This window comes from Bacillus rossius, chromosome 8 (assembly GCF_032445375.1).
Source record: "Bacillus rossius redtenbacheri isolate Brsri chromosome 8, Brsri_v3, whole genome shotgun sequence".
NCBI lineage: Eukaryota > Metazoa > Arthropoda > Insecta > Phasmatodea > Bacillidae > Bacillus > Bacillus rossius.
The window spans coordinates 64,358,807-64,502,985 of NC_086336.1; the positions used below are offsets into that span (position 1 = coordinate 64,358,807).

At 40.1% G+C, this 144,179-nt stretch overlaps 4 protein-coding genes, 1 long non-coding RNA gene and 1 other non-coding gene across 15 annotated transcripts; 3 read left to right on the forward strand and 3 right to left on the reverse strand.

The window, feature by feature from the left end:
- Positions 1-10,023: 10,023 nt before the first annotated feature.
- On the reverse strand, positions 10,024-75,338 carry LOC134535094 (uncharacterized). Of its 3 annotated transcripts, none has more exons than XM_063373967.1 (13): positions 74,685-75,338; positions 36,508-36,660; positions 33,012-33,153; positions 31,892-31,956; positions 30,476-30,727; positions 27,764-28,030; positions 26,031-26,187; positions 23,827-23,979; positions 23,186-23,250; positions 20,713-20,793; positions 17,914-18,159; positions 16,280-16,489; positions 10,024-11,631 (listed from the first exon to the last, which is right to left on the reverse strand). In XM_063373967.1, exons 2-13 carry the CDS (start codon positions 36,635-36,637, stop codon positions 11,528-11,530), a joined length of 1,872 nt encoding a protein of 623 aa, XP_063230037.1. In that variant the 5' UTR covers positions 36,638-36,660; positions 74,685-75,338; the 3' UTR covers positions 10,024-11,527. The 3 variants fall into 3 exon arrangements, with proteins under 3 accessions (XP_063230037.1, XP_063230039.1, XP_063230038.1); XM_063373969.1 differs by having other exon boundaries at positions 74,901-75,325; XM_063373968.1 differs by lacking the exon at positions 74,685-75,338 and adding an exon at positions 38,517-38,547.
- Positions 54,846-54,952, forward strand: LOC134535595 (U6 spliceosomal RNA). Its single transcript, XR_010075659.1, has one exon. It is a non-coding gene; the product is annotated as a U6 spliceosomal RNA (small nuclear RNA).
- A 24,681-nt stretch (positions 75,339-100,019) lies between the features above and the next one.
- LOC134535091 (uncharacterized) lies at positions 100,020-109,652 on the reverse strand. Of its 2 annotated transcripts, none has more exons than XR_010075576.1 (3): positions 109,594-109,652; positions 104,008-104,224; positions 100,020-100,157 (listed from the first exon to the last, which is right to left on the reverse strand). It is a non-coding gene; the product is annotated as an uncharacterized LOC134535091 (long non-coding RNA). The 2 variants fall into 2 exon arrangements; XR_010075575.1 differs by lacking the exon at positions 109,594-109,652 and adding an exon at positions 107,966-108,127.
- On the forward strand, positions 101,189-105,877 carry LOC134535090 (uncharacterized). 5 transcript variants are annotated; one of them, XM_063373961.1, is made up of 3 exons: positions 101,189-101,647; positions 102,781-102,977; positions 104,087-105,877. In XM_063373961.1, exons 1-3 carry the CDS (start codon positions 101,593-101,595, stop codon positions 104,150-104,152), a joined length of 318 nt encoding a protein of 105 aa, XP_063230031.1. In that variant the 5' UTR covers positions 101,189-101,592; the 3' UTR covers positions 104,153-105,877. The 5 variants fall into 5 exon arrangements, with proteins under 5 accessions (XP_063230031.1, XP_063230028.1, XP_063230026.1 ...); XM_063373958.1 differs by having other exon boundaries at positions 101,189-101,633; positions 102,783-102,977; positions 104,087-104,370; XM_063373956.1 differs by having other exon boundaries at positions 101,189-101,569; positions 104,087-104,370.
- On the forward strand, positions 109,391-126,109 carry LOC134535088 (BTB/POZ domain-containing protein 9). 3 transcript variants are annotated; one of them, XM_063373955.1, is made up of 10 exons: positions 109,391-109,424; positions 110,106-110,345; positions 113,101-113,230; positions 115,333-115,563; positions 117,500-117,767; positions 120,056-120,275; positions 120,861-121,090; positions 122,232-122,421; positions 123,651-123,837; positions 125,046-126,109. In XM_063373955.1, exons 2-10 carry the CDS (start codon positions 110,158-110,160, stop codon positions 125,226-125,228), a joined length of 1,827 nt encoding a protein of 608 aa, XP_063230025.1. In that variant the 5' UTR covers positions 109,391-109,424; positions 110,106-110,157; the 3' UTR covers positions 125,229-126,109. The 3 variants fall into 3 exon arrangements, with proteins under 3 accessions (XP_063230025.1, XP_063230023.1, XP_063230024.1); XM_063373953.1 differs by lacking the exon at positions 109,391-109,424 and adding an exon at positions 109,798-109,895; XM_063373954.1 differs by lacking the exon at positions 109,391-109,424 and adding an exon at positions 109,855-109,924.
- Positions 126,110-132,537: 6,428 nt separating this feature from the next.
- On the reverse strand, positions 132,538-135,498 carry LOC134535393 (E3 ubiquitin-protein ligase Siah1-like). The gene is made up of 2 exons (XM_063374467.1): positions 135,190-135,498; positions 132,538-133,339 (listed from the first exon to the last, which is right to left on the reverse strand). Exon 2 carries the CDS (start codon positions 133,330-133,332, stop codon positions 132,538-132,540), a length of 795 nt encoding a protein of 264 aa, XP_063230537.1. The 5' UTR covers positions 133,333-133,339; positions 135,190-135,498.
- Between the last annotated feature and the right edge of the window lie 8,681 nt (positions 135,499-144,179).

The following is a 144,179-nucleotide window of genomic DNA, read 5'->3' on the forward strand; positions in this document are numbered from 1 at the left end:
GTGTCGTGTGCAAAAGTAATCCCGGGCCATGCACGCCGCCTGATCGCGCAAAAGTCCAGAATTACAAATAATATTTAAACATAGCCATTACTCAATTAATATTGTTTTTAAGAGTGCTGAAAGTTAATTTCAAAGTTAGATAATCAGGTCACCTAACAGTACCCCCGTAGTCGACTTTCGCGCGGGCGACAGTCGATTAGGCGGGGCAGCTTATGTTCGAGGCGTTGCACCACCCTGCACCCAAGTGCGTTTACGTCGCACACACTCGCGGTGATGCAGCGATGCGCCATAGCGGTCTGTGCGGATTCGAGGAGCACTAATGGTTGGCATCAAACTATATTCATTAAATCAAATCTTTTTTCGTTTCATAAACTCCCCGTGGGCCCCAGGTCCTTTTTACGGTGTAGGGCCTAACCCAGCCGCTACTAAGTGTTAATTTAATGTAATTTCGTAGAGTAATTCAATGTACATCGTGTAAGTGTAAACTGTAATTGTAACTGTTCGAACCGATTAAACGTCTACTCCGCACACTCCGTGCGCGACGTGTTGACGCCGTCCCCGCCGCCTGTCCTGAAGTTACGTTAATTAAAATGCTATAATGGAAATTTTGGTCTCAAGGGTGGGGTTCCTGGCCTCGTGGATGCAGGCAGGGACGCGTCGACAAAGGGCCCCCCGGGCTGTTAAGGCCTCCCAGGACGCCGTATTAGTGAAATAAACACATAACTTTTATTGTTTTATTCCGGTAGCACACGTTACAGAACGTTACACGAGGCACTGGCACGTGACTGGCCGTATCGTCGTCAACCTTCACTCCACCTACACGGCCCTCGAATGGTGGCACTGATTACGTCTCACTGTGTTCCGAGGACTACTTTACTGAGGGGGGGGCAGGCTAACCTGAGCTACGGTGATGATTATTCGTGGCGCGGCATGTATGGTGCATAACACGTGGTATTTCATGATACACGTACTACGTGGATCTGTTACTGTCTATGCGGGTTAACAATTAATACTGACTTATACATGGACATGATGATGACGACACACACTAATCTGAACATGGCAATTAACACTGAATAATTATGAGTTCGTCCCGGACTCGAAGTGGGAACGGTCTCCAGACGTCTAATGATCACGTGATGCGAGACTGGATCTCGCGGTGGCGAGGGCCACATTTAAACTGTGAACGGGCGCGACGGGACCCAATGTGGTCTCTCGTTCACGTCCGTTGCACGTCCCAGGGGTTGATGCGTTCGCAAGTTCAGTAACGCATTTGGCACGATGCCGCCCTGCGTGGGCAAAGTTCTAATCCTCATTGGGGAGGTTTTATAGCGTGAGGCGCAGGCGCCTCGGCGGGCCGCCTAAAAACACAAAATTACGTATTACGCTGAAAAACCCGTGATCGGGTTGCACACTTTATCTAAGGACCGCAGGATATGTCGTACGGCCGGTTAGGGCCGACCAGGGAGCTGTAGAAAGAGAATTCGGAGATAATTACCTATTGATGCTAAGCGTGGAAACTGGCGCGAAAATTGGAGGCTCCTTGTGTGTGGAGCTGCCGGCCCTGGCGAGTGGCCGAGTGCTGGATGGCGACTGACGACTCTCCCTGGCAACCGTGGCAGGGAGGGGAGGAAAACCCCGCGGGAAAACCGACGGAGCGCGGGAAGGCGATGCCGGCCAGTTTTGTGAGCGGAAATACTTGACACAACCATTAATTAATTACAGAAAATTTTTATGCTTATTAAAAGTATTAGTTTTTGTTTGTTAAATAATTACATATGCACTGGATTACATATGCGCATTGCCACACCCGGCCGGGCGCTTTGAGCATTTAGATGGCCGTGACTGACGTCACGCCGTTCGCGGCGCTGCACTAAGACACACGCGCGGGCGGGTTCGTCGCACTAGCACTGGCTCAGGTGTTGAGGACACATAGCGACCTGTGCTCTCAGAGGGAGCACCGACGGCGGCGTCAGTGTCACCGACAGTACAAAACCCGAATTCGTGTGTGTTATTGTGTTGAGTCTCCCTAACCCAGCCAGGAATCAGCATGTTATGCTTGACAGGGCCTGTGACGTGTTATCAGCAAAGGATCCCTCCAACCGCTACCATCGACGATGGTCCTAGCGGGCCACGCAGGGGCAGCGCACCCACAGACCCAACTTTTGGTAGGACACAGAGCTAGCCTGGCGCCCTCTCGTGCACATTTTTATTAAGAGCCAGTTTGCCCGCTAGGATCCATGCCCGGTCTGGCAGTCTCGCAGGAACGTGATTACTAGTTCGCTGGAGGCAGCCAGCGCCGAAAGTTAACTGTCTCTGGAGGGCTCAATGAGCGTGACCCTAAATTCTATTCTACACTTACATGAGGTTGTAGCCGGCAGGCTTATGTGCGGCGATCTTAAAGAAAACGAGTTGGCTGGATTCGGCCAGTGCCGTAAATTGCGTGGTCTGCGACGCGGTGCGGAATCGCGGTCGAGATAAGCCCGGGTCCGCGAAATACACGCTGAGTCTACGTGAGCAGCAATGAATTCAAAAGGTTTGGTTATTAAATCAAGTACAGAGTGAACGATCGGTGGAACAAAATTGAAGGCTGGTCACGGACACACGTCTTGACCCGGCGCTGAATGGTTGGAGACTGCCAAACATGGCCGCCTCGCAAAAGAGGGAAACTTTCACCTCCTTTGTGAGTCAGCGCAAAAAACTTATATCAACTTAATTTGCTCTATTATAAGCTAAAAACACGTTCCAGGTGCTCAATTAAAAGGTAGCACTTGCTAATTGGGTGCTTAAGGCTTAACAACTGTTTTATAGTACGTATTTAATTATTTGAATTGTGGCATCAAGTTGGCAACTGTAAATTTATTAATATATTGTCTCACTGTGAACTGTTTTAGTTGGATTTCTACTAATCTGACTCGATCATTGTCACGGGCACTTTAATTAAGGCCAGTGGCCGCGGTGACTGGTAATGGGGTTCGTTGTCTACTCCGTGCGTGCGGTGCTCGCACGAAGTAGCTACGACGCACTTGTTTAATGCCTGTGTATTAATAATTGTGTCCTAATGTCTTGTTCCTTAATTGTTTTATGGGGTCAAACACCCGGGGTTTCGTGCCTTGAAGTTTATTTGCGTCTAGTGGGGTCACGCCCGAGGCGCTTGCCCGACTCATTCCCGCTGGGCTAGGGGTGCATTCCGAAAACAGGATCTGGTACTAGCGGTGCGGAGCACGGGCTTAGAAGCCATGGTCGGGACGACGTCATATATTTCTATTAATTATTTGCATGCAAAATTAAAGTTAGTTTTTAATCACACCAAGTAAGTATAACTTCTATTGCAAGTACATAAGTACATGCACCCATTTTTTTTATTCTCATCCCCCCACAATGATTTTACGTCCCTAAAAACAGTTGCAACCAACTAGAGAGATTAAAAGATGTTTCATCCAAAAGAATCTGTTGGTTGGGAAAAAACATATTTCTGTCTACTCAAGAACTTCAACACTAAATCCAGAACATGTAATGTTTTCCAGGAAGGAAAGCCTGCAGCAAGTTTAATATGTACAGCATCAGATGAAAACATGCCATTCCGTTGTCTTTATAAATTCCCCGTTAAAACATGATTGGGTTGAGAATTTTCTAGGATTCAATTCCAGCACATCTTGTATACGTTCAGAATTTTCATCTGACATGCTTGCAGAACCATTGCTTTTCCTTTCGCATGTGAAGCCATTTTCCACCACTTTCAAGCCACTCGCAAATATGTTCAGGAGACTGCTGTTTTTCAAAATGATGGTGATAAATGGATTCGTTCTTTAGGAACTGCAGCACACAAAACAATTTCTTTTGAGGCATTGCAATTTTATGTTAATGTAAAAATTGCTGCTCTATAGCCAGAGGTGGCCCTATACTTGGCAGGAAATTTAATATTTGGAAGAGTGGCTTTACGAAAGGTTTCCCTCCCCTTTTAGTTGTTATAAAAGTATCCCAGAAAAAAAAGGGGGGATTTCGGGAAATATTTTTAAAACCCTTTAAATCAATGTTTTCAAGCCAAACACGAACTTAAATTTTTAACAAATGTATTGCTAATTTATTTATATGTCAAGAGCACAGATGAATTTAGTGTTATTAAAGCACAAATAAATTATGTTTACTAAACGTAGTGAATAGGATTCTGCAATTTAATGACGAACATTTCTTTACAGGTGCAACCGTGTAGTGTAAGATCAGGCGTGGGGCCTTGGGCGGCAGCCCGACTGCCCGGGTCTGGAACCACCTGTGGAACAAAAAGCTGAGCTTTCAAAACACTTAATACTTGCTCCATTCAGGGATGTGTGCTGTTTTATTACGAGTTTTCAGGTTTGCTGTAAATAAATATTTTAATCTATTCATTTTTTTTTGTGTATAACTCTGCGCAGAAGACATTATACCACAAATGTTATAAACATTCCAAAGGAGTTACAATTGCTAATCACACAAATCAATTTTCGTACTTAATTCATGCATATTTTATTTTCACCCCTTTATTTACATCATACATAATTATAGGCAAAACAAATCCGGTAAGTTGCCAGTTTTATTTAGTAACAACATTTTAAAATTAAAACTGGGATGTGTGAACCAGTTTCATGGGTTACTACACATTTTTTTTTTGGTCATTTATAAAAAAACTACATATTCTGGATACAAAATAATATAAAAACTTATTTTACAAACTCTCTTTCACAAACTTAACTTTCACTGTTGCAGTTAATTTCTACTTAAATTTTCACACTATGCATGTAAAACTCATTTTTTATCATAACATTTTCACTTTGTTTAAAAAAATTATACCAACAACATAATGATAGCCAGAATTTATGGTGATTTTCTAAACTAATTTTCATGACTATTGATACAATCAGTCAGTACTTAAAAAAAAAATATAATTTATATTCAATTCAGTATACATACATTTTCAAAGAAAATTACATAAAATTCATCATTCATTTTAAGGGGAATAAAAAAGGTAGTACCTACTATGATTGAATATGTTTAATGTGTTTCTTTCTAACAAAAAAGGAAATTAATTTTTACAATAATTGTACTCAATAATCAACTGAAATAGCATTTGCCCCAGAACAGGAAAAATTAATGACAACCTGAAATAAGTTTTGTACAAAATTGTATGCTAGTAGCATAAGGTACACCTGTTTACAAAAATGCATCAATACATACTTATGTTTCCTGAATGTGTGACTTGACCCTCTATAAAAGTTTGTGCCACCTGACCAAACACCAACTTAACAAAAAATTAGTCAAAAATGGCTACAGCACTGTAACATGAGTGACTCGTAAATTACGTCATGCGTACAGAATACAGGTACTTTCATTACCAGCACTGAACAAACATGGTCGAGATCTCGTAGAGATGAAATTATGCACATAATAAGTAAAGCCTCCAGTTATTGCCAACGTTAAACTACTGTACATACAAACACAGTACAACACATGCTGAATACCACAACCTGCACTTGTTAACCTTCTCACACATTCAAAGTTAACTCCTGTTTTAACAAGCATTGAAACAGCATAACAAAATAATATCTCACTTGTTGGTCCGGAAAAATTCCCATGAAAAAGATATCCAGAAAGACATCTTTTGTACATTTTTTTTATTAATATCTGTACATAAATTAAATATATAAATATGACATATAACCAATGTACCTGAGCATGACTAATCAGCTGAACCACTTTAATAACTGGATTTATTTGGCATTTCAGAGAAAAGTGGATTACAAAATTCCACTAACATAAGAAGACACTGAATCGTTTATAGAATTTACAAAATGAAATAATTATGGACAGAGTGGTGTTGTTTCATTGATTTCAAAATGTAAATCTGTTAACTGGTAACTCAAATGTACAATTTAACACCAGCCCAAACATCATGCAAGGAGCTGTGGGAGATGACGTTATAGATCCAAATTATTGTTATCAAGTAATCACTCACTTTAGAGTTGTGAATAAGACCCTGTCACTGGTCAACCTTTCACTTCCAACACTTTTCCAATAAAGTTGTCAAATAATGTTACGACGACACCGAAAACATCATTGGCGCGGTAATGTTTGTTTAACAACTTAAAACGACTTGAGTTTGTATAAAATAGTTTGTACCAAGGTCTGGTCATAAAATTTTTGGATTTTTCCCCGGAATCAGTCTATAAGAACCATGCTCAGCAAAAACCAAATTGGCTTGCGTTTCTGTCCCGATTAATCTTAAAAATGGAAAATGGGAGATTAAATCAGTAAAATAGGAAAAATAAGTAAAATAATGTTAAGGATAATGTCATACTATTTTTAATTTAGAATAAGATAAAAAATCAAACAGTTTGAGGTTGTCTGTCCAACTTTATTTGCTGGAGAAATTTAAAACCATATTTCTTTCAAATTGCCCCTCAAACTATGTTGTCAAAAATAGTTGGAGAAAAACATTTGACAGTGTGACAGGGCTTTATGATACACAAAAATGAAAAAAAAAAAAAAGAATATTCTAATATGTAACAATTTACTAAAGCATGTCCAAGATAAAAAAAAAAATATATTAGCAATCTTTGATTATTTTTTTTAACATGCCTACAGAAGTTATAAATCTTGTTACTGCCACAGATAAACACAAGCTTTAAAAAAAAATGTAAACAGAAATACAAATTATTTTAATTAACTAAAGTCTGCGGATAAAATGGAGTGAGTCTATGTTGTACTAACAGGAGAAACAATATTTAAGAAGACGTCTCATTTTAAAGATTATTGCAATGGGGAATTTTGATTTAACATTAGTGATGGAGCAAACCCCAATTTTTTAGAATCCGAATAATGAATTCAAATCCCAAAGAGACCCTTGAATATACCCCTCGAATCCAAATCTAGGTCACAAGGGTCAAAAATAAAATAATGCACAAGAAATAAAAAAACTATCGTGTTGAAACATTCTACCCCTTTAAATGTTTGTTTCATGAATTAAGTTTCCAGAATCAGTAAAAAAATTTATACCGTATTTATATGATTACTTGTTATAATACAATATCCTGGGGAATGGTAACCGGATAAGTATGAAGGAAAAAATTAATCTAGTACACTCCAGAAGTTATCACTGATAAAATTTTTTAAATTTACTATATTTCCTCATATTGAATCCTTTGAATAGTAAGAATTCGATGGAATTTGAGGATATGAAGATTTTATTGGCCCGTTCCTATTTAAAATGATATCTTGGGACAGTCACCACTGCTGGATTATGCTGGTTGTCATAGAAACACCTCAAGAATGGACAACGAAGATGGATACGTAGACACTCGGAGGCAAGTACAGGCCAACTGTACAAAAACCCATGATTCAGGGCTTGCCAGCCAGGGGTGTACAGATACCGCCGTGCATTCATTCCAGCAGCACTGTACCTTACAATTACAATATAAGCTGAATCCTAGTGTTGGGGATTAAAACATAGAATAACAAACCATTCTGAGCTTTCACTCAATGCTGATACAGCTGAGTCCCGCTGATCCAGATTACATGTCCAGATGCAGATACCCTGTCCGAATCACCGAAAGTCGGGATAAAAAGGATTTTTCCCTTAAAAGGCACGTAATACAAATTTTAGACGGGGAAAACTATAAAATATCTATGCATATATATTTTTTCTTTTCATAAACACAACTTCTCCTACAGCTTAATTTCAGTTTTAATACTACTGTAAATGAAGAACCTCGTTTTTAACATATTAAAATAATGTAAATCTTTTTGAAGTTTTACTTCTTTGGCCGCATTATTAAATAATGATAGGTGAATTTTTACGATGCGCGCACAGCATGCAACAAAAATTGACAAAATATAAAAAGGCTACGTACAAATAACACACTCACACATATGTGTGCGTGTGTGTGCTATACCTATATGTGTGTGTGTGTGTGTGTGTGTGTCTGCTTTTTAAATCATATACTTTGGTGATTAATATTAAATATTGCTCCATTTAATTTAAAAAAAATTTTATTGTGAATGTTTGTGATGGAAATTGTGTTTATAAACTTTTTCAAGTGTATTTATATACGTGAGTTTATGTTCCCATACGTATAATTTACCTGCATTATAAATTAATACATTATTATTAATAATTAAAATTAATAAATTAGAATAAGCATCAGCATATTTATATTGTATTTATATTAATATTGAAAACTGAGTATTTATTTAAAGTTTTTAAATTTGATTGAATTTATACTTTACCAACTGTATTAATAATATCGCTCCAGTCCTTTATTATTTTATTTCTATTAATTATCTGCATGCAACATTAAAGTTAGTTTTTTTTATTACGCCAAGTAAGTATAACGCATACATAAATACACCTGCCCATTTTTTTTTATAATCCCGTCCAGATTAGCAGGACTCTACTGCAATAATTGTCAAATCTGAAGCACTGAAAAGTCAGAATAACTTTTCTTAAAATAGTATTTTATCATTATAAATTCTTGATCTTTAGTTTTGCAAAACATTTTTTTTTTCAAGTTCCACATTGTTTTATTTGCTGTCTGATAATCAGATCAAAGTGCTGACTGCATACTATCCAACTAGACAGAAGCCTATAGGTTGTTGCATTTGCTAGATACCTAATTAACATGGGCAAGATTACACGGTGAATTGCGATAAAACCAAGATAACAGCGAAAAGCAAGTCAATACAAAATACTACACACTTATGCAAGTTAATACACCATAATCCATAAACCATACAACATATAACACCGAAATGAAACAAAAAATAATGAAATTAACAAAGCTTATTTAATCAAAGCTCAACTCAGATTACAAAAACATAATCTTTTAATATATTAAATTCAATGAATGGGGTTAGTAACAAAATGTATGTAATTACTAAATAGATTTGAAAAATGTTTTTTGCTTTTTTTTTTATATAAACTCATTTTTTAAATAATGACATTGAATAATTTTTTTCAAATTCACATATACTTCCTGATTTATTCGTATTGTTCCCAGTAGTTTGACATGCTTATTACAAATTATTATATTGTAAAAGAGCATCATGTAGTATCAGTCAAAATAACACTGTTTTGGCAAAGTAAGTATCATTTACCATGCAAGTGTCGTATCTTCATGAATAAACAGTTAATAAAAAATAAAAACCATAACACCGAAATCTCCTGAACTTAGAAATGAATTTGGCCCAAAAATAAAACCATAAAATCTTGTCTCTACTAATTGGCATGTAGATATCAGTACACCCCTAGCCGAGGCACCCGTCCAAGCGCTTTGGTGTGAAGAAGGCAATCCCTGATTGGAGAAGTTGCTGAGGTGTGCTAGTTCGGCAGGAGACGTCCACCGAGATTGCGAAACTGTTAAGAGAGCCTGTCTTCCTCCGACCTCATCTCTTGGCGAAAACTGCTGAAATAGTGAATGGAGTTTTTCTTTACTAAAATAAGGCATGGATGTAGGAAAAACCAGCTTATATAAATCATTTATTTAAGAAAATATTCTTCACGGACTTTATTATTTTCAATTGACTCAACTATAATTTTTTAAACTAAATAAATTAGTAAATTTAGGTTTTTGTTTTTATTATATGGCACAGCACTGACTTCACACCAATCTTACCCCTCACTGGTATCGTATTTCTTCTGTTAGCTAACACGAGATAAGATTCATGGAATACTTTCCTACAGTAGTTAAGTGACGGGGAAAGTTAAACTAGGAGACAGATTCACACATCACAGATACAACTTGCATGAATGAAGTCATTACAAAAAGTTGGACTTAGTAAAGCACTTGCAAAAGTTTTTTTTTGTTTCAGCTAACCTCGCATGTCTTCTTCACATCTGATCACACTCTTTAAACACGACACAATTCCACAGCACATGTTTCAAGCATCGAACACCGACCACAAGAGCCCAGATTACACTAGAATTGCAGGTTTCGTTGCTGGACCATCTCTTTCCGTAACAGCAACAGAATTAATAATTGGTTTTAATTTTAAAAAAAAAAAAACATGCTTAGTTCACATACTTAAATCACTTTAAAGGCTTACAGGCTTACGTAACATTGTGATTCAAAATGCAGTTCATTACCGCAGTGCCTGCAGTGATCAACTAACTGTCCTCAACTCAAATATTGCAGTTCAATTAGTACCTATTATTTTTTATAGCCTTTCACCGTTTACTTTCATTCTGTTCATAGAAAACCCAAGTAATTCGAACAATGTCCGAGAAGACAAAATAGCTGCAAAAAATATTTAATGTATGACTTCAAACAGTTGTAAAAATTGTTTCAAGTATTCTACTAACTAATGTTTGACATGTATCTTGTACATGAAACGTAACAGCTAATACTTTGCATATCTCAAACATGTAACGTAATACTGTATGATCAGATCATTTTCTGTTTCCTGAATTTCTTTCTTTTCGAAATGGGTGATTTGATGTATTAAACAGTTTTTATTTTAATCATTTAAAATCCCCCAATTTTATATTGTATTTCTGCCTTGCATTATCATCTTTTTATACAAATTTTTTTCTAGGATTGTGACTCAATTGCAAAATAGATTATGTGATCTTGTGATAAGAACATGAAATTGTAAAAGATGAAAGCTGTATTTAAATATATGTCAGTAATCATTAAAAAAAAATTAAAAATAATTTATAAATTTCATACTGGCTTCTCAATGTATTCTTATAGGTAATAAAAGATGTTCAATACTGGTGCTAATTATGTGCATTACATTTCAAAATGATTACAACATGTTTACAATGTGACTCGGTGCATGCATGATTTGAAAGTTCGTTCAGTTTATAAATCTAGGCTCTGTGCAAGTTACTAAGCAAGTCATCAAAAACTTAGCACGATAACAAAATACACTCTATCACTATTCAACATAGTCACATCTCTTATTAAGATGCTGGTCAGAATGCTTGAAAGACATTCCTCTTGATAAAAATTCTTAAAAATATAAAAACAAGCTGTGAATTATCTAAGCAAAAATTTAATGTTTGAACGTCAAAAAATAACTGCACTGGCTTTTTTTTTATTATTCCCAATCCAAATAACACTTTAAAATGGTTCACAAACTTGTTAGTTTCAGACTTGTAACACCGTACGAAGTAACTTTCGTTAAAACGATAAATAAACTTGATATCACATGTTGTATTCTTGTAACTTGTTCGGCAAGTAGAACTACGGAGGTCACAAGGGCACGCGGCGTCGGGCGAGGAGGGGGGAACTGATATGACGTGGTGCGATCTCTCCTCCCCTCCCGCGCGCGCCGTCCAGTGGGACGTGAGGAATGTGGGTTCACGGGGTGAAAACCTTGTGGGGGGTTGGGGGGATCGGTCCAGCACGATCAACAACAGGCTCAGTCAACGATCGTGCGTCCGTCCCGTGACGTGGCGATCGCCCGTACGCGATATTGTGCTAACAGTTGTGTGTTCTAAGAAATATCACATTTGTGCAACCCGGTCCCTGAGGAGCTAGCGCGAAGACGGCGATCATCTCTCGACGTGCCGCCAGGCCGCCAGTGTCGCCACCGCGGCCACCGCCCACAGCGCACGGGCCCCGGGGCGCACGCAGCTGTTCGCCTCCACGCACTGGCCTGCATCACACCGAATCCTCCGTCATCTTCACTCAGGGGCGGAGCCGGGGGGGGGGAGGGTTGTTTAGGGGTTAAACCCCCCCCCCCTTAGCGCTAAATCTTTAATTAATTTCTTATTCATCACTCAAACAAATTTCATATTAAAAATAATAAAATTTTTACCATTACAATATTTAAATTTAAGTACCGAAAACTGCTAAAATAGCACTATTTTACACCTTAAAATCCTAATTTTCCCGGGGGAGCACCCCCAGACCCCCCCGTTTTATAACTTTATAACCATACACAAATTCTGGATACGCCACTATTTTCACTGAACACTTACTTCAGCACTTTGTTACTTAACATGATTAACCTATTAATTAAAAAAAAATAATATAGGTTTCAAAAAAATACATACAACAACTGTAATCTACGAATGAATTACAGCGAAACCCCTTATTTACGTTACCGTTATTTACGTTTTCCAGTTATTTGCACTTTATTCTTCAGGTCCCGTTTAGTTCCCATTTAATCCAATACAATACTTTCACGCGAATTACGTCTCAAAAATCGAATCCATCCCGCTATTTATGTCACGTAACAACCATAGTAGGCCTAAAAACATTGTGAAAAACGTAACTTTTATAGTCGGCAGTGAACATTTTAAATCGCAAAATATACATATTTTATAACATGAAAAGTTGCTTTTATTTCTAAACATAATAATTTAAGCCCAGGCGTGTAAAAGTCCGAGTAATTATAGCAGGAGACAATCTAAAATGTACTAGGGAAAAACGTAAACTCACGAATGAATAAACATTCTGATTAGTGATGGCCCGATATCCAAAAACCCGATACCGATACCGATATTTCCAAATTTACCGATCCGATACCCGATACCCGATATTTCGATACTAGGCCTATCTCATTTCTAACACTGATTCTATAAAATTGTGGTTCTGGAGTATTGTTAGAGACAATAATGAAAAATGTTAAATATTAACAAAACATACTTATGTGAATGTATATTATTTTTATTAATTGTAAAATATTGTAAATTCACATTAAATGAAAACTAATAATGAATTTATCATAATGGCCTACAAATAAGCTCTCTAAATTCAAGGTCTTAAAAAATTAAATTGTTTTTCAAGGCCAGATAAAGCAATATTCTGGTGTAGGTATTACCTACAGTATGCAAAAAAATATTGTAACTACAAGGAAACAAATTTCAGATTTTTGTGGAGAAATGTTTAGAAATCTTGTAGCTGTCCGGTATTAGCCTCTAGTGTATTTGCTTATAATGTATGAATTACAAGTCACTGCATGTACCGAGTCTAGTGTCTCAACTGTAATCTACGAAAAATACCGTCCGAAAAACGGGAAGCCTACAGCTCACGTAGTTTCGGTTCCCTGCAAGAATTTCCGAAGATTGTTTTGCGTTTTGGTATTAACGCCCCTTCAGCCGCTAAATCAGAAGTTCAAACATGTTGTGACTGACCTAACCTAACCTAACCCTTCGATTTTTTTAATTTCAATTTTTGAGAGAAATCCGAAGTTGCACGAACGTGATAGGGAACCGAAACTACGTGAGTTGTAGGCTACCGCCGAAAAACATCAAACTTTTGTACCCTTTGTAAAATTTCATCACGGTTAACGACATGCTAGAAAGGAAGGTCTTCAAGTAGCAAATTTTGTGACCATTGTTCAAGTGTATCACTCCATTTATTGGTGCGAAAACACGTTAAAAATATGTGAAAAGTAATTTCAATACAACTTTGAAACGTACTGCAGAGTTTATAAAACCACACATCTTTATTTATGTTGTTGGTAATGCATTCAATATAGCCAACATAATACCTTTGCTGCAACTTGCCCTACTTAAACACGTTTCATATTTTAGCTTTTGTAAAACTTACGTAACGTTTGTGTATAGAACAGCAGTTGGTGACCATGAAAGAACACGGAAAGAAAATGTCTGTTATATCAAGCAGCAACTTTATTTTTCTTCATGTTTACTTACGGCTACACCACTTATTAAATTAAATATCGTAATTATTTTCGTTTATGTTTTCAATTTATGTACACATAGTGAACTTCGAAAATTCATCAAGCGAAAACATTTTGCGAATATCTGAAATGAATAAATATGCACTAATGACTGGGATTTGTGTACACATGGAAGAATTGTACCGTCGGGATGCATTGCAGTATCAGAAAGAAGAAATAGGCTTGAAATCTTGAAATTGTTTCAGTGGAAAATATGCTTGGAATTACTAGGTAATATGGTGACGTGAAGAAAGATAAATTACGCCCGCGGAAAATAAGCTTGGAATTACGGTTAAGGTTATGTGAGAAGTATTATTGGCGAGAGCAAACATCGGTTATCAAAATATTGCAAGTATTTACCGATGTCCAATATTGAAAAATGTGCCGATATTACCGATCTGTTATATCGAATATCGAATATCGGGCCATCACTAATTCTGATACTATATTTATGTCACAACTTAGCCAAAATACTGGTACGAGACATAAACTTCACAAGATAAAATGAGCGGAGTCTTGGTAACTGTTTCATACGTATTTTACATTTTTGGAAGTATTGTACAGTTGACGCATATTTTATAACTAACTAACTATTTCTGAGGATCGTAAATTATTAATTATTGGCATCAAGACATCAAGATGAACGTAAACTTAAATATGTCACGGCAGCGAGAAAACTGGTGCGTATACCAATAAACTCGTATTAGAACTGGACAAAACTGGTACACGGGAGGTGGAGCATATATTTTTTTCCGCTAAGCTCGTATCTATTGGCTGGCTGCTGATGGAACGTCACGAGTCTGGGCGGAGCTTTGAGTGAGTTATACTGCGCATGCGCAGCTCAGAGAACAGAGAGAGCCAGCCGGCGGCTACGCCGCGCTGTAACAACAGCTGATTGAGTACGATGACCTTTTTCCGCACACGGCGCGCTATTGACGGTAAATTTCCAAAATGTGACCCTTTTTTTAAAATATTTTTACTGTGGTGCAACGCGTATGTGTAATGTAGCCTGTATTTGTTATGAACGCTGCAGGATGCGACTCTATTTTAATTAACTTTAACGTATTTCTTACTTTTCCCTTTATTTACACTTTCCCGCTTTTTACACTTTTTTACATTGTCCCCATGAAAAGTGCAAATAAGGGGTTTTGCTGTATGTAGTAAATTAAGTACATTGCCAATATTTGAGTGTTTATAAAGGAAAGCATTTTTGGCCAAAATGTTTTGATAGGATTTAATTTATTGTCAGCAACATGTTTAGATGGCTGATACCATTTGTACACAAACAAAATGTTCATAGTACACCACAAGTGCAAGAGAAGTATTCACGGCAGACAGTGCATAACTGTATGCACCCAGCCCTACAAGTAATGATGTTCGACTTGCACGGCTGAGGTAACAACGGCATTGAATTAGGACATTATTTTAAGTAGCACGGTCATAAAATTCAAAGTAACGCTGTTTTTATATGCAAAGGAACTTTTAATATATTAATTGATGTATGCGCACAATTGCAATAGCAATTTTACAACATTAATCACAATCCAGGAGATTAATAACTTCAAAAACCGTTCAAAGAAAGCTTACCCTTTTCTTAACAGCTATTGGCTTCATTTACTGCCCACTTACTTGTGCTCAGTTAAAATGTTAATATGATTAGTATTAAGGAGAGATACCATATTTAATCGCATAATGTCCGCCATCGCATAATGTCCGCACATTTCTTTTTAAAAACTTGAAATGTAATTTTTTTAAATCCGCATAAAGTCCGCACCAGACAAAGCAACCTTGGCCACCCCTGAAAGGCACAGTAACGGGATGGAAAATTACTGACGCTGTCAACAATGCTTTGACCTTGAGTTGTATATTTCTCTGGAGCGGTCGCTGACAGGGTTTTGTAGCGTGGTGAAACCATCTGGACTCGGAAACTCGCACTCCACTGCGCAGCTGCCTGCGCCGTCACGCGAGTTGCAAGGGGATGGCCAGTACACGTCAACTCACACTACGTCACAAAGTAGGGGAGAAGTGGTGGGGGTACATGTGCACTGTTTTTTTATACACACAGTGGGCAAGGGACAGGGAGGGAGGCTCGCCGGCGCCGGCTAATGCAGACATTAGACATCTGCCCCATGCCGTCAGTGGCCATCTCAATGAAAGATTAAAAAAATATCTTTCCACGCAAAGCGTTTATTTTGTGTAAGCTGGCTGCGGCTTCTGAACGTAAGAGTGCACACGCGAGTGAGAGAAGAAAAAAAAATGAGTGGCGTCTTCCACTAATCGCCGGCACCCAATTATCTCGACACCTGTCACATTTCTCACGTCCGCTGCGGAGGGTCGCCAGTCACCAGCGCTCTTCTAGTAAACTAATTATGAGAGAACAATTTTTTTCCTCTACACAAAACGTAAAATTTTGAGGAAAAAAATTTTTTTTCAGACTTCACCTCATAATGTCCGCACCCCATTTTTTTTGTCAAAAATGTAGCCAAATTACTGCCGACATTATGCGAGTAAATACGGTATTTCCCAAGCCAGCGTGCACTCAACGCATTTTATTGGCGATGTTATTTTCTCCTGGGGCAAATGAAGGGGTCACTTTGAAGGACGGTAAAGGCCGTACCGCTGCTGGTGACGTTGAAGGCGAGCGCCCCGCCCACGCCGGGGCTGACGCCACGCTGGCAGCTGTCTGCGCTGCTGGAGAACAGCACCAGCCCCTCCAGCTCACGGTACATGAAGCACAGGCGCCGCGCCCCGTGCGACGAGCGGCTCAGGGGCGTCGTGATCAGGTAGTGCGTGCCGTTGTCCTCCCAGCGCCCGTGGCACGAGTACGCTGCAGCACGTCCCAACACGCCCCTCGTCACTGACCGCAGCGAGGCCTCATCACTCTCGTCCCCCGACAGGACTGTCGGGACCGTGTGCCGCAATCGTCGTGGCGCTTCGTGCATCTGAGACCTAACTAAGTAAATGTTTAATAGTTCATTAATATTAACAGGGCATATATCCCAGGGCGACTCCGGTTACCGCAGCCTGCCTCATGACCTACTTACTACTCAGTGCGATTCCCACACTGTAAAGAGTGTAAATGACAACATCCAACGTGTTGACAGTGATGGAGTCTCCTTGGTGCTAAAATATATCTTGCATTCTTGTGTGAAATTTACTACTTCGCATTCAACAGTTCTGAAAGTTCTGTTAGCAAAACGTGGTTAAACCAATGTTGGCAGAACAAATGGTCTGTATCTTTCTCATCATTGGTTCTGTGATTTTGCTAAGGCTTCGGAAACAACAAATCTCCATCCACATCAATTGTTTACAGGACCCAAAAAAAAATGGAACCGAGGTTAAAAATTGGATTGATTTTTTTTAATACGTCCCCTGTAATACTGTTTTAATCATGCCACTCTGAAATGACTTTAAAAAGGAACATATATGGCAATACAAGTACTCACCAGTAACTACTTGTAAAAAAAAAAACTGAGCTGTATGGGGCATGTTTTTGGCATATTGCACTGAAATGAACACACGAGATGCTCGCACCGCATCAACTTTGTGATGTTCCTGTAAACTGTCTCGCTCGCTCAACATCGGTCATCGAATACGTACCTGTGTTTGGCCTCCTCTTTCTGATATGACATGCATAATCTATATTTAGGCTAGATGTTGGTTTTTTTTCTCCTTCAGAATTTGTTGCATAAAAGGTAATGAATTTAATAAGGGCTTAAGTTATTCTGTAAGTAGATAACAGATGATCAAAATGTTGTGAAAGTGTAATTTGGAATCTAGAATAAAACCAAGATCTTTTATAAACAAAGATTTGGAGATTAACAAATTTTCTAATTTGTAATCAAATGAAATTTCTCACAAAAATAAATCACCTTAGTTTTATCTTTGTCCAGTGTGACCAAATTTAGATCACATCGATTCTTAGTCCCCCCTTCCTTTTTGCAAGCTCACTAAGTAAACTCAAGATCAAATTAGCATACTGACTATGTGCTAATAAATAACACCACACTTGCATCTAAGAATTTATCAAAGCAAGACAATATACAGTCTAAATTTAAGTATTGGACCATACGATTTTGTTAGAATTTACAGACTTTTACATCAAAATTCTTATTAAGAAGAAATGGAAAAATTCATTGTCAATTGAGGTGAGGTATGTGCCAAACTATTAATTAAGGTGAGCGTAGACAGGGGCGTATATCCTAGTTAACAAGAGTGCTACGAACAACTTGAGCCGTGACTCGTCAGTACCTGAGACGACGTCGGCGGGCAAGCACTTGGAGCGGAACTCCATGGTGTCCACGGTGCTGCAGCCGACCACCAGCGTGGTGAAGTCTTGGCTCTCCTCGGGGCAGGCGTCCGTCGCCAGGCCGTCGAGGTCACGTCTCGGCCGGCCCCGCCCGTGCCTCAGCGAGCGTGCCGCCCGCCCCGCGCGGCTCAGCCCCGTCACGCTGAACTTCCCCAGGTAGGGGCACTGCCGCGGCTCGGGGCTGGACGCTGCGGGCAAACCAACACCGTCCACTGTCGGAGGAGCCCCTGAGTCTGAACGGTAGACTCCGCAGTCCTCTGCAACCGAGGATGACACAAGCTATACAATCAAAGTGGTTTTAACCATTCTAAATATTATGTAAAATGTTTGGCTGACTAAAGTTTTGATACCAATCATTGCTGCAAAGGGTGAAAAATAGGGTTTAAGGGACAACAAACATGTATGCTCTTAATACGTACAGTGTTAAAACCCTTTATTGTTATTTAAAACTTTCCAAATATTATCTAAAACATTCTAAATATCATCCAAAAATATTGATATGACAAACAAACACTTATTGCCAGGGGCGGATCCAGAGGTGAGTCTTTAGGGAGGAGGAATCGGTCTTGAGTCTTGGGGGAAGGGGAACTTGTGTTGACTTCAATGAAAGGTTTTTTGTTACTAAAGTAGGGTACCTCAGACACTACCGTTGCCAAGCATTTTTTACCAACTTCATAAAATGTTATTATGAAGCTTGACGTCGTACTGCCCTTTGCGGTGTATGAAGCCCAGGTCCCAGCCTGACAAATAATGCTGTAGGAGCACCCCGTACCACAGTCAACGTGTTACAACCGACACGATGCCTTCTCTCGTCATCATCCGTGTTTTGTGTGTCTTATTGTTCGTTCTAGGTGAAGACTGGCTGAAGATGCTCCGAAAACAAGGGTCCGGTGATATAGTATTTCTCTCCTCTCTGGACAAGAAGCAAATTCAAGATGGCGGCCAATGCAACAGTAGAAGAGTTGAACTTACATTGTTCTGACCGAGTCATTCAACAGAATGCTTTGTGTAGTCTATACATTTAACAGTTACCATAAGCTGATTACGGCTTCTTTTCTGATAAGTTTGTGAATTCATATTTCTTTGTCTGTTCTTCGGGTTTTCTCTAGGCCTGTGCGAATACTAGTTTTTTATAGCAAAGCGAATATCAAATCGAATATTAAAAATACTCGTGAAGTCAAATTGAATTGCAAATATTGTTCTAGGCGAAGCTGTATTACACTTACATTATAGAATACAGGGTTGAAATTAAAAAAATTGTTTTTAACATCTGTATTGTTTAAACTTATTAAGTGATGAACCAATTGGGCCCTATTTATAAGATCAATAAATAAAAGTTATAAAATAAATATTCATAATAAGTATTAATATTAAGCATTCATAAAATTAAACTGAGTGCAACCTTTTGATTTTTGACGTGACAACGTCTAATAAATGAATGAACGCCAGCTGTACGCACGAAAAAGTGTCCCACTACGGATGTTCCTGTTTGCTCATTGTACGCATGCGTGGCATCTCTCTTCCACTCGATTGGCACAACCATCGATTTGACTTTTCAATCATATTTTCGTCGTTTGAATTATTAATATTATGTAATTTAACGATCGTCCACCGATTTTCAGCACAATCGGTACGGTTATTTAAAAGTAATGTTGGATATTCAAATACGTTTTGAACCAACAATGGTGTTTTACAGTTACACATAATAATTCAAATTACAACCGGGATCTTTTGCACAATGTTTTAAAAAATATTGTAACACCTTATAAATAAGTTTGGTGTATTTGGGATGCGTATTTGTTATAAAATAGAGTTATTAAAACGAAATAATATTATTCCCCTACCGTGAACAAAAATTTTATAAAAGTATATATAACATCTGAAACTTTTAATTATCAAATGTGGCCTCGTGGGTGAGCGATCAGTGGCGCTATCTTCTAATTGTAAGGTTGTCGGTTCGATACCCGGCAGGTGCGAAATTTTTTTTTGTACTTGTAAAAATAAATACGACGTTCGTAACATATCAAAAGTAATAAATCTATTTGAATAATGAATACAAATAAAAGTAAATTTATTAATTATATTGTACATTTCATTTCACTCCTTTGTATGCATACAAAATAGTGATAATTCAATTTTATTCATAAAAGTATGCAGAGGTAGATTTTATCATACAAAAGATAGAAAAATTTAAAAACAATTCTTCCTCAAAGAATATATTTTTAATGCCTAAATGGTTTGGTTGCAAAAATCTATTACGGCTCAGTCTCAGGCCGAATATGATATTTCCTTTTCTTCTGGATTAATCTTTCATCAATGTTTTGTTATGACGTTGTCACGTTAAACTATCGTCCGTAAACCGACTTTTCAGATAACCAATTTTTTTTTTAAGTAAACTATCTTTATTGAAGGAAAACATACACATAAAAAAATATATAGTTTTATTAACGAATCTAAGGCTTCCAATGTTCAAAGCTTCGTAATAATTGCAAAGCTTCACATCAAGACGCGAAGCTTTGCAAGACCGAAGCTTCAAAATAAAACGAACAGCAAATTTCCTGGCGAAGTCAAATCGAATTATTAAAAAGAGCTTCGACTGATTTGCTTGGTCGAAGCTTAGCAACAGGCCTAGTTTTCCTCTATGACGTCACAGTGCAAACAAGCAATGGCGTGTGTCCAAAATAATCATTTAAATGAACTCGAATGTCTCCAGTCCACTGGATTGACAGAAGGTGACTTACTGACGAGCGTCACAAACGGAAGGGTGCTCTTGTTGAAGTTGGCTGGTAGGCAGGCGTCCTCCTGTCTCCACGTGTGACTACCTGCAAGCACAACCAGGACTCGCAGGGGAGACGTGACCACGGGAATATTACAATCATGATGCTAGACTCACCACACTCAGGTAGGGCAACACGAAAGGACACAATGCAACAATACATTAATCGTGGCCATATTTTTAACAGCACGACAAACAAGAAAAAATCTACCAAACCTAAACTGTTTCATGCCGCTAAATACAGGCCTCACTCATCACAGCCAGATGTCCAACTTTTATTATAAGTTCGTGAGAAATTATTTTTCTTCAATTTTTTAATTCATAAGAAAAAAATTCTTGAACATTAACATCATTTACAGATTTCACAGGTACATTAATCAAACAGTATTGGGGGAGGGGGAGAATCTCTCATAAGTCGTAACAGCAGTGTTACCAATGCAACAGTCTGTTCTAAATGTATCATCGTTACACACCAGCATCGTCCCACTTTTAACACACATTAATGGGATTTAAAATAAGTTTTGCAATTGAAAGTTTGACAAACACAGGGTTTTTTCATTGATGTGTACGTGAGGTGACAGGTTAAAAAAAAAGTCCAAGATGCTGAAATGTTGTAATTCCAACTGCTTAAAATTACACTGCACACAGAAGAGCCAGGCTAATGAATTAAGAAACAGCACCAATGAAAACACAAAAATTGGAACCTCTAACGTCAAGCAGTACACTAGGTACAGTACTTAAATACCATCTGAAAAAATTATTAAATGCTACTTCTTGTTATCAGAATTGAATTTTTATATTATTTTTTGATAGTCTTTCAAAACAATGTAATTTCTACAACAATATAAGCTCAACGGACAAAAAATTAGTCACCCTGGAGAAATCATTACAAGCATCATTTAACACAGTGTAACTCCTTCGCCTCTGGACTTGATAACCACCTGGATTCGGTCACAAGGTTTTGCAGGTACATCACATCCGGGTTCAGCCACTCGCTGAAGGATTTGATCGTGCAGTTCCACCAAATTGCGGGGTTGCTGATGTCTGCGTTTTACCCGCTGTTCCAAAATGTCCCACAGGTTTCCAACGGGGTTCAAGTCAGGTGATTTTGCACATGCCAATTAAATAAATAAATAGTAAATAGGGTGGGAGAGTGTACATAAAACCAGTCACATTTGCGCCCAGCCCGGTGAACTTTGCTGTTGTCGTCTCGAAAAATTAGGGTGTACTCATGCAGATGATCAATGAAAGAATTTTTAAATAAACATGCTGGTTCGTGTTAGTGGTCATCGCAGTGAACGGGGCCCAATCCATGATCAGAAAAACACCCCCAAAACATCACAAGACCCACCTCCGGCTTGAACCAGACCTTGCACGCATCCAGGATGAAATGCTTATTTTGGTCTTCGGTGCACTCAACAACGTGTGTCACTGGCGTACAGGGAAAAACATGATTCGTCAGAAATTATGTACCGCCCGTTCGCCAGTCAGCTACTGTCCACATTCAATGATTTCTAGCCCATTAGAGACCCACAGCTTTATGTGCCTGTGTGAGCAATGGCCTCTTGCGAGGGGACCGACTCCAAATGCTCACTGCACGCAGTTCCCGTCGCAGTGTTCTCTCGCTAACCGGTTGAGATTGACCTTCATTAGCTGACTGCAGCAATTCCTGTCAGGTTTGGAAGAGATTTTGATTCACGAGCCGTGAAATGCGTCTCTGGTCCCTCTGTCTGGATCTTTTTCCGACCACCAATCTGAACGTCACGTTTCATGATCATGTTCAGTATACCATTGCTTGTCGACACACACAACAGTCCGCTGCGAAACATCAACAAATCGGCAACTTCAAGCACCATATGGTCGCACACGATTGCCTCTTTTTTCACCATTCTGTCACATCCTTAACATCTACCCATGTTGACAAACACTATCCGCTTGAAACATCAGCGTCTCACTATCGCAACTGCCTGATGCTCACGTAGACACAGTGAGCGTGTGGTTGAGCATGGGACTCGTTCGCTGCACCGTCTGTACGGGCTTAATGATCCATCTGTGCATGCGCACTAGGGTGGCTAAATTTTTTTGTCCGGTGAGCTTAACCTTAAAGCTTTACACTCTGTGAACTACAGACTCAAAACATTTGGCATATAACTACGTACATACCTGAAAAGATACGTCATAACAAATCACTAAAAAATAATGGCCGAACTATCAATTCTTATAACATGATAAAAATCAGTTATGCCATCAAACCTTGAAAACACTGTGTCATATACTATCCACTACGAAAACATCAACTCAACTATGTAACTATAAAAACGTGAGCCGTACTGTTCACTCCAGAAATATTTCCGTATTTCTCACCAAAACGAGAATTTGTTACATTAGAGTTGATAGGAATAAAACTGCAAAGCATATAAACAGCCACCAGTACTTACCAGTCTGGACCTCTATAACGTGCCCATCACGCCGGTAGAATGTCATGCACATGAAGCCACTCTGACTGTAAACACAATGAAACAGGAACATCAATTTCATAAATGAAAACCAGCACATACATAACTTTTTTTATAGTGTTGTATTCAGATATTGTTGGCTTTTTTAAAGTAACTAACCAATCTCCAATACATGATATGTATTTAAAACATAAATAAAACAACGTACAGTTTTTGTAAATATTGAACATATTGTATAGCTATAAACATTTCATAAAATAATTTACTTTTATTTATATAATTACATTTTTAAAAGTACAATATCTTGAGGAATCGTAATAGAATAAGTATTAAGAAAATTATTGTAATTTTGTTTTATTTTATTTATATACTTCAGAAGTTAGCAGTGTGGAAATTTGAATTCACTTTATTTCCTCTAATATTTTTCTTAAAATTGTTTTCCTCGAATACTGAATCATCGAATGATATGGCTTTGATGGTACATTTGATTAGCACATCCCTATCTATAGCCAGTGTGACGTGCTACTAAGGGGAGTTCCGCCGCAATGCTGACGTGACTGGGGGGTTGGAAGGACGGTTACCAGCCCATGGTGAAGTGACTGGGGGGTTGTAAGGACGGTTACCAGCCCATGGTGAAGTGAGTGACGAGGTGAGCCACGTCCCCCGTCTGCTGCTTCAGCTCGGTGCACACGACGCGCATCTCCTGGCTCGCCGCGTCGCTGCTCAGGCCCATCGACACGGAGATGCCAGCACCCGACAGCAGCGTGTTCGCGTAGCTGCGCGCACAGCACACAACACTCGCCGTGTCTCTCTCTCCAGCAGGTCAGACACCAAGCGCTCGCAAGGGGTCGGTACATCCTTGACCAGTCAAAGAAGACATGCCTCTATGTGCCAGGCACCGAACTAGCGTTCAGTCTTTGCATCGGTAACAAACCTCTGCAAAACTTTAAAAGGTGAACCCACAATTTCATGGTGCCAGCATTACTTAAAATACCATATTACATTTCTGATCAGGGTGTCCACAAGGAAAAAATATTTCGTACCAACTTAGGCGAGAAAAAAGTACTAGATTTGAAAAAAGTACTAAATTATAATTTGTTAAGGTTTTAACAATTTAGGAAGTTATTATGACATTGCAATGCTCTAACTTAAATATCACAACACACACACACATACATTCCATAGTTTTTAAAAATTATTACGCTTAATAATAAAACATATTGGAGTTACTGTAATAATATTATATTAAAGAAAAAAGTACTAGATCTGATCGTAAATGTACTAGACACTAGAGCACTAAAAAACTTATAAAAGTACTGGATCTAGTACGAAAGTACTAACTGTGGACACCCTGTTTCTGATACTAAAAACACCACGTGATTTGATTTGACTTCACCTATATTTTAAACATTCAATTTGACTTCACATAAAAAAAAAATAGTATTCACACAGGCCTACTAATGCAGTTCATCATGCTTGAACGTCTCGCAGCTACAAACAAAGGCCTAACAGAAGGTACCTCCAAGAATATAACGGGGCTCTGGAAACAACTAAGCTACTCAGTATACCCGCGAATGTGAGGCAAGTTAGTGTGTCGGAAAGGAACCCAACCCTCGCCACTCAAGCGTCATGAGTTAGCGATTGCAGCCACTGAGAATTAGGCTTAACCGAATCCTGTATTTATATCCCATTAGGAAGTTCAATCCAAGCAACAAATTATTCACGAATATCAAATATTTTTTTTAATCTAATAAAAACATAATGAAATTTTTTTTTAAACTTCACTGGAGTCCCAAGAAAAATTTATGCAAAATAAAGTAAGATGTAAAAGTGAGAAATATCTACTGGACAAACCTTAAATGGGCCATAAATAAAGTGCTGAAAATTCAATAAAATGAAAAAAAACTGGAAATTTATTTTTCTTAAACCACTAAAATATTTAGTTAAATTTTTCATTGTCAATCACAACTGAATGAAATATGTAAAAAAAAAGAGTATTTTTTAACAACTTTTTAATCAAAGTCACAGATAACTTGTTGCAGGAAAAAAAGAATCCGAATTTCTGACGATGAGGGTTCATGGTGCGATGTTACAGACATCTATAGATTATTATAATCCTAGTCTCTATTATTATCTTTAAAGATTTGTGCAATGGGAGTGCATGACTTCATGTAATTTTTTGGACATACGCCATTGCTAAGAACTTTTTCTGTTGAAGAAAAACTAAGAAATAAAAAACTAAGAAATAAATAAAAAAAATACCCAAAAAAGACAAAAAACACAAAATTAAGCAAAAAATTGCTGTTGTCAACAAGGATATAAACACCACAAAATATTCCCCAACGGGAATATGGTCAAAAAACAAAGAAAAATGTACTAAGAGAATGAAAAAAAAAAAACCACAAATGATGACGACACAAAAATATTGAACCCAAAAAAATTCAGCACAACGGTTGAAACGAAACATAAACACGACAAAACGAAAAGACGAAACAAACACAATAGTTTTCCAAAACAGAATAGAACGATAAAAAACCCCTACAACTGATGACAACACAAAAATATTGAACCCAAAATAATTCAGCCCAACAGTTGAAAAGAGACAAAAACACGACAAAACGAAAAGACGAAACGAACACAATAGTTTCTTAGTTTTTCTTCAACAGAAAAAGTTCTTAGCAATGGCGTATGTCCAAAAACTTACATCAAGTCTAGTCTCTATTGTAAACAAAAAACTTTGATGATTTATCTGTTTGAAAAATGTTGCGTCGAGTACTACGTTGTTCGGGTCGACTTTGAACTTGTGAACTCTCGCACGGGCGCTCACCTGGGAGCCGGCTTGTGGCCGCCGGCCAGGGAGGAGTTGCTGATGCGCAGCGTGGTGTTGCGGTGGTGGAAGGTGTACGAGCGCGCGTAGTCCAGCGTGTGCCAGCGCAGCGACGAGGTCAGCCACGCCGGGAACCAGCACTTGCTGTGCGACATCGCTGCAACAGCGACGCGACCCTCGGCCGTCCGTGCCCGCCCGTACCCAGGGCCGCGACTAGAGTTTCCGGCAACCGGGGCATGGATGGATTCGTTGACCCCCCCCCCCCCCCCCCACTCTTTTTTTTTGCACATACCACACCAATAAAGCGGGTGGTCCGGGGACTTTCCCACGAAAAATTGGCGCTATTCAAGCATTTTCCATACCTACATGTAACAGTTTCTGTGCTACTGTAACTTCCATGCAAAAACTTTTTACCAGTTACCAGTTGTAGTAGGAACTACAATGCAAGCAATTTCGGCGCCCCCACAGCTTTGCGCCCGAGGCGTATGCCCCGCTTGCCCCCCCCTCAGTTGCGGCCCTGCCCGTACCAGCATTTATTTCTCAACTGTTAGCACTTACAACCTTCACTGAAGTAATTTTTTAATATTTACTTACTTACAATTTTTTTTTACTAAGACACCAAAACTTGTTTATGGAGATTGCAAGGGTGTGCATGACAAAAACAAATGTACATATAAAAATAGCAATAAAAAAGCACGAAGAACAAAACAACAATGGACAAGGACACATAAAACATCTAAACCCTTTCAAACATATAAACATTTTTAGGAACACCTAAACCCTTTCAAAACATCTAAGACCTTATTACATATAAACTACGGGTTTTAAGACTATACTTTGGAAACTCTGCTACCACAGTACAGTGAAAAATCTTTAATCCGGCATTACATGATCAGCACATTCTATAACACGACACCAATCCAGCCGCTCACATCCACATATTTTTGGCATTCCTCCGCTGCCGGCATTACTAATTCTCTTAAAGTTAATCTTTACTGTCTGCATTGATTTCAGTACAGTCTTATCTTTTTTCTAGCGTGTTACACTTATCAACCAGTCTAAACAACTCTCAGTCAGCAGCCAATGAGCAGGGGACATTTGCTCGAGTTGGCGTAAGACAGCGGAGGCTATCCTAGAAGTTATTGAAACTGCGCAAAAATTTCTGGTCCATACTTATCATTTCATATTTTCACAATTTGTATTACCATTAAAACAATACTGTTGGTAATCTGGCAAAATCGCTCGTCCGACATGTCCGTCATCCTGAGCATGTCGGATTAAAGCCCTTAAACTGTATAAATATACAGAATTAAACTTGGCACACTGATTTCCTACTTTCGATCAAGTCAATGTGGATACCTAATATAATAGTAAATCTACCCATCCACCTAAAAAAAATATGCAAAGATTTTCCTCTATTATTTTGTTGTTTCAGCTAAAACAACCATATGAACTTAAAAATAAATGTAAACCACAAAAGTGTTTACTATACAAACTCTTCCAAAAAACATTTTAATGTAATGAAAGAGTATTGAGCTATGGACAAAGGTTGTTGCAGATAGTACGCAATATTGTTTGGTGAATCATAGGACCGAAAATATGCATATTATTGAAATATACATTTGTTAAAGCCATCAGTAAAGTTGAAGACAGCGTGTTAGTTGGTATGACTTTGCAGCACATGACCACTTGTCGAACCGAGTCGGAATTTCCGGGTGTGACGGGATGCCTACCCTTCCTCAGCGTCATGGTGCGCGAGCCCTCCATGGGGCTGAAGAGCCCGTTGCAGGTGGCGTCGCCGCTCTGGGCCACCCGGAAGTCCACCCCGTCGTCGCCGCCCGCCCCGGAACCGCCGCCGCCCGCCGCCGCGAGGGCCGACCGCTCGTACACGAAGCAGCGGTAGCGGTCCTCGTTGGACGTGGCGTGGCTGTGGCGCACCTTGCCGACCAGGTAGCGCGAGGAGCCCTCCTTCCACGTCGCCAGGCACTGCAGCTCCTCCACTGCAGGCAGGCCGGCCCCCCCCGAGCCCCGTTACACTTCCCGCCCTTCCGGCGCCGCGTCGCGTCACAGGCTCCGCCTGCCTTCAAATACACAGCTTTGAGTCCCACTAAACAGGGTGGACAGCAGTAGCGGATCCAGAGGGGGGGGGAAGCTAAGGGGCTCAAGCCCCCTCCAAAAGCATCTGGGTCCACTATTGTTTTAGTGTTTGCCTTGATAAAGCCTAGCCTCAGCTGGGTCAAGCCCCTCCCAAAACCAAAATTATGGATCCGCCACTGGTGAACAGAAACAGTCTGCCAAAAGAATTGTGTATGTGTGATATCTTTGGTTTTAATCTTCATATTCTGTAATTTTCTAATAATGAAGATTTTGTACTTAGTGTAGTATAAAGTTAAAAATATACATATGTATTAATATCATAGGACTTTTAGACTATAAAGCCCTTAATGTCATTCCTTTTCTGTGAAAAAAAGTTGATTTAATCCTAAAAAATTTTTTATTTACAGTATATATAGATTACACTTACTGTCTAGAGGCCGCTGATATTAGAAACGAATGTGTTTCGTACTTAAAAGGTTTCATGGTATTATGTTGTATAAATCAAAACTAGTTCCTAATAAGTTTTTTTTCAAGTTTAGTCTTCCAAAACATCATCAGTGTGTACTTCATTGAGCGGACTGTTTCCATTCACACCACTGGTTCTAGTCAACCCTCCTTACGATGCGTACAGGACAGTCGAGTCTTGCTTGGTCCAGGAAGCATACACGAGAGACAGTGGCGGATCCACGGATAAAATTACATTTGTTAAGAAAGAGAAGAAGTTAGCTTTTGAATGCAAGAACCCCTCCCCCCACCGCCAGGGGCGGCTCCAGGATTAATTTTTGGGTAGGCCCGGAACGTACCGCAGGGGTGTATGCAGTCTTGGGAGCCCAGGTTCTACCGGAGGGTCTGGCCCCCATATCAGAGGGTTGTCCAAGAAATTTTTAACATTCAGATGCAAAATGGTAAGTTTTGTGGCTTTACGAGGATTAATTTTTGGGTAGGCCCGGAACGTACCGCAGGGGTGTATGCACAGTCTTGGGAGCCCAGGCTCTACCGGAGGGTCTGGCCCCCATATCAGAGGGTTGTCCAAGAAATTTTTAACATTCAGATGCAAAATGGTAAGTTTTGTGGCTTTACGAGGATTAATTTTTGGGTAGGCCCGGAACGTACCGCAGGGGTGTATGCACAGTCTTGGGAGCCCAGGTTCTACCGGAGGGTCTGGCCCCCATATCAGAGGGTTGTCCAAGAAATTTTTAACATTCAGATGCAAAATGGTAAGTTTTGTGGCTTTACGAGGATTAATTTTTGGGTAGGCCCGGAACGTACTGTAGGGGCGAATGCAGTCTTGAGATGCCCGAGTTCTACCCGGGTGTCTGGCCCCTGTATCACAGGATTGTCTGGGAATTTTTAACATTCACATGCAAAATGTTAAGTTTTGTGGCTTTCCGAGGGTAATTTTATTTCTCTCTGAAGTACAATACGTATAATATATTTATCACAAGAATTATTATAAACGCATAATTGTATGTCAACAAAATACACTTTAATACCTATAAAGGTCACAAAATTAATAGTTAGGATTAAACTTGCGTTAATACAAGTGAATATTACAACACAACTTGTACGTTGTAAATTGTTACAAATCTGCAGGCGAATGTGTAGTTTCATTTCATTGCAAACTGCCTTTCTTTAGAAGGGCAGACGATTACAGTATGTAATGAAAAAATAAGATTTACTTTCCTTATAGTTTAAGGGGTGCCTCCAATTTCAAGTCATAATTTTATATTTATATTAATCACTGATCAACTATTAGACTTTTTCAATTGATTAACTTTCACGAAAGGAAAAAATATATATAGCCCATACTTTTTGCATAATTAGCTGCCAAAGTTACAATTTTAACGTTTTTGGGTTGTACAAAAAAGGAGAATTTAATTTATTGCAGAACTGAAACTTTTTAGGTTTAACTGCAATGCCACTGGCTACTTCATGATATGGTTAGCATTTCCATCACAAAAAAACTCATTTCATGTTTCTCGGCTGTCCAAATCGTAACAAATTTGAGAATTTCGAATTCCCAGGTAAAATTGATTAATATTTTCTGAAAGAAATTCCAAAACTTTTCTTGAAGTGGCCAATGGCATTGCAGTTAAACCTAAAAAAAAGTTTCAGTACTAAATTAAATTCTCCTTATTTGTACAACCCGGAAACGTTAAAAATGTAACTTTGGCAGCTGATTATGCAAAAAAGTATGCGCTGTGTATATTTTTCATTTCGTGAAAGTTAAACAATCGAATAAGTGTACAAGTTCATCTTTAATTACTGTAAACATAAAATCTTGACCTGAAATGGGAGGCACCCCCATAATATGCGAGAAACGGGACGCGGGGAGGGAAGGGACTGACCCGTGCTCTCGGTGCCGGGGATGTCCGGGCAGGCCTGGTACCGCAGCAGCAGCCGCGAGTCCTCGGTGCACGAGTCGATGCTGGACACCGGGCTGCGGCAGTCGCCGTGGCCGCGGTTGTACGTGAAGGTGAACGGGCCCTTGAACGGGCAGGGCACGGCCGTCGCCTCGATGCGGAACATGGAGTAGAGCAGCGCGTCGCCGGTGATGAGCGAGCACAGGTTCACCAGGCTCTCGCGCGACCGGCAGTACGCTGCATCAACATCAACACGTCAGGTCGGCACGGCCCCTCCGAGGGAACTTTCACAAAACTGCAAACTGTTAGTTAATTTCATTGAACCAATACCTTAAATAATATTAACGCATATGAACCTTCATTTAACCCAAACATCTGCTATGAGTAATTTGTAGAGACTGGAAAAATTTGCGCTTTGGATGACCACTAGGATAGACTCCACCATCCCTTACACATTCGGGCAAATGCCACCTGCTCATTGGCTGCTAACCCGTGACACCTGTCAACTGGGACGCTTGCGATTCGATACTTTTTTCGGTTGAAGGTTTTTCATTGGCCCAAAGTCCTTCAGATAAACTGTGAGCTAATCAGAGAAGCGACATAAAGGAACAGTTGTTTGGATTCTATCATATTGTGAAATGAATCCGCAAATGTTTCCGGTCTATAGTAATTTGAAGTGGCATTCCAATTGATCTTGTTTTATTTTTTTCTTCGGTAGGTAGATGCTATTTCAATCATGAGAATTGTTTGGACAATGTAAACCACCATTTTAAACAAAGAGAGACATAGTATTATAAACTAAACATAACTTTAACTCAAGCGAAAGTTAATACTTTACAGCTCACACTAAGCTTGTCAAGAATGAGGGGGGGGGGGGGGGGGGGGGGGAACACTCTGCTCTGGGCCACAGTTAGTAGTTTGGCCCCATGAATTCAAAATGTGTGTAAAAATGTGTCAAAAATAATTTTTTTTTACTGCAATATTTACAAACTGCTATTGGTATCATTGCAGCAACAACATGCACAAATACTAACACGTCAATGTTCTAGTCCAATAGAACCATTATTCAGCCAGCAAATAACATGGATCTACTTGCACGTATACTGTAGACACGACTTGAGGTGGTACAGGTTAGTTGAATATGTATTTCTATAAAGCCTTTGTAAATATAGTTTAATAATTTTAATTGTGACAAAAAATTAAGGGAAAGGCCCATCCCTTTTAGTTTTCTCCGGGCCACGAGAAAACTCTGGATAAGCCTGCTCTACACTATTCTTTGTGTAATCAGGAGTGTATTTCCAGTTAACACTAGTGTACGTGTGTGTACACATCCACAACATAAACTAGCCATGTGAACGGTTTGTTTTGATTTAAAGTTCATCATTTTCACATTTTACTCACACTCTTTGTACTGTAAGACGTTGGCATGTTTTTCATGTATGACCACACAGCGGTAGCACGACTTCCTGGAACAAAACCAAGCACAGTTAACACTACAGCTAGATGTTTCACCAAAACATAACTACTACTGCATCAGGCTACCAGCACAACTCCAAAGTTTATCTGGCAAAATCAATTCAGTGCTGTTTGATTATGATTTAAAGAAGCCTGGAGTACAAAATTAAAATGACAGTTAACAGACACCTGTGTACTTTTCTTCATATAGTAAAATTATAGATTCTCAACACACAATAATGAAATAAATCAACAGGATTTATAGCAGATATCATAGTAAGAGAATATGGAGGAAAAATGGCCAATCAGCATTGGCAAAGCACGAGACATCTTACTGCACTGTACAGATGCACACCACTAAATGGCACTACTGCAACTAGTCTCACACACTTTAAAATGTAGTTACACTACACACCGCCAGGTTCGCTGGCATCACTTTGTCTCGCGTATTTCTTGCCATTTCCCACATTGTCCCTATTACAATATTTGTTCACATTGTCCCTATTACAATATTTGTTCACATAGTAAAATACTACAGTGCTTACTGTTGTCTAGTGAGCTGCAATTATCTTCTCACGTTTAGTATTATTGTGAAAACTACGGTGAAGTCAATGATCCGGCATGATCGCTAATCTGGCATGGCTGTGATCTTATAATGATTGAGCCGGACCAACGACCTTTCTTTCTCCACAGCTGTAATTACTTGAAGGAGGTGTTTGGACTTGTAAATATTTTGTGTAATTTAGTGTATAGTGTTTGAAACATTTGAATTATGAACTTCCCGCACTGCTTGCTAGCAGCGCCAAGTTTTTCATGTTGGCTGCCTACCGAGGTGGGCAGCCCTGCAGCTTCCGGCAACGAAGCAACAGTTATTGTTCAGCCATCATGGCGGTAAGTTGTGCTATTGTGCACGCTTGCTGCCAATCGAGTCGTTTGCAAGTGCATCATCATTAATTGTGTCGTTTTCATCAGGATTTTACAGTCTCGTACATCTCTAGACAAAACAGGAAGTACAAGTGAAACCAGGTGACCTGCTGTGAATGCAAGTGGAAGGTGCTGCACTCACTCATCGAAAACCACGAACTTGTCTCCTTCGGACGCGGTGCAGCGGCCCTTGGTGCTGAGGCGGTTCTGGCTGATGATGATCGGCGACCGCACCCCGGACTGGAACCAGGTGCCCTCCCACTTGCCGGGGAAGTAGCACGCTTCTGAGACAAACCATACAACGAGCAACTCTTGTCGGTTACACTTCCTGGCTCTCAACGTACAGCATCCCCGCAGGAGTAATCCCGTCAGTGTGAAACGGAAATGCATGGCCACGGCGCTGCATCTCTGCCTGGAAGTCTCAGAAACCTCGCAAAGATGGCGGACCCGTGTGATTCATTTGGGTGTGTTTTTTTTTATGAAAATCGTGGTCATCCATCATAATACCAACTACGCTAGATGCATACACCTTCACCAGGTCAGCCACCGTGACATTACGGAATACAGTTGTCTTGTAACCGTATATGTAAAATAATAATAATAACTCATAAAAAATAAACTAACATTTTTACTACTCTTAACTTTACTTTTTGTTCTTTTAAGCCTTTCTGCCTACACAAGTGCACGAACTACATCATTAAAGTTCCGAAACTAACCAAAGAACATCAAATGCAAATGTTTTAAGACATAATAAAAAATTAGCCTAATCTAACATGGGTTGGTTTTTTTTTATTTTTATTTTTATTTTTTTTGGTTGGATTCAGTTATGTTATTACCATTTTGTTAAACAGAATAATAGTTAGGTTTTAAAAATGGGAAAAATTATTACTTTTATTTTTCTTCCTAAAATGAATACTTTTCATATATATATATATATATATAACGCTTCACAAAATTTTCTAGAATTTTACATCAAATTTCATATCAGAGTTTTATATTATAAGTTAATTTGCAACTTGAGAACACATTAATCTCCTTGTTACCGAGATTATATTTGTATACATCACTAGCAAGTACTAGAAGACTCACATTTTTTTAACGAGTTAAAATTTTAAGATTTTGAACTTAAACCTTTTTTTTTTTTTTGGAATATTAATATTTCACAGAACCCTTTCATTTTTAATTTTTTTTTTACATAATTTTATTTATTTTCAATTTAATTTATTTTTTAAATAGCTCTAACATTTGAAAACATTTCAATTCATATAATAACCAAGGTTGTTGTGTATATAGTAAACATTAAACTTATTTATTCAACTTTTGGTAGTGTTTTAAACATGCTGTTCTAATAATAGCTACTTAAGATTGATGTAAAAATAAGATACTCTGCAATTATAAAATATCTACTTGGTCAAAAGAATCTTTCCACCACCAATAACAGTAGTAATGGCCCAATAAATAATTAGAAGCGATATAGAGCCACAAACAAAAAAATTTAAGTGAACAGGTGCATACCTGGGTTTGGGGTTGAATATAAATTAAATGATTAAAATAGTTCCCTTGGTTTATAAAATATACATTTCCGTGCATTTGGCAGTCTTACTGGGGATATCATTTTTGTGCAACACAAACTGAATTAAAATACGCTATATTTCACAGTAACTTGGGCAAAATAAACTTTTGTATATATAACATATACGTATACATGAATGTCTCGCTAACAGAACCCAGGGGCGGCTCCAAGGCTGGACCAGCCAGGTGATCGGCAAGAGCCCCGCTTGAACACATTTACATTTGTCGTTTTCCCTGTCTGTCTACCTTCCGTGATAAATTATAGACATGAATGGGAAAATGAAGTATTAAATTGTAATTACCATGTAATTCAAAGTGCTGGTCAATACATTTAGGGTGCGGTAACACGGGACCCTGAACTACTTCAGATGAACATGTTCAAGTAAACACGTTTACAAACGCGAAAACGTACGGTTACACGGTAGTTGCTGAAAAGTGTGTTCAGCTCTAAAACCGATTGTCTACTGTCAACGAATGACTATGTTGTTGATCTTCTCTATTTTGTATCCGGAAAACGTGGGATTTTCTCACTTTTTTATACAGTATTATCAGCAGAAATTTAATGTGTTTTCATAGTGCTCAATATTTTTTTACAAATCGGGAATTCAAAGAACATGCACAGAAAAATTTTTAAATTTATTTTTTATTATTTTTTGAGCGAGTGTACCTATCTCAGGTCAGGATCAATTATAAAAGATACATATAATTATTTGTTGATTTATTTTTGTTGCATTTGGTAAAATATTACTCGAACTTGTGCCAGGAACACTTTCTATCTTGAATTTCTGCAAAGGACTGTTTATATTCTAAACAGCCAATCAGAGGCTAATGTAGAAGATATGTCAATCTGAACTACTTTGCCAACCTGTTTAAGTTAAATGGGAAATGGCCTCGAACGAAACATGTTCAGACTGGGTGTAACCGCACTCAACAGCTGAACATGTTCACCTGAAGTAGTTCAGACTCCCGTGTAACCGCGCCCTTAGACTTAAATTATGTTTTCATATCATACTAGAAAAACTTTCAGATATTTCATTGGCTCACAGAATAATGCAATTCTACAGATTTTGATTGTTAGTATTTAAAAAACTTACCCATTATTAATTTATCAGGAAATTATATAAACATTTCTTAAGATAAGTTAACAAAATATTAATTGAAATTTAATTTCCAGGTTGGTTGAAAATGTTGTTTAATTTTTTTTTTTAATTTTCCAGGGAAGATCACCTAACCACACTTTTCTTTAAGGAGCTATTCCATACCCCAGACCCCCCAATAAAGGCCCTATCCAAAATATTAAGGTAACACAAAAGTAAGTGGCCCAGGGCCGTGTAAAATCTTGAAACACCACTGATAGAACCAATTAAAGTTTATAAAAACCAATGTGTTTAATACACTGAAACTAGGAGTTTGTAAGGCAGGCACCTAAGGCACCCATTTAAAAATTATGAATATAACTAGCAAGAAATTAAGTGACCACAAAAGAAGACTATAATATAAAAATTCAAAAGGGCGTAGCTACAAAAAAGCAAAACTGCCAAAAAATGTTGGGCATACAAAAATATATACATAAAAAAAATACCAATGGTATTTAATGAAATTATAAACTTAAATGGTATAAGCATACTTAAAAAATAATATCAAAGATTATCGAAAGGGCATAAGTAAAAAGTTCCAAAATCATCAAAATATTACCAGTGACACAAAATTATGACTGCCAAAAAAGGATAAATTTTCACCAGTTTTCGTTTAGAACTAAACTTTCTCAGATATAAGTCTTTATAGTAATTATAAGCACAACTTTATCGTAAGGCGCTTAAAAGCACATTGAAAAATGATTAATATAATAAAAACATTAATTAAATAATTAAGGAGTGTTCAACTTAGGTAGGTGTATTTCAAATGTTACTCTATTGTTACACTTCCATATTCTATTTTAATAGACAACTCTATGGAGTAGGCTAATATTTGAGCTTCATGACACGCTCGTCTCCAAGGTGTACATATATATATCTTTGGTGTCACAGAGTCAGCGAGGACTGGCAGCAGGACTGGCCCCCACGTACCCTCCTGTCTGGCGGCAGGCACGAGGTGCAGCGGCAGCACCGCGACCACGGTGGCGAGTAGTTGTACTACAGAACATGGCGACAACAGAGCCATAGTTCCCTCCGATGGCGCCGTGGGGGCGGGCCTCATGCTTCCCGCGCAGCGCCCTACATCTGCAACACACCGGCACACCGCCCAATCAGAGCTCTCCTTACTGCTGGTGCGCTCCCGTCGCCGTTATAGGGTGCAGCGTGCGTTTACTCTCTCTTTCGGGGGCGACGGAAGACTACCATACTGGAAAACTAACATAATGGCGGTATTCCGCCTGGCCTCTTCGAAAAAGGCGGAAAAGTACCATAACGGAAAACTGCCATAATTTAAAAGGACGAGGCGGAATTCTACAATATTTTCTTATACACTCCATGGAATGAGTACAGCTGCTTTTCTCTCGTAGTAGTATGAAGAATACATCGCTAGATAGCGCTGTTAACCCCCTAGTTGTTTCTTAGGTTAACTTAAAAAGTTACAGATAGCGCTTCTGACGGTTGTACAGTCCGGGGCTGCGTAGGAATGAACACTGCAGCCGCCCCTGCGGTACAGTCCGGGGCTGCCCAGGAATGAACCCCGGAGCCGTCCCTGCGGTACAGTCCGGGGCTGCCCAGGAATGAACCCCGGAGCCGCCCCTGCGGTACAGTCCGGGGCTGCCCAGGAATGAACCCCGGAGCCGCCCCTGCGGTACAGTCCGGGGCTGTCCAGGAATGAACCCCGGAGCCGCCCCTGCGGTACAGTCCGGGGCTGTCCAGGAATGAACCCCGGAGCCGTCCCTGCGGTACAGTCCGGGGCTGCCCAGGAATGAACACCGGAGCCGCCCCTGCGGTACAGTCCGGGGCTGCCCAGGAATGAACCCCGGAGCCGCCCCTGCGGTACAGTCCGGGGCTGCCCAGGAATGAACCCCGGAGCCGTCCCTGCGGTACAGTCCGGGGCTGCCCAGGAATGAACCCCGGAGCCGCCCCTGCGGTACAGTCCGGGGCTGCCCAGGAATGAACCCCGGAGCCGCCCCTGCGGTACAGTCCGGGGCTGCCCAGGAATGAACCCCGGAGCCGCCCCTGCGGTACAGTCCGGGGCTGCCCAGGAATGAACCCCGGAGCCGCCCCTGCGGTACAGTCCGGGGCTGCCCAGGAATGAACCCCGGAGCCGCCCCTGCGGTACAGTCCGGGGCTGCCCAGGAATGAACCCCGGAGCCGCCCCTGCGGTACAGTCCGGGGCTGCCCAGGAATGAACCCCGGAGCCGCCCCTGCGGTACAGTCCGGGGCTGCCCAGGAATGAACCCCGGAGCCGTCCCTGCGGTACAGTCCGGGGCTGCCCAGGAATGAACCCCGGAGCCGCCCCTGCGGTACAGTCCGGGGCTGCCCAGGAATGAACCCCGGAGCCGTCCCTGCGGTACAGTCCGGGGCTGCCCAGGAATGAACCCCGGAGCCGCCCCTGCGGTACAGTCCGGGGCTGCCCAGGAATGAACCCCGGAGCCGCCCCTGCGGTACAGTCCGGGGCTGCCCAGGAATGAACCCCGGAGCCGTCCCTGCGGTACAGTCCGGGGCTGCCCAGGAATGAACCCCGGAGCCGTCCCTGCGGTACAGTCCGGGGCTGTCCAGGAATGAACCCCGGAGCCGCCCCTGCGGTACAGTCCGGGGCTGTCCAGGAATGAACCCCGGAGCCGTCCCTGCGGTACAGTCCGGGGCTGCCCAGGAATGAACCCCGGAGCCGCCCCTGCGGTACAGTCCGGGGCTGCCCAGGAATGAACCCCGGAGCCGTCCCTGCGGTACAGTCCGGGGCTGCCCAGGAATGAACCCCGGAGCCGCCCCTGCGGTACAGTCCGGGGCTGCCCAGGAATGAACCCCGGAGCCGTCCCTGCGGTACAGTCCGGGGCTGCCCAGGAATGAACCCCGGAGCCGTCCCTGCGGTACAGTCCGGGGCTGCCCAGGAATGAACCCCGGAGCCGCCCCTCTAGCCACGTGACACCCCCGACACTCACACGACTGCAGCCTCGCCACCAGCACGCGCCGGCAGACAGACGCTGACTCAAGTCTCGTCGCGTCGCCGCGGAGAGTGTGTCTGGGAGGGGGGGAAGAGGAAGGGGACCCGCGTGTCCTACAGACGACGCGATAAGAGGACAAAGGACCGCAGGGAGATAGGGCCTAAATGCACACCCTCCGGGAGCTGCTATCGCCCGCCCAGGCCTGTCGCCTGTCGCCCCGGAGGTGCAAGTCCACATAGTTGGTGTCTGTGTCTGCTCTCAACTCGCTTCAGTCGCTCTCGTTAGCATTTCTTTAGCATAAAAAAAAGTAACTTCTTTATTTATCATAGACTTTACTGGTGGCGAAGTTAAGGCGATGCACTTTTTTAAACCACATTTTTTTCCTATTACATCATACTTTGAAATTTTACAAAAGTAAGCACATCATAAACAAAAAATATGGTAAAATAGGTAATAAGATAAAAACATAATTAAAAGGTAACCATCAGAACATTTATCCAAAATGCTAAATTACAGATAATTAAAAATTAAACTAGGCATACACGTGCTGGAAAGTAGTTAACACTTAAAAATGCCGGCTTTGCCAAGACAAGATAATAATAAGCAGTATTACATTAAAACAAGTCACTTACATTCACACACTTTGTAAAGCAGTAGGTAAACATCGAAGTGATCATGGTAAGCAGGTGTTCCAAAATATTTATTCTTTTTTTAATCCTGTGTTTGAAATATGTTAAGTTATTTTGATAATGCTAGAAGTGTGTTAAATAGTTTTAAATTTGCTCAGCGTGAAACTTCATTACAATTAATAATAATAAAATAATGTATGGTACGGGTAGAAAGATTCACCATTTTATTACTGGTATGTATTCTTACATAGTTAACACAGCATGGATGTCCATCAAATGTGACACTGTAAACATAATTCATTGTAATTCTGGATTATTGAACTTTCTGTATTACGCCAAATTGTTAACTGGGGAAAGGCTTATATTATTTACTAAAACTGAACGTGTTATAACATCTCTTTTAATCGGATTCTAACCTAGAGCCTGTAGCTCTCACACAGTAACCGACTACGCTATCAGGGGCCGTATGAACCGACTACGCTATCAGGGGCCGTATGAACCGACTACGCTATCAGAGGCCGTATGTGAACACAAGTTAGTCATGAATAATTTAAGTTTAAAAAAATCAATAGTAATAATGTACAGTATAGTAGTAATAATGTAAAGTGATACCGCCATCGAAATATCTAACTTTATTTTTATTCTAGATTCGTTTCTTGCGAGTTGCATGTAACCTCAACTTTGTTTTTTTTTTTTTTTCCTCTTCGTTGTTTGACATTGACAGTTTTCCTTTTGGAGAAAAAAAAATATTGAAAGGAAACAGCTGAACATTATGATGTAAGACAGAGCGAAAACAATCCAGCCACGTGCAGCGATTACTCCCCACAAGTGTGGTAGCTTACTGCACGCACTGTGTCGGGGGTGGAAGGGAGGGCCAGGTGCGCCAACCTGACCCATCTTCACCCCACCCCGCGCCAACACGGCGAGGGTGGGTCTACGGCCGAGAGCGTGTGAGGGACAACCAACAAGTGCAAAACAGGCCGCAGTAATACTCGTGCCTCTCGGAAATTAATGTGGCGACCCTATAATTTTATTGGTGTAACGTGTGTAGAAAGGTCCAGCGCATGCCCTTATAAAGGTGCCACATAAATCCCGTGAATAGTTTGTAAGATATGGCAGCATGAAAACTTCGTTTTTGGCTATATTGAGGGGTAATAAAATATTGTTTTCGATGTGCGATTCATTTTGAAAAGTTAATTAGGTCATGGCCTGATGTGTGTGTTCTTTTCGTACGGAAACAGATTTCGAAAATTTTCCGTAGTTTTCTGTAAAAACGTGTATTTCAAACACTCTGCAAGCTGTTCACAAGCTAGGTAGGCGGGCGCCTTAAGGCAGCACTTGCTTCCGCGTGAGAGAGTGATCTCAGGAGTCACGTGTCCGGAGCGAGCTCGACAAAGAACAAGGCAAAAGGGTTTTTTTTTTTACATTTACCTTTTATATTCTAATTCTGTTTCTGTTTTACCCTCAAATGAATAATATATTACCAATTGTAAATTTGGACAAAGGAGCACAATGTGCTGGAGTGTCTTTTCTGTATCATGCCAAATCAATGTATAGTATACTTATGTGTAGAGACCTGAAAAATTCGCGGATTCATTTCGTGTTATGCTAAAATTCAAACAATTTTACCTAAGTGCTGCTTCTGCCATTGGTTCACTGTTAATCTGGAGGACTGAGGGCCAATTAAAGAACCTCACTCATAGAAGTGTCGAATCACAGGCCACCCAGTCGAGACGACTCACAAGTCAGCAGCCAATGAACAGTTGGCATTTGCCCGAGTGTGCAGAGGATATTAGAGTCTATCCTGAAGGTCATTGAACCCACGAATTTTTTCCGGTCTCTGCTTATGTGTTAATAAATCTCATGAATTTGAATTTGAGCGAACTCGGCCCGGGATGCGCGGGCAGCCAAAGGGGGGGGGGGGGGGGTTCCGAGGGGGAAGGGGTGAAGGGGGAGGGGGAGGGAGTCGACGTCTCCACCGACCACCCCCGCGCGATCATGGAATGGCTGCCGCGGGAGGTCGCGGCGCGGGTATTTTTCAATTTCCCGTCGGGACGCAGTGCCAACTCCACCGGCGCACCTATCCCCTACCCCCTACCCCCTACCCACTTACCCTCCTCCCAGGATTCCGAGAAAATAGGAATTCTAATCACCCGAGCCAGCCGTTTGTAAAGGGCGCGGGAAATATATATATATGTGCAGTGGCGCTACTGGAAAAAAGTTGGCCAACGACAGAAACAGGTAGAAGTAATTTACCGTCAACAATAAGACAAAACTGTACTAACACAGTCACTTCTTGACTTCTTCCGGGGACAGAAGCTGTTCTCTTCCTCTCGGTTATTACAAAACACCCGATTTTTCATACATTATTTGAAGTGAAAACTTCAGCCGCGTTGTGTTGCGATACGACAAATGCCTCTATCGTTTTGGTAATTATGTAGAAAAATAAGTAAGACACTGCTGAACTTTCGGTGATAATATTGTTATGTTATGTAAATTTGTCTTTTTTTTTAAACCCATCGGAGGTTGAAGGAAAAAAAAACAGCCCTCGTACAATATTTATGTTTGTCAAAGAAATGGTGAAAATAAAGAAGTTTCATGACACATACAATATTTGTTGAAAATAATTTTGTACCTTTTTTTTCATAACTATATATATATTTTTTAAAGATTTCCATCTACTTTTCTATTATGAATATGTTATTATTCTTTTACCTTTTTGGTTCGTGTGGTGGTTTCTGTCCACGTTAAAAGCACTCATCACTCAAATCTATTCCTTTTTAAGGCTACGAATTACACTTATTTTATTTACAATTTCCGTTAGGGACTCATAAGTAAAGCTATAATTAATTTTTAAAGCAGGAATTACACCTGAGCATTGCAATATCTCACCATTTTTTTTTTTTGCCACAATATGATTGATAAATACAAAAAAGTTCATAGTTCTCCAGTCCCACGAAAATGGCTTCCTACTCTGTTCTCATTGGCTGTTGCGCCATGCGTCCGTAACAGAAATAAAATACATATATTCATTTTCCTCCCATGAGCACGACCGTTCTATGCGCTGTTGTGGATCAAATCTTGTGCGCACGGATATAACGTTACCTTTTTATTTTTGCGCTAATATTCCTTTACAATTGCTTCCCTAGTGGGAGGCAATTCTAAAAACGAATGATAACAAAATCGGGGGATACAGTTTGATGTTGCAGCTACATAGCTATCATCTCCATACCAAAATTTAAATACACTAATGGATAGCTCAAGGATCAAAGAATTCGTTACGCTAAGTGCGGACTGTGACGCATCGCGCGTGGTGGAGGGGGGAAGCGCCGCCATTTTGAGGTCATTTTGCTGCGTTTCGAGATTTCCATTATGTATAACTTTTGACACGGAGAAGCTACGACGTTCGTTTGAGTTTCAATCGTCATCTCTCGTCAAAATCTATCGATTGCATATATATAAAACATTAGTGTAAACTAGTTACAGTGAATATATATGCTGTTAAAATTTAAAAAAAAAGTATTTTATTTTTGTATAGAAAATATTACCTGTTATTTACACGTATTCACGTACAACACACGGCCGTGTACTTGACAAAGCCACACCCCATTATTATTATAAATTATTTTTTGACTGTGCACCCGGCTTAATGCTTGGTTGAAAAGTGCGTCAAGTTACTGTAGTTTCTGACAGGGCAGCGACAACTGCAGGAGCGCTGTTCGCACAGGAGAAACACGCTCTGGCTGACAGTGGAGAGGGGGAAAGTGAGGACGTGTGAGAGCGAGTATGTCTCCCCCCCCCCCCCCCCCAACCCACACACGCCCTAGCCCGAGGCGGCACCACGCTAATGAGGCGTGGCCCTTCCGCAAGCAAGCCTCAAGACGACGTTCCGCGCGGCATCTCCCAACAATGGCGGCGGACAACTTTATGCGACTTGCGGGATGTGTACGGGGGGGGGGGGGGGGGGGGGGAGAGAAGCAGGTATGGCTGAGGCAATCAAATTCCCGATCCTCACGACCAATCACTTTGACTAGAGTTCTGGTACAGGATGGTCCTAATCCCAAGGCCTCCACATAATAAATACAAAAAAAAAATTGGTTGTCTGTAAAGTTGGTTTACGGACGATAGTTTAACGTGACAACGTCATAACAAAACATTGGTTAAATGATTGCATACTTTTATGAATAAAATTGAATCATTTTTATTGAATTATCACTATTTGGCACGAATACAAAGGAGTGAAATGAAATCTACAATTTAATTGGTAAATTTACTTTTATTTGCACTCATTAATTCAAATATGTTTATTACTTTAACGAAGAGATTATTTTAACTATAACTTTTATACATGTTTGCTATTTAACTTCTTCCAATCTGTGTTATTCTGTTAAGGATAGGACGATGATAGGAAAAGTAGGAAACGAATGGGAGTGTTATAAGTTTAATGTGCCACGAAAAAGTTAAATCGATGGTTGTTCCAATCGAGTGAAAGAGAGATAGATGCGGCGCAAGCGTACAATGAGCGTAACGGGACACAGCGTAACGGGACAATGTGCGTAACGGGACAATGTGCGTAACGGGACAATGTGCGTAACGGGACACTTTTTCGTGCATGCAGCCGGCGTTCATCGATTTATTAGACGTTGTCACGTCAAAAAAAAAAATTGAGCTAGCCTTCCAGTGCTCGCCAGTGATGTATAAAATTCTCACCTCGGTAACGGGCAAATTCATGTATTCCCTTGTCGTTCACGTTGCAAATAAACTTACGATACGAAACTCAGGAAGCGAGATTTAACGTATAATTCTTGCATGATAAATAAAATATTCGCTTTTCGAATGCCAAGATTTCTGAATGCGGATCTGATATACTTTCTTCGCCCGCCGCTAGAATTCGCTGCCTGAATCGAAAACGTTGCCTGCCACCATCAAAGCAGATAAGCTAGGAATTAGCGGAATGGTTATTTTGCTATGCCTGTTGCGGCAGTCACGGTTCCGATTTAATAACTGGTTATTCACATGGTTGACGTAATCAGTTATTGTACTTGAAGGTCTGTTTTCAATCCTTCAATATTCCATTGCAAAGAGCGACTAAAAAATCATTACAGTCATCAAAATTATTGCGTAATTTTAATACTGGCATTGTAATTTTCCTTCTTTTTTTTATTTAAAAGAAAATAATGTTTTGTAACGGTTTCATACGTAATTATATATAATTTCATCCAAACACCTTATTTATTTTCATAATTACGAAGAAATTCCTGACTGAATGAATGAGAAATTGTGTGTAATTTGGCTCATATTCCGCAGAACGGTTTACGTCCATCGCGAGCAGAAAACTCTAATATAAAAGTTACTTCAAAGATTTGCAATTACTTTAAATTAAAAACTTCTTAATTACTTCAAGAATTTAAAAATTTTAACTGCTAAACGGGGGGTACGAAAAGAGGGATGGAGGATATAAAGTCCCCCACCCTCCAGAACCCTTTAAAAAAAAACTATCATAGCCAGCCATCGGCGTAGTTCCCGGGGGTGCAAGGGGGACCCCCCCCCCCCCCCACGGGAAATAAGAAGCCCCTCACTGAGGGGCCTTGCTTGCGCTTGCAAAAGCGTGTCTGTGGAACGGGTCTGATGGCAAAACTATTTTTTTTTACGGAAAACTTTCGGGGTATTTTAAAGTTTCTTGCGTATTGCATGCATATAGCCCAAAATATGGGCAGTGTACAACATACAAGCATATCCACAGACGACTTGTTTCGGTTGAAACCCACGTGCAAATCCTACAGATTTGCGCCGCTGTATGCCAGCGGAAAAAAAAAGAAATTGAAATCGAAACAGCGGGAAACTTGGTTCGCATCCCCCCCCCCCCCCCCCCCCCCCATCCTACCACCAACACGCGGGGTAGGCGTACGCTTCTGGTCAGTATGAATAAAGCTGGGTTTACGATTGATTTCCTTAAGAATTATAACTTAACATCGAGCACACGATTAAGTCAAAATTACATTTTCCCGTTTATGATTGACACAGAAGTCGTTAATTCTAACCAATCACAGCACAAAACACATGGTCGGCCATTGTTCGAAACGGAGAAGCAGGTTTGAAATAGGTTATTGACAAATGGGATATCTATTTTTCGAAATGGATGATTACATATGACAAATATACGAATTCTAACCCAAAATACTGCCTCGCTCGGTCCAATAATAAGACATAAACTTCCGGTTGAAAGGTTCCGGTTTGTTGTGATTGGTCGCTTCCCTTAAGTCTTAACGAAAAATATAAAATATAACCATTTTTGTTAAGTCTTAAGTCATCATATGGTTCGCACACGAGCCGTCAAAATTCACAAACGACAATCATAAACCATTCCACTAGTTTACATAGAGTCATATGGTAAGTACACGACTAAGTCTTAAGTCTTAATTCTTAATTTTCAATTGTAAACCCACCTTTAGTCACGCTTCTGCAAAGGAATATAATTTGGATGGGGAGAGATTGGGGGTGAAGCCATTGGGCTCGCACTCGCTGTAATCCAGGCATCGCTCCAGATGAGCCAGGGCCGAGACCCGCTGGCGTCCGTCACAGGTGCCGCGGCGCCGGACCGGGACAGCTCGTCTCGAGAGCTGGCGACAATGGCAGGTCCCTGACGGCTGTGCTTCTCGTCTGCACATCCGTCTGAGCCTGGCGTCCGAGCGGTAACCGTAACACTAGACCGGGGAAGGGGGGGGGGGAGAGACTCTTTACCGGGCTTTCAACGTCTCAACAAAAAAAAAGTATTCTGTAAAACACTCATTTTGATCTATTTAACTTTCCTCAAAGAAAAAAAACCTACAGCTAAAAAAAAAGTATTCCGGGAACAGAAGTACCCGTTCTGCAACTCCACGCGTTCTTCAGATGTTGTCCCCCCCCCCCCCCTTTCCAACCCTCGTAAACGCACACTCACCTCTCGTATATCTTGAGCAGATTTCAAACCGCGTGGTTTGTTCCGCAGCTCCGCACACTGAGTGCACCCGCGCGGCTGTGGGCGGGAGAGAAGGGGGAGGGGGAAGCATAGCGGCATGGGAAGCCTTCTTTTCACAGACGAGAGAGCCAAACGCCCGATAATCGTGCATCTTCGGTTTTTTTTTTTTTTTTGATCATTGTAAATAAATATGGCGGTGTTGATAAAAGGATACTAATGGTCAATTAGGTTAGGTTAGCTACATTAGAAATACTTTAAAACATTGTGGACGGTTGATTTGGTTTAGGATAGCTACATTAAAGATACTGTGAAATCAAGTAAACTTCGGGGGAACTTCGGGCGTGGCTCTCTCTCGTCTGTGAAATGAAGGCTTCCCGCAACGGCATCGGGCGGATCAACTTTGTCTCGCCGACAGCGCGTCCCGGCGACCGCCCTCCCGCGTGGCGGTGGCTCCAGTCAATTCCACGGTTGTTCCGCGGGGGGAGGGGGAGGGTGTAGAAGAAGAGGAGGGGGGGAAGTGGAGGATCGAAGCACTCCCCGGGGACACATTTTTCAAAGTCGCGGCGCGCGGCCGCGGAGATTTATGACGAGTTCAGAGATTGCCCGCGCCCAGTTCACCGGGCCGAGAGCTGGCTGGCTCCGCCCGGCCGCCGCCACTTCCGGTCTGCCGGGCCGGCGAGCCTGTTTGACCCCCCGAACCCACACCCCCTTTCTATTTTTTTACAAAATAACTTACGGACCTGATGCTTTCCTGCGCAAGTGGCCAAGACGTAAGTGTATACTGGCAGCAATTGTTTAGTTGTAGTCATTCCCAAAAAAAATTGGTTGTCTGTAAAGTCGGTATTTCGGACGATAGTTTAACGTGACAACGTCATAACAAAACATTGATGAAGTGATTGCATACTTTTATGAATAAAATTGTATCTTTTTATTTAATTATCACTATTTTGTATGGATACAAAGAAGGAGTGAAATAAAATCTACAATTTAATTGGTAAATTTACTTTTATTCGCACTCATTAATTCAAATATGTTTATTACTTTAACGAAGAGATTATTTTAACTATAACTTTTATACATGTTTGCTATTTAACCTCTTCCAATCTGTGTTATTCTGTTAAGGATAGGACGATGATAGGAAAAGTAGGAAACGAATGGGAGTGTTTCAAGTTTAATGTGCCTCGAAAAAGTCAAAACGATGGTTGTTCCAATCGAGTGGAAGAGAGATAGATGCGGTGCAAGCGTACAATGAGCGTAACGGGACACAGCGTTACGGGACACTTTTTCGTGCGTGCAGCCAGCGTTCATCGATTTATTAGACGTTGTCACGTCAAAAAATGAAATCAATACGATACGCCAACGACTTTTGCAGCAGTCAGTCAGTATTCATTACAGGCATTCTATTAAATTATGTACAGTAGAACCTCGATTATACGTGAGCCGATTAACCGGCCATTCGATTAACCGAAAAAGGGAGGAGGGGGGAACCGAGCCCGCGAATTGTAATTCTTTAGGGAAGGGACAAGAAAGGAGTAAAACTAAAAACTACGTAGACACATTTGTTTTGTATAAATTACTTACAAATATTTTTTTTTCCTACTGTATTGTATAACCTAAATACATTTGAATTCGAGTATCCGTGATTTTCGCCTATCCGTCCAATGTTGCAAATGAAAAGCTACAGAATATCGACTGTTTTGTGGTTTGTTTGTTTTTTTGTCTACTTTTCCCCATGCTGTTTCGTATATATTTATTGTGTATTGTAATCCTGTGTGCTATGGTATCCCTTGCATATTTATTCGTGTCATGTATACTTCCAGGAGAGATAAAGGGAAAAAGCGTCTGGCATTGCAGCTGTGTGTATGTATGGTGTTTTGTTATTTACTAACAAGGTTCCTTGTATTATTGAAGTAGCTTGGCTTCTAGGTTGTAGCCGTGTGCTTGGCGAATAATTCGGTCGACATTTCAGTCGCCATCGTCAGGGAGCAGTAACCTGCAGGTAACTGCTGCCCTGATGACGGCGACTGCAATGTCGACCGAAACGTCGGTGAATTATTCCGCCAAGGACAAGGATACAACTCAGAAGCCAAGCTACTTCAGACAATGGCCGTGAAAGCCTGCGAACATTATGTTCCTTATATTTCTTGGCTCATGCCATTATGTAATCTCCTTCCGACGAGTAAAAGAGTTGATGAAACCGAGACAAATAGCGACTGTTGGAAGCTAGAGGCTCTGGACGACGACATAGCAGAGAGGATGAGCGGGGAAGACTCGTTGGAATGCGCTGGCCCGCCGCGGCGGACTATCCTGCCTGCTCCGTGGAACCGGTCCCGACAAGTCCTGCGTCGAGCACACGCTGTTCCAAAAACATCGGGCTGCCCGGCCGGGCGCGCGAGCCCCGAACAGCCCGGGAGTCGCTAGGGGCGGGGTGCTGTCACAACTTAGGAAACACACGATATAGAATCTTCTAAGTTATGCCTGTTCTAAGTTGTGTGTTTCTAAGTTATGACGTTTCTAAGTTGTGTGGTTATGCGTTGCGTGTTTCTACGTTATGACTTTCTAAGTTATGACGTTTCTAAGTTGCGTGGTTCAGAGTTGCGTGTTTCTACGTTATGACAGTTCTAAATTGTGTGTTTATAAGTTGTTATAGTTCTAAGTTATGGTTTTCTAAGTTATGACGTTTCTAAGTCGTGTGGTTCTGCGTTGCGTGTTTCTACGTTATGACAGTTCTAAGTTGTGAGTTTCTAACTTGTGATAGTTCTAAGTTATGACTTTATAAGTTATGACATTTCTAAGTTGTGTTTCTGAGTTGCGTGTTTCTAAGTTATGACAGTTCTAAGTTGTGCGTTTCTAACTTGTGATAGTTATAAGTTATGACTTTCTAAGTTATGACATTTCTAAGTTGTGTGTTTCTACGTTGTGTGTTTCTAAGTTATGTATTTCTAAGTTATGATCGTTCTAACTTATGACAGTTCTAAGTTACGTGGAGTTTTTCCGAGTATTCTAAGTTATGACTGTTCTAAGTCGTGTGTTTCTAAGTTATGTGTGGTTCTCGCTAGGGGCGACGCCGGTTCGCGCTCCGCACGTCTCTGCGCCTCTGCGGGGCTTCAAGCGGTGACCCTATCATTGCATGACTTGATGTAAGTTTTTGGACATACGCCATTGCTAAGAACTTTTTCTGTTGAAGAAAAACTAATAAATAAAATAAATAAATAAAAATACCCCCCAAAAAAAAGACAAAAACACACAAAATTAAGCAAACAATTGCTGTTGTCAACAAGGATATGAACACCACAAAATATTCCGAAACAGGAATATGGTCAACAAACAAAGAAAAACAAAGAAAAATGTACTAAGAGAATGGGGGAAAAAAAACACAAATGATGACAACACAAAAATATTGAACCCAAAATAATTCAGCACAACAGTTGAAACGAGACAAAAACACGACAAAACGAAAAGACAAACAACCACAATAGTTTTACCAAAATCATTTATGTTTTTTTTTATCGCGTGCCTGGCCGGATTACATAGGTCATCGCTACACCCCTCTACCCCTCCCCCTTCACACGTCGTCCTGCCTCGGCGCTGTTATCCATCGCTGAGCGTCCTGGGGAATTCCGCAGGCCGTCGCGCGGAGTGGCGCGAATTCACGCCTCGCTTCTGGACTCTTCGGGCGTAGGGTCTGCCCGAGATGACGCGACTCGTCACAGCTGCTCTCGTCGCTTCTGGAAAGACGACCCACGACTACTACTCCGCGGGAGTTCCGAGCGGATTCCGAGCGAAGGGAAGAGCGACATCGGCGAAGAGGGCGAGAGACCCCTCCCCCCCCCTCCCCTCCTCTGAGAGTGGCGCGACGCGGAGTTCGACTGGATCGTGAGAGTGCGGCGACCGAGTGGCGCGAGTCTGTGTGTGTGGACAGGCGCGAGGTGAGGGGCGAACCACTGTCGAGCCCAGCTCCAGCGAGGAGTGCGAACTGCGGGACTTGACAGATACTTAGTGATCTGTAAACAGACATTTAAGTGTGGCGATTTAATTAGTAATTCAAATATTAGGAGAAAATAAAACTGTATAAAATTAATTGGGCTACACTTACGAAACAGTTCTCCCCACTCGTAACAATATATGTGTATGTATACACGCGACATGCGCGAACGGAAAGTCCGCTGGCCGAGCGACACGCCCCCCGCGGCAGGGGTGGGAAACAAGCCTTCATTTCACAGACGAGAGAGCCACACCCGAAGTTCCCCGAAGTTCATGCACGCTTTCCCCCCACCACCACCGGGTTCTATCTCATTGTATAAACCGGTGTGGCATTAAATTTAGCGGTCGAAGAGGATAGGTTAGCTACATTATGTATAAATACTTTAAAACAATGTGAATGGTTGGTTACATTAGGTAAGTATAGCTACATTAAAAATACTGTAAAATCATTTTATGGTTGCTTAGCAAATAACTTTTTAAAATGTAGCTATCCAGGGCTAGGAAACCGTTTACATGATTTCACAGTATCTTTAATGTAGCTATCCTAACCAAGTCAACCGTCCACAATGTTTTAAAGTATATTTATAATGTAGCTAACCTAACCTAATTGACCATTAGTTATCATGAGTTAAAATGAACAAAAAAAAATAACCGAAGATGCACGATCGGGCGTTTGCTGTTTCGTCTGTGAAAAGAAGGCTTCCCGCAGTCAGGGGTGTGTCTGTGTTGGTGAGGAAGTGACGCTCTCTGGAACCATCCGTCCGACCTCGGCGCATTCTTCAGTGCCTTTCGTGAACAGACGCGACTCCGGGAGCAGGAGCAGTTTTCCAATCACGTTGTTTCTCCTGAAATCCTGCACACCTGGTTATCACATTTCGCTTTCCTGTGGGGTGTCCGTGCTTGAGAGAGAGAGAGAGAGAGAGAGAGAGAAAGAGAGAAAGAGAGAAAGAGAGAAAGAGAGAAAGAAAAATAGGCGACATTTCGAAGACCTTCCGATGATCCCCCCCGCTAGATGGCGGTCCTCAGAACTGCATCCTTCGACAACCTCCCCTCACGAGAGCTATCTCGCCACAAACTTTTGGAATCTAACCCGCAAGCTTATATACGTGCTGGCTGATCTTTACAGTAGTAACAACACAAGCACTTACGAGACAAATTCTGACGCGTGACAGATTTTTGCCCAAATACTGTTTGAGTAGACGCAAGGCGGGGAGCAACCAGTGACGTAGCTAAGGTGACTGGCACGTGGCGCCACTGGCCAGAATTGAAAATGGCGCCCCCCTCTTGGATTAAAACAGGGGGGGGGGAATTCAGTAACACGAAACCGTCGCGGCAGATCGCCCCAAACCCCCCTGCTCCAGTGCCCCTGGCGGAGACCATCCCTGCCACCCGCTTGCTACGCCACTGGGATCAACTCACATTGCTATTAAAGAAGTTCAAAAGCAGTGGGAACAAACCAGCAAAAGAGCTCGCGATGGTAATTAAGATCAGTAGCGTGACTTGGTCCCGGTGCCAGACAGGAGCAGCGGTTCGCTGGTGAGGCGGAGCCCTGGGCGCTGGACTGGCGGCTCTCCCCGGGCCCCGCCCTGCACGGATCGAACCCTGATACCCTGATTACGGGGCGAGCACGCCAACCCGCGCCGTCGCCGGGGGTCGATAGCCATTTCATCCGGCGAGGCGGGATAACCCGACACCTGCACTGTGTTCCGTCGCCGCTCCGTGGTCTCTCCCGAGTTACACTTCTTTACTGGCGTCGCGAACACTCTTGCACAGACACTGGTCTCTTCCAAGTTACACTTCTTTCCTGGCGTCGCGAACACTCTTACACAGACACTGGCGACGTCTGTGTTCCGTCGCCGCTCTGTGGTCTCTTCCGAGTTACACTTCTTTACTTATCTTACGAAATTTTATATTTTGATTGATGTTTCACTCAAGAATTTATTTTTTTATTTTTCAAACCATGGAAAACATAATAGAATATTTTCCAAATGTTGACTTTATTTACTTGTATCATGCTTATTATGTGCGCGGTTAATAATGGAAAGCTATTCAGGCAACTGTTTACAAATAGCTAACTATTGGAAATACTGGGACAACACAAAGAAAAAAAAATGCCACGGTTAAGAATCCGAACCCAGTATTACTGCGATACATATTGTTACGATTTACTGTGGGTTCGTAAAGGATAGCCCAATTAAAGATTTTTATTACACACACAGTTTTATTTATTACCACTACTTGTCACTTACAATTAATCTTCTAAGATGGCAAATAATTAACTACACTTAAATAAATGTCTATTCCCCAGTCACTCGTTCCACACACCTCGCTGGGCCGCACCTCTGGCGCAACTCTCGCCGCAGCACCCCTCGTGGGTCTCCGCCGCGGGACTCCGTCGCCACACTCCGCCGCCGCCGAGACTCACTTCCTCTTCACAGAGATCCCACTCAACTCCTCGCTCGCAACTTCGTTCGGGACTCCGCCGCGCCCGCGACTCTATCGCCCGGAAACTCCGCCGCGGGAAAACTCCCGACTCCACAACTCACTCACTCCCTGCCCTGGAACCTTCGTCCAAGAACTTCGCCACTCAGCCGCACCCCCGGCACTATCGCCCGGATATCCGCCGCGGGAGAACTCACTCAGTCTCCGACTGACTCGAAGGTCGGCCCCACCTCCTTAAATAGCCCTTGGGTTCCCGTCCAGAACAATCGGGAATGTCTCCGAGATATCGCGCGACCTTCGCCGTCGAAAGGCCCAGAAACGCGTCGTGAGTCCTGTCGAAGGACGCGGCGGCTGCTCAAAGAACGCCGATAAACGCAACAAGCATAGGGTTCCCACAAAACGCGCCAATAAACATTGAGTCCTTTTATGCCGCAGTGCGGCCTCTTTTACGCAACTCGATCTGAGGCAGGTGCGCGCTGCGAAGGTCAGGATGTCGCGAGATAATATGACACGAGATACCAGGGAGAGGATGCGGGTGGAAGGGGGCGCAGACAGGCCGAACGAGCGCGGCGACGCCAAGCACTGCAGCCAAGCGCGATCGTAACAATATGTTATAACGCAAATGTTCCATTAAAAAAATATATATTTTAAAAAAACTGACCGAGCAGCGCATTTTAGAAGTATCCGATCCTCTCACTCGATCACCCACTGCAGCCACAGAACAAGGAGGGAGATACAGAAGTGAGACTCTTACAGTGGAAACTGAAACCATGTTTCGCGCGACATGTGTCGCTATATGTTGGGCGGGCCCATAACTACCGGCAAAACAAAAAAACTCGGGTTAAAGGTTATATCACGAAGTTTTATGTTAGTAATGTTAATTTATCTACTTGACGACTAATTACTTAGTAAATAATGATTTCAAGTATGCGAAAAACACTTAATGCTGTTTGTAACAAAAAAAATTACATGCAAATTTTGCCTAACATATCTAAAATTAAGTTTTTTTTTTTTTGTATAAGGGTCAGTGTTAGGCAGGGATGTATGTGCATCTCAGGCCAAGTCTACCGACGAAGGCTGAAGTCAGGCCGAAGATCTACCCCTAGTCATGCTGGAATAAGCAATGTAGGGAAGGGTCACATGCATCGTGTGTTTTGTTTGAAGATTGTCCAGCCATGGTAGCAATTTAAGCCATGACTTACTCACCAATCTTAAAAACTAGATTAAAACTATGTTAAGTTGGTACCTGGTAATATCTGAATAGCTACATGGAAAAAAAACAGGACGCAGTCATGCTAGGACACGCATTAATATCGTAGGAGAATACACGATACAGGGGATTTGAGTGACTAGTTGGTCAGAATAGAAAAGAGTCTACCATGCGGGGTTTGGGAACTTGGTCGTGTAGTCTCCTTTCATACTTTTTTCGGGAGTGGATTTTGTAAACCAACTACGCAAGCGCCTCTGGTGTTTGGTGGCTATACTCTCCACCCATCCGGCTTCCAGCAGCACCTAAAACTGAAGAAGTAATAAAGGTAAAAAAGAACTTACAAACTAGGCACTAAATTTTTCCGTTGCATAAGTAAATACAGGTTCGTTGTGTGCAATATAGTTTGCGGTCTTGGTATTATTTTGGTTACAAAATAATTTCGTCAAGTATTGCAGTTTAAATTTTGGCAAAGAAAATTATTCACTAAATTATAATACTGTTGCGTTTTATCAATGAAATTTTTACACCCAGTCATCTCTCATCCAGAATCATGGAAAACTACTCTCTGTTAATATCATCAAGCATTCCCGATATTTGATGATAGGCGATTCGTAAATTACACGACGAACGGTTTATGTTTCGGTGGGAGTAATTACACTGGTTATAATATGCAGTATTTGGTAAGTTTTTGAAATAAATGAAATCAGATAGGCACATAAAATTATTTTTTTCCTTATTTTACAGTAAGCTTTCTAACCTTTAAACTGAAACCAACATGGTGTCTATATTTATTTAGCATTCTCTACTATATGTGATCATGCATGCTACCTATTGGATAACTAAACAACTACGTAGCTGCAAGCAAAAGAAAAATGTTAAATGTAAAAAGGTTATTTATAATATTGTATTTATATAATTACATGCGTTTTTCAGTTAAGTAAATTAATTTGAATAAATGTTGTAATTTAGCAAATTATAAAATAAAATTTATTGTTCTTCTTATATTATATTTACAATTAATTTAATAACTACACATTTTAATTCGATGATGTTTCGAAAATTATTATCCCTGTATATATGCAAACTCCGTTGCATCACTATCTGTACTCGCTTCGGCGGTACATATACTAAAATTGGAACGATACAGAGAAGATTAGCATGGCCCCTGCGCAAGGATGACACGCAAAATCGTGAAGCGTTCCACATTTTTTGGAGTTTCTACTGAGTGTTTGCCCGACAAACAAAATAAAATTTTCCAAGATTACAATATACAGTTAGTCTTTACTATTTAACTTTCACACCAAAAAAAATTGGTTGTCTGTAAAGTCGGTTTACGGACGATAATTTAACGTGACGTCATAACAAAACATTGATAAAATGATTGCATACTTTTATGAATAGTATTGAATCATTTTTATTGAATTATCACTATTTTGTATGGATACAAAGAAGGAGTGAAATGAAATCTACAATTTAATTGATATATTTATTTTTATTTGCACTCATTCATTCAAATATGTTTATTACTTTAACGAAGAGATTATTTTAACTATTATAACTTTTATACATGTTTGCTATTTAACTTCTTCCAATCTGTGTTATTCTGTTAAGGATAGGACGATGATAGGAAAAGTAGGAAACGAATGGTAGTGTTTCAAGTTTAATGTGCCTCGAAAAAGTCAAATCGATGGTTGTTGCAATCGAGTGGAAGAGAGATAGTAGATGCGGCGCAAGCGTACAATGAGCGTAACGGGACACCGCGTAACGGGACTATGTGCGTAACGGGACACTTTTTCTTGCGTGCAGCCGCGGTTCATCGATTTATTAGACGTTGTCACGTCAAAAAAAGGTCACGTTACGTATGAATGAGTTGGAGATGCAAACATTTTTGGTTTGCCACACCACAAAAAAAAATGTAGCTACGGAAATAGAGTGAATTAATTTTCACTGGTTTGTTTGCCTGGTAATAATAGCTTATGCATTACTTCTCCCAATCAATGGAGCTATGTTAGCAACATATTATGAAAGCCACTATCTAGCGGACGTGCCCAAAAACTGCTTCAATAAAACTAGGTCTCAGTTACGGACAGTTACTTTTCCCAGGACTGAAGCCCAGCCGCAGAATATATGAGTGAACCAGATACGAAATAGAGGCGCGGTCTTTTTGATCTTGGCGAGCTCGACAGCAGACAGTCGAAAAGTTGGCCGCCATGTTTGTGGCGTGTGCGCTGCTCATAAACACATGTTGAATGCTACGTTTTCCTGAAGTATGGATCATTATTCCGTAAAAATTTTTACTCGACACATAATTATATTCAATTTGCCATTAAGGTTTAGTGCGTGGACCATACGTAACGAATGCATTCAGTTACGATTCATGCGCAGATTGGCTAGTGGTGAAGTATTATGAGACGGTGATTTTTTTGTTGTGTTAGAGCGTGTTTAATTAAGTGACGAGCCTATTTGTCCGTGTGTGACGGCGTGTTTGCATACGCAACTTACGAAATATTTTATTTGCGTGAAATCAGAGGTTATACAGCACACAATCCTCTGTGGCCCAGCCAAGGCGCACACACCGAAGGGGAGGGGGGGAAGTGTAAGAAGGAGGGGGGAGTGGGGGATTACGAGGAGGGGGAAGTGATAAAGGAGGGGGGGGGGGGCTCAGGGCTCAGTGCTCAGTGGCGTGACGGAGGCAGGAAGGCGGGTCGCAGAAGCGAGCAGGGCGTTGCGTGTAAACAAAGCGTGGTTCGGCGCAGTAACTGTGGCCAGAGCCCACACGACCCCCGTGGCCAAGAGGCCGGGGAAAAGGGGGTGGAGGGGGGGATTAATAAACTGCAGCAGGACCTAACGTGTCGCAGCTTGCACCGTTCGCTGGAGGCTTAAGGGGGAGATGTTCGACCGAAAAACGCCATGTTGTTTCCAGCAGTATTTTTTTTTGTTTAGTCCATAACAGTTTTGTACCGTTTATCATTTAAAACATACTACCGAATTAAAAAAAAAAAAAAAGGGGTGTGGCTGTGTTATAGACACGGCCGTGTGTATTACATGAATACGCGTACGTAACAGGTAATATATTTTTAGTTTAACACCACATATATATTCACTGTAACTATTACTAATGTTTTATATATGCACTCGATAGATTTGGACGAGAGCTGACGATTGAAACCCAAACGAACGTCGTAGCTTCTCCGAGTCAAAAGTGAATGGAAATCTCGAAACGCAAATAAAATGTATCTTCTACGAGTCAAAAGTTATACTAAATGGAAATCTCGAAACGCAACAAAATGACCTCAAAATGGCGGCGCTTCCCCCTCCACCGCGCGCGATGCGTCACAGTCCTCACTTGGCGTAACGAATTCTTTGATCCTTTAGCTATCCAGTGGTGTAATTAAATTTTGGATGGAGATGAGAGTTATGTAGCTGCAACGCCAAACTGTATCCCCCGATTTTGTTATCATTCGTTTTTTTAATTGCCTACCACTATGTAAGCAATTTTAAAGACGTATTCAAGTCATAACCATAACTAGAGACAAGATAAATGCGCGGATTCATTTCGTGGTATGATAAAATTAAAATAATTACACCTTGGTGGTGCTTCTGCTATTTGTTCACTACTGATCTGGAGGACTACGGACCAATTAGAAGACTCTTAATTAGAGACTCTCATTCAATGAAGTATCGAATCAACAAGTAACCCAGTAAATCCATTCATTAATTCTTCTGTGACTTTGTTATAACTTTTACTAACAATATTAAGTTAAAAATAACCTCAATACAAACTTAAGTTACAGATTACAAAAATCTCGTTTAGAAGAGAATAAATTAATTTATTTATCGTCTTTATTTGGTGGCGAAGTTAATGCGGTACGCATTTTCTTACACTTAACCACTTTTCTGCAATTACATCAAATAGTGGAATATTAAAAATTAAGCATGATATAAGCAGATTTTGACTAAATATTAAGAGAACAAATTAAAATTTTAACTTAATGATCAAATGTTAACTATTGCAAAAGAGTCAACCATAACTAATTTAAAGTAATTAAAAATTAAGCATAGACATACATAAAAAGGAAAGTAATCAAACATACAGCAAATAGTATCAAAACCAGAAAAAAAACATAGGTGCTACTACATTAAAACAAGTCACTGGTAAATTCACACACAGATTCAAGCAGTAGGGTAGCGGCGAAGTGGTCATGGTAAGCAGTTGTTACAAAGATGTTTTTTTCAGCCTGTACTTAAAGGAAGCTAGATTTTTTGTTTGCCTTCTCGCTTGGTCTAATTTATTCCAGAGCCTGCTACTCACGGTTGCAAAAGATCCCGACAGACAGTGCACTGGGATAGATAGCATTGGGTTGCGTGTGGATCGCGTGTCATGGCTATGGTAACTATGTAGATAGGTAATACTGGCTGACATATAATGAGGTGATACCCATTCATGTAGGCCTAAGTCAGATATTACTAGAGCTAAACTATTTTTTTAGAATAAATTTTAGCAATATTTTTTTTGACAATATTTGAAATTCTTTCTCGACAATTATGGTAAAAAAAAAAAAGTTATTAAAATTTTTGTATTGATTTAGTATTTTTACTACCTACAGTATTTTTTTGCCACCACAAAAAAAAAAAGATATCCAGAAAATAAAGAAAACCATTTCATTGTTGAATGCTGTAACCAGAGTTTCCTCCAATGTGAGGCCGACCATAGCTCAGTTTGGAAACAAACGTCAAAGTTGATAACACGAGTCATGACTCTGCCGCTGTCTGAAGCTGGAACAATACAGGAAGATAAATGAGGGCCGGTCGCCATTGTTGTTACTTCAAAAGAGCGACGGTTGCGGCACTGTCCCGAACAACCCCTGCACGAGTCCGCTACTTCGCACGGCCGCGAGCGAGTTCGTTGTTCCGTTTCCCCCCGCACCGCGCGCACGAGGTCCTGGCACACGGCGTCGATGGTTCTGATCCCGACCAAGGAGTACAGAAGTAGAGATTTCATTCCCAGGTTAATGGCTCCGCCTACCCAGGCGCACACACGGTGCGCAGAGCTTCAGGAAAAACAACGCGATTTCAAAACTACACAACACATCCGAGTGGGGTCTGCTTACGAGAAGCATTTAAGAGTTCGCTGAGGGCCGAAAAAGTACTTTTGATTTCGGATTGAGGTTTTAAACAAATTATACTACGTAAGTAATATCACATATTTTTCACCAATCATATTATTAAAAATTTATTTGCAATTCAACTTTGAATATGAATGACTTTCTGATGTTGGTACGGACGGTATCTAGTAGCCTACCTAGTGACAGTCTAGTGACAGGCCCTTGATCCCAACTGCGACGTGGTTGCTGATGATGCGTGACCACAGGGTCCTAGCGGTGGACGTGAAGCACTGCCAGGGGCGTAACTACAAAGGGCCTGGAAGGGTGGGGGGGGGGGGGGCGTAAACGGGGACTTGTGTCCCGGGCGCCGTATCTGGGAAGGTCGCTAAACTGGCAGAGTCATTTTTATGTTTTTGAATATCGTAGTGTTAGAACACAAAATGAATGAACTGAACTGTTTGAATTGAAAGATACACGGTGTATCGTCAAACATTTAAAAACTCATATTTTTGGCTTGCGATATGTTAAAAATGAAATGGTTGCAAATAAACATGTCCAAAAAAAACCTGCATTAAATCAAATAATATTTATTCACCATCTAAGTTGAAACAAAGATATTCGGAATGGTGGAACTAACATGTGGTGGCGATATGATGTGTTTTCGGGAAAGGTTTGTTTTAAAAAATAAAAAAGGGGGGGGGGGGGGGGGGAGGCAGCGAATATGGGTTCTTGCCCCGGGTGGAAACTTGTCTAGTTACGCCCCTGGCGCACTGCACTGTACACAGAAAACAATGTTTAGTTATTTTACGAAATATTCATTCGGAAATTAGTTTTCAAGAAATAGTTTTTAATACTGGAAAAAAAAAGATATTGTAGATTTGAAAAACACATTTCTGTGGTTATTTTTGCATAAATGAAATACGTATTTGGAAACAATACCGATGATTTCTTGTCGCGGTTACGAAAATTGGCGCATAATTATAAATTTTGATTTATGTTTTGAACAAGCATACTTTTTTAAACCATAAAAAAATATTTAGATTATTATAACACGCAGTTAATAAGAGAAAACTATTCAGGGAGAGGTTACAGATAACTTTATCTAATGTAGGTACTGGGACAACAAAGCATTGTTTGTAGCGGTACAGTTGCTCTCATGTAAGTTGTCAAACTTACAACGACCTATACTTTTACATCATTATTTCAATTCAATTTACAAAAAAAAAAAAAAAAAATACTGTGTAACATGGCGCTGGATTTACGACGGAGAAGGTGGTCAGGAAAAGGCAAATGGGAGAAGATTTCTTTAATTGTTATTCAACGTGTGAAGCACGGTGCGGGTCAACGACCAAACGCCATTTTGGAAAGAAGTCGTGGACACCATCTTGGTTAACTTTCAATCTTGACCACGGTCGCCATCTTGCATCTGCCATCTCGAATCCCATAAAGAACTATAAGCCACCAGTTACGTGTATATTTCGCTACTTTGGTATTCCAGAAAATTCTACAGGCCGCCATATTGAACGCCGTAGTATATTTGATTATTTGATAAAATTACCATGTTCAGTGCTTCACACTTTAAAAATTTTCATTTAGTGAATAATTTATTAAAATTTGAAAATTCTTATCCTAACGTGTTGTAGTTGGAAGGGATGAAATATAATTTATGTTTAAGAGTAAATTCTTTACAGTTAGTGACAAGAATGACTGTCAGATGTCGATTTAAAAAAAAATCCTCGGATAAACTGGAATGCACTACTGGTTCAAGACACGGAGAAAGTATAAAAGAAAAAATGGTGTGCCACCACCCTTGAACAAGAGTTGTGAATACGCCACTGATTGTGCGCTTGAGAGACCACCCGTGATGCTAACGAGGGGGGAGGAGGGAGGGAGGGAGGTCTTGGAGGAGAATGTTGAAGGAAGGGTAGGAGATCTGTTTCGATGACGAATGGCGAAGACGTTAAATTATGTTCTCTCCCCGCCATCCGCCCTCGCCAAGCCGACGCCAGCAACCAACCGCCACTTTAAGGCCCTGCCGTGCTGTCGCTTGGTTCACGTGATACAGCATAGACGGCAGCACGGCAGATTATTGCAGATATTTATATTGGCTTTACTAGAGAGCTTTCAACAAAATCGAGATTAACTGACGTGTTTTAATGAAATTTCGATTTACTGCCTTCTTTAAAATTTAATAAAATGTTTATTATACAGCTAAAAGTGTGTTAATTCAGGTTCGAAGAGGATATCTAACATTAATTAACTAGTTTATTTAACTAATTAATACATTATTTATTAATTTAAATCAATCTGAATAACTGTCCACAAAAAAAACACTAGAATGAGCCCACTATTTACTCTCTACACTGGAGCTCGGCCTTATTGTTCGTTCTTGACCAGCAACTCGGTCCCAACTCACTGCTTCGCATCACTCACTCGTCCGCCGCGCACACAACACCGTTCCCGGTGTCCTCGTCGCCCACTATCGCTCGCCAAAGGGTCACACACCGACTTCAACGCAGCTAGCGGGCAAGGACGTAGCCGGAGGGGAGGTCCGAGGGGTTCCGGACACCTCCCTCCAAGGACTTAAATGAAGAAAAAACTATGTTATGACAGAATAAGAAAAATATAGTAACGTAACTCTGCAAACTCAACTGTATTACAGTCTCAACTTCTTTACCTTTATGTGTGTATATTTAGATATATTTTCTATTGTATCGTAAAAAAATATAATTGTAACTGTATTACTACTGTTTAAATTATATCTGTATACAACTGTATTATTGAATAAAGCCTATATTATGTGTACTTGTATTACTGTTACTACAAACCATTTTGTGTTATACTTCTATCAACTGTCAAATTTTTAACTTTTATCTTTACTACCTGTAAAACTAGTTGTTGTTGTTGGTGGTGGTGTTGTTGTTGTTCGTATATTTTTTTGACGTGTCCTATACAATTTGTGCAAATGTCTGTATGGTCAGATGGACGAAAATAAAAATAAAAATAAATTAAATTAAATAAAATAGAGAGATTTACTTGGAAGGATTATTGTAACACTTGTAGGGGGGCTACAATAAGTGCATTTCCTCCCGCATCCAGCCCAGCATGGCTCATACACAGAACCGGCAGGGAATGTGTTTGCAAGAAGTCTATATTTAATGCCGGTTTGCACACATGTTGGTTGTAAGCATGCTTTTATACAAACTTTACATGTGTGTTTCATGTATTGAAAAACATTAATATACACGTTTTTATGGCTTGTTTCAACGGGGAAAAAATTGACTTAAGAAAAAAGTATTAAAAGTTAGATAAAAACTATATATAAAATGTTCAGTTCAAATTTTTCTCAGACAAAATAATTATTTAAATTTCGATGTGTAAACGTTGGACTTCTAAATCAATATTTCTAAGTCGAGAATCGTACTGGCATTTTTAGTTTGAAAAGGGCAAAAGCCAATATGTTATTTCACCAAATTATGGTTATAATACCTACCTGCTATTAATGAAATCTAGAATAAATGTTGAATTGTAGTTACGAAACTATCATTTACAATCTGATATACTTGTTCTAGTACAAATGTTAGTGTATTTTCATATTTTACTTTCTACCTCGTTTCCACTATAACCTTAAATGGTAAGATTGGCAATATTATAAAAACAAAAATTAAAAATAAAATTTATTTCAAGAAATATTTTATAAATTATAAATATTTCTCTGAAACTTCGCGCTGTTATTCCAAATATGCTTCACCTTGGGAGTTCAGGGGATATCTTTAATGATGAGGCTATCACTGCTAATGTTAAACTATAAAATGCGTCATGTTTATTAATGGGCAAATCATCTGAAGGTTCGTAATTTTGACGTGATAACGTCTTAAAAATCGATGAACGCCAGCTGCACGCACGTAAAAAATTGTCACGTTCCGCCTGAGCCTAGCGTGCAAGAACCGGCCAACCACCGTGCGAGAAAATCTTCTATAATATCAAACAGTTTAAGGCGGGCTTTTTAAGTAATCGTTCGTGATTATATTTAAACAAATTATTTAAATTAAATTTGCAAAAACTGTAAATCAAATTTGAAAATTTCATCAATGTTTTCTTATGACGTTATCACGTAAAATTATCGTCCGTAAACTGACTTTACAGACAACCCCATTTTTTTTTAAAAAAGAAAGTGCCGAATGGATCGAGTATTGTTACATGTAATGTGGGTGCCCAGAGTCTAGTAGTGCACTCTCGTGGCAACCGCTGTAGTTAAAGATGAAATACTCTCCTATCATCACTTCCACCGGCAACCACGGAGATTATAACACGAGGAACATGGCGCTCCCTGGCAGCAATTGCTGTCATTAACCATGACGAGTGGCGCGCCCGGCGATCGATGCGGTAACATGCGACACCACCCCAGCCTAGTAATCAAAACGTAACTCACAACTCGCCGTGAATGTAGGCGCAGTAAATCTGGAAGCATTGCGAACTACGCCACTACCCACCACCGAATAAGGTCAAAGTGTGGCATTCTGATTTGTAAATTTGTTTGAACGCTTGAAGTTCCATAGCGGTAATGCATAAGATACGACTAATATTTGTTGTACTTGTTCAAATATAACTAAGGACCGGCAAAATTCGCGGATTCAATGACCTGTAGGATGAACTCCATAGTTCTACGTACACTCGGTCAAATGCCACCCACTCATTGGCTGCTGTCTTGTGAGACGTCCCAACGTAGCAGCCTGTGATTCGATAAAGTTTTGGTTGGGTGGTCATCATTGGTCCAGAGTCATCCAGGTGAGTTGTGAGCCAATAGCAGAGGCAGCACTAATGTATCACGATTTGTATTTTAGCCTATCGCGAAATGAATTCGCGAATTTTTTCGGTCTCTAAATATAACTCCAACTGTGTTCAGGCTTTCAGGCATTCTGCGCCTTCTGTGTGTCTGATTTCAGGTGACTGCTTCCTTCCTCCATTCCCCTACCTCACCACAAGTCTGTCTCATTCTTAGACTGCAGTGTGCTTTTTAATTATAAACCTAAATATAACATTGCCTATATAAACTAAAAATTCGCAGTATTACTAAACAGTGTGCTCACCGACGTACAGGTTTAAATTTATAATGCTTAGGTTTTTTTTTTTCAATCGCAAACCCACCTTAAGACTCTTGGACTAGCAAATTTGAATCGCCACTTGCGCTGAACCACTTCTGGAGCGTTCACCTCGCAGCTGCTACCCCTCTGCTCACTGACCTCTCCCTCCCCCCTCCCACGGCCAAACAGCGTGTGGTCCAGAACTCCCTCGCTCCCCCTACTCATCGACCCCAGCCGAGGTGCCGCTCTTCACCGGTGCAACCCCTCACCCCTCTCCCATATACGTCCCGTCGCACCCGGGGTTGAGATAGTTACAAGAGGAGGGGGTTGGGACAGTGCGGCGCACGAAAGAGAGAGTGCAGTAACACGTTGAACACACGGAGAGGGGGTCGTGGTAGTAGTCGAGAGGGGAAGTGGCTACAGATAGAGCTGCGTAAAAGCACTGCAACTGCGGGCCACTGTCGATTGAAATTCGAATCGAGGGGAACGTGGAAAAAAAGGATGAGGGGGGGGGGGAAGGTGAAAGCATAAACATCAAGAAGAGAATCTTTTCCTCGCGCGCCTAAGTCATTTTCTCATGCGGAAGAACGATGGGAGAGAGAGAGGAAATGGAGAAGATATTTTACCAGTAAAAGGTATTTCGAAATAAAATGATGAAGGAACTAGGGGCTACTACTGCTACGAGTTATGACAGTGTATCGTTCTAGATTTTTTTTTCTTTTCAATATCGCAATCTACGATGTATGTAAGTAGTACAAAACTGTGGAGTGATATTGTACACGTCACGATGTTGGCAATGTCTAAAACATTTGCAATGTGAGTAATATTTGTGCTACTTGTAATATTTACATCTCAAGCGATACAAGTCGTATTTTTAAAATTATTACTAACTGCGGTGTTCTATTAACAAAATAATGAGAATTCCCCATGTCTGGGGGGATGCATATTTCGCGAAAATTTTCCGAGAATAATTGAAAGATAAAATACTATGGTATCGTTTGTATTTCTTTATTGGTTTAGTTTCTTTAAGGTACAAGTTGATTATTACAACACCAATCACAGTTATTCCGTGTGGAAGCAAACTCGTCCTTAGTGGCTCGGTCAAATAAGGCCAACGACTTCTCTCGCAGACGGCCGCCAATCACAAGGAAGAAACTGCGGGTGCGGATATACCTTGTTGCAGTTTAATAGTTGTCCAGATTTTTTTCGCGAAAAATGCCTGCCCCTACCCATATCTAGCTGGGGCCAGAGCCATGAATATTTCTCTCCATTGGCGTGTTGGGCGTGACAGTTTGCTGGCAGTCCAATGACACGTGCGACAACTACAGATGTTTCAAGTACAGCCTGCTATTGAAATATAAGCGTGGTGACAGTAGCTAGCCAGTAGGGGCATCTCATCACTACGTCAGGCTGCATATGCCTACTCCAGGAAACAAAAACAACGTTGCCGCCATGTAAAATTTCGTTTATACAGACCCTAAGAAATATTATGAGTTAACAACGAAATAATTATGTAGTGATCATGCTGCAGAAAACACGTCATTATTAGAGACCTGAAAAATTCGCGGATTTATTTCGTGTTATACTAAAATTCAAATAATTTTACCTAAGTACTGCTTCTGCCATTGGTACACTGTTAATCTGGAGGACTGACGGCCAATTAGAGACCCTCACTCATAGAAGTGTCGAATCACAGGCCACCCAGTCGAGACGACACACAAGTCAGCAGCCAATGAACAGTTTGCATTTGCCCGAGTGTGCAGAGGAATTGGAGTCAATCCTGAAGGTCATTGAACCCGCGAATTTTTCCAGTCTCTAGTCATTATTTGCAGACAGGCTGGAATGCATACCACTATACACTTTAACTGCATTCTCATTGGACCATTTAGTTTCGACACGCCCAGAAAGACATGAAACAAATGTGAACATACCAGCCGGGGGTTAAACTGGCGCAGCAGCCACTGGACAACAGACACAAGACTTATTTGAGTACAGGTGTTTGGAGTTCATCCTGGTTCCAGAAAACAACGTGATTGTGCAGGTCTCTCCTTGTTATAAACAAGCACAATTAGGCTGTCAGGTTATTACCAAAAGATTTTTGATATTATGGAAATATTTGGTTACATAATTACATAATATTTGGTAGGGTCTATACTGACAAAATATCTTGTCACAAGATTGTCAGATTTTTCCAAAGAGCGCGCGCGCACACACCCACGCATACACACGTGTATTCTCATTTTATTCCAACCTCCTAGATCTGAACCGAATACAGGGATTACTGGGGCTTCCTGGTCAATCTTGTTTAAACCTCATGTTCTTGAGCTTTTATCTTAAAATATAGTTTTTTGGGGCTAAGTTCAGTCTGACCCATCATTAGCCATTTTGTGCAGTATCCTGTATTACTTCAGTTACCTAATTAATTTCACGTTCCGTCATTATCTCTTTTAAATAAAACTTATATCTTCTAACTGACAATAATAATTTTCATACTTAAACGTTCCTTCTTAGGTTACATACACTGTTCCTTATATAATGGAAAAAGTGTAATTCAAGTTGGCATTTGTACAGTCGAATTCATCTTCAACATCGTCTCTTTCACACTATCTCTTTGTTCTTGCATTCTCCCATAACAATGACAGTAAAAGAACTTCTTGTATTGCGTCCATTCTTCATCTTCAGCATAATATCTTCTGAGGTAGCTTGGCTTCTGGGTTGTAGCCGTGTCCTTGGCGAATAGTTCACCGACGTTTCGATCGACATTGCAGTCGCCATCATCGGGGAGCAGTTCGTAGCCGTGTCCTTGGCGAATAATTCACCGAAGTTTCGGTCGACATTGCAGTCGCCATCGCCAGGGGAGCAGTTCAACTCCCTGATGATGGCGACTGCAATGTCGACCGAAACGTCGGTGAATTATCCGCCAAGGACACGGCTACAACTTACTCAGAAGCCAAGCTACTTCAGACAATGGCCGTGAAAGCCTGCGTACATTTGATAATATCTTCTGGTCCTCTTCTTGTCCTCTACGAAGCGTGCTCGCCGACTTCGAGATGCGACACATCTGTTGAATTCAAACTGAATGTTCCATCCTCTTGGGTTCTCGTGTCCCCTGACTCCGGCGCAGTTCTCGCCTGCACTGTTCCAACTGTCCGTCGGGGACGCACCACAACGCCGAAATGCCAAATTGACCACAACGCCCACAGCTAGAAAATTGCTGTGTACCACAACGCCGAATTACCACAACGCCGAAATACACTAACGCCGAAAAATGTCATTGCAGGACTGACACAAAGGTTAGGTTAGGTTAGACTAGGTTAGGTTAGGTTAGACTAGGTTAGGTTAGACTAGGTTAGGTTAGACTAGGTTATGTTCGACTAGGTTAGGTTAGACTAGGTTAGCCTAGGTTAGGCTAAGCTAGGATAGGCTAGGTTAAGTTAGGTTAGGTTATATTACGCTAGGTTAGGTTAGGTAAGGTTAGGTTTGATTGTGGTATTTCGGCGTTAAGGTACATTTAAGAAACACACACAAATTCATTCAGTTGTTAATTCGGCATTGTGATACACAGCAGTTTTCTAGCTGCCGGCGTTGTGGTCAATTTTGACATTCGGCGTTATGGTATTTCGGCGTTGTGGTAACGACCCCTGTCCGTCGACCCCAGTGACCGCTTCGCTACGTGTCGCAGCCGGCCGAGAGAGGCGCGCTCGAGTTACACAGTCAGGACGAGTTTACGTCTCGGGTCAAAACTCCTTTAATCCCATCAGAAAAAGTCAAGTCCACACAGGACACAGATCATGGAATGCATTACAAGCAGGTCCGCTGTGCATTAACAAAACGCACGGATCTAATGGTGACGTGAACACGTCTTTAAAATTTCTTCAATAGTGGGAAGCAATTAAAAAAAAAACGAATGATAATAAAATTGGGGGGATACAGTTTGGTGTTGCAGCTACATAGCTATCATCTCCATCCCAAAATTTAATTACACCATTGGATAGCTCAAGGATCAAAGAACTCGTCACGCTAAGCGAGGACTGTGACGCATCGCGCGCGGTGGAGGGGGGAAGCGCCGCCATTTTGAGGTCATTTTGCTGTGTTTCGAGATTTCCATTTTGTATAATTTTTGACTCGGAGAAGCTACGACGTTCGTTTGGGTTTCAACCGTCAGCACATCGAATTATCTCACTTATACCTGGCTTTTCCGGGTCTTCGTCAATTTTTCGCTGACCAAACATGTAGTATTTTTATAGAAAACAACCCATCTTTTTTTTTTTTTTCCCCAATTTTTCCCAACACTGATTTATTCACTAACACTCAAAACGTACTACCTCCTTAAGTAACTTAAGGATTCATACGTCATGACAAAGCTTGGAAAAAAATGCAGAATGAGATATTTTTAATCGCACTGCGGGGGAACATCTCAGGTGGAATTAGCCTCCAAACCAAAAACTTTACATAAACTTTATACCAAAATATATACTTGCCACATCAGCATTGCAACAAGCAAAGACTGAACACACAATACAATAAGCATGACACAGTTCACAGTTAGTAGGTTAGCGATACAGGAAAAGTCTTTTAAAACAATTTTATTTAAATTCCTTGCACTTCTTGCATTTCCCTGACTATTCCCTAATGTTAACCTAAGCAAGATATTCCTTTCTATTTACTATTCCCTGATGTTTACACAAGTACGAATTTCCTTTAATATTCCAGGTACTCCCTGTTTCCCTTGATGCCGGATTGTTTTTCCAACCATATGCAGGGTTCACATACTTGTACTTCAGCCAATTTCCCTGAATTTCCTTTTATTTTTCCCCTGTGCCATCAAATATCAAAATTTGAAACTATAAGCATTATTGATTTTTGATCATGCGAAAGACTATAGATATCTGACTGTTTTTAAAATCAATTACACTGTTATTCGTATTCCGTACGTTCGATTAATATTAATAAATTCATATTCGGGTTGATCACACCACACGAATTTATGACTAAAATCAAATATTGTATTAGGGACAGTATGGAGAACTGGTTAGAAATACGCGAGACAAGCGATGCCAGCGAACCTGGCGGCGTGGAATGTACCTACGTTTTTAAGTACGTGAGAGTGTGAGACTAGCTACAGTAGTGGCATCTAGCGGCGTGGTGGAAAACAACTAGGAAAGCAATGCAGTAAAGTGTTCTGCGCTTCGCCATTGGCATTGCTAATTGTTCAGAGTTTTCCCATATTGTCCTATTACGATATTTGTTAAAATACATTAAGTTAGAGAGAGTAGAAAATAATTAGTGTTGCGGTTTTTTACGCTGCGTCTCCCAGTCTGCGAGGCCATGGTGACACCTAATTCCTCCGGAGTCGAGGGATCGAACCCGCGACCCCCGCCGCGGGAGCGACGCTGGAAACTGCCACCGAGGTCCACAGAGAGTGATTTATGACCCGGCCTTCCGCCCTGAAGTAATGACTCGTGAGATCGATCTGTGACAATGTCATTCCCACAGCGACGGAGGGCGACAAGTTCTCGAGTCTTCCAGATTCCACGTCCACTGCTTACTTTTCCCACCGCAGGCGCTTTCAAAGCTTAAAAATTAGAAAAAAAAATTGGTTGTCTGTAAAGTCGGTTTACGGACGATAGTTTAACGTGACAACGTCATAACAAAACATTGATGAAATGATTGCATACTTTTATGAATAAAATTGATTCATTTTTATTGAATTATCACTATTTTGTATAGATACAAAGAAGGAGTGAAATGAAATCTACAATTTAATTTATAAATTTACTTTTATTCGCACTCATCAATTCAAATATGTTTATTACTTTAAAGAAGAGATTATTTTAACTATAAATATTTTATACATGTTTGCTATTTAACTTCTTCCAATCTGTGTTATTCTGTTAAGGATAGGACGATGATAGGAAAAGTAATAAACGAATGGGAGTGATTCAAGTTTAATGTGCCTCGAAAAAGTCAAATCGATGGTTGTTCCAATCGAGTGGAAGAGGGATAGATGCGGTGCAAGCGTACAATGAGCGTAACGGGACAATGTGCGCAACGGGACACTTTTTCGTGCGTGCAGCCATCGTTCATCGATTTATTAGACGTTGTCACGTCAAAAAATTAATTAATATGCGGTATGATTAGCTAAGAGTTAAAACACTGCAGCATTGTTGACAACGAACCGCAGCCAGCGCGTTGAATGGCCGGGGAGAATAAAGCACAGGCTTCTCTGGCAGACGGCGGCCAATCACACGGAAGAAAACATGCGCGTGGGGATGCCTTATTGCAGTCTAATGGAGCGTTCGCATTTTGTTTCGAAAAATACCTGCCAATTCCTACAGCTAAGAAGTCTTGCAAATCACTGGAGAATCCCTTGTAGCTTCGAAGAGAAAAAAAAAGAAGAGTGATTTGTTTTATAAAACTATTACTAAAAACAAGCGCATACGTATCAGTCACAAAAGGGAAATGGAGCTTTTTTTTTAATGAACCTCTTTTATGGGGGAGGAGGGTCTTATGATTTATCAAAGATTAAATTATGCCCTAATTCATTATGAGTTCCTGTTAAAGTGTTTAAAAACAAACAACAAGCGTTTTGCTGAAAGTTTTTTTTTACTTCGAAAGGGAGGACATTTACATCAACCTCTTCTTTCCCCCCCCCCCCCAATACATCATCCCCCCCCCCCCCCCCCCCCGTATAAACATGCTAGAGTAAAGATGATTTTTCAAAAAAATTATTATTCTTGTCACTTGTATGAAAGAATATAATAAATTATTAACATAGCGTCGTTATCTCCGGGCGAATCACTGATGTTCTGTAAGGCGCCGCCAAGGAGATTGCAACCTCGCTGGGAGCAGCGCGGCCAAGGATGTCGGCTCGCGACTTCCGACCACGTGGCGGCGGCAGACAATCGCCGCTGCCGCGCGCGCTCATGAATCACAACCGCAACGCCATGACTGTCCCGGACGCCGCCACTGCATGCGTGAGCCATGCTTTAGGATGCGACGATTCACCAAGGGAAGAACCAGGGAAAAGTATCCATATCTATTTTTTGTCTTTGCTACGAAGGCTCGATCTGGCACGCTGTGTTGTTTTTCATTTCCTAGTTATTGCTATTATTTGAGAGCTTTTCCTGTCAATTCATACCGATAGTGCTCTTGCATTTTACGTTTCGAATTAGTTTTTTTTTTCAACAGATAACTAACACCTATAAATATTACGCATGTTTCATATGAAGATCATATGTGTAATATTTACAGCTCGAAAATAAACGCGCAGAAAATATCAAAAGTACATAATGACAATAAAATGAAAAAATAATAATAACAATAATAAAATCGCGCGTGAGAACAGTGTCAGAGAATCCCGTCAATTTATTCCTTGCAGGTTTATAGAATTTTCGTAACCTTATCCAAGTTAATTAATATGTTAAGTTCTTGTTTTCAGGGGGGAGGGAGAAATTTACCATTTAAGTAATAATGCATTCGTTCCTTGTTACGTGAACGACGTAGATACTATGCTCGTTAGAATCACCACATGAATTTATTCAATTTTTTTTTTTTTTTTAAAGATCGTGTGGCAACATGGTAAACACCAACAAATTTGAATTCTTAACAGCACGCTCTTTTGGGTAGCGTCCGTACTCTGCGCGGTTCTGAAACCACGCCTTGACAAATCGATTCCAAAAGTAACTGCGTAACAACCAAAGCTACGTCGTCAGTCACGACGGAGACGGAAGACCTTAGTGCTCAAGGTCACGCTGGACTCAAAACGCCCGCCTGGGGAGGGGTGTATCTGTGTCAGTGAGGGGCTGCCCCCGATACCAGGGTAGTGTCTGTTCAAGAACACCCTGGGGGCGGATGGGTGGTTTTTTTCCCGTATTTCGTTTCTAAACTGTATTTTTAGAAGGGTGAGAAAGGCTAAAAATGCGTGTTTTCGGAGTTGTTTTTAGACGTGAAGCGCCCGGTGCAGATTCTTGAAAGCACCTTAAGGCCGTTGCTTCACACCTTAACTTCATTCCTCCGCCATGCAATTTTAAGGTTACCGCTGATATTCCATACTTGCCCTTATGCACCAGAAGACTATGTGGCAGTCCGCAGCCTTGCTTAGAGGCGATACCGCGCTAGAAGCACCAGCGAACCAGGCTGGGGTGGTAGCCATGTTTGCTTGTTGTTATAAATACGTTAAAAAATTGTTTCAAGTACAAGAATGTATAGCGTTCTATTATTAATTTGCAGTTTTATTCATTAATTACGCAAATGCTTCCAGATCATAAAACGACGGCTAACATTGTGTACAAAGACGCTCTATAATATTATTTTGTAATCAAAATAAACATTAAATTTTTAAATAGACCGTTTGTTGTGGAAGGTTATGGGATTTTTTTTTTTTTCCTAACCTAACTAAAAACTAAGTGTGTTTGGGAGGGGTCCGGGTTAGGGAGGGACCTAAGTGCGTCTCAGGCCGAAGCCTATCACGCCTTAGTCATGCTGGAAATAGCCATGCAGGGAGAGGGTCACATGCATCGTGTGCTAGGAGGGGATTGGCCAGCCATGGCAGCGATTGTTGCCATGACTAAGGTTATAGGATGTATATGTATATGTATATATATATATATGTGTGTGTGTGTGTGTGTGTGTGTATATAATTCCAATTTAACACGGATTACTTTTATTTATATATATATAAAATTGGATGTTGGTATGTATGTATGACGTCGATAAACTCCGGTACTTTGACCGAACGCCATAAAATTTGGCACATCAAAGTGTTTTTTTATGGAGAAGGTTTTTCCGCTATCCATTTTTTGTAACTCGCCGCTAGATGGCACTGAAGCACATCAACTTCTACACCGTTCAACCGATTGCCATGAAAATTGGTATACATAGATATTTGAGCATGGAGAATATTTTCGCGATATCCATTTTGTTATAATTCGCCACTAGATGGTGCTTCAGTGCATCAACTTCTATCCTGTTATTCAACTTCTATCCCGTTCATTGGATCGCCATGAAAATTGGAATATTGTGATTTTTACTGTCTTTAATATTTAATACCAACAAATAGTGATTGTAACTGTGATTAGTATTTGGTGAGTGAGTTTAAAATCGAATACCATTTCAAATGAAATTATTTATACTGAGTCTAGATTACATACAAAAAATCAATTTTAGATATATAGAGGTAAACAAATAAAGGACTCTGCTGGGTTCTGCTAGTATTATATAAATGCAAAGTAGGCCTGAATATGTTATAAACCTCTAGACCTATTATTTCCTCATTGCATTTTTGGCCAAAAAGCTATACTGAATGCATAATTAATCCCGTTCCCATAACAACGATTATTTAAAAACTAAGCTCTTAATACTGCTACTCTGATACCCATAGGCTTAGCAAGCTAGCAATAAAGGGATTTAGGGAATTAATAAATTCAAATTACACGTAACGTAAAGCACTACCGTTGTTTAACTTTATTATTTTTAAACGTATAACGCATAACCCCAACAGCGTAATATCTATACGTATTAGCTTATCACTAGGGGCCTGCTAAATCGCTGCCAACTGTTATAAATTGTAATGCCATTTGTTATTGAATAACATGTAACTTGACCTTCCCTGGCGGACTGAAAACCAATCACAAACTTTAGAGAGTAAAAGCGTGATTCAGTCATGAATAAATAGGGCACAAGAATATCATCAGTAAAACGACACAGCCTGATCTTAGCTCATTTTAAGGACTCGATCACTATTTAACTATCAAACAGATTTTAAAAAATTAGCTATATATAACTATTGTACCATTCAAGCTGGCATTAGATAGTCTAGGCTTCGTGCAGTCTTTGCTGGTATCGAGTTGCAGCTTTACAAGATTCAAAATTTCAACTGAAATCGTTCAGCAGTTACGAAAGGAATTCTGAATCGTGGGAGCTGTGAACATGCGCATCCCGAGAATTGTAAACAAAACATCAAGTGCCAAACAACGTGCGTTTAGAAGCGAACTAAATGGAGTCTAGCTGTCACAAGGTTTAGTCGACATCAAAATTATTCATAAAAACAATCATTGGAAAGCATTTGGGTGTTTTTGCTTACCACCTTATTTTTATTAGTCTTACAGTGCTATTAACAGACAGTTCAGACAAAAAGAAAACAGTGCTACATAACATAAGAGTGGCGCTCTTCATACTACGTAAATATTGTAGAAAGTGTCAGTACACAGCATACCTTTTGTTACCCTTTTCGTTTCTTCTCATCCACTGTGCCCTTAGGCTAAACGTACCTGGAGAAACTAAATAGTCCTGACATTTTTGTTCTGCAATCGAAATAACTATTTGTAATACAAAAATGTAAATAGGCACTTAAAATTAAATGGCAATCTGTCAGGGGTAGAAACGAAGGTTCAAAGCTGTTTAACCTATAAAAAAAGTGTTTTTCCTTGATTGCAAGGCCTAACAAGAAAAAAAATACTGCTTGAAAACTAATTTAAACACTGGCTACTCCCATAGGTATGGATATGCATACATATGCATGCGTTGTTTAAATAGTGGCAGTGCACTAACAATGGAGTTCCGGCCTCAGGAAACCTTTTTTTATTACATATTTAAATCTACTACTCTGTGACATTCTGCATTGTCATTTTGTGATATGATGGGCAGTAAAATAAAATATACTCTATACGTACATTTGGAACAGCAGTACTTGTACTCGTTGTTAATTAATATTTACAACATAAATTTATGTTAAAATGAAGCTGGCACTTACCCTAAAATGGATGCAGTTACTTATAATTCATCTCCGATGGATTATCACGAACACACATCACAGCCCAGTCTTCACAACGCTACAATTATATTATAACAACTACATCCACGGAATATTAGGGTTACGCCATGCTAATCGATACCCGATATTTTCACATTCCCCCGGCACTACAGCACTAAATGACTAAAATGCTGGACATCAAACACACGGACGCACCACCGCAGCTTTCATTCGGCTCGAGCAGGCTTCCTCGTTGCAGACGCCTGCCTCCCAGCCGCCACAACGGCTGACAGAGCCGCCGCCGAGACCGAAATATCCTGTAAAAAAGTGTCGGGAATTTCCTATTTTAACTGCTAACCCCACGCACTAGTAACCACGTCAGTTCTCGTGCTCGCAGGCACCAGGCATCTGTTGACGAGGCTCATCACGGACGTTCAGGACTCATCAACCCCGCGCACCGACCGACCACCGCCGACCCAGCGAACCAATTAGGAAAGAACAACACCGCCGAAATTTCCAAGGCCGCGCTAGTAAACCCCCAGCCAAAGATGCATCGCCTGCAGCCGGAGTCGTGTCTGTCCGTCTCTCTCTAGCGCCCGCTGGCGGCGGTGGCGCTGGCTGGCGGCCGGAAAGCGAAGCTGCTCGCTCGATAATGCTCCTGGAGCTCGCTGCCTGCTCACGTGGAAGGAACCCTCCGGCCGGGGTGTAGGTGGGGGGGGGGGGTCGGAGGGGAAGTGGCGGGGACCGGAGGGGAAAACCCTGGGAGCGAAAGCTGGAGTACAGTCGGTGTCAAGGACATGCGTCGCGGAACATGCCGTAAGGTTTTTTTTTTCTCTCTCTCTCCCTCTGATGCAAAAACAAGCATTACCAGCTTGCGCTACAGCTGAGCATCTAAAGGTCACTTCCCGTTGCAAACGTCATCTGATAATTAGATTATACGACAGCCGTGATAATTCCTTCGAGAGTGAAAACAGGGGGGGGGGGGGGGGGGGGAAACGTAACTCCTACCTACCTTCTGTCTACAGATTTGAAGTCCTGACGGTTGCAAATTACGCAATTATTATTCTCTTTGGCTCTGTGTTCGTAATTTTCTGAAGCTGTTACGTCAAACCGTTCGTATCCACGAGTCAACAACGCCTCGCTCATTTATTCATTCAGTTATTCGCCCGTCGACGTCCCATCGCCAGCATATTGCGTCGCCGCCTGGTGTGTTATTCATTCAATGAATGTCACGGCCGCAGGGAGCGGCTTTGCAAAGAGGTTTGTTTACTTGTTCCGTCAGGAGGTAAACATTGACCCCTGGGTGACTTGACTAATTCTGCAGGGATTATAGCACGTGTTGCATTCAGTGGCGTAGCCAGGATTTGTGTATGGGGGGTGTTAAGAAGCATGCCCCCCCCCCCCCCCCCCGTATTAAAGCGGGGGGTCCGGGGGTCCTCCCCCGGGAAATGTGGATTTTAAGATGTAAAATAGTGCTATTTTATCAGTTTTCGGTACTTAAATTTATATATTGTAATGGTGAAAATTTTAATATGAAATTTGTTTGAGTGATGAATAAGAAATTAATTAAAGATTTTGTGCTAAAAGGGGGGGGGGGGTGGGTTTAACCCCTAACCCCCCCCCCCCTGGCTAAGCCCCTGGTTGCATTGGTATATGCCTGATGTGGGGGGGGGGGGGGGGGAGAATGTTTAAGGGTGTACAGTTCGTCAGCAAAAAGTGGTGGTTATTTGCGCGATAAAAATGTAATGTTTTTTTTTTACGTTACGAGAATATAGTGTTACAACCATGGAATTAGGAATAGTTTTGACACATGCTGTGACGTAGTTGAAGTCATTTTTTTAACCTCACTGTCGCCATATTGTTCCGCTCAAAACATTATGGAAATTGTGCTTGATAACTTCTGATGGTGATTAGTGAGTATGAAGTAGAATCTCCGTCAGTACTCTCATAAACTAAAATAAAAAGAGTCATTTTCAACTGTTTCCACAATGCAAACACTAAGTTTCGGCCAATGTTTTTGGCGTTCAACCAATATGACGCAACAATTAGTTTAAGGAGAAAAAAAACTGTTTACACACTTGTCGTGAAACCATACAGACGTGGCCACACCCTGCTTACAACCGCGTGTACACATTCCGGCAAACATCACGTTTGAAACATTGTTGCCGAATTCACCACACACCGAGGCTCAGTCGTGTTTGCTTTGGATTTCTGCGATAAAATAGATATTCAAATCTGAATTGGTGTTTGGGTTGTTGTGATTAGCACGGACAATTCTAGTCTGTTTGGTGTGGGTTCAGTTGGTAGCTGCTTTCTTCCTTACAATGCCTTCTTGCTCTCTTCAACCAAGTTGGTCTCTTGACAATTACTATTTACGGGTATATAGTGATGGGCAAACGATGTTACAGAATATTTCCCTTCCACAGTTCTAGTGTGTGGTCAAGACGCCGAGAAGGGTGTGTAGTGTGTGGAGGAGGGCGGGTGAATTAGGGAAAAAGGATTTTAAGGGGGGGGGGGGGGGAATCCAGGCGGCCCGGGCAACAGAAGAGGCTCCGGTTGAGTTTCGAGTTTTTTTCTTTTTTAAATTCTTGGGCTTACTTACCCTGATAGAATTATAATTACGAGTATACTGTTAACAATAAGCATATTTAACATTACAAGTTATGCGGACACAGTTAAGGGCACCGTAACGTTTGTAGTACTTATTTTTAGAGTTTTTGAAGTGTGTGTGTGTGTGTATATATATACTGACATCATGACAGTTAAGTACTTAATAAATCATTAAATTTAATTTTTTTTCGCTGTGATATTTATCAAAATATTTTCAGTTCTTAAAAAAATATGTTCAAACGTAGGTTAATAACATTTAATGGAAGCAGCTAAACAAATGAATATGCTTAAAAAAACTTTTAAGACAGTAAAGGTTGCCGGCAATAGGTATCTTTCCCTGATTGGCTGCAGGTCACGTGATTGTCTGACTGACGGATGAGGCGGATGGTTTGAGTCCATCTTTATACTTCTTTAGGAGCGTTATGAAAAAATTATGAAAAAATTTCTACGATGCATTTTCACATGATGACAAAAAGAGTACATACAAAAAAAGTTACATACAAATTACAATTATATATGTGCTTTTTAAATCTTATACTTTAGTGATTGATATTGAATACATGTCCATATCATTAAAAACATTGATTGATTGTGAATATAGTGATATAAATTGTGTTTATAAACTTTTTCATTATATTTTCAAGTGCATTTATATAAGTGAGTTTATGTTCCCTATGTATGATTTTATTGCATTATAAATTACTAAATTATTTTTTAAAAAATAATAAATTATAATATAAACATTTAGCATATATAATGATTTTCGTTATTAATTAAAATGTAACTCGATTATTTTACTAAATAAAATATTTTATATTCATGTTTATATTAATATTGAATACAGAGTATTTAATTGATTGAATTTATACTTTACCAACCGTATTTATAATATCACTCCAATAATTTAACTATTTTATTTCTATTATTATTTTAATTCAGAATTAGTTAATTTTTTAATTATGCCAAGTATATATAACTTCTAACGTGCATACATAAATACACGCACGCTTTTTTTTTAATTGTGGGGTTTGAAAGTTGGAAAGATGTAAGTAGTGTATAAATGTAGGTCCTTCACCAGGATATAGGACGAAGAGCCGACCGCCATCTTGGATTATGTCGTCACGGCAACCATTTTGGTGTCAAAAGTTCCTCAAGCTTCCTTAAAAATGACTCAATAAATCCTTATTTTCCTATAAATTTCCCTATTTTGAGGGGAAAATTCCCACTTTTAGGGGCAATTTACCATTTTACTCCCAAAAAATACCTGAGGCTTGAAATGTCCCCATTGAGGTATATTATTTTATTTTAACGGGAATAATTTTAAAATTCATAAAAAATTAACTTTATTAAATTTTGATAATAAAATTTATAAAACAGGTGTTATGTTAGAACCCGGCGAGAATATTCGATTAAAAATAGCACTGGATCCTTCCTCCATGGAAGCCACCGGCAGACTGACCTCCCACCACTAATGCCAGCCAGTATGAGTTTATGGAAGCCATCTTGAGTCCGCCATCTTGTTTTTGTCTGCTGAAGACAGCAATTTTGGATCCGACATAATGTTTTCGTCTGCTAGAGGGTGCTGCCATCATATTAATTTAATATTTACACGCAGGAGTGCAGTAGTATATAATACTGTGGCATCCACAATTTTGTAGCCCATCTTGGCCGCCATCTTGGAAATTCGTAATTATTAATCTACAAATTCGGGGGAAATTCCAAAACTCATAAAAAATCTCCTATTAACGTAACTCTAAGGTTCAGGATACAATAACTAAAAAACATCAATACCACATGAAACAGCAGGACAAAGGAGCTGTTAGCACACATCAAGTGCCAGTCACTCATGCGGTAAGGACCATGTGATCGATACCAACCCTAGCAACTTTGTATTTTATTTCTTGCCTCATGTAGAAAAATAACTTCCAATACGTGAGAAGTTAAAAGTATTCGCGTACGACTAGTCAAAGTACCTAAATCCAAGCTCATTAATAACAAAAGTTTTTATTTAATTTACAAGGCTAGCGGGCATGTGTCGTTTTGCCTAAAGGCGTTTTGCCTAATTTTAGGCAAAACTCCGTTTAGCAAAACGCCGTTAGGCAAAACTCCGTTAGGAAAATCACTGTTAGACAAAACGCCGTTGGCCAAATAGGAGTTAGGCAAAACGCCATTAGGGAAAACGCCGTTAGGCTAATCGCCATTAGGCAATTCGCCGTTAGGCAAAACGCTTTTTCCTCTTTTAGGCAAAACGCCGTTAGGCAAAACGCCGATGTGCAAAACGCCGTTAGGTTAGGTTAGGCAAAACGCCGTTAGGCAAATCGCCATTAGGCAAAACGCCGTTGGCCAAATCGTAGTTAGGCAAAATGCCGTTAGGGAAAACGCCGTTAAGCTAATCGCCATTAGGCAATTCGCCGTTAGGCAAAACGCCCTTAGGAAAAACGAGGTTTTGTCATCATAGTAAGATTTTAGGCAAAACGCCGTTAGGCAAATCGGAGTTAATCAAAGCGCCGTTAGGCAAATCGCCGTCAGGCAGAACTCCGTTAGGGAAAACGAGGTTTTGTCGTCATAGTAAGATTTTAGGCAAAACGCCGTTAGCCAAAACGCCGTTAGGCAAATCGCCGTTTGGCAAATCGGAGTTAGGCAAAAGGCCGTTAGGCAAATCGCTGTCAGGCAGAACTCCGTTAAGGAAAACGCCGTTAGGCAAATCGGCTTTAGGCAAATCGTAGTTAGGCAAACTGCCGTTAGGCAATTCGAAGTTAGGCAAAACGCCTTTAGGCGAAATGACTTTAAGTAAATCGCCGTAACGAATTCATGTTTAGGCAAACCGCCTGTTACTCGGCTAGAGACACAGGCTGCCCGGACGAGGCACGTCTACCGACACCTGCAAATGAACATTGACCCTGCGCGACAGTATCCTACCAATGGTATCCCCGTGACGTGATCGTATCCTACTGATGAAGAGCTGGCTTTAGTATATTCAAGTAAGTTTTATATATTGTTATAACTTTGTACCTGTACTTTACTTTAAATACTAACTTTTTATTGAATTATATTTTCATTTATTCATGTAACAATGTTGTAATTTATACGTTTTTTTGTTTACACATTATATTGAATTTTAATAAATTGCTCTTTTTTTAATTTTAATCTTTATAAAACTAATTTAAAGATTCTGAGATTATATTTTATATATTTATTTCTCACTTATTATACATTTACAAATGTTTAACATTTGTCAAAATACCGCATGTAATTTGAAAGTGACTAGATGCACTCACATACAAGCTTGCTTTCGTGAGTGCTAAATTTCCTGGTTAATTAAGTGAATATTGTTAACAAAGTGTAAAAAATAAGGGGGGAAATAAAATTATTATTATTATCATTATTACTATGTTGAATTTTCGTCCAAAGCTGCGTCCTTTTACGTTAAAGCAGTCATCCGATTACTCTCGACACACACGTTACCGTCCCTGCCGCTCGTCACTCAGGGGGAGCTGAATTGTTGCCCCTTGGAAGGACAGCCCTTCAGGATTTTTCTGACAGTGGTTAGTTTAGGTTAGGTTAGGATATGTTAGGTTAGGTTAGGTTAGGATAGGTTAGGTTAGGTTAGGTTATGTTAGGTTAGGTTAGGTTAGGTTATGTTAGGTTAGGTTAGGTTAGGTTAGGTTATGTTAGGTTAGGTTAGGTTAGGTTAGGTTAGGTTATGTTAGGTTAGGTTAGGTTAGGATAGGTTAGGTTAGGTTAGGTTAGGTTAGGTTAGGTTATGTTAGGTTAGGTTAGGTTAGGTTAGGTTAGGTTAGGTTAGGTTATGTTAGGTTAGGTTAGGTTAGGTTATGTTAGGTTAGGTTAGGTTAGGTTAGGTTAGGTTATGTTAGGTTAGGTCACTTTACAAACTAACCACTGTCAGAAAAATCCTGATAGGCTGCCCTTCCAAGGGGCAGTATTTCAGTCACCCCGTCACTCATATATAACATGTCACATACGTCACGTAACTCTTCAGAAACCAAGTCCAAAACCAGTGCCCTCCCGACAGATTCCTGGAGATCTCGGGGATGGTGAGGAGGGGGGGGAGGCATGGCCAGAGCAGACCTGGAGTGCGAGTGCAGTGTGTTAGGCCCGTGAGACAATGGCACGGAAGCGGAGACGGATTTATACCCGGATAATTTCACTAGCGCCTCTGCTGCGTCCAAAATGCACGGAGACGTAACAAATGGCAACCAATGAAATTGCATATCAAGGTTACGAAATATTAATTTAATTATAAAATATATTATTCTTCGAGATCATAACATGGGAAGAATTATATATCTATATATAAACGACAACGTAATAATATAGCAATAGATATTCTTGTGCTTGAAACAACTTTTAACGTGTTTAGTACATAAACAAACATGGCTACCACCGCAGCCAAACACTCGGCTTCTATTGGTCGCGCGAAGCAACGTAAACGGAAGAGCTCAGCACTGCCGAGCTGACCCTTACGGGCCAGTCTTCGTCTGCGTGTTATCGTAGAAACTGCGTTCCGTGAGATTCGTCTCCGTTTACGCGCCATTGTAGAATGGGCTTCCCTCTGCGCCACCTCGACACCTCACCACCTCGCCACCTCAACACCTCGCCACCTCGACACCTCAACACCTCGCCACCTTGTCACCTTGACACCTCGCAGGTCGGTGCAGGCGTCTCCCGCAGGAGATTGCCTCGCTGCTCCCGCGCGCACGACGGGAATATACCGCGACGATCCAGGCCCTAGCGGTCAGAGGCGAACGCGCATTACGAGCACCGGGCAGTGTCGCCCTTACAGACCTCGCCCCGCCGCGCCAGGTGGCACTCGCCCTGTGTTCGCGCCACTGCGACGTGAAACATAGCTTTTTTTTTTTTTTTTTTGTTCGTATTCTTTGGCTGGACCGGACTTATGGGGAACACATTTATTTATTTAACGTCTTTGAAGGTGTAGAAGTCCAGGAAATACGCCTTCTCTTACACTTAACCACATTCAGGTTTTAATTACCATTGATTAGTTCTTCAATGTAAACAATTTAATATACCTAACGATAGAATTGACGCTAAATTAGGTTATATGCTGGAAAGCAAATTAAACACTAGTTAAATGTTCGGAAACAAAATTTATATATTATAAAAATCCAACCAAACAACTAGTTTAAACATTATTCTAAATTAAGCATTGTCGTACTCCTGTTGTAATTAATCTGTTGGCATGTTTTTTTCAAAATGTTAGAGATGCATTTAGCGAAAATTCTTTATGTGATGTGTAATAGACACAGGCACCATTTACGGGTTCATTCCGCGATAGCCCGAGATTCAGATAATAACTAAACCATTGCAATGCTTCTGCTATTGGTTCTCTGTTCGTTTGGAGGACTCTGGACCAATGAGTGACCTCGGAAATCCAAGAATCGAATCGCAAGAAACCCAGTTGAGACTTCTCACATTCCAGCAGCCAATGAGCAGCGATATTGGCTCAAGTGTACAGAGGACCGCGTCTAGCCCACAAATTATTAAAATGGCAGCTCGTAATCGACATTATTAGATATTCAGAAACGAATTTCCAAGTAAGCGGTGTGAACTCCGAAGCAAAAAAAAAAATATGCAAGCTCGAATGAAAATTTTTTTTTTACGTGTGTTTTTCTTTTTGAGTGTTAGATCTGCAGAACCTCCCGAAGTCGTGTATTTTCAGGCTTCGCTTGTCTCTTGTTGCTTATTGAGCAGTCTTCTATTTTTCATTCGCTAACAAAGACGCGCTCGAGAGCGACGAACGGAACAATCCCTTATTTCTCTCTCTTTCTCTCTCTCTCCCCCACCCCATTCCTTCTTCATTCCCTCTCCTCACTTGTTTCGCTCCTCCAGCCCCCGCAGACGTCAACTGGTGCGTGAGCGTCTTTCTGCAGACGACTGTAAGAACTGGGGAGTATTGGTTTTTAGTTGGCCCACGCAACTTTCTGTTTCAGTAACATCCCCTTGCCCTTCTGCACGCAGCATTCTCGCGCGGACTGTACCGCGCCGTGGTTCTCAACTTCCCATTCCTGGACACCATAACCGTTAATAATCGGCTTATATGGTTTGAATTTCTTTCGGAAAATACATATTAATTAATTTTACCTGGCATTTCAAAATTCTCTAATTTGTTACGATTCTGACAGCCAAGAAACAAGAAATGAGTTGTTGTGACAGAAATGCAAACCATATCATGACGTAGCCAGTGGCATTGCAGTTAAACCAAAAAAATGTTTCAGTTCTGCAATAAATTAAAATTCTCCTTATTTGTACAACCCAAAAACGTTAAAAATGTAACTCTGGCAGCTAATTATATGTTTTTTATTTCGTGAAAGTTAAACAATTGAAAAAGTCTAGAAGTTGATCAGTGATTAATATAAATATAAAATCTTGACCTGAAATAGGAGGCATAATAAATCGATGAACGCCGGCTGCACGTACGAAAAATTGTCCCGTTACGCACATTGTTCCGTTACGCTGTGTCCCGTTACGCTCAAAACGACTTTACAGACAACCAATTTTTTCTTCAGATAATGGTCTGCTCCATGTTGATTAGACGCCCAAAACATTGACTGAAGTCAGTGCAGTAATTCACTCTCTGCACGATATCTGCCATTAGAGCTGTCCTTTATTTCGGTGCGCTCTGTTGACAGATGTACGCCATAGAGCAAAAAAAAAATCGTTTTGGACACTAATTTGTAATGTAACGGACATTTTTTGTACCTGAAAAACTGTATTTTGTAAAATAACATTTGTAACGAGAATTTCGGATGTACATTTTCGTATTGAATTTCATCAAGAACATCATCTGATAATATTCTCTTCTTTTTTTTTATTTCTAAAAATACGTAATTGTGAGAAGCCGTCTTGGTTCTAACTGTTTTCGTGAACACACATTTTTTAAAACATTAAAAGGTTTTTTTTTCTTCCTATTTTTGATCATAGAACATAATTGTTTGGGAATTCCTTGTTATTGATAGTGACCAAATACCACAATTTTTTTTTCTCCTGTTAAATGACAATTTTGTTTTTCATAAAGACTACAACTGTAATAATACTGCCAATATACACTAATTAGTGGTCTAAAAAAAATCAACATACAGTAAAATTAAAACTATGTGTTAAAGATTATTTTACTTATATATTGCATACAAAATAAAATCTTCAATGTCTACAAGCTAGACAGTAGCTGTCCATCTGGCAACAGTGGTTGGCATTTACTCTGAGACAGACTTGTATCAGCTATCGTACCTCATTTCTGGAGAATCTTATTTCTCTGCTACAACTGTTTGTTGCTTAGTCTCTAGCAGGGGTGTACGTAATGGTGGTTTGTAGGGGTGGGATAAGTTGGATATATACCCCCTTCTCCAAGTCTTTTATTCCCACTAACATAGGGCAAAATGGTTCTATCCCCCCTACCCCCCTCCACACCTACAAAATGAAATTCTGCGTACGCTTCTGGTCTCCAGTAATTTAATATAGTTCTTGTGAAGGCGTTTTCCCCCAACTCAGATTTTATACTGAATGGGTAAAACGCCGTTAGTAACCACTTCCCTGCGAGAAGTAACAAACATGTTTTCTTCTTATCTGCTCGCAGGGCGCCACCCGCTGGTGGTGGTCGATGCCGTATGCTGTGCGCGCTCGAGCAACCGTCGTTTTTCATTGGCTGTTGCCTATTCCTGTTCATCCTGTGGCCTGGCCACTTCCCCCTCTCCCCTCTTCACCGCCCCCCCCCCCCCCAACCGGTGTAGACGAGGACGGGACAGAACAACCGCGATGATAAAAGTAGCACAAAGGTATTTCAATAAACTCTGCCATAGCGCCGAATTAATCCGCGCAATTCTCTCGGAACCCTAATAACAGACGAGCATGAAACTCGGTTTAATTTTGTTTCCGTTTGTAAGTACGTCATAAAAAATAATATTTACTGCAAGTCTCTTAAACGAGTGTATGAAAACAAGCATCGGCCAGAAAGGGGGGGGGGGGGGAGGGAAATTTGTATTTATTTGTGTTTCAAACCTGCTGCTCCTTTTATTTTTTTATGTACAAAAAAGTTTTGAAGTGTGTTTTTTTTTCTCTCTCTCCTTCGAACAACATCACCTCCCTACACGCTTGTTTTTTTTTTATCTTCTCCCCCTGCCTCGCCATACAATAATATTTAAGAACTCCCCAACCCTCGAAATAAACTCTCAAGTACGCACTTTGTATCGAGGGTGTGTATATATCACTGGCGGAACACAATCGGGCTGGAGGCGGGTCTAAATGGAGCCCGGCTTCCGTCTTCGCCCTGCCTAATGATCTCCGCGGCAGGTAAGTCATAGATAACAACACTTCCGCGCGGCGGAGACGCGTCAAAGATGGGAGCAGAGCTTCGGCCTTCCTCCGCTCGGCAGCGCTGCTGATGGTGCGACGTGACCCCACGTGGGTTACCGATTGAAAATTAAGAATTAATAGTCTGTCGTGAACTTAACATATGACTCTATGTATACTGGTGGGAGTGGTTTTATGGTTGTCGTGCAGGAATTTCGACTGGTGGTGTGCGAATCGTATGTTGGCATTTTTTTAACCTCCGATGGGCTATATAAAAAAAGACAAATTTACACAACATAATAATTTTATTTCCAAAAGTTCAGTAGGGTCTTACTTAATTTTCTACATAATTGCCAAAACGATTGAGGCATTCGTCATATAGTAATACAAGCTTCTCGATGCCTTCTTGGAAGAAGTCAGGCGTCAGAGAACAGAGGTACAGGGCCAGCGCCTGTATCTCCCTCTCCCTCACGACGCTGCTGTGAGGCGGGTGGACTAATCGCGCGGCGCATTATGTCCCGCTATTCGGATCTCTGGCGGTAATTCTACTTATTACTTAAAAATAAAAAATACTAAACCTGAAAATTAAAAATTCCGTTAACCGGGAACTTGATGAACATGTGTGATATTTTAGTTGGGTTAGTTTATATAAGCAAAGCAGTCATTAGCTGATCTATCCAAATAAAAAAAATAAAAACATTAAACTGTAATAAAACTTAACTTAGTAGAAAAATCTCTTTAACCTTTCATTTTATTCCAATGAATTTATTTATTTCTTAAATAGCAGCGAATTTTATTTTTCAAAACTAGGCTATTATAGGTTTGTAGTTTTATGCGCAGTTTTTCTTTCAATTAATTTAAGTATGTTTACATTATAATATTTAAATACCTACACAGCCCTAATAAAATATATATTAAAATAAGAAAAGTACTATTACTACTATTGCCAAAATTAATTAACCTAATGGACCTAAGTAGGCACTTTACATAATTATCCTTAATAAGTTGTTGGAAAGATAATACAATTTATATATTATTTGTTTTTAAGGGTATTAACTATTTTTAGCGGAGGTGAGCCAAAGATAGGCTCTGGACTGTACTATCGTATAAAAGTGTATTACGATGTTAAATATGTATGTTCGAATATGTACTTACAGTGCCAATATTTCTAACCTGTCGCTCGTAGAAATAATTTTTTTTTTTTTTTAGCGGTGACTGATCTACAGAATGGAAACACCCACGCACTGAGCTGAGGCCACTGAGCTACTGACTCGAACACAACTTCACACCGCGTCGCACTATAGTGGTCCGTGCGGGAAACTCAAGCTTCAGTTTTCCAATTCTTGTACCCGTCGTTCAAAATAACGCATCTCGCGATGATCCAGCGTCCATCTTCATGTTTTAGACACAATATTTAAACGAATGCACCTGACTTCATATAACGATCAAATTTTTCTTTCTTATTATTATTTTTTTAAGTTTTATGGATTTTTGTAAGAAATAAGTCACAGTGTTGCAATCACTCCAATGCCCAGTTATATTTAGTAACACTAAAAAAATAATCTAAGTTGAGTTGTACTGATTAGTCCATAGACCAATCACTAGGGCCAGGTATTTTTCGCGAATAAATCTTAACGCCTATTAGACTGCAACATGGTATAACCGCACCAGTAGTTTCTCCCTTGTGATTGGCGGCCGTCTGCGGGAGAAGTCATTTCCTTATTTGACCGAGCCATTCAGGACGCGTTTGCTTCCGCACTGAACTACTGCGATTGGTGTTGTAACAATCGACATGCGCCTGAAAGAAATTCGCCCAATCACGAAACACAGACAAAGCCGTGTTGCGTCAGACTGGCGAATCGCACTGGCCTGTGTACATGTATACGCATATATACACTAATACATTGTATATACTCGACTGTATCATGTGCGTGTTGAACTCTTTTTTGGATGGGTAAAATCTTGTGAGTTCGCATCACCGACATGCTGTAGTAGCAGTAAGTGAAGTTAATTTGACCACGTGAATACATGACCTAGGTCTGACATCACTGGTAAGTCATAGCTAGGTAATGAATTTTTACGTAATTTTTACATACCACTGACATCTTTTGTGACTAAAAAATGATGTAAGGATAAATGATATCATGCTAACATCGAACTGAGATAATACCAAAATCATTTTCTTACGTACATTTGACTTAGAAATGATGTCATATTACACCTTTTAAAAACAAAGTTTTAAGTTTTCACTCCTGTTGACCGTCCCCATGACTGGCTATTTTTTTTGACGTGACAACGTATAATAAATCGATGAACGCCGGCTGCACGCACGAAAAAGGATGACTCATTGTCCCGTTACGCTCATTGTACGCTTGCGCCGCATTTATCTCTCTTCCACTCGATTGGAACAACCATTGATTTGACTTTTTCGAGGCACATTAAACTTGAAACACTCCCATTCGTTTCCTGCTTTTCCTATCATCGTCTTATCCTTAACAGACTAACACAGATTGGAAGAAGTTAAATAGCAAACATGTATAAAAGTTATAGTTAAAATAATCTCTTCGTTAAAGTAATAAACATATTTGAATTAATGAGCGCAAATAAAAGTAAATTTATAAATTAAATTGTAGTTATTATTTCACTCCTTCTTTGTATCCATAAAATTATGATAATTCAATAAAAATGATTCAATTTTATTCATAAAAGAATGCAATCATTTCATCAATGTTTGGTATGACGTTGTCACGTTAAACTATCGTTCGTAAACCGACTTTACAGACAACCAATTTTTTTTCTTCTTTTTTTCAATCGTGAAACGAGCCTGAGAAGGTATCTCTTGTTTACTTGCTCGCTCGTCGCGCGAGAGCTGAAGGATTACTTCAGCCCCTCGCTACCCCCGCTACAGCCACTCCTTCACTCCAACAACCGCGAGGTGCGCAGGACGTGACTGCGGTTGGAGGGTGAGAGGGGGTGAGGCGACCGCTAAACAAACGAGCGTCGAGGGGAAAGGCCGATCGCTCACGTGACCCCGGATTAGCGAAGATCGAGAGGCCAGGCTGATGAACGAATGGGCCAATCAGGGTTTCGACGTCTGCGCGGCGCAGCAGGACACCGGGGAGGCGGAAGGATCGTAAGTCGAGAGGAAGAAACCCCCGAGAAAACCCTACCTGCATCTTGGTGGGTTGTCGACACCAACAAGCCAACCACCCTCTTTGTTTCACTCGAACTGGTCCAACGAACATACATTTGAAAGACTGGTAACTCAACGTAGGGATGTTCGATATACATCGATGCATCGAAAACATCGATGTTTTCTATTTGATGCATCGAACCCATCCGATGCATCGATGACTTTCGATGTTTAACGATGTATCGATGTATTTCTTTCGATACATCGAAAAATACATTTTTTTACCTTAAAAGAACGGTTTCGGAATAGGAAAGAAGGAATATTCTCTGAAGTTTGTTTATATTTGTCTCTCTGTAATAGATCAAATACAAGCAATAGTTACGATTCTATTACTTCAACTGCGAATTATGTAAATAAATAAATTACAAACCAAACCTGAGTGCAGGTGAGATTTTGTAGTATAATTAAGGGCCCTATCGCATGATGTAAGTTTCGTTGCTAAATTGGAGGGATTAAGTGATTAAGATGTTTTGATCACTGGTTTTGTACTAGACCATTTTCGATCGTTGTTTGAATGTAGGCTAAATAAGGTTATTCAACCTGGCTGGACCATTGTGAATATAGAGAAATAATGTGACAGAGCCCTATATTTAGATTTAAATTACGCGATTTGACGTAGGTTAGCTCTTAGGCTATAGAAACTAAAACTTATTTGTTTACATGGTATGAACATAAGAGCTTTAAATAATTTACTACATTTAAATTAATATGCACCCTATAAAATTTTTGAGTGTTCATTGCGCTTGATAATGTTTATTTCTCGTAGGTAACTGTATTTTCTGTACGAAAAGTGTGAAAAGATGATAATAATAAAGAAATAGGTCTGTAATTTGTTAAGATATGATTTTTCCCCCATTTTTAAATACTGATATCACAATTGTGTTTTTCCATGTAGGTATAGGGAAAAGAGGCATTACAAAGAACTTTTCTGGAACCGATCAGGTGGTAACATTTTACTGTAATAAAAAAAACACATCCAACCAACAATAATTCACAGATAATAATTTATGTTTTACTATTTTTTTTATTATTCGATTCATATATTTAATCCCTCCATAACCGTTTTAATTAATTTTTAATTATAAATATAAACGCTATCTACGAATTTACAAAAGAACTAGCTGGCTATAGTAGTGCTATCTAGCGTGTCGATTTGAAACACTACTCGGGTTTCACTTCGGGCTATTTGAATTGCCGCCGCAAGCCTGAGACCGGAGTTTAGCGGACACGTGTGTATTAATAGAATCATAAAAGAGGGGGGGGGGGGGGGGGGTATCGCGACCCGTCTGTCACCCTGCCTCGGTCACCCGCACTTGACAGCTGACTCATCAACACCACTTCACTCTCCTCCTCCTGACAAGGGGAATAAAAAAAAAGTCTTTGCGGAAATAAACCCAGTTATTTCGATGGAGTGGATGTCTGTTCTGAAGTGGAAGTCAACTGGTTAGCAATAAGAATAGCAAAAAAAAAAAAAAAATCAAATCAAATCAAATATTAGCTGTATAAAGGCCAATATGCTGTAAATTTGATTAAAAGCTTGAAAAATAACTGGTGGTGTTTAAAAACGGACGCAACAAACAAGGAAATAACGTTATATATATATATATATAACGCAAGTCGCAAATCATTGTCAACCTTACAAAATGAAACAATAAAACTGAAGGTGATGGGGGGAGGGGGGGGAACTGTTTGTCGGGCTTCTTTTCATAAATATTTTTTTCTCCCGTAAACGTAAGAATTTATTAATGTATAATTTAGTTTTAATTCAGAGCGTCCTTTTGTTTCACCGTTCGATAAGTGAAAATATGTTGCGTGCTATAAAAAGGAAATATTATCCTTCTATACACATGTCACCCGAATCTTTAGAGGTTTTCGGAACCCCACTTCAAATGTAGAAGCAGAGACGGCCCTGTACTTTGCTGGGTCCTAATGTTTGGGAAAGTGGCTTCGCCAAAGTCTCCTCTCTTATTTTTTGTGGTTATGAAAGACCCCATGGAAAACGGGGATCTCGGAAATATTTGAAAAATAAAAATAAAATTTGGAAATCATTGTTTTCATGACAAATATTAACTTAAATTTTTAATGATGATTTTTATAAAGTATTTATATGTCGGTAGTACAAAAATTAATAACGATGAAGATGTATTTAGCGTTATTAAAAATCCGAATGAATGATGTTTACGTAATGTAGCGAATATACTTGTACAAGTAACTTCCCAGCTTCTTCGTCGTGTAGTACGAGAGTTGGCGTGACCCTGGGCGGTTGTCAGACTTGCACTGGCCTAGAGCCGCCCTTGCATAGGAGGAGGAAATGCGAGCCGAAAGCTTGCGTTGTGTTTTTGCGTCTTGCGTTCTTTATAAACGTGTATTCGAATTCGTCGTTATTTAACTATTTGAGTCTTGCGTTTCTTGCATATTTATAATCCCGGTCTTACTACATGGATACTGCATGAAGCTGCTCTTTGATCAGCTGATGATTTACGCAACGTTTGCATAGCGGGAATAGTTTTAAAGTTTTTTTTTTAAGTGAAAACTTCTATAGGAAGGTTTGGATAGGGAGTAAATTCATGTAATTCGTCATCGACATGGTCACGTGACGTCAGCTGTGAAAAAAAAAAAAATATATATATATATATATATATATATACACACACACACACACACACACACAACTTTAATACGCGTCTTCAGTCCCTGTACATCAGTGCTGTGCATATGTGAATCGAATGTGTGTATGCAGTAAAAAAGTGAGTATAAAATATATTAATATTCTCATATAGATATATAGTTTGAGTAACGAAGAAAACGGAGTCTTTGTAGCAATATAACCTAAATATTAAGAACATCATCATTTATTTTTTTAATACCTACCATTACTATGCAATACGTATTTTATAGTAATTTAGGAGTTATTTTACTAACGTGATAAAACAAATTTGTTGTGTGATAATATTTTTTGGTACGAATTGCGAAAAAGTCTCTGATTTTTATCAAAAATTAATTTGGATAAGCAAAAATAACAACTGTTTGTTTATAGTTTTAAGTTTTCACTTCTGTCGGCAATCCTCGTGACTGCTTTGAATTTTTTTTAAATTTGTAAATGACTTTATTAAACGAATGGAATGCTAATTCGTAGGCCCCTGCTTATTTAACCATCATACGGCATGGTGAGCACCATTTCCGCAATGTTGCGGGTGTCGCCATTATGGTGATGGCGAGGTACAAAGTGACTTCAACTACCTACGTCACAGCATGGCATCTGACGACCTCCTACGAGAAGCCTAAGATGTACATCAAGTTCTGTCCCTGCCCGAACACGCCCGAATATTCACCTTCGGCCAACCTCGGGATTTGTTTTATTTTTGCGCAGGAACCGGCCCAGGGTTTTCCCTGTGTCTATGCATGTTTTACCTGGGTCACATTAGCTAGCTTTTAAGCTAGGCGACCAATGGGGCGTCAGTCATGGCGCCAATCGCAGCCATGGCTGGCCAGTAAACCCCAATAAGCACACGATGCACGCGCCCTTGTCCTGCATGGTTAAAAACCCGCATGGTAGAGTGTATAGGCTTCGGCCTGAGACACACTTAGGTCCTCCCCTAACCTGGACCCTCCCCTAAACACTTAGAATTAACTTAGGCTAGGAAAAAAAAATCACGCAGGAAAAATGAATTCAAATATTAAAAGTGGTCGGTTATGTTAGCTACATTAAAACACTTTAAAACACTATGGACGGTTAGTTAGGTTAGTATAGCTACATTAAAATAAACAAAGTAATATAAATAAACCCGAGGTTGGCCAAAGGTGAATATTCGGGCGTGTTCGGGCAGAGACAGAACTTGATGTACATCTTAGGATTCCCATTTACCTTAGTGACAATGCCAGAAGTGAAGCCACGATTGTTGGATGGGAGCTACAGGAAATTAAGGTTCATAAGTCGAAACTAAATCACCTTATAAGAGGAACATTGTGGAATTTTCAGGTAAACATTAAGGGTATCAGGCCCCGTCACATTCGATTTTGAGTTCATTTCTGGCATGAAAGGGCATATATAATGTCTTAGTCTGCTACCGCTGGGAGATAAAAATACTGGTTATTTCACGGAAGTAACTATAACCGTCATCATTATTTCATTGTTCGCGAGTTGTAACGTTAATGTCGAGCCATAAAACTGCTGTGAACAATGATTTAATATTCGTAAAACCAACATGGCGGGTAGGGCTGCAACTAGAGTCTCTGGCACCCGGGGCATGAATGGATTCATGCAACCCCCCCCCCCCTCTTTTTTTGCACATACCACACCAATAAAGCGGGGGGTCCGGGGGCCCTCCCACGGAAAAATTGGTGCTATTTAAGCATTTTCCATACCTACATGTAACAGTTTCTGTGCTTCTGTAACTTCCATGCAAAACGTTTTACCAGTTACCAGTTGTAGTAGGAATTACAATGCAAGCGATTTCGGTGCCCCCACAGCTTTGCGCCCGGGGCGTATGCCCCGCTTGCCCCCCCCCCCCCCCTAGTTGCGGCCCTGATGGCGGGGCCTAAACACTTTTAATGAAATCATAAAAAAGTTTTCATGTAACAAAAAAATTTTGAATATAAATTATTACAAAATAAACATTTACTCTTTATACACGCACCTCCTTAGTAAAAAAAAAAAAAATGCTGTGTCTATTTATAAGAATTTTCTAACCAATTCCGATGTAATTTTGTTGAAATTTATTTTGAGAAACCATTCCAACTCTCAGATAAAGTTTACGTGATTCATTCCTTCTGTTGCGCGTACTTAAAATAGTAATACAATTGTTGCATTCGTCTTCCATTAGCGACGGACAAGTGATCTAAATGAACAATGGCTGTGTTCATAGAAGGTGTTGCTGACGACCAGAGACCAGTGCCAGTGCAAGGTAAATTGGCGCCCTAGGCGAAAAACCTTAATGCACTCCTCCCCCTTGTCGGACACCCCAAAAAAAACTTTCATGCCTCAAAATACATCAGGTAAGCCTAAGATTTTGTCAAAAATCAAATGTAAGCAGGCTTGTGTTTTTTTTTTTACTTTTTTACTTATTACAAATCATAAATAGGTCACCGTGGGCTTTAAATAATTACTTATATCAATATAAACATTCCAAACTGTTACAAAAATCCATTTTCATCTAGTTTCAATGATCGTTAAACATATTATATGAGCTGTTATGTGTCGTGCTGCGCCGCCCCCAGCTACTTGGCACCCTAGGCCAGGGGTCGGCAACCTTTTGAGTCGGAAGAGCCAAAAATTACAATTTACAAAAATTCAAAGTTTTTAAAGAGCCACAAAAATTTTCTTGCCAACAATAAATAGTACTTGCATAATAAAGTTGTTAGATAAAAAAACTAATCTATTTATTCATAAGAAAAATTTATTCATATATAAGTAGTGTTTTTTCACAACAAATTAGATAATATATATGGTCTTATTAGATAATTACTTATTATATTAGTAAAAAATTAAAACAATTAAACACTTATTAACAGCACAGCCCGTAAGTACTAGTAAAACGAAAACCTCGGGTGGATGACAAATTGATAATTTAACTGCTTGATGACATATTGTTTAGTAAAATATAACAAGCGTGGAAAAAAAACCAGGCTTACTACTGGTTTGCAATAAAAAAGTATTTTCTGTATAAATGACCTGGTAATGCAGTATTTCTGGAACGGAACTAAAGAGCCGCAGCTTCATATCCAAAGAGCCGCATGTGGCTCGCGAGCCGCAGGTTGCCGACCCCTGCCCTGGGCGGTTGCCTAGTTCGCCTGTGTGGTCGCGCCGGCCGCGGTCCTGCCAGAGACCAGAGTCTTGCTCGCGAACTACCGTCCACACGTCACCAAGCTCCGAGGTGGTGTCGCATGGCTCGAGAGACAGGAGCCTCATTATCCTGTTACGTACTTGATGGCAGGGAATTGACCCCAAGGCCGTGCTCATTACGTCTCTCGGGATTCGCACTTGAAGAGGCGACGTCACACGTTGCGCTGGGCGCAGCGCGGAGAACGCGACGCGACAGTAAAGAAAAAGAAAAAAAAACTTCGCGTAACATCGTTTCGCCCGCGCGAGTAGGGTTACCAGACGTCCGGCAAAAGGAGGACATGTCCTTTTTATGTATTTTTTTTGCGTCCGGCCGGATTTTCCTTAATGCTCCAAAATGTCTGGCTTTTTTATAAAGTGAGATAATTCCTGCAGTTACACTCTGAGTAAAGCGCGCGGTGCGCGCTAATGCGCTGTCCGCAGAGTCACCCCACTAGTAAGTAGTTCTATGACAGCTTGACAGGTAGCAGCACATGCAGAAGCACGTGTTTTTAATATGCTGTATATGCGTAGTTTGTTTGATTCTTTATACTGAAACTGTATTAAATGCCAAAACATTGTAAAATATCGTACTCCATTGTAATTAATTCATGGCTTTTTAAAAAAATATATATTGTCCTCCTTTTTAGTGAAATGTCCTCCTTTTGCGAGATGAATGTCCTCCTTTTTTATTATCAGTGTCTGGTAACCCTACGCGCGAGAGACCAGAATTAACAATTATACATGTGATATGGTGATGTTTCCGCCCGTTACATCTCCGCCACGCACATACGAAAGCCATCTATGCTGCGCAAGTTTTCTTGGTGTGTAACATTTTATCTCTCGGTATGTACGGCATTTGTAGGGGCAGGCATTTTTCGCGAATAAATCTGAACGCCTATTAGACTGCTACAAGGTATACGCGCGCCAGCGGTTTCTTCCTCGTGATTGGCGGCCGTCTGGCGAGAGATGTCGTTGCCTTGTTTGACCGAGCCACTCAGGACGCGTTTGCTACCGCACTGAATCACTGTGATTGAAGTTGTAAAAACTCGTCGTGTACCTGAAAGAAAGACACCCAATCACGAAACACTGACGATGTTACAATGTTTTAACTTTCAGCTAATAGAGGAATCTTTTCGCGAAATATGCATGCCCCTAGGCATTTGGTAGTCGCGAGGAACGGAAATGTGTAACCACGGTGCTGCCATCTGTGACGGATGGCGTGAACCAAAGCTCACAAAGCCAAAGGGAAACTTTATAGCATTAACAGTTTAAGGAATTTTAACAAGATGGGCAGTATCTTAAGGGGCCCGCCTACCTGGTCACACACACGGTGTGCAGAGCTTCAGGAAAAACAACGCGATTTCAAAACTACTCAAGATATCCGAGTGGGGCCTATTTACGAATAGCATTTAAGAGTTCGCTGAGGCCCGAAAAGTACTTTTAATTTTGGATCATGTTTTTAAACTGTATTTCTAGAAGAGTTAAAATGGCTGAAACGCATGTTTTCAGAGTAATTTTTAGGTGTAAAACAAGTGGTACAGATTCTTGAAAGTACTTAAGGGACTTGCATTACACCTTTATCTTCATTTCTCCGTAATATAAAAATATGGTCACCGCTCAAATTTCACAGTTATCCTGTGACGACGAGAAGAATGCGCGCCATTTTAGAGCCTTGCGCTTAGAGGCGACACCGCGCTAGAAATACCATCGAGCGTCGCGCTTATCATCCAGCCTCACTAACACACATACACCCCTGACGAGGCGGGCCCCTTAATAAAATTTCTTGTTGAAAATCAGTATTTTTTCAATTTTTTTTCTCGCTTTTATTGGAGCAGATAAATTATATAATTTAAAATTACGGTCTGCTAATCGAATTATTGAATAGTCGACGTAGCTGCTCCGGCTACGGATTTTAGAGGCGGTTGTGGAAAATACGCGTGATTTGCGTCCAGAAATGTAGTTGAAAACACAATTTGCGTGCATTTAACACGCTCGGCATTATTTTAAAAAGTTCAATGTTAAATTTTGTGTTCGAGTTTGTATTATAAGTGTATCTGCAACACGAGAACACACGAACATGTTCGTTACCAAGGTTAGATGTTACACATCACTGGTGAGTACTGAAATACTCGCTCGCATTTTTTTTTAACACAAACAAAATTTTTTCCTTTGTGCGTTTGTTTCTCAATAAATATCCAGGAAATAAAATACTAGGTCATCTATGCTGTATTTGAAAAATGGAATGCCTGCCACTCACCCTCGCAACACTTCAACCGGATCAAGTTATGCGTAGCAAGCTATTCCTCAGATGTGCAGTGCGTTTCACGGACAAGGAACAAGGGACAAGGGACAAGGGACAAGGCACAAGGAACAAGGTACTGGTCTATTGCGAGCAGCCGGCTCGAGGCATGCTTGTTATCTCTTCTGAAGGGTTCTCTCGTCCGCCGAGGTAAAGACACAAAGGTAATAGCCGGTCCTCAGACCCAAGGGACAAGGACTGTCGTTACAAACGAGTAGGAGGATACAGGATGACCTGTCCCACGCTCCATCTCAGCTGCTGACATCCGCCACATTGAATACATAGTTTTTTTTGCAACGTTTTTAACTGTAGAATTTTTTTTGTACGTCCCCATGTTTTACGTTTTATATATAGTGGTGCTAATGTGATATAGTAAATTTTACTTTTTTCACACTCCTGCAATTTGGATGGTAAAATCTGTATATATATATATTTATTTATTAACAATACCATACATAAAATTTAAAAAAAAAGAAATATTACAGTAAACAAATTTAAAGCGTCAAACGAACCTCTGTAACTCACTCAAAATACATTTGTAAAGCTTTTAGTGAGAGTTATATGTGTATATATATATATATATATATATATATATATATATATATATATAAAGTACAAAGTCTTAGTTGAACCAAACACACGTAAGCCCACCCTACGCACACGTGGTTGTTGGAAAAAGTCCTCATTTTAGACGATATCAGTCACATGTTCCTTCTTTCTGGCCACACGCAAATGGAGGCCAATGGAATACACATTGTCATTGAAATAGTGGGTTTTTTACTCTACTGTAAAATCACCCAGTTCCTACTTAAACTCATTTGGTTTTAAATTAGCTACATATATTGTTTTATGTTATTTTTTAAGATGTTACGAGAATTTTTTTTAAAATTGGTTACGTATACTACACGCTTGGCGTAATAAAAGACTAGCGTTAATTTTGCATGCGAATAATTAATATAAATAAAATAATGATTGGAGTGATATTATAAATACAGTTGGTCGAGAATAATTTCAATCAAATTGAAAAAAAAAAAACCTAGTATATTATTTTTTTCATTCAGGGAAAATTTCGTTGTGCGATGTGCGCGCGAATCGTAAAAATTCAATCTCATCATTTTTTTTTCATGACACGCCTTAAAAAACTATTAACTTCTACAACTTTAAAATCAATCTTTGCCATCACAAGAATCGTTGGAAGAAAATAGACGGTATCGCGAGGTTTATTTCGTGTCGGCCTGACGTCTGGTCACAGCGAGGTCCTTGGAAAACATTACATGCCTGCACAGGCAGAGATGTTTGGCAGGCAACATCAGCCTTATCCTGTAGAGCCTGAATCACAATAGCCCAACGCGTACGTCCGTCGGCCGCCGAGCGATTTTAATTATTATTTTTTATATAGTGAAGTGGCCTACAGCTTTCGCCCATAGCCAAAGGGTCATTATATGCAGCTTGAATCTTCAATTTCCAGTCGTTATCAAATATGAGAATATATATTTATATTTTACACCCATGCCTTACCCAGGACTCGAACTCAGGACCCCTCGCACCGTAAGCCGGATGAAAATTTTCGGGCCATATGATTGTCTGCAGGTCACGTGATTGACGGACAGATGACCGACGGACGGAGGCGGCGGGCTATTGTAATGTTGACCAGTACGTCGAATATGTTTCCACACGTGTAACATATCTGCTGTAAGAAACACAATCAGCTGCAAGTAGTTTTCGATTAAGGAAAAGTGTTCAAAAATTTTATCTTTACTGGCGTACGACTTGCATCTCCAGTGGCTAGAACAGCCGGGGGGTCTCTGTCGGGCCCGCACCCGCTGTCTGCCAGCCATGTGGCGACGATAAGCCCTGAAAAAGAGTTTCAGCTTTACCTGTAGACTAACTGGCAGGCACATAATTAAAGTTAGTTGGCACCCTCATCAACATCATCATCAACAACTCGACAGAAGATGGCGGGTTATCACTGCAAAAATAGGCAGAATAAGGGCGCGGTTACACGGGACCCTGAACTACTTCAGGTGAACATGTTTAAGTAAACACGTTTACAAACGCGAAAATGTACGGTTACACGGTAGTTGCTGAAAAGTGTGTTCAGCTCTAAAACCGATTGTCTACTGTCAACGAATGACTGTTGTTGATCTCTATTTTGTATCCAGAAAACGCGGGATTTTCTCACTTGTTTATACAGTATTATCAGCAGAAATTTAATGTGTTTTCATATTACTCAATATTTTTTTTTACAAATCGGGAATTCAAACAACATACACAGTAAATTTTTTTAAACTTATTTTTTATTATTTTTGAGCGAGAGTACTTATCTCAGTTTTAAGATAATTAATGTCAGGATCAATTTAAAAAAAGTAATATAATTACCTGTTTTTTTTTTGTTGCATTCGGTAAAATATTACTCTACTTGTGCCAGGATACTTTCCATCTTGGATTTCTGTAAAGGACTGTTTATATTCTAAACAGCCAATCAGAGGCTAATGTAGAAGATATGTCGATCTGAACTACTTTGCCAACCTGTTTAAGTTAAATGGGAAATGGCCTCAAACGAAACATGTTCAGACTGTGTGTAACCGCACTCAACAGCTGAACATGTTCACCTGAAGTAGTTCAGACTCCAGTGTAACCGCGCTCTAAGTAGGGAACACAGAACATATTTTCGACGGTGAAAAACATATGGGCGATAGTCAACCCGGCGTTCGAGGTTGATGTACTCACTGTGTTGCACTGCCCTACTCCTGGCTAGTTTTCAGCACGGTGCTCAACCCTACTCCAACTACACACCTGACTGAGGCATCGGTGGAGTAAAACGGCCTGTTTAACCAAAGGGAGTGTAGGCAGTCGGCGTTAAAGTGAACATGAAAATATGTTTATGATAAAAATAATAGCAACATTAGTTGAATATAGGCTGAAGTTTAACTTTTCTTAGAATAATCTTTATTCAGTTAAAAGTACTGATTAAAATTGTTATCATCAGTCTCATATTTAACTAATTTTTCTGGTTTACGATTTCAAGCTTGTTTTCGTCGACAAACATAAGCAAACACAATTATGCGGCTAATTTTAGTAAACTGCAATTTGTAAATTAACTTCGTTTCAGTGTTGATAAGCTCAGCTTAAAATCTTCAACGGTCGTGGTGTTATTGGCCTTAGATCAGGGATGTTAGACAGTGGCTCAACGAACCTGGTACAGATGTCACTAAAAGCTGGTATCTGAAAAAAAAAACTGGTACACTCCAAGATCTTACACTGAAAAAGATCCTGTAGATTTTGTTTCATATATATAAAATGATATTTATATAAACTGCTTTAATACGATATATACTATGGAAACATAAAAGGATACACACGTGTCAACAAATAAAGTATGATAAGGTTGGTAACATATTTTTTATTCAATCGGCAAAAATGTTTTATCTTAACTGAAATAGTTTCGGTACCAATATTCATAAGAAACTCCTTAAGGTATCAATCACATAATATATTGTAGTTATATAAATGTGATTATAATTTTAATCTTTCAACAAAATAAACACATATATTAATAAATATTGAGGCCATCTCATTTAAAGTAAAGTTATAAAATTGTTAATAAAAAAATTAACGTATAACAGCATGGCGGCATGGCACCGTGATCAATTTCTAGAGAACTAGCTTCTGAAATTATAAGATGGCCATAAAAACGTTAGCACCTAGTATGAATACTTTCAATTAAATTAGCACTAAAAATTTATCTTAAAATGCCGTTTTATTAATAGTATACAGATGGAATTATTACAACGCAACTATTCTAATTATTCGTCCCCGCCTAATGTTAATTGTTAATGCATGGTGCATCGCGCATGGTCGATGTTCAAAGTTGGTATTTCTGCATACCAGCACAATTTCTACTTGGTACATGGTACAAGACCCTGAAAAATGGTATATGTACCAACAAGTTGGTACGTCTAACATCCCTGCCTTAGATTGTTCCCCATGCAGGATTTTTTTTTGGGATTTTTCTGGGGAATTACAGGAAGACCGTTATAAATTATTTCAGACATAATTTGATTTCTAATTTTTTTTTCCTTTTCAAGCCTTTTTTAAGCATAAATTGCCTATACTACAAATATGGTCTAGCAAACAGAACTGCGCTACTGCAATGAAAAAACTACAAAATTTGTCATTTTGTCATTCGGGATTTTAGAATTGTTTATGTTGCCAACCATGTTATTTTAGTTCCTTCTTTGTTCTTTTTCGTTTTTCGTTCGTTGAAAAATTTAAATTAGAAATTTTGGAGGGAGTTTTGTGTACCATTACTTTGTCTATTTATTTAACAAGCTATTTACCGTTCAGTAATGAATACTAGCAGGAAGAAACGTGTCGTAATAGAACATCAGGACACCAAAGAAAATGTTTTCAGGAATGCAACGGGTACATCTCGTAAATGTCTTCATGACAGGTTTGAGTTAGAACAACCAAAATTGAAGAATGGCGGAGGAGATAACAAGCGTAGCAGCAGGTACCGCTTCAGCACGTCGGTGTTGGGCTCACCCTTCCATCCTCGCCGAGCTTTAAAATCGGGAACTGATAAGTTGATCAAGACAATTAATAATGTCCGCACTACTATTGATTCCATTTCACAGGTTAGAATTAACCTTAAATCAGCATGCGGCATGTTGACGGGTTCAGACTGAGGCCCGGCTGCAGGTACATAGCGTATAGTAGGTAGCGTAGCTTAAATCTTACATGATATTTAGGTAGAAGCTGGTTTGATGCCAGGCAGTACCGGTATTTTATGTAAGGAATGTGTTCCATTTCAATTATTGATGTTCTGCTCACTCTTATCAATGTGGCACATTCTGGTTCTCTAGTACGAACCGAGACGTTCAGCCTTGAATGTGCCCTCTGCTAACTACATGCGTAAGATTAGCCTGTTTCCTTATATGAAGAAATAATTGGTGTTACCCATCAGATTGATCACAGAACGCCACACATGGAATCAGAAAGTTGACATTTTGATAAGTGTAAATGGGAAATTACCCCCAAGTGCATACATCTGTACACATGGTTAGTTTCCTGCTTGAGGCAGTGTCTACATGGATGGAATGGGGCTGACACATAGGAGCAGGCTGCCCTACCTGAGGTACCAGCATGAAGAATGTGTGAGATAAGATGGGTTAAGGAATAGGGGAATCGGGAGAACCTTGAGAAAACTATACGCCACGTTTCCCACTTGCGAAAATCCAGGTTCGACCTCGCCGGGAATCAAACCCCGGTCGACTTGGTGGGAGGTGAGTGTTCTGACCACTTCCACCGAGCCTCTTACATGGACATAATTAAGTTTTAAAGTTTGTGTCAATAATACAGTGTCGTTTATGCGGGGTGTTGCTTTGGAAAACCTTTGTTAATTCGTGACTGGATCAGCCTGAATTCCACCGTACATCCATGTTTGTACACTATGCACTGTTGCCAACTGTATGCAAGTCCTTAACATTAGGTTTGGCTTTGTGTGACTACCAATTATTCTAACAGAGTTTTATGTTTGTATTGGTTTAATAGTATCTATTGTGCCTGGGCATGGTACATTAGGTGTGCATGTAATAGGATGGTTGAGCATGCAAAAATATTTTAGAAAAACAATAATTTTTAGTAACATTGTAGGCATACTTTTGGGCATTTATGTATAATCTATGACAAACCAATTTTGCTATAGCAAGAAAGGTTAATCAAGGACTATTCCATTGCCTTTGTTATATTAATATGACAGGCTGGAGGGATCGGTGGTGGTTCCAGTGCAGTTTCACTGTGTCAGTGCAGAGGAGAGTAACGTGTGGGGTTGTGACGTTCCACCCAGAGACTGAGGTCGTCCACGAGGCGCCGAACCCTCTTCAGCAACGACGGCAGTCCAGCCACTCCGCTGACTCCCGACGCTCGGACCCGCCGCCTGCTGGGACGCACTCCCACCAAGCTGTACAGCCCGTTCGGCATCGAGTCGCCGCCCCACCGGGGCAGAGCTGGGGCTCCGAAGCAAGACGTGTCGTCCCTCTCCAGGTCAGTGGTTCACAAGCTGGCGACTCACCTTTCCTTACAGGAATACCTCCACGGTCTATCTGTCCACGGTGGAGTAAAAAACCTTATTTGTATCGTGTCCCTTCCTTATGTATATATAAGTTACCATCAAATATTGCAAATATACATATATATATATATGTGTGTGCTTTTTTTTTAAGTTACTGATTGATTATTGATAAACAAAATGGTTGACAAAATATAAGCACTTTGTAGCAAAACAGTTATATATTTAACAATGTTTGCATACAATTCGATTTGTTTCGATTTTTCTTATCGTTTCTGATGGTTTATTCGATGGTTTCGGATAGTTTTCGGATCATGTCGCGACCCACCGTTTGGGAACCGCTGCTCCATGTGGCTGTTTTGTCATTGCCTTTATCGTCTTGTTCGCATGATTATCCTCTGTGCGTGCCGATTTCAGTTCCTGTATCTTGTTGTGTTTGCATGGATACACAAGTTAAAATGACTAGCCTTGTGTAAATGAATTTCAACTTTGCATTCTGGTTACAGAATTTTGACTTGCTGGTAAAGAGGTCACCTTTCAAAAAATTTAATTATTGTATAGTGTTTTACATCACAGTTATGCACAGAGGTTTAAGGCAACAGAATCTCTCAGATCACTTGAGTTCCATCTCGGTTTTCATAAATTTCATAAATTTGAGTCATGCCGGGATGTTGGGATGTAAATAACGATCAAAAAAATTTTTTTTAGAATTGTTACAAATTGATGAGATTTGATTTTGTTGCCTTGTGATAATGTGGGCTTATAAATCCTAAAATCTCATTAAATTTTCATATATGCTGTACTTGAACTGCAGGGTACACCTGTAAATTTTTCTTTCAAAATATTTATAATAATGAAAAGGAAAAAAAAACTCATATCCAAATGATTCCAAATGTTTTGAATTAACTTTTTATTATAATTTACAACAATGTCTTATCAAATTTTTTTTTTGCTGTGTCTCTAATAGTGTGCAAGAAATAATTAGATAAGGTTTTTGGAACTCACCAATTCAAGGGCTTGAAGGTGCAGGAGTGAACAGTAGTTGTGCGATGCCGTGATGCAGCCAACGCCGTGTGTGTGACAGGAGTGGAGTGGAGGCGTCGACGAGGAAGAAAGTTCCGCGCTGCAGGCATCGCGCGGCCCCGGGTGACGTCAGGGAGGCGTGCGGGAACGGACGTTGTGTGATGTGCACCGCTCATTACATCCACATGAGCCTGCGCATCTAGGTTCACAACTGATTATCACAAGCGCAGCTGAGCAAACCTTTTTTTGGATCATCACATCAATCCAGCATATTTTTTTACAATATTTTTTTTTTAGTGCTATTGCACAGTTACTTTTGACTAGATTAATAATGTTTTTAATTGATAGCCTTGAGAGTAAGTTTTTTTATAGTACATGTAGCAAGTTAGCTGTATATTTTTTTGTGTGTTCTACAGTATACCAACTTAATTTAAGGTTCAGTGTCACATGGGAAGTTGATAACTTTTTATGGCATTGCTTTGCTTTTAAGGGCTATTTCTGTAAATTTTAGTACAACACCGCTCTTGCATTTGTTGTTTCATCGCAAATATGTTTAACGGACTGAGGGCGTACCGGTGTTAAGGTGAGAATATCGGTGGAAATTTATGGGCGCCACCACGTGAGTGGGCACGTGGACCCGGCTGAAAGACTCTAACTCAGGGCGTTACGTGGCCCGTGTGCGGCGAGATATTTGCCCTCTTGATGTTTTACGCAGCTCCTGTCCCTAACTAAGCCCGCTCTCAGCGTCGGGCACGCTTCTAATTACCGCAGTGGGCTCTTAGGGCGTCCCACACGCCGCTGACCAGGTTAGGGACCCACGTCCCCCCCCCCCCCCCCCCCCCCCGAACACTAAACACGTAACACAGTTAATTGGTTTTTATTCTACTCACGGTACACGTCTTTACACGATCCTCCATTGATACAACTATAAAACGCCCGAGGCACGAATCAGATTATGTGAAGAGGCGAACCACGCACGTGGCCGCCTCAAGCCGTTACTTAATACGCCGATGAGATAAAAACTCCGAAGAGTGAATAATTATTACTTAAGCAGTCTCTCCGACCGAGAGAGGCCCCGAGGATGAAAAGAAAGCGATTTGAATAAATTAAGTTACAGAATTACTACTCGGTGAACCAACGGTGATGTCCTCGGGGTGTCTGCAGAGACGTCCGCTCTCGGCCGGCTGTAGGAGACTGGGGTGAGCTCATGGCTTGCGGGAGGCAACATGGCGCCCCTTCGCGCCGAACACAATTACCGTTACAATTTAGCTGTGGCGTGCCCCGGGTTACTATTAGAAAATACACAAATCCTTTTACAAAAATTATTAAATTACTTCCATGTCCAGACCGTCTGTAATAATTACTTATAAGAATACAACATGGTTCAAATGAGTTGCATGCTAGTTCCTCCGTCGCCTGCTAGGGAACGTCCTTGTTCGTGCTTTCACTTATTAAATAACAAAACATCATAAACTCGTTAATTAAAAGACACTCACATGCATAGCCATCGTTACACTGTTTTGGGGCGGAAAGAAAAAAAAGGATTACAATGTTTATTAATATATATTAGGGGTGTGGCACACTGCAGCTAAGCGCCCTCTTGCCGGGCTAGCAACACACGCACACACGAGGGGGAGGTTTGAACAGAGATGGTGGTTGGGCGGTGGCATATCGGGCTCAAAGGTGCCGCAGGCCCGGACGATGTCAGGACATTCAATAAGTGAATTATAATGGATTTAAAAAGTTGTGCTAGTGGTCGTAACTATCATTTTTATCAATAAATTTTTAGACCAAATGTATTACACCAAGTAAATATGTAAATGTTGAAAATATTTGTGAGAAAAAAAACAAATGAAGAGAGATATCGTGTTAACCTTACAGAAATAGCCCTTAAATAATTGTAATTATGAGGTAATGGAAAAAATCAACATGGCGTGTGAGGCCTAGCCTTAAGGAGAATATATATACGTTAAGTTTTAAGAACTATGTCTCGAGTCAATCTGTGTTTTGGTTGTTGATTGGAATGGCTAGCATAATCTCTTGTGCCCATTTGCATCTTTCTGAGCAGCTAACTATGAATCTGATATGAATTCAAAGCCCATCTGATTGGAATGAACATTTTAATCAACTGGCTTTTTTGTCTGTCCCTAAAATGTGATGTTAGGTCTAAACAACAATGCAACTTGATATTTTACTCTGGTAAGTTCAGTTATGGAGTGTTTGAATGTCCATGAAATATGTTTTTTTTTTTTTTTTTAATTTCAGGTCTATTAAGTTTACCAATGCAACAAATAATGTATGTTACCTGTTAATAGTTGAATGAGCTTGAGGACACTGTAAAAGTTGTCTGTCACTTAAGGTTTTACTAAATTCACATTAGGAGCTCCACGTGATTAGTTATGTCTTTCATCTGACCAGTGCAACCACTTAGCCCTGTAATTCAACAAAATGGGTCTATGCTTGGTGGTACTTCTGATCCGGCATGTTTGGGACTTTGCAGTTGCCAGATTACCGAACATGCTAGATTATAGGGCGGTATTGCTCGTGATCGCTAACGTTAAGTTGTGGAGCAAACACATATGTAAGATGATGTTTGTTGTAAAATACTGTTCAGGAGGAACATGAGGATAAACAATTCAACACAAATGGGGGCCAAAACTAAATTTCCTGTCAACTACTGCTGAAGAAATACGAAGCGTACTGATCACTAGCAAGAGATCCAGAACCATACCCAATCAATTCTGGGTCACGCAGAGCTCTTTCGACACTCAATTCTGTGAACACTTAAAAAGCATTGTCGACATTGGGTAAAAATAATAGGTATTTAGCTGGTGCCGGACCATCAGGCATTCCGGACCGTTGGACAGCAGACTGTCTGAAGTCTACTGTATTTAGGTGTCTCTTAAGGATAGTTTATTGCAAATAAATATTTTGACTGTGGTGTTTGCAGCTTGAATTAAGTAGAGTTTAGTTCTGAGACTCAAACTACTTGCAGTTCTGATTGGCAGCTGTTCTGTGTGCATAACAATCTGAAATTGAAGTGTAGCAGGTGGTGTTTTTTGGTTGTTACCAATTTGTATTAAGGAGACTAAGTCTTGTAGTAGTAGCCATGAATTTATGTCAAAAGTCAATTACATAATATGTTATTACTTTTGCCCTTAGAGTACAAATAATAATCACAGACATACATATGTTGAGGAAAGTTAATTCTTAAGAATCATGTGTGCAGTAAGAAACAAGAAAGTAATCTAATGTATAGTAAGGAAGTAACCTTGGATGTGATTTTTTTTTACATTTTACTTAAAGTAATTTCTTCAGTATTGCATAGCAGTATATAGTGTAGTTTGTATTTTAACATTTGTTGAAATAAATGTATTTTTGTATTTGCAGTATAAATAGACTTTGAATTTTATAAAGTTTTTTGATTTTTCTACATTTTCATGCATTTATTGTGTTTTGTACAAGGATTGTGGTCATTGGAAAAAAAAGATTTTGATCCTAGGCTGTCTTCATGTTCAGCAAGACATTTTCATAATTGCTGTATTTATAAATATAGACATATTCAAGTGTTGAAATGCATTTCAAATCACAAAAAACACACACATCAATTTTGCCTAATTGCAATTGAAGTGAAAATGTTTATCATTTCTTCTCTCTCCCTATCCCTAACTTGAAACCTATCCTTCATTCCTGCTGTACAGGTAGACATGTGTGGATAAGAATACCCTTGAAAACAACACAGACCAGTAAAACTTACACCAGTAGGTATTATGAAATAAACACTGTGACATAAAAGGATAGATGCTGAATGAATAATTTTTCCATAATGACAGTTGTCTCAGAAGCTGCTGCCATGGAAGATGGAGATAGCAGTTCTGTTGGAAGATTATAGCTGCACCTGTATGAAATTCCATTGTGGCATATTGGCTTTAGTACCCACCTGCCAGGTCTTGGGGCTGGACAAATCAGCTGTTCAGACTGTGGCTTAATCAGGCAATACCATGATGGGGCAAACCACAATGAAGTTATCACTTCCAGTGCTGGCCTCGTCCGACTACCAAAACTTGGCATGGAAGATTAGCAGGCCGTGGAATGCCGCCCACTACCTATAGGAATGGGTATAGAAAATAAGGTTTTGATTGTGGTAAAAACAAGTTTTGGTGACGGAACAGGCCCACCTTCAATTGCTACGTCCCATATTGAGTCGGATGGACACTGATCACTGATTGGTCCATGTGACCCTCTGATGTTGGGTGGTGTGGGTGAGGCATGAAACTCCCTGGTGCGAGTACATTGGTCAACTTCGACTTTTCGTCCCAATCTGTGTCCTTTGATAGCATAGAACAACACTCGCGATATTAGCCATTTCCTATTGTTTTGATTGGTTAAAAGGCAAATTACGGACAGTGTGGTAAGAAGTCTACAATACTAAAACAAAATGGCGATTAGTACTGTCTGTAACCAGGACTTTTCATAGGATGAAGACATTCATTTTTGCAGTGTGCTTAGACTCCATTATTTGCATCTACTCTTGCCTTGCAGAATACATATTGAACATTCACAACTTTCACAAGAGAAATGAATAGTCAAAACATACTTTTTTATGATTAATAAAAATAAAAATATTTTGGTCCTTTTTATTTACTGTGCTCTTGTGACTACTAAAAAAAAAATTTCATACATCTAACATCAGGGTAGTTTTCTCTGAAACAATGCGACTTCATTTAACAAGATAATACCAACTGCCCACAGATTTGGAATCTTGTAGAGGGGTCTGAATAGTAATTAAATCAAGATTTGCAGCCGAGGCTGGAACCAATGCTACGCTGAGGACAAATTGTAAATAAGTTGGATAAAATTGGATGGATGAGAGTTCGGAACCTGGGTTTGAATCGCAGTAACAGCAACTTCTGTTGTCATGCCTTCCCAGAGCTCTAAGTAATTGATTATTTTCATCTTAAAGCGTCGGTAGTTATACACCCAGGGTGTCCACAGTTAGTACTTTCGTACTAGATCTAGCACTTTTATAAGTTTTTTAGCAGTCAAGTACAGATCTAGTACTTTTTTCTTTAATATAATATTATTACAGTAACTCCAATATGTTTTATTATTAAATGTATTTATTTTTAAAAACTATGTAATGTGTGTTTGGTGTGATATATTTAAGTTAGAGCATTGCAATGGCATAATAACTTCCTAAATTGTTAAAACCATAAATTATAATTTAGTACTTTTTTTTCTTCAAATCTAGTACTTTTTTCTCGCCTAAGTTGGTACGAAATATTTTTTCCTTGTGGACATTCTATATACACCAGGCTTCGCAGATAAGGCAGTTAAAGTTGTGTGCAGCACTGTGCAGTAGTACATCGAGATGGGCAGCTGGAACTGACACCATTGGAGTAACAGCGATTTTGTCATTAGAGGGAGTTAACAATAAGGAGAAATGAGTCTTGCAAATTAACGCTATAATAAAAAAAAACATAAATAATACGTGCTGAAAGTTTAACGTAGTGTGCAATTCAGGAAAGATAATTGGCCACTGAATTCTGCATAATACAGCACTCTTACCTGATTTAAAAAATACAATCTTAACAACTCTGAAACAGAAATAAACACAGCCTTCGGCCAAGAACTACACACACTAACCAAAATAACACTTAAACAAATAAAACATATTTGTCATTATTAAAAACAAAAAGACACAAAATTAATATATCTATTTCTTTATCTACTCTATGAGTATATCTGCAGCAGATCAAAAAAAGAATTTTGTGTGTGGTGATTGGCCAACCCGCATGAACTTGTTTTGAAAATATGGCGTCAAATGTGCCATAGTGACGTAAGGTGTTCTGGCAAATTCCCATCTGCCCGTAAGCATTACTGTAATTATAAAAGCTAAGTAAGGAATTGGTAATTGCGTTTTGTGTTGAATATTGTGGAACATATTGTTTGCATATTACTGGTGACAGTTTTCCTGTCTCCATTACCCTAACACTGGCATTTCCGAGAAATGATTTTTTTTTGGTAAGGGAAGTTTGCATGAACATGTTTTTATACCGGACTGTTTTATTGTATTTCAGAATTATATATTGAGGTCATCTGTATTTTAAATTTTGGAATTTCTGAGTGGCCATGAGCAGCCACCACCATTGTCTTGGGCTGAATGCACCAAACGGAGAAATTCACCACATTAAGTTCTTGTCAGAACACATCGGCGCCCTTTATTTAAATGACGAATACAGTGATGTTGTTTTGAAGATCGAAGGTCAGCCTTTCCATGGACACAAAGCAATCCTGGCGGCTCGAAGTGAATATTTCAGGTATGTCATTTTCAAGTTACTTGTTTTCAATATACACATGGAATTTTATGGTAATCGTAAAGGGTAAAATTCTGACGTCGCGGCTTTTCCGTTAATAAATTAATAAAATGCAGATATTATTTTTTTTGAATACTTAAGTCTTATCTTTATTTACCCAGAAAACAGCTTTTCTAAATTCCCATTGGTTTATGAGAAATTACCATTTATTGGTTATATTAGGTGGCCTGTGCAGTGACTTGTGCTTTAGCGTGGCAACTTGAGCCTGTGGCTCTACGTGTGTGTGTGTGTGTATTTGGTATGTAGATTTGTAACATTCTTACATTGTGGCTTTTCCAGAAATTAATGATAAAATTCTGAAAATATGTTTTTTGGAACACTAAATACGTTTCTTTATCCACCCTGAAAACAGCCTCTGTAAATACCTCCTGGTTTCTGAGAAATCACTGTTTATAATACCTATGCATGGATATGGCCATTGCCATATTTTGCAGGATGGTTAAATTTACCTTTAAGGTACTTAAAATAAGAGGAATAAACTATGAAAAGGAAGAATAAACTAATGTTATGTGTTTGCAGACAAGTCATGTGCTCCAGATGATGTGAAATTCCATTTGTTGAAGTATTATTCACATGTGATGTACAGCATTCCATATTGGCCAATGTTTGGTAGTTTGTGTTGAGCTAAAAGATCTAGTGTTATTATGTGTTGAGTCAAACTGTCTTGTTGATACAATGTTTCCTAGTTCGTCAAACCATTTGATAAGTGTTGCTGTGATTTTTGGCAAAACAAATGACTCTGCATGCAATCTAAATGATATTAACACATATAGCTATTGTACTGTTTCGATTGGATAAATTGTGTTATGAAAGCGGATTGTACTGATTATTCTGAAGTAAAGATATTCTACTTCTATAGTTTGACAGATTTTTCAATCCCAGCGTATATAACACTAGGACCTAACTGTAAGTCGTTGACCTACTTGAGTCTGAGAGTGTTTCGTGTATTGAGATGTGTACCTCATACATAGTCTTGAGTGTGACAGCATACACTAGCATGCTGAAAATTAAAACAATTTTAAAACCTTCACATACCTGCTTCTCAAACGAGACCTTATCTTATCTCGGTTAATCCAGTTATGAGTTGAATCACTTTACACATGTGGATTTTATTCCTCACACAACACTTATCTTTACACTCCTTAAGTAAAAATAAGCTGTTATGATGGTGGTAACCAGCAACTACAAACTAGGTGAATATACCACTATTTACATATCATTTTTTAATATTTTTTTAGATTTTGTAAAGTGATGGATTATGTGTTTATATGAATAAAAGATTTATGTGATAATTTATCAAGTCCAGATTTTAATGACACCAAAAGCCCTATACCCCATAGGATGACCCCCCACACACTAACAGCACACCATATTGGAGGTCTGTATGCTAGCAGTAGTTTTGCTGTAATAGTGTGTGTTTTATAAACACAAGGTGATAAAGCACAATGCATGGTCCTGAGACAGAGAATCAACAAGCCTAGACTGTGTGTTGCATTGGTGGGAATAAAGTTGTAATGTATGTGTATGGTACATCAGTCATCTTTCGGCGGTTCTAAGAAACAGTTGTAAAAGTCAAAGTGAAAGAAACCAAAGCCCAAGATGAGAAATAAAATATCCTGCTGGTTCTGCAAAGTCTCATATTTCCTTTTTTTTTTAATGTCAAGGGCTTGTAAAAGATGATGAAAAAAAGAACTGCTGTCGGACACAATGTTCACCAAACAGTGAAATAAAATGGAAGTGACACAGACAGCAAAAATAACTCTATAAAGGTTGCAAGTTGCAGTGACCAATTCAAACAAGAGAAAGAAAGGCATAAACTATCACTGTTGTTGAAGTACAACTTATATTTTGAAAGTTTTATTATTGATTTGTAGTTTCATGCAGTATGTTTTAATGAATTGTGTATATTATTTTAAAGGAGTGTGATTGTATTGAGATCTGTTGTTAATTAACGTGATTTATAATGCGTTATCTTTTTGTTATGGCCATGTTTTTCTATTAGTAATGATTTTTTTTTATCACTGATAGTTGATTTAGAAGATTGTAAGCTAATCAGTTTATAATCCCTACACATAACCATTTAGTTATATGTTAAGAAAAGAAGTTGTTTAGGTGGAGGTGTGTTACACTTGCAAGTGCATGTAGGTACAATCCAGTGAAAGTTCACTGCTACGAGTGAGTGGAGTGAGTGGTTGGGACACCTCATGTTAGATATTGTGTAAAAACCACGGATGTGAGCAAACGTGTACCGACAGAATGATAATGATGTAAGCTTCAGTGTACTGCATTACATGACGTAAGGACGTCATGCGCCAGCGGCAATGTCGTCGTACGTTGTTCCTGTTGTTGTTGTTGTTGTTGTTGTTGTGTACCCGTGTTTAAAACACACACACACACACACCCACTTGTAAGTTGTCACAAAAATATCTTGTAGTGTAGATGTTATCTGAAAACTATAACTTAATAGGTATAGTCAAGCATCATTTCATATGATAGCACGTACTGCATTTTAATTGTTATGGTTATGTTGGTAGCATGCCAGATGTGTTTCTTTGATTTTCTGTTGATTTTCGTTGGCAAGTTTTTCAGAATTGTTGTGGTGAATGCCTTTGCAGTTTTTTACTGTCTCCTCTTTGCTCAGTAGCTAAAGGATACATGATTGTATTATTTGTTAGTTTGTTTGGTTTTTTTTTTCCAGGGCTCTTCTTTTCGGAGGGATGCGAGAATCTCAGCAAAGTGAAATAGAACTAAAAGGAACGACACTCGCGGCTTTCAAATGCTTGCTGAAGTACATCTACACTGGCCACATGTCGCTTACGAGTTTGAAGGTACGACCTGACAACTGGGGCATCGTGCTTGCCGAGGCCGCGATGGCTTGTGCCTGCCTTCTGTTTCGAAATCAGTACAAGTACACGTGTAGTGAAAATGCAATTATCGTTTTCCCATAGAATCAAATTACTAATACTACATTCAAGGTAAATTTGTAATCGTGGCTTTTGGGAAATAAATAAAATAATAACTAAGCGAAAAGGGGTTTTAGGTTAATTCAGCTACATTAATAATGTGTTGAAGCTTTGTTAGAATTGTAATAATTTGTGCATTATTAATGTATCTGGCCTAACCAAACTAACCTTTCACTTAATATGCAATGCACCTTATTTTCCAGGAACTGCGACACTACACGTTAACTTAATTTGACTAGTATTAGAAATTGATTTAAAGGGATGGTTTCTAACTTTGATATTAGGATACTATAATGTCTTAATAACTGGCAAAAAAAAATATTTTACTAACGTAAGTAGTAGGCTAGTTGTAAACAACGTACAGATGATATTCCTGATTATTTAAAGGCGTATGTAAGTGTGAAACATGATCTACCATGTGTAAGCAAATACATTAATTTATTAATCACACGTATTTTGAAGCGCGTGTGATCATCCCTATTCTATATGCACCTTGACTTTTGAGGGGCGGGGGGTTGTCTAGTAAGTTAAAAATCATTGTTTTGTGTCAAAGGTCCATTACGGGACTTAAATAATTATGTTAAGCAGTCTGCCACTTGGAGTAGGTAGGCCTCAAAGAAAAAGAAAATGGTTTAAAATATTGAGATGAATGGTGGATGTTATCAGGTCAGTTTTACCAGAGTTGATGTCTTTGAGGTGCAGTGGTTGCGTCCTATTCCTGGCGGTGGTCGAGAGAGACTGGTGACTTCCAGATTACCGTTAAATCATGTCGTTGGTAAAGACATAGCAATATACTTATATCACTCCAGTCTTTGTATTTTATTGCTAATAATTAATCATTTGTATGCGAAATTAAAGTTATTATTTTTATTAGGCCAAGTAAGTACCTACAACTTCTAATGTGCGTATGTAAGTACACAACCATTTTTTTTTCAAATATTCCCATACAAGCGCAAAAATATGTGTTATGAAAAGTTATCAGGACATTGTTTATGAGAAAGTATGCGTAACTGTGACATCCGGAAGGACTGGATGTTTCTTTGCTGTGTTTGCAATAAAATTGATCACTTGCGCTCCCATTGCGACAGATGGTCTGTTTGTGGCAGTCTCAGAGGTGAAGTGCACTAGAGGGAACTGAGGAGGTCCTATCAACTCTCGGTAAGAGTCGCTCTGGACAGTTGCAGTTGGGTAGACTTACGACAGGTGTACACCAGGGGCGTAAGCTTAGCAGTTACTGTGAAGATCATGTATCTTGGTGGATGCAGTTGTTGTTTTCAAAGAATCTGGTAGCTCTTTTCATGTCCAGGATTTAATACAGAGTGATAATTCATCCTTGGGGTGACCACGAATACCTCCTGAACTATTTCAGGACCTTTTTAATTACATTTTATGACGTTTTGAAAGCACAGGTAGATTTTTATATGTAACAGGCAAATTTTAATTCATCACGAAATAGATGTAATATTTGGAGGAATATGTTGCTTCTTATCTTAGAAAACTAAAATCTTTCCAGAGGTAATTCCCACGTGATTCAAGTGAACGGTCTCCATCTATTTATATTTAATACGTGAGTACGTATTGAAGTGAGGCAGCAAAAAACAAAATGCAAGTTAGTGAAAGGCTGCTGAAAAATTTATGTTTTGCGGCTTCCAGAATTGTTACTGTTCTCTTCAGGACTTTTTTCTGTGTCTTGCGGACACCTTGATTATTGGTGTATTAAAATCGGATTTGTGCCCAACTAGTAATTTCCATGTAATAATTTCATTACAAATGTGTGTTTTTTTGAGTGCGTGTCGAAACGAAGGTACTCGGCGTTGGTTGAACGAGGTAGATGTGACGGATGACGCCGGCAAGTGGTGAGCCAGTGCTTGCCTCCTGCGTGGAAGGCAGTGATAGGCTGTGTCCCTTGCTCGTCCGTGCTAGAGGCCAACGTGTGTGAGGGTTACGGCACGGTGTGTGCGGTGCAGGAAGACGTGATCCTGGACGTGCTGGGGCTGGCCCACCAGTACGGCTTCGTGGACCTGGAGGCGTCCGTGTGCGACTACCTGCGCGACGCGCTGCAGGTGCGCAACGCCTGCGCCGTGTTCGACGCGGCGCGGCTGTACCGGCTGGAGCGCCTCGCCGAGGTGTGCCGCGACTTCCTGGACCGCCACGCGGCGGAGATCATCCGCCACGACTCCTTCCTGCAGCTCTCCCCGGTGAGACACGCACCACACCGAAACACACATTCCTACTTGTAGGAACAATAGCACCTGTTGGAGGCCGAGCCGCCATCTTCGTGTTAATGCTTGCTCCTAGGAGTCCTAGTATCGCATTGTGTGCATATTGTCTGCAAGAGGACGCTGCCACAGTCTTTGTATTTAATGCTTGCCAGTGTTACTTGTTCCTTCAGAGTTTATCATTCATTTCACTACAGCAGCGGTTCCCAAACGGTGGGTCGGGACCCACCAGTGGGTCGCGAGCTCGCGACTCAATCCTAAAACTATCAGAAACCATCAGAAAAGATAAGAAAAATCGAAACAAATCGAATTGTGTGCAAACACATATCTTTTGTTAAATAAATGTTTTGCTAAAAAGTGCTTATATTTTATATTGTCAACCGTTTTCAGACTGTGGAGGGATTCTTATAAGGAAAGGTGGATCGCCAGCTGAAAAAGTTTGGGAACCACTGCACTACAGTGTTTCCTGTTTCCCATTGGGTTACACATATGTAATGGTCTTTTGAATAAGATACCTACTATTACTACTGTTTTAATATCATTGGGCTGTATATTAATTTTTCTCTGTTATTCCCTCCAAAACTACATTGACGTTCGATAATCTAGAAAAATCGTTAATCCAGCGTGGTCGTGTACCGAATGTATGCTGGATTAAAGACCATTTTCTCTACTTTATTTAATCTACAGATGTTCGGACATACATTATATTGATAAGCAGTATTTTATATTTCAAAAGCACAATCTCTCTATAGCAGATGATTTTGAAACTCACCAGAAATACGTAACGCTATTAACTATATCATATAAAACCTTTTTCCCCTCCATTTACCCTTTGCATTTGGCAATATTGCCCATGTCAGTGATAGTTGAAAAAGGCACGACAAAAAAGAGAAAGGCCTGGTAAGTCCAAAATGTCAATAATTTTTTTCTGTTTCCATAAGCTTTCTTAATGTATTTCATAGAGCGAAACATTTCAATCATAGTAGGTAATGGCATGGTTTGTTAAAAATTCAATGTGTCATTAAGTATAAGTGCAGATTTTACTGAGAACTGAGTTTGAAAATAGTTTAGCATGGTAACTTAAAATTTATTTTATATATATCCAATTAGTTTTATATTAATGAAATTAACTCTACACTTTTTTGTTAATGTTTATTCATAGTAGCACTATGTATTTTTTTACCTTATATATATATTGCAAAATATTTTCATCTACAATAGGGATGATGCTTTATTTTTGAAGTTATATTTCTTTAGGCACTGTATGAAAAAATAATGCAAGTGAAGTTCTGCGATACGTGTGCAACATGTAATAAAAATGACAGGATATAAAAAAGCTACATGAGTTATTTTCCAGTGTATTTTTATAAGTGAAGTTGTGTTCCCATATTTATGTATTGATTTTCATTTTTAATTAGATTTCATCTGGATTATTTTACTAAATTAAATGATTTTAATTTTTGTATTAATATTCAATACTGAGTATTTATTTAAATTTTATAATTTAATAGAATAGTATATACTATACAAATCGTATTTATAAAATCACTCTAGTCCTTTTATTATTTTATTTCTCTTAATTATTTTTTTTACTATGCCAGGTAAGTATAACTTCTAATGCGCGTACGTAAGTGTAGACACACATTTTTTCTACGTCAAAAAGTTTTAGATGGTTGAATTTGTTGTATAGCAAATTTCTTTGTATCTGTGTACATCAGACAGGCTGACTAGCCGATTCAAGTGAGGAGAATGTAAGCAATAAGTTCGCAGGTTAGTAAAAGGAGTGATGTTTTCTTTTGCCTTGAATCGCAACCATGCGAGTCGGCCTTTGAAAGAGTTTCGCGTGGTCAGCATGCCGGAACAATACGGCCGTGGAGAAGGTGAGCGAGCGTGTGGTCGGGCTGTGCCGGGGCAGGACGCGGTGAAGGAGCTGACGAGCCGCGACTCGTTCTTCGCGCCCGAGGCGGACATATTCCGGGCGCTGCGGGACTGGGTGGCGGCCAACCCGGGCTGCGGGCAGGCGGGGGAGATGGTGGGCGCGGTGCGGCTGCCCCTCATGTCGCTGGCGGAGCTGCTGACGGTGGTGCGCCCCACGGGGCTGGTGGGGCCCGATGCCATCCTGGACGCCATCCACCAGGGCTCGCAGCTGCGCGACTCGGAGCTCGCCCACCGCGGCCGCCTGCGTGAGTCCTCCATCCTGCCCGCCGTCCCGCGTTCCTGTGGGCGTTCTGGTTTCCAGGGGCGTAGCCAGGGGGGGTTTTAGGGGTTAGCACCAAATCTTTGATTAATTTCTTATTCATCACTCAAACAAATTTCATATTAAAATTAATAAAACTTTTAACATTACAATATTTAAAATTAAGTACCGAAAACTGCTAAAATAGCACTATTTTACACCTTAAAATCCAAATTTTCCCGGGGGAGGACCCCCCCACCCCCCGCTTTAATACGGGGGAGCCATGCTTCTTAACACCCCCCATACACAAATCTTGGTTACACCACTGCTGGTTTCTATTATTCAAATGACACGCACATCAGCGTAGATGGATTACTTTTCTCACAGTGAGTTGGGGATGAAATACCTGATCAAATTTAATTAAGTTTGTCAGTAAATTGGGTATATGTGTGAACGTTTGATTATCTGTGTTAATTTGTACCTACTTATGCCTGTATAGTAGAAATCCTGTAAAAAAAAAAAACAGGATTATCTGTTTCATAGTAAGGGCTGTCCTCAAATTTGGTCTGCACCGTATATTCGTCTTCAGTAGAATTCCGAGCGCAAGTTGTCTTTGTGTACCGTCTCTCAGCTTATTGGAATGTAAACAATACGGCACTGTGTCCCCACGCTGTCTTTCTCTTGCCTGCTGGAGAGGGGGCATTTGATCTGTCCTCTCTCTCTCTCTCTCCCCTTCCCCCATCTCGATTATTCAACTTTTCCACCCTTCAGCAGCAATTTATTCTTTCTTATCAGGTTTATTGTCCTTTCATAAAACAAGCACGCAGGGAAACTTGTGTCAGACTGGAGGAATACATAAGTAGAACTTTATGTACCAATTCTCCGAGGCGTGCTGTTCACAGACCTTACGCAGGAAAATTTCCACATTTCAAAGATGGATGCAGCAATACATGTGCATCTTGCGGAGCTATTGCTGCAGTGTTCGTCGTGAAATGTTGTAGTTACAAGCGTGGGAAATAATTTGCAGGAGAAAACAATGTTGTTGGCGTCATGAAAACCTATCGTGATAAGACACAAAAGTTCAAGCTCATTTTCAACAGCCTAAGAGGGAAAGTTAAATCTTCACTGCTCAAGATAAGATCGAGTAAACCGTGCAAACTCAAATTCTGATTAGTTTGTTCAAAGATTTTTCGGTGTCCTTTCCTCCAGCCGAATGCCAGCCAATCATGTCACTTGCGGTGCCTGCCGGACTGATGTGCTCGCAGAGAGTAGCATAGTGGCACGTGTGACGAACAAGATTGAGACTGGAGACTTGTAGCCGCTGTCATGGCATCCCCCTCAGGTTTAAAGTGTGACATGTGACAGCTGAGGGGGTGGGTGACCGAAGGGTCGGACCGAGCAGCTCTCTGACACTGTAACAGGGTGGTTTAAAAACGGCCAAGCGAAGAAGTGTGCCGGAGCGATCCGTCGTCTTTTTTACAGCTTCAGAATATGACTTAACTAATAACTAAACTAAATTTAAGCATGGATAATCTGAACATCGCATATTCCGGGCGTGGAAAATTGAGTGTGTACTGTATTGAAATGATGACTTGAGGTACCTTCTGAATTCCTTATTTGATACATAATTACATAAAAAAAAACTATTCTGTAACTTGAAAGAAAAAATATTTTTAATAAATTTATGCAAGCTTAAAATATAAAAAACTTTTTTTTGTACGATTAGTTGTCAAGTTACTTTGCTAATATCTCTGTGACTGTCCGTAAAGATGATGAAATTTATGTATTTTGTAATTGTTACTTAATTGTATTAAAATAATCCTCTAAATGATGATATTTTCGCTTGACTGTGTTATTTAAAATTCATTATTAGAGACCCGTGAATTTTCGCGGATTCATTTCGTGTTATGCTAAAATTCAAATAATTATACCTTAGTGCTGCTTCTGTCATTGGTTCTCTGTTAATCTGGAGGACTGAGGGCCAATTAGAGACCCTCACTCGTAGAAATGACGAATCACAGGCCACCCAGTCGAGACGACTCACAAGTCAACAGTCAAATGAACAGTTGGCATTTGCCCGAGTGTGTAGAGGATATTGTGGAGTCTATCCTGGAGGTCATTGAATCCGCGAAATTCACGGGTCTCTAGTCATTACACACAGGGGTATTTTTATTTTAAAGCTCCCACATGCAACAAACGAAATAAGTCGAGTCATGATGAGGTTACAGTAGCCTGGAACAGACGAACAGCAGTGCGATGCACCGCGGGGTGTGACCGGCGGGACGTGTTGCGCAGTGCCGGAGGAGAACGTGGCGCAGCCCCGGCACGGCACGCAGGTGCTGCAAGGAGAGATGCGCAGCGCGCTGCTGGACGGCGACTGCAGCAACTACGACATGGAGCGCGGCTACACGCGCCACGCCATCAACGAGAGCGGCGACCCGGGCATCCTCGTCAAGCTGGGCACGCAGAGCATCGTCAACCACATCAAGATGCTGCTGTGGGACCGTGACGAGAGGTCAGCGTCCCCCCACTCCACTGTTCCTCACCTCTCCGCATTTCATACACCAGTTCGTAAACACGCTAGTTTGAGAGTAATCAAAGGAAAGTCGTACTAAAGAAAATGGGAAACAGTCGTGGGGTTGGTGAAAGACTGAATAATTTTTGTGTCGTGATTCTTGCAGAGAAACTATGGCTTATCCAGGGAAAGATGGAGTTAAAGTGAGGGAAAATGCGTACTCGTGGTATAATTAACACTGCGAAGTCTTGCATCACGTGTTAAAGTGTTATATTTTTGTGTAAATTGTTCAAGTTCGAGAGTCGATGTAACAGTTGTTCCAAATATATTAAGTCCTCTTATGTGATAATGAATCATCAGAACAATATTTATTTAATGATGATTAAATTGTAATGTAGGCTTGGATGTGTAATATTTTGTTAGTTCTGTTCAGTATTCATGTGGGTAATATTTAGTTTTTCTAATGTTTCACTGAAATTGAGTAGCTGGTTACTTGTCGCTGACCTTCTAAGAGCCAGAGTTTCAAGCGAAGTGAGCTAGGGCTAGGACCGCTGATGTGCGGGTCTTGCCCGGTGGTTGCCGCAGGTCGTACTCGTACTACATCGAGGTGTCGGTGGACCAGAAGGACTGGGTGCGGGTGGTGGACCACACCAAGTACTACTGCCGCTCCTGGCAGTTCCTGCGCTTCCCGGCCCGAGTGGTGCGCTACATCCGGGTGGTGGGCACCTACAACACCGTCAACAAGGTGTTCCACGTGGTGGCCCTGGAGGCCATGTACACCCACGCCGAGGTCTCGCTCGACCAGGGCCTGATCGGTGAGCGACGGACGCCCGACTGCCTGCTCTCGTCTCTCTTTCACTCGAATTGACGTGACAACGTCTAATAAATCGATGAACCCTGGCTGCACGCACGGAAAAGTGTCCCGTTACGCTGTGTCCCGTTACGCTCATTGTACGCTTGTGCCGCATCTATTTCTCTTCCACTCGATTGGAACAACCATCGATTTGACTTTTTCGAGGCACATTAAACTTGAAACACTCCCATTCGATTCCTACTTTTCCTATCATCGTCCTATCCTTAACAGAATAACACAGATTGGAAGAAGTTAAATAGCAAACATGTATAAAAGTTATAGTTAAAATAATATGTTCGTTAAAGTAATAAACATATTTGATTTAATGAGTGCAAATAAAAGTAAATTTATCAATTAAATTGTAGATTTCATTTCACACCTTCTTTGTATCCATACAAAATAGTGATAAGTCAATAAAAAATGATTCAATTTTATTCATAAAAGTATGCAATGTTTTGTTATGTCGTCACGTTAAACTATCGTCCGTAAACCAACTTTGCAGACAACCAATTTTTTTTTTAAAACAGAGGATTTTGATGCTGTGGTTTTTATTTTTATAAAAGCTGTTTTGTGATACTTAACTCCACCAAAATTGTTTCTTGGCTGTCGAAATCGTAAAAAAATTTGAGAATTTTGAAATGCCGGGTAAAATTAATTAATATTTTTTGAAAGAAATTCAAACCATTTCTTGAAGTAGCCAGTGGCATTGCATGCAGTTAAACAGTATGGCGGGGGGGGCAAAGGTATTTTGCCCCCCCTTTGAAATCTTCAAGTGGTGGCAAAAGGGGGGGGGGGGGGCAAAGAAAGTGCTGTGTAATCAATTTTTAGATAATAAAACTGCTTAAATAGCACCATTTTCCACCTCGAATTACCATTTTTTTTCCCGGGGGAGGACCCCCCCGGACCCCCCGCTTCAATAGGGGGGGGATCGATGATTCTTTATAAAAAGGTATACTGCCCCCCCCCCCCCCTTTGGAAATTTAGTTGTTGCGCCCCTGAGTATGGGCTGTATATATTTTTCATTTCGTGAAAGTTAAGCAATTGAGTTGGTCTGTAACCACGTTGACCTGAGACGGGAGGCACCGTGTGTGTGTGTGTGGCAGTGCCGAAGGAGAACGTGGCGACGGTGGAGCGGAGCGCCACGGTGATCGAGGGCGTGAGCCGGGTGCGCAACTCGCTGCTCAACGGGGACGTGCACAACTACGACTGGGACTCGGGCTACACGTGCCACCAGCTGGGCAGCGGCGCCATCCTGGTGCAGCTGGGCCAGCCCTACATGATCCACAGCATGAGGTGACCGCTCGCTGCATTCCGCTTTCTCCTTTCCTCGCTTGGAAACAAGTCCCCGCAGAATTTACACAACACACAGACACACACACACACACACACACACACACATACATATATACATAGAATTCCAAGTTTTAAGAAAAATAAAAGAAGTACACTAGAGTCCCGTTACAGCGAGGTTCCGGGTTTGATCCTCGCTATAACCGTGTCCTCGCTATAACCGAATTGGACAGATTTTGGCCCCCAAAAAATAAAAATTAACCGAAAATAGTATAAAAATTGGGTTTAAACCTGTATAATTGGAAAATAACAGGTTATATTAACGAAATCTTACTTTCTGTGAGCAGATGTGTGAATTCTCTTTAAAACAATACCCCACAAGTACGGATGCGATCACCGATTGCGTCAAAATAACCAGATACCCTAACATGCCACGTAAGTATAGCATCTCAGCCCGCGGCCGACGCAGCATTGTCCTGCTATCTATTGTCGACGCGGGCTGTCTGCTGGCGGCTATGTTGGTTCGGGATGTAGCTAACAGGCGGCGCTAGTGTAGCGCGACGATTTAATTCCTTACAAAAAAGACGTAGTCAGAAACGAAACAAAGGGACTGCACTCTTTGTAGCCTAGCGGTTGCATTACACACGCACATATCCCCAGCACGTTCAGCATTTGTTATACTGAGCTCACAGGAATAGAATAATATTAATGAACAGACAACTAACGGAAGTTTGATAAAAGAAAGGACGGGATTCTATTTTTAAAGCCACGCACTTAGGTGGCGACTGCAAGGCTGAAGAATGTGACAGGTGTCAACGGCAAGATGTCTAGTGGCGAGCGAGAGGGGTGGAGATAAATCAGACAAACAACCAAAGCGCGCTTGACGCGATCACGCCGTAAATTCCTCAAAAAGATCTTGTTATAGCCGTGTTCTCGCTATAACGAGATTCTAGTGTATATTCCTACATTTAGGATGTAATGAATTTATTTTTGTCACAAATGTTCCCTGACGTGCAAAATGAACATTCTCAGGGAATTGTGTCTCGCTGGCGGATGCAAACATTTCTTTGATAGCTTCTGTGGAGAGGAATGATGATGATGGAGCCCTTGTCAGCTGCACAGGTGCTTGTGTTTGAATATCTCTTCCCTCCCTGACCGTGGGACGGTGGGACTGCCAGGGAGTGGAGTGTCGGCTGGCGGATTGATGCCTGTGTGTTGCCGCGACGGGCCAGGCTGCTGCTGTGGGACATCGACGGCCGCAGCTACCACTACTACGTGGAGGTGTCGGTGAACATGTGGGACTGGGTGGTGGTGGCCGACAAGACGCGCGAGAGCTGCGAGTCCTGGCAGCTGCTCACCTTCAAGCCGTGCCCCGTGGTCTTCATACGCATTGTGGGCACGCACAACACCTCCAACGAGGTGCGTGCCCCTGGGTTTTTGAAGGTGCTAAAAGGTGTATTTTAGGCATATTTCTTTCCTAAATATTCTAATTATAGTTGGTTGCAATATATAATTTATTTTTTCTAAAAATTATTTTCAGAGAACAAATTTGCAAAAACACAGTTAACATATCTGTAATCGATATCGGACCTGATTTTGATTTTACACGAAGATCGAATTAACAAGTACTCACGTTACCACGATAGGAACAAATGCACCATGGGCAACATATGGGTTGTATCACAGAAATCATATTTTTAATATGACTACGAAACTTAATATATTATTGGGGGGGACGTGTCCCCCCCATCCCCTCGGTTGCGACGCCCATGCTGTAAAGTATAAAATTTCAGGTCCCAACAAGATGCTTTGCATTTAGTAACGGTTCATAAATTACTTTCAGCATTAAGTACTAAAACTGGGTTTTTGAAGGTACGTTGTAATGAGATTTAACTGTGTACTTTTTTTTTTATTATTTACTGTATCGTTTGGACTGCGAATTTCAGTTTGAAATTACATACTAGAGAGTGCAGCGTTCGTAGTGTTAAGGAGAACCAACAATATGTTAAATTGTTAACGTAATTTGCTAATAAATTACTACTGGTATTTTTAAAGTGGCAATTATGTATTGTTTTGAATATTAAATTTTACAAAAAAAGTGTATGCCAGGAAAGTTTCTGTTCATAAAGTTTCAGTTGGCACACCAGTACCCAATATGCATAGTACCTCCCCCAATGTTCTCAAAAGTGAATATACAAGGGTGCATGCTACCCCACATGTGGGCCTCTCATCTTGACGACTTCAGCTGGTGGGTACAGCAGAAATGCGCGTTGGACTTTCTCAACCTGTTAAATTTTCAGTCTGAGATGCACACACTTTTGCCGCATACTAAAACATCTTTGTATTATATAACAACCATACTTTTTGTATTCAACAAATTACGTAGCACTGTAACTCTTTATGTAAATTTCTATGGACTGTGAAAACACTTTGTATTAACAGGGTTTTTACTAATGAGGTTTCACTGTGTTTTAATAATGATATAACTTGATTTGTATATGAAGTGCTAAGTACGGGCATTTTATATCCACGAGTCTAACGGCAACTGTTTGCGTATTTACATGAAAATATTAGTAAATGTACGTACGTGGCTGAGGAGAGGGACGAAGTGGCGCGGTGTGTCGCAGGTGTTCCACTGCGTGCACTTGGAGTGCCCCGCGCAGTGCGACGGCCCGCCCGAGCCCGCCCCGGCCCAGGACGCGGCCGTGCCCGTCAGCACGGCAGGCGCCGGCGCCACCAGCGCCACCGTCACCGTGGTCGCCACCAGCGCCACCGCCACGGCCGACCAGCAGGCGGACGAGGACTCGTGATCGCGAGGCCCCGGGCTCGTCTCCCCCTGCTGCCGCTTCCTGTGCGTGACGTGAGCTCCGGGCGGCCCCTGCTCCGCGTGGCCTCGCGGGAGTTCATATTGTACCATAGTAGAGTAGCCCTTGCGTGTACGTGTACATTATATGATACTTTGTACCTGATCGAGAGTGATGTGTGTTTTTAATTGTTCCCATCTTCATACTGCGAGGGAATGTAGTTTGTTGGTTGGGTAACTATTCTGTAGCAGCATCACATTCAGAAACAACTAAATTTTTTTGTTTTATTTTGTTGAAATATAAGTTTAGGGTCTGTTAAGTATATATTTTTATTGACATTTTAAATTTATGCAGTTTCACAATAGAGTAAATTCCTAAAAAATAGAAAATGCATTTTGTTCCTTGAAAACCAGGAAATGTGCATGAATATAATCCGATTTTGGTGGTCACACCGAATACGTGCACAGTTAGTACCTGGTGAGACAGGATCTGGAGTGAGATACTGCAAGCAAGAGCAGGAGCACAGGACTGGAGTGAGATCACGGGAAAAGCAAGAACGAGATGGTATGGCCATGTGCAGAGAATGGGAGAAGACAGGCTGCCCGGGAAAATGACAGGGTTGAAGTACACAGGAAGAAGACCCCAAGGAAGACCGAGGAGGAGGTGGGAAGAGCAGATAGTTAAAGGAGTACAGGAGAGAAGAGAAGAATGGAACAGAGTGGAGGAGGAATGGTGAAGTGAGAGATGAAGATGTAGGTATTTTACTTTGCTGACCCGGTCACAGGCTGGAAGCAGTTGAGGATGATGATTTATAAAGAATCAATGTATTTAAAAATGTATACTATTTAAATAAATTAATGTTTTATAATAAAGACTTCAACATTTGAGGTTATATGTTTTTTTTATTAGGTATACAAATCACATCAAAGTAACTATTCAGATTATTTATCATATTTTCCTTATCTACTCATGTTAAAATGATACATATTGGCACTTCGATAATCTGGGAATATTAACTGTCGTGGCCCTGGTACAGAGTGTCAGATTAAAAGGTTTTTACATTATATTATTAATATTAATTAAATTAATTCAAGTACCATCTGCAGCACCACCATTGAATTCTGGTGAGTATGCAATAAAGGGGCTAGAATGCAGGATTATACTTAAGCAACAGTGTTTTTAAAAGTGTTGGCATATTTGTGCGTTTGTCATAGCTACACTGCACCTTGATGCCTGTCAGTCTTAAGAGGCGCATGCAGACTAGTCATGGCTATGACAAGTAGACCAAATTTGTATGAAACTTAACCAGGAGAAAGTGATTAGTTCCACTATCATAATTTTCATTGTTTCATATTCCACATTATTAACGGTTATTTAAGTACACTGCTGACACATCAATGACTACAGAAAATAATCTGATTGGTTAAGAGCGAGAAAGGGTTTAATATAGGCAGTACACTACAGGGAATATTTAATATTTTACAGATCATTTGTAAGCATGCGGAATAAAGGAAATATATTTAAACATAGGTAGGTACCTGCAGTTACTTTAATGGAGTCCCTCCATCACGAAGTGCTGAACAGTTAAATACAGATGAATACAGAACGTTGTATACTCTGTCTTGTTAGTATAGCCCCCCTCTGGTCAGTAGCCTGTGTGTTTGTATTGGGGGTGTTTATTCATCCCCGATCGACCAGAAGTCGCTGGAGCAACACGCATCGTGCAACTGGGGCACATGGCAACTTGCGGGATGCATTGCTTGCTCGGCCTTGTGGGAGTCACCTTGTGGTTCAAGCAGACAGGACACTGGAGCTGTGGATGTGTACCATCGTTAACTTCGCATGACGTCAGTCTACTTATAGGGGCGCCATCTTGGATCTGTTGAGAAGTTGCAAATCTCCAGAATTACCTGGCTCTGTATCTGCAATTCAAATACTAAAAGACAAAGGTTTGCATCACTCGTCACCCACGCCCTCAGGGCTCTGCTAACACCAGATTGGCTCTTGCCTCATGGTGGGACTTGCCAGCCGTCTAAGAGAACCAATGGCATGTCGGGGCACATGCCTCCGGGCACTGCACCTGTTCTGTCAGCAGGACTTGGCCTTCCTGTAGTATTTCTTCAAGGCAACTTTTTGAAGTGACACTACTAGTGATAGGTAAGATCCCAATTTTCTTGAATCCAAATCTCTATTTTGAATACCAGAGAGTACCTCAAATACAAATCTAGGTGTCAACTGTCAAAATTTAAATAATTTACAAGCAATGAAAAATTTTAACTTTTGTGTTGAAATATTCTACCATTTAAATGGTTGTTTCACAAACTAATTTTCCAGAATCAATACCTAATGTAATTTTATTTATATATGTTAAAAATACAATGTCTTAAGAAATGGTAACAGAATAGGCATGAAGAAAAAAAATTGAATTAGTAAACCACAGAGGTTATCAGTGCCCGATTTTTAATTTACTTAATTTCCTTTAGTTTTTTTGTTGCTAATATTTTTTTTTTCAAACGTGGAATCCTTCGAATACTAAGGATTTTATGGTATTTGAGGATTTGATTGCCCCATCCCTAGGAACTATTCTTTGCAGGTTTTTCGTCACCATGTTTATTACCTACAATAAATTGTGAACCTACAATGAGTACTTAATTGTTTAGTTCTATTTTTCACCTATGTTTTATTACATTGATAATTGGTGATGGGTGATTGGGGGGGGGGGGGGGGGGGTACTTTTTGTAAAATTGTTGCACTTTATAAAACAGTGGCCTGGACTTTACAAAATGTGGACTCCCTAAAAATGCTACAATCAATGTATGACAGCCATTCTCACTCTACGCAAACTTACTTTCATTAAGTAAACATGGCCCTATAAATGCCTAAGCCCGCCCAACCTATTACGTAATTTTTTTTTCTAGATGATAATTATTAAAATTTAATTAAAACTTAGTGGAAGTAAAGATACTGTGTACCTGAGGTATTCAACTGCAAAATTTTGAAATTTTCTACATCACAATAGTTATTAAATTTAAAAATGTTTTCTCCCAAAACTCTTAGGTTACTGCTCCCACGATGATGATTGTTATCAAAAATGTTCCAATTGACTGACTTAGTTGAGATTTGTTTTTCACATAGTGCCCGGTCGTTGAGGTGTCAGTGATAGGCTGCTACTCAAATATTAGGTTAATTAATAAGTGGATGTACACATGCATTTCAACGGTACAACTGGTCAGATTGTTTTGTTTTTTTTGGTATTACAAGAAAATATTTACTGACACCTGGAACAATGTGTACTTAAATATGTACGTTTTCTCTCTCTCCCTCCCTCTCAAATGATTCAAAAGGTGTGGAAACTTCCAATTAAAAAAAAAAAAGATCAACAAAATATTCAACTATGTCAGAAAATGAAACATTGCCTTGAAGTGTAGAAATATGTATTTAAAAAAAAATATATTGTAAAGCTGTTCTGCTGCACAAATATTTTAAAAAATGATGTGACCAGTGGTGGTTTGATTAAGTTGCAAATAGGTAATGGAATATTCAATACACAAAACTGTATAATTTCTCAGCTATCAAACAGTATCAAATAATGCAGATGGAAATCATAATTACACTGGGTACATAAAAAAATTAACTTTATTTGTGAATATCATACATAGTATAAAATATTGTAAAAAATATATAAAAGAACACACACACACATGTATAGTGGGTATCAACCAGCCACTGCTTCAGTTATAAATTATAGTACCAATGATTTAGGTACCACTCTCTTGTGCTACAGCAACATCTGTAAACTATGTAATATTGCTTGATGGCAACTACTATTTAGTTTCAGTTCAAAACACTACTGAAGGGATGCTTTGCCAGTACTACTGCTGGAAATGGACCATGATTTTTTTTTTGTTAGTGAAATTTAGGGCGGAACGTGTGAACACTTTCACAGTAAATACAATGGACAGTGTGTCGATTAGAACAGTGGGAACGAAAATTACGATCAGCATGCATGTAAAGACTACTACTAGTTCTAATTTTCCTCCATTCGAAAAAGGGCTTTGACTCTAAACCTCTAAGATACTTAATCGTAAATAAAACATGTGTATTATGATGAGAAACTCTGGATACTACTATTATTGAACAAAGCATTTTAACTGTTCATTTTATAGTGTATCTCACCTTTTAACTTTAAAAAAAAAAACAGCATATTTGATCATCAGAGAGCTACTTCATCTGTTGAGCTACACTTGAAGACGCAATGTGTGAATAGACTTTGTCCAATTCAGCTTCTGCCTCTGACCAAATCCAAGCCCTGGTTATTGGGAATGAATGAAAGGTACGAATGAGGCAACATTAGTGCAGGATTTAAAAGATGGGGGAGTAGGAAATTTTGAATGAAACGGTAAGTCAACAGTAAATTCCACACAGGAAACCGATGATGTGTAGATGTACGTAGAAAAAAAAAGGGTACGTTTTAATTATACTGCCATCGATCGTGCACAGATGAGGCTGACGCGACCAAAAATAACAGGTTGTGTAAAAGTCACGTTCACACAGCATTATCATTTACACACAAACAAGTAATTACAATACGTTACAAGTGTTCAAAAACTATCCAGCATGTTTCTGAACATGTGGACTGATGGCTACTGGCCTATATCTTCAACCATTGTTACATTCATTGCAAATGATTGCTGTACCACAGGAGAGTTCCCTGATTGCTATTCAAGACAAAGATAGGATACCTACTTTTTTTATATTTTTACTTATAGTATCTTGTACTACTGATTGGTATGACAATTTATGATAAAAAAAAGAGAAGAATTATGAATAAAAAATTGCCTGAATTTTTTTAAATATAAAGGTAGCCTGCTAGGAAGTAATTAGGCAACCCTTGTGCCATTATTTGGTTTATCTTTTTTATAAAAAAATTTCTCATTCGATAAACACAGTACCCTCTCTTCACATTTTGTCTATCAGATGCTGGTGCATCACCTCAACAGTCTCCACTTTCCAGATACTTTTCCCATTTCTCATTCGCCAATACTTACGGCACAATTTCAAAATAATACCACCTCATAATAACTATAATGGTTGTCTGACCCCACCATCTTGAAATTGTTACAAACTGCCTGAAGCTAGCAGGGCTCAACAACTGACCATAACTTTGGAACCTTTTCCAAAGCCAGCATTCTTGGCAGAGTGCAAGTATTACATCATCTGGAGTCACATGTAAGGGGGAGGGGGAGAAGATAACAGTTTGCACCTGACTATTACATAACTGCTAGGCCTGCTAGTTAAGGCTTGTTTCACACACTTTTGTCTTTACATATCATACAATATAATAAATGTCTTTAAGGGATTGCCTGTAAGGTTTCCTACTGCTGCTGTTGCTAGTTCACCAGGTATTTACTAAATGTGATGTTTGAACTACAGAAGACCAAGTGATCATGATACGAACACTGGCTTGACTTTTTACTGGCATTAAATAATCTTTGGTAAATATCCATGATAAAATTTGAGACGCTACAAAGCAAGTATGCTACAGTGAGAAATTTACATGAAAATACCTCAATTCTTAGTTAAAAAAAACAAACAAACAAGAATATGACATTGCCAACTTGGTGTGAGAGATGATGTGTATAAAAATTAAAAAAATTATAATAAACATTTTTTGGTTCCATTTTCAAACATGCCAAAAATTTTGATAAATATTTCAAATGCAATAATTGTAAAAGATTAATAATTTAGAAATTTAGAAACTCAACTTAATTACTAACCTACCTATACACACAGTATTTATATGTCTAAATTTTTCTAGAGTCCATTAAAAACCATGACCTTCTGAAAGCGGGAAAACTATAAGATTATTAAAAAACTGGCATGCATGGCATTTGGAAATTGTACAGGAGACAAACTAAAATTTTTAATATTATCAGTTTACACATCACTAAGAAAATTAAAACTATAGAATACCTACATACCATTCTTGTAACTGGCTTTACACTAATACAATAATATAAAATAAAAAGATCCTCCTCATTAACCTAGGCACATTCGTACATGTGAAATTGTCGTTTTAATGAGTGTGAACATTATAAAACCACTAAAATTGTTTCTCATCTCAAGCATCTAATAATTGAAAAACATTCTTACTTGCTGTGATGTTAACATAAGTTACTTGCTAGCTCAGCATGTAACAAATGAACACAAACTGTGCATACAATTTTGGTTCAATATTCACCATAGTTGCAGAACACGATTGCTTGCAAATGAGCCTGTAGAGAAGGAAGGCCCTGTTGAATTTCCAGATATTTTTTTCTGATAGGACCCAAATTACAAGTTTATTGATAAAAGAATTTGTACGAAACATTACAAGTTATGCAAAGTATATTTATGGCCATGATAACATGCAGGGTTCGAAAAGTTATACGTTAGCTTCTCTGGGTGGCCCTGCTTAACACACACAACTTTGACACGTCAATGATGATTGAAATCACCACTGAGTACTGTACATCCCTGAACACATAACAGGTTAACAGACTCAAATTTTTAGTACAGATGTACAAATACACAAGACTGCTCTATTTTAAATAGAACATACCTATACTGGTATAGAAAACAAAGTGCTACCTGGCAGTAAATAATCTAAAATGTAACCCTGACAATAGACTCTTTTAGTATACAAAGAAAGGACTAACTTCACTAGACTCTAGTATTGATTTAAGGTGTAAAATGGGCTACACACAAGGACTCACAAACCAATAGCTGGAAAGAAACACAAACAACAATATTTTTTCACAGATGTAATGTTTGGCTGATTGGGCCACCTGCGCGAGTCAATAATAAAAACGAAAAAAGTCGCTCCAGCTAGTGAAATTCCATAAGCACAGACAAAAATATTGCCTTTGTGTGTGGCTGCGCTCAGCTACACATCCTTAGCCTAAATACACTATATATATATATATAGAGTCTGTCATTTGTAAGAAGGGGCTAACCTACAAAACATAAACTTTTCAGGAGAGCAGAAAAACAAAATGAGCACACTGTAATGCATCACTGTATTTTAATTATTTATGGTTAGCCCCTGTCATATCTTAAAAACTATTAGAGATACAGTTATCCCATTCTTACAGACCATGAAGGATGAAAGAAAACATGTATTTCTGCAGTTAACTCATTTTCAACAAAAATGTAAGATGGCCCCTTCTTACAAATGACAGACTATATATATATGTATGTATGTATATGTATATATATATATATATATATATATATATATATATATATATATATATATATATATATATATATGCATTTAGGCTGAGGATCCTTTGATCTGTATTTCATACTTAAAGGAATCTTCCTCAACCAGGCTCTGTAGAATCGGTATAGAGACACAAGCACAGTTGCCGGAGGCGACGATGTCATTCACCGTCTCCGTGTCGCAGTGAGTGGTTGTTTGGTGCAGATACCTCACTCTCGTGCCCGACAAGTCGACGACGTACGTAAAGTTGCTCGCAGTGATCACGGGGCCGATGTACTGCACCATCACGAAGAACTTCCCAGCGTCCGGGCGGCATGCCTCGCGCAGCCAGAAACACTCCCCTGCGTAGGAGATGACGTAGCACTCGTCGAACTCCGTGCCGAAATCCAAATCTTCCAGTGTTTTTCCGACGATGCCGTCGTCTCCGCATGCCAGTCTGAAGTCCTCGTGCAGCACACCCACGTGGGCGTAGATGTCGCTGCGCTTGCCTTTCCAGTTGCAATCGAACCCGTACAAGGGGCACATATAGCTGCGGTACGGGCAGACCAGTACGTGGGCAGGCATGTCCTTCATCAGCTGCTGATTGCTGCAGCCCGAGTCCGCGAACTCGCACCTGAGCAACACTCGCTCCGTGAGGTGCTCTAGCGGGAGACACCTCATGTCGATGATCTCTCCGCGACAAGTGGGGCACGTGGCCATTTGAGTGGCGCACTGCGAACAGATGCTGTGGCTGTTCTTGCACTGCCTGATGGGAGACTCCATGTACTTCAAGCAGACGGGACACTCCAGCAGCGCGAGTATACTGTCGTTAAATTCCTGCAACGTCTGTTTCTTTACTCCAGCCATTTTGTGCCTGTTAACAAACCAAGTACACTGTGATAAGCTGAGTGATGTGCAATTCCCAAGCATTGCACATTGTGTTTTGTCACCTGATCTATAAACCAATGACCACATGTAACTATGCGCAGCTAACAAAGGCACAGGCCCACGGGGCACAGCCCATGTGTAAGCAACTTAGAGAACACCACGTGATTCCTAACATAGCTTTGAGCTCTGGGTGCTGTTGGTCCACGACACTGCAGCCAGTATCTGGCACAGCAAACCGAGCAGGACCCAGCGGCAGTCGGGGACCTTACACGAGCCATCTTGGAGCCGGTCACCAGCGTGACATTAGGCGGCCGTATTGAAGAAAACTTACTGCCACTTGTTCAACAGTAGATTCTATGAAATGCACATTTATAGTTCAAGTCAGCATTTCAAAATTATAGATCACACACAGCATCCTAAGTGAATAACAAACAATTTCACAACACAAGGGAAATAAAAAAAACCAACTACTGTGACGTAAGTATTGTTTAAAATGATACTCTATACAAAAATGACTCATTTAAAAAATAAAAGCAAAAGCAGCAACATACGTGCCTACTGCATGTGATTAGCCTAACCCTCCTATCACTGCCGTCTCCAGTGACCAATCACAGCTGTTTGTGAATGGCTGTGTATAAACACTGAGCGAGAACTCTGATGTTTATTGTCCTTAAAAATGGCTGCAACAGGGCATGCCGAAATGTCGGGCACATCATCGTTTCCACAGACATGGCTAAGCCAAGTAGTTAGCGACTTGCAACAAGCCTACAATCTGTAAAGAAGGTTCTTGTTAATGCTTTTGTGCTAATTCAAGTGTGCGTAGTAATGAGATAGGGGCCTCCTTTACGTTAGGGCGAGTAAGGTAGGAAGGCGAAAGAGGTTGGGGTGCTTGTGATTTAGGTTTCAAGACAAAACCCAATTATTTATACTTTGAACATGTAGCATTTGGCCAGTGTTTGACTAAAACCAATATAGTTGTGTAAAGACAATTACAGGTTTGTAGATGTTTTATCATTAATCTCTTGGGGAAACTGCACACTGGGGGGCTGAAACACAATGCACCCACCCTCCCCTCAACTCTGGACAGGTGTGGTAAATGACAGACAAGACTTCAAAGATTAAAACTCTCGGTTTGACTAAGAGTGACATGATCACTTTCTTGAAGTCCATTTTTTTTAGCAGTAAGGTAGTAAATACACTTAACATCTAGCCAGGCCTGGATCTTGTCCAAATTTATCCTAACGAAAGGAGTTATTTTGTTCACATTCCCTTATCTGCCTGCCCATTTTTCTCTCCCCTCCCACAAAAACCATGCATCTAGCCCCATTCATTCGTAAAAATCTAGGATAAAAAATTTCAAACTTAGCAGATAGATGAGACCGCCCTTAAGGGGCCACCAACCTAGAGCTAGGTAAGTCTTGCTCTTTGAGGAACAACAGAATGGAGCAATAGAGATTTTCGGTAGTGGTCACTGGGGAGAGAGGGGTAGGTTAGGTTATAGCCCCTCCCCAGAGTTATGAAAAAAAAACTGCAAAATATCAGCATAGACAGTATATTATTGTGTGAGACCCACATTACCTATGACTACTACTGTATGCCCATGTCAATGCATTAGTGATAATTGTAACGTAAGTTTATTTTGAATACACATTTTCAATTATTTTCTTTAATTTTTTATATCCCCCCACCCTCCCGGGCTGACACACACACAATCGTCACTGCACCACTGGAGACATTGTGATGTGAGAATCAAGTGCAGAAACTCGAATTCAAAGTGCTGTGAGCATGGTCAAAATCTCTTTGCATGCAACAGAACAATTCCTGTACTTACCATACCTAAAACTTTGAGTTTCTTGGATGTCCGTTGTATTCAGAGTTAAAATGCATTAAAACTGATAGTGGAATAAAAACGACTGGATGATTCAGTGCTGTCTCTACCCTAGCAACAAAGGGTGGAATGCTTTTAGCTGTGCATATAAATTCTCCTTTATTATGTATTTCCACGCCGTTCCCATATGACTAGTAAAACGAAACATACGATATTAGTTAAAGAAATTTACCCAACTTACTTTCGTCCACACAAGAAACCAATTAATGGAAGACTTACACGAATTGCAATTACTGCAAACTGCACTACGATTTACCTATAACAAGAAAGAAAACGTATACCTTTCCAACGGACAAGTATATTGAAGGGAATACCCGCAGCAGTCATACCAAAGTTGAATAATAAAATAACTTGATAAATTATTTTGAAAATACAACATAAAAAGGCAAATACTACCTTGAAAAATTTATTAGGGACGAAAAATAAAATTTCAACTAAAATAAGCGTAACATATATTTTAAGACTAGAAAGATAAAGTTAAATAAAGTACCTAAGAATGGCCTAAGTAGTATGCAGGCCTGCCCGATCCGAGGACATTTTGTTTTATCGTTCTGCGCACACCATAGTTTATTTACTCTATGGTTTCGCGATGTACTGACTGAAGAATATTTTTTAAGTTCACAAGTAAATTATTATTAAATTTTATAGACATAATTATAACAATACTGTTATGCTTTTTTCTTTGGCGCTACCGCTTAGTGCGTTGGCGTTTTGTATGATCAGCGATGTTAGCCTATAGCAGCACTGTCACGTGGTTTTAGAATTATGTATTTAAATAATTAATTAGGTGTTTATACACATTATTAGCTATATGTATAATCGACCAACGTTGATAAGTAGGAATATAACAATTGAAGTCAGTTACTAAAGTAAACATTAATGTTGTTATTCATAGCTTACTTGGCTTTTCAGTTTTGAATGCTCAGTACCTATATATTCTGTGAGTTTTTAATTGAACTTAGCGGTACATTTAACATGGCCATGATAGTTATTAGTGGCACGTACTACTGCCCTGGATTTGCAATTTTAGATTATGTAGCAAATCATCTTTCCAAGACACTGCCCAATTTTAAAGTGCAAAGAATAGTACAAACACGAAAAGAGTGGTCAGTAAGTATTTGTTACATATATTCTTCCTTAAAAGTTTTGTACATTTTAACAACGTATAACATGTTTTAATAAGAAATAAATACAAAAAAGTATGGGAAGTGATATTAAGGGTCTACAGGGGAGGGTATGAGAAGTAAATTGAGAATGTTTCCAGGCGAATGCATGATATATGAGATAGTGAGGGAAGGGACTGCAGTGGGAAAGGGGCACACTTTCAGGGTGATCTGGAGAAGTTGGAGGACTGGTCGAGGGTGATTGGGATGGAGAAAAATGTAAATTAAATAAAGGTGGTTAGGTTTACGAGGAGAAACAAGGTGTTAAAGTAAGTATATGGTTGAAAGAGACAGATACAGGGGCAATGGCGGCTCCAGGAAGACCTCTCGGGCAGGGCTCTCACACACAGGAGGATGCAGTTAATAATCATGACATTGCCCTTGGGATATTCACAAAATATATGGTCTCAAATACTGAAATTTAGTATTTTCGTACAAATTTTGATTGAAAGAAGAGTTTAGCACACTAACGAAAGTATTTAAGTTGACATTAATATTCCCTACAAAGAAATAAGAAGTAAAATTTGGGCTCGTAGGGGGCTATCGCTCCGTGCGCCCTTCCTCTGGAGCTGCGCTTGTACAGGGGGCAGAGAACTACAAATACCTGGGGGTAACTCCACCGAGCAGCCTAGGATGGAAAAAGCAGGTAGGTACAGCAGGTTGTAAGGAAGGGGAGGCTGGGGCTGTTTGGCAGAACCCTAAAGGGAACAGGAAGGAAATACTAAAATAAAAGGCATATTCCACATTGATAGGCCAATGATGGAGTATGCTGCCACAATTTGGAACCCATATGTGATAATGGAAATAAAAGAGTAGGCAAAGGCACAGTGCAAGGAAACGAAATAGGTGATGTGTATGTGGAAGAGAAGGCAAGAGGAAGAGGGAGATGCATAGACAATCAGTGATGTTCAAGGAGCTGAGGTGGGAAACACTCAGGGGCTAATATTATGTGTAAGCATTGTAAGCAGTGCTTACAGTTTGAAAATGTAAACATGTCTGCTGAACCTACTACATTCTGTCATGGCTTATTTCAATTAGACATGCTTGAATGCTGGGTACCTAGTCACTCACATATACCCTATCTGTCTCTTCCATTCTGACTCCTCGCGATCTTTGAATGGAATTGCTGGACACCTCTCTCTCTCTCTAATCACTTGTCATCACCATAGGCTGGCTTCTTGCCCTGTGTGGCGGCGCGAAAAAAATAGCTAGTTTCCCGGTCTTGGACACCTCTTTGTAAGGAACTATTCTCTTCCATGCAGGCAGCAGAGAACTTTTATTGGCCAAACCGTTACCCCCACACGCGAGTGTGGTAGAGGGTTAGTGGAGGTCAGCTTAGCTGGGCATCTAGTTACCATCTGCCTGGATGTTGACAACTCAGCTGTACACACTGTAAACAGACGGTTTCCTGCAGTCGGTATAGGCTGAAATTTTGGGACCACCAAAGCAGGCGTGACTCCTTTTTGAAAATTAGAGGGTGATAGTGGTGGGAAGGGGAGACATTATCCTCCACACCGAGCTTAGTGTCTTGGCCTGTCAACAGTGTGTTTTTATTATGTAATGTGCAGCGATATCATTAGAAATGTGATTTTAGTGCAGGGTCTAATAAATATATTGCAAACAAGGTTTTTAAAAAAGACTTCACTTCCATCTAGTTTTAGAGATGGCATATGTAGCCCAGTTCTTCCATGTATGGTAGTTTGCCAACATAGTATAGGTATGCTTGTAAATTTTAGTAATTTAAGTAAGGACAGTTCGATTCATTGCACCATTAATGCACCAATTTCACACCTCGTCATGGGAAACACCTCAGGGAAAGAGGTGGGTAGAAAGACTAGCAAGGCTGTTTAAAGTGGTCACAGGAATGGGATGGGAGTGGAAAGGGCTTGAGGGTGAGCTATTTGCTTTTTGGGGCGGGAAGAATTTACAGGAGATCCTTCGGGAAATGCAAGAATAAAGATTAGGGAAGAACTCCTTGCCACTGGCTGAAAGCCCAATTGCAAGCATGTTTTTGATACCTATGATATGTTATATAATTTTTTCATGCAATGTGTCGAGGGGAAGGGGGGGGGGGAGGAGGTGTTTCTCAGCTCTCAGTGTACAATTGCCTAGTTGTATTGCAAAATACAATTTCTGCAAAAATGTGAAATAGGTACTCTGTGAGATGCGTTTAATAGTTGATGCAGATCTCCTATATTTAATTACGGCAATCACCGTAAGGACACACCACAATTAGTGTAGTGCGTGGAGGGATGCAATACAAATGATTAGACCATGCAATGGTTAGTTTGGTGAATGTGATGGTCACTGCAAAGGTGGTATAACAATTTTCGTCCCCATCCTATCTTGTTACCAACCTCCCGTCCCATAAATGACATAATGAGACTTGAAACAATTCACCTATCTCTAAAAAAAAAATTATTTCCTTGTACATTAAGAAAAATCGCCAAAAATGTTCCCGTTCAAAAAATACGCTACAGAAATTGAAAAATAATAATTCAATTTTGTTGTTATTCAATATCTAATTTTTATATTGTTTCTGTAATAAGACATTTTGCCTCAACGTTTTTCCAATTCAATTTTTTTTATATATATATTAAGTTCAGAGTTGTTTTATCTACACTCGAATTTTCAACACGAATCAATTGATAATTTGAAACCATACCTCCCAATTACCCCACTTGGGAAATTGGAAGGTTATTTTATTTTTATTTTAAATTGTGGTCGAACCACCACTGGGTAGGGAGGATGCTCCACAACACAGTCAACTTACCTTCTTTCTCCGTCAGCTTAGGGAACACTCACGGTGGCCGGCAAACTAACGGCGCTAGTAGTAGTGAACCCATCATCAACATTTTTAAAATGAGTTTTTGTATGAAATAGATTATTCCTAATTCTGTCTCAATTTTTTTAAATTTATTCCCTTATTACTATTTTTTCAATTGTTTGTGTACTTGGTAAATGCATAATCTGTATCAACGCAGTAATTTGTTTTAAATATTTTTCATGTCAAGAGTGGTGGCATAGTGATCAAGTCAATGGCCTGGCATTCTGCTGGCTTGGGTTTAATACCCACAAATACTTTTTTTTTTACTTCTCACAATATTAAACTATTAATCACAGATTTTAAATATGTAAAACAGCTAAATTACATAAATTTTTTTGAATACAATTACAAACCATGCATTACAGTAAATCCAATTCAAAGCATTTTAAGTGAGACAGATGGTTGCCTCACAGCGGTAATCCCGGGCAGCAGACTTCTACGACACAAGTATTCAATAGTCGGTCCCACAGTGTGACAAATGTCTCAATTCCGGTGGCGAATCTGTTTAAAAATAGTCGTACACTTGCAATATATAATATTTCCATGAACTTTTTCTTCTTCTGCAAACGGTGCCAGGGAAACAGACTTTGAGGACGAGCCTCATTATGTTAATTCATGTTGGACACTTTTCAGTTTCCATAAGCAGCACTTACCCGGGTACGTCGTTGCAAGTTTTCAAGTACCGCTTGGGGAAGCCGCTCCTAAACATCCGGTCAGACACTGCAGCTGCAAGAGGGAGGAAAGGGGTAACAACTCCATCATCCCAATTCTCTTGAGGCTGCTGCTCACTCAGTTGGTTCTGTTCGGGGTAATGTGAGCCATAATCAGTTCCAATGATCAGATATCCGGGTGTTTTTTTCTTTTAAATTCTTTTCAGTAATGGCATAGGTGACAACTGGGGACTTTTACTTTAGTATTTTGTACTGGCTTGCATGCGCAACCATACAGTCTGTGTGCACTCTAGTACACACACAACACTGCACATGTCTTTAGGTTCATTAGGTACGACAGTATACTGTCAAAAAGCATTTCTGTTTTGTTTATCAATTCACTAGGGTAGTCAAGATTAAGGTATCATGCATGCCTTTAAACTCCCACAATCTGTACACATGCAGCCTTTAACGATGAACATCAATGACAGGCGCGCGCTGCATTAAGACGTAGCTAAGGACCAAGTAAGCAGTTTTACTTTAATTCTGTTTTCATGTGTCGTTGACACTATCTAATGGAATACGCACACGGTGCACATAGTCATTAAGTCAAAAAAATGTGTTAGGTAATTATTTTTGGTTTGGAACTGTGGTTTTTGTTTTACAGCCATGGCTTTACAAAAAATGCAAGAGCATGAAATGGTACCACAGCACGTCTCCTTTGGTGTGGAAGGAACTAGCGATGAAAGGCGGCAGTGCTCAGTACATCGGGGGTGTCGACCAGTTTCTGGAGTACTGCAGCGAGTACTACGGCGCAGTGTTGTACCAGGACATTCATAAAGGCCACATCCTAGCGAAAGAAAACATTGAGGTGGGCCAAGCAACATCTTCGCAAGTTTATGAGTTACCTACTCTTTTTTAGTTCCTCAAACTAAACATTATAAAGATACACAAGAGGTGCCCACCCTCCCCAAGCTTTATAAAAAAAAAAGTTGTTAAAATACATGTGCGAAGATAGATGCCTGTGTGTATACATTTTACATATACTGAGAAGCAATGTTGCTAAATATATTATACATGTTACAAGTAGGCTGCAATACACCACAGACAACACAATATTGAAAATACAAAATGTTTCAATCAAGATTTTGTTTTGGCATTGTTGACATCCATTCAGAAAAACGGTTCAGACTAAGAAATACTGAGAATTCTGACTCTTTAAACCTATTCCCCTCCCTTTGACCCCCCTCCCCTAAAAAAAATGATGCAGTTGCATCATGTAATTAGTCCATGGAAACCTGAGAATTAACCTGTTAATAAGTCATATTACCCAGATTCCATCACCTGAGATGATGCAGCTAATGATGGGTGTGTGGAAGCAGTACGATCTTAAGTGTTGAACACTTGTGAAGACCTAGCACAATACACAATGTAAACGCGCCACCAGTGGTGAGTGATGGCCGAATGTACGTTAGATGTTTGACAAGTGACATTAGTGCCTGGCTAAGACAACGATTGATCCTTGCACATACAAAAAAATCATTAAAAAAATATTTGTCGGATGTTGCAGGTTGTAAAATTCTGTCTCTAACTGTTGATTTTCTGTTTATAGATATATTTCAAATACAAGAGTTTGAAATGAATTGTTGAATTCATTCTTCTCCTGATAAAAATACATCCCCGTTACACGATTCCATAATGTACCAGAAATAAAAACACTAAATTTTGCAGATCGCTCCTCATAGTCCTGTGCCTTCTCCAAACAACATCCCTAGCAACGTAGCAACCTCATCGTCCAGGTGCAACAAAAAGGAAACTATGCTTCGGTGGACAACTGTCCACTCTGGGCCTGCGCTGCACGCCTGAGGCCTAATTTATAATTCGAAAATCGAAAAATAATGTAGAAAAATAAAAGGTTAAAGCATACTGTGTCATGGCCCCGGCACCCAGACCTAGAACTTATCACTCATAAGCTTCGTTTGGTGAGCCGCCAACCTACACATACTTTTGGCACAGTACTTGAATACGACTGGCCTCACTGAACAATCACAACGCACCTCTTGCATCCAAGGACACAATACCACACAAAATACCTTAACCTCGCATCAAGTGTTTCTGCGAAAAACACAAAACTGATTGGCTGGCACAAAACATCTTGTTATTTTACCACCTCCCATGGGAGCAAACACCTGCTGATTTTCCCAAATTAAGAATACAAACAGAAAGTGACACATGTCTCAGTAACTGAAAAAAAAAAAAGTCTAGAAAGTTGGAGCCTCCGTGTCATGCACCTGTCTCTTGCCCTTCATTAACCCAAAACAATACCCAATGAATGTTCTAGGAACATAATAATAAATGCTTCCAAATAAATTCAAAATTATAATATAGGCATGAAAACATTGCTTTTAAACCAATACCTTTTTTTTTATTGCATAATCGTCGCACTTTATATTTTAGGCCGTCAAAATTGGGATAAAAAAACTTCTCGCGTAAACGTCGCATGTTGTTTTTGGTCCCGCTATTAGATGCTGAGCGCTTTGTGTAGGTATTTTTCCGTATAAAACGATTGTATTTTAAAGTAGAAATCTAATATTTATCCGGACATTACCACTTACTTATTTAATTAACAGAAATATGAAGTTGTCTGACGTGTACATTTTCTTTTAGACTTTTTAAACGTTATTTCCTTTATCTGACCGCCTGCGTCGCTGCGGTGTACCGCTTATAAACATGTAGCCAGCACTAAGTGGCATCATTCATGTTTGGTTATGTTGCTTCCCGTATAGAGCGCACGCACATTGTCGAATATCAATATCGACGATATCTCGCCGATTCATGCAACGCGCGCTCTGTCCGGTGCTGAGTTAAGTACATTTTTTGATAGCCCGCACTCTTTCGTTGCAAGTGTATACTACAACGGTAGTTACGTGTTAGTTCACGTCACAGTTTCAAGTTGCTTGCGTTCGGGTCACAGATTTTGTTTTTCTATTTAAAGTTGAAAGGTTTTTGTTTAATGAATTATTATATAAATTGTTTCACGTGCTCTTGTATACTCCACCTTTTTTTTTTTTTAAAATAAACGTACTTTTCACGAACAGGTTTTGTTTTTATGAATAATTTTACCTAACAAAATTTTTTTTTTCCGCATAATCGTCGCATCCCTAATTTTTAAACTTGATTTTAAAATAAAATGTGCGACGATTATGCGAGAAAACACGGTACTTAACTAGCTGATAATGTGTAAACCAGTAAAAATTGTTAAAGGGCTTTTCTAACTAAAAGTAATTAAATATCAGAAATTATTATAAAATATTCAATACAATAACATACACAACTTTCAACCTTCATAATCAGCTGATCTACTGCTTTACTGAACAGCATCAAGTCCTAAGAATACTCTGCGAAGTTGGGTTGGAGGGGGGGGGGGGGGAGGCATTGCAAATGCCAAAAAACCTTAATAACGGTACTTGTGGAAGTAAGTAGGTGCACCATTATTCAACTGCATTGTAGATGAACAACAAAACAGGTATCTTTGTTACTTTTGAAAATTATACCATCAATATTTTAACTAAGTTCAAACTACTCAGACTTATGTAGAATAGTGAAGTAAATTTTTCATGAATGATAAACTAAGCAACACTATTACGTATTTAATTATTTTAGTTTTAATTCCACTTGACACCATACTTATAACTTTTTTGATAATTATTTAATGATAAATATAAGGTAAGTAGTGTATATTGAGCTTCGTCAGACATGTGCCCATGACTTGGTTGTCAATGTACAGTTACTGAGAACGGTCTGTGCGACGGCAGAGACGGGGCACGGAGCTGAAGGCGGGGCAGGCGTGGCGCAGGGAGACGCGCTGCCGGCTGGTGTGCGTGTCGGGGGCCGGCACGCACGCCGGCACGCTCGCGGCACGGCTGCTACTGCTGCCCGAGCTGGCGCTGGCCGGCGGCACGCGCCTCGTGCTGCGAGACTGCCCCGGGCGCTCGGAGGAGCTCCGCCGCCTGGCGGCCCACGTGAGCCGGCTGGGGGCCCCCACCGGGCTCCAGGCCGCCGTCGTCACGGACGACATGTCCGTCGCCCTCAAGTCCTGCCACCTATACGTCATCCTCGACGGCTTCCCCAGGTCGGGCCCCCCTGCCGTCGACCGTAACACAAACACAAACACAAACACCAGTGGCCAGCCATTTTTAACGTAGCGTACTTGGAAAGTAGCAAGTAAGTGTGGCTCCACAGGAGAAGGTGGGGAGGGCGTTTCAGGGTGATAGCCCATCCCGAGCTCTAATTACTTA

What these genes read in the sequence shown, in the direction of transcription:
- LOC134535393 (XM_063374467.1), bottom strand. Translation starts at nt 133,332, where the DNA reads ATGGCTGGAGTAAAGAAACAGACGTTGCAGGAATTTAACGACAGTATA.
- LOC134535088 (XM_063373955.1), top strand. Translation starts at nt 110,158, where the DNA reads ATGAGCAGCCACCACCATTGTCTTGGGCTGAATGCACCAAACGGAGAA. An exon ending in GCTCGAAGTGAATATTTCAG is followed by an intron (nt 110,346 to 113,100) that starts GTATGTCATTTT and finishes TTTTTTTTCCAG; the next exon opens with GGCTCTTCTTTTCGGAGGGA. An exon ending in GCTCGACCAGGGCCTGATCG is followed by an intron (nt 121,091 to 122,231) that starts GTGAGCGACGGA and finishes TGTGTGTGGCAG; the next exon opens with TGCCGAAGGAGAACGTGGCG.
- LOC134535090 (XM_063373956.1), top strand. Translation starts at nt 101,282, where the DNA reads ATGAATACTAGCAGGAAGAAACGTGTCGTAATAGAACATCAGGACACC. An exon ending in CTATTGATTCCATTTCACAG is followed by an intron (nt 101,570 to 102,780) that starts GTTAGAATTAAC and finishes CGTTCCACCCAG; the next exon opens with AGACTGAGGTCGTCCACGAG. An exon ending in GACGTGTCGTCCCTCTCCAG is followed by an intron (nt 102,978 to 104,086) that starts GTCAGTGGTTCA and finishes TGTGTGTGACAG; the next exon opens with GAGTGGAGTGGAGGCGTCGA.
- LOC134535094 (XM_063373967.1), bottom strand. Translation starts at nt 36,637, where the DNA reads ATGAGGCCCGCCCCCACGGCGCCATCGGAGGGAACTATGGCTCTGTTG. An exon ending in CACCATGACGCTGAGGAAGG is followed by an intron (nt 26,188 to 27,763) that starts GTAGGCATCCCG and finishes TCGCTGTTGCAG; the next exon opens with CGATGTCGCACAGCAAGTGC. An exon ending in GCCCGCCGACGTCGTCTCAG is followed by an intron (nt 16,490 to 17,913) that starts GTACTGACGAGT and finishes GACGTGCTGCAG; the next exon opens with CGTACTCGTGCCACGGGCGC.